Source organism: Triturus cristatus, chromosome 1_2 (assembly GCF_964204655.1).
Source record: "Triturus cristatus chromosome 1_2, aTriCri1.1, whole genome shotgun sequence".
Classification (NCBI taxonomy): domain Eukaryota; kingdom Metazoa; phylum Chordata; class Amphibia; order Caudata; family Salamandridae; genus Triturus; species Triturus cristatus.
In genome coordinates, this window is record NC_140580.1 from 247,265,760 (window position 1) to 247,409,498 (window position 143,739).

Genomic DNA, 143,739 nt, shown 5'->3' on the forward strand with positions numbered 1-143,739 from the left:
TATAAGGCCAGAGTAAGAGTTAAGCACTTAAGTCGGCCAGAGTAAGAGTTAAGACCTTAACCAGTAGGCCAGAGTACGAGTCTAAGACCTTAGCTATTAGGCCAGAGTAAGAGTTAAGACCTTAACCAGTAGGCCAGAGTAAGAGTTAAGACCTTAACCATTAGGCCAGAGTACGAGTCTAAGACCTTAGCTATTAGGCCAGAGTACAAGTCTAAGACCTTAGCTATTAGGCCAGAGTAAGAGTTAAGACCTTAACTATTAGGCCAGAGTTAGAGTTAAGACCTTAGCTATTAGGCCAGAGTACGAGTTAAGACCTTAGCTATTAGGCCAGAGTACGAGTTAAGACCTTAACCGGTAGGCCATAGTACGAGTCTAAGACCTTAGCTATTAGGCCAGAGTAAGAGTTAAGACCTTAACTATTAAGCCAGAGTAAGAGTTAAGACCTTAACTATTAGGCCAGAGTAAGAGTCTAAGACCTTAGCTATTAGGTCAGAGTAAGTGTTAAGACCATAACCAGTAGGCCAGTGTACGAGTCTAAGACCTTAGCTATTAGGCCAGAGTAAGAGTTAAGACCTTAACTATTAGGCCAGAGTAAGAGTTAAGACCTTAACCATTATGCCAGAGTAAGAGTTAAGACCTTAGCTATTAGGCCAGAGTAAGAGTTAAGACCTTAACCTGTAGGCCAGAGTACGAGTCTAAGACCTTAGCTATTAGGCCAGAGTAAGAGTTAAGACCTTAACCAGTAGGCCAGAGTAAGAGTTAAGACCTTAACCATTAGGCCTAAAACGAGTCTAAGGCCTTAGCTATTAGGCCAGAGTGAGAGTTAAGTCCTTAGCTATTAGGCCAGAGTAAGAGTTAAGACCTTAATCATTAGGCCAGAGTAAGAGTCTAAGGCCTTAGCTATTAGGCCAGAGTAAGAGTTAAAACCTTAACCAGTAGGCCAGAGTAAGAGTTAATACTTTAACCAGTAGGCCAGAGTAAGAGTTAAGACCTTAACCATTAGGCCAGAGTACAAGTCTAAGACCTTAGCTATTAGGCCAGAGTAAGAGTTAAGACCTTAGCTATTAGGCCAGAGTAAGAGTTAAGACCTTAACCAGTAGGCCAGAGTAAGAGTTAAGACCTTAACCATTAGGCCAGAGTACGAGTCTAAGACCTTGGCTATTAGGCCATAGTACAAGTCTAAGACCTTAGCTATTAGGCCAGAGTAAGAGTTAAGACCTTAACCAGTAGGCCAGAGTAAGAGTTAAGACCTTAACCATTAGACCAGAGTACGAGTCTAAGACCTTAGCTATTAGGCCAGAGTAAGAGTTAAGACCTTAGCTATTATGCAAGAGTAAGAGTTACAACCTAAGCTATTAGGCAAGAGTAAGAGTTAAGACCTTAACCAGTGGCCAGAGTAAGAGTTAAGACCTTAACCTGTAGGCCAGAGTAAGAGGTAAGACCTTAACCAGTAGGCCAGAGTAAGAGTTCAGACCTTAACCAGTAGGCCAGAGTAAGAGTTAGGACCTTAACCAGTAGGCCATAGTACGAGTCTAAGACCTTAGCTATAAGGCCAGGGTAAGAGTTAAGCACTTAAGTAGGGCAGAGTAAGAGTTAAGACCTTAACCATTAGGCCAGAGTACGAGTCTAAGACCTTGGCTATTAGGCCATAGTACAAGTCTAAGACCTTAGCTATTAGGCCAGAGTAAGAGTTAAGACCTTAACCAGTAGGCCAGAGTAAGAGTTAAGACCTTAACCATTAGGCCAGAGTACGAGTCTAAGACCTTAGCTATTAGGCCAGAGTAAGAGTTAAGACCTTAGCTATTATGCAAGAGTAAGAGTTACAACCTAAGCTATTAGGCAAGAGTAAGAGTTAAGACCTTAACCAGTGGCCAGAGTAAGAGTTAAGACCTTAACCTGTAGGCCAGAGTAAGAGGTAAGACCTTAACCAGTAGGCCAGAGTAAGAGTTCAGACCTTAACCAGTAGGCCAGAGTAAGAGTTAGGACCTTAACCAGTAGGCCATAGTACGAGTCTAAGACCTTAGCTATAAGGCCAGGGTAAGAGTTAAGCACTTAAGTAGGGCAGAGTAAGAGTTAAGACCTTAACCATTAGGCCAGAGTACGAGTCTAAGACCTTAGCTATTACGCCAGAGTAAGAGTTAAGACCTTAACCAGTAGGCCAGAGTAAGAGTTAAGACCTTAACCATTAGGCCAGAGTATGAGTCTAAGACCTTAGCTATTAGGCCAGAGTAAGAGTTAAGACCTTAACCATTAGGCCAGAGTATGAGTCTAAGACCTTAGCTATTAGGCCAGAGTAAGAGTTAAGACCTTAGCTTTTAGGCCAGAGTAAGAGTTAAGACCTTAACCATTGGGCCAGAGTAAGAGTTAAGACCTTAACCAGTAGGCCAGAGTAAGAGTTAAGACCTTAACTATTAAGCCAGAGTAAGAGTTAAGACCTTAACCAGTAGGCCAGAATACGAGTCTAAGACCTTAGTTATTAGGCCAGAGTAAGAGTGAAGACCTTAACCAGTAGGCCAGAGTACGAGTCTAAGACCTTAGCTATTAGGTCAGAGTAAGAGTTAAGACCTTAGCTATTAGGCCAGATTAAGAGTTAAGACCTTAGCTATTGGCCCAGAGTAAGAGTTAAGACCTTAACCTGTAGGCCATAGTACGATTCTAAGACCTTAGCTATTAGGCCAGAATAAGAGTTAAGACCTTAACATGTAGGCCATAGTACGAGTCAAAGACCTTAGCTATTAGACCAGAGTAAGAGTTAAGACCTTAACCAGTAGGCCAGATTACGAGTCTAAGACCTTAGCTATTAGGCCAGAGTACGAGTCTAAGACCTTAGCTATTAGGCCAGAGTAAGAGTTAAGACCTTAATCATTAGGCCAGAGTACGAGTCTAAGACCTTAGCTATTAGGCCAGACTAAGAGTTAAGACCTTAACCATTAGGCCAGAGTACGAGTCTAATACCTTAGCTATTAGGCCAGAGTACGAGTCTAAGACCTTAGCTATTAGGCCAGAGTAAGAGTTAAGACCTTAGCTATTAGGCCAGAGTAAGAGTTAAGACCCTAGCTATTAGGCCAGAGTACGAGTTAAGACCTTAGCTATTAGGCCAGAGTACGAGTTAAGACCTTAACCTGTATGCCAGAGTAAGAGTTAAGACCTTAAACATTAGGCCAGAGTACGAGACTAAGACCTTAGCTATTAGGCCAGAGTAAGAGTCAAGACCTTAGCTATTAGGCCAGAGTAAGAGTTAAGATCTTAACCATTAGGCCAGAGTACGAGTCTAAGACCTTAGCTATTAGGCCAGAGTAAGAGTTAAGACCGTAACCATTAGGCAAGAGTAAGAGTCTAAGACCTTAGCTATTAGGCCAGAGTAAGAGTTAAGACCTTAACCAGTAGGCCAGAGTACGAGTCTAAGACCTTAGCAATTAGGCCAGAGTAAGAGTTAAGACCTTAACCAGTAGGCCAGAGTAACAGTTAAGATCTTAACCATTAGGCCAGAGTACGAGTCTAAGACCTTAGCTATTAGGCCAGAGTAAGAGTTAAGACCTTAACCATTAGGCCAGAGTAAGAGTCTAAGACCTTAGCTATTAGGTCAGAGTAAGAGTTAAGACCTTAACCTGTAGGCCATAGTACGAGTCTAAGACCTTAGCTATTAGGCCAGAGTAAGAGTTAAGACCTTAACCTGTAGGCCAGTGTAAGAGTTAAGACCTTAACCATTAGGCCAGAGTAAGAGTTAAGACCTTAACCAGTAGGCCATAGTACGAGTCTAAGACCTTAGCTATTAGGCCAGAGTAAGAGTTAAGATCTTAACCAGTAGTCCAGAGTAAGAGTTAAGACCTTAACCAGTAGGCCATAGTACGAGTCTAAGACCTTAGCTATAAGGCCAGAGTAAGAGTTAAGCACTTAAGTCGGCCAGAGTAAGAGTTAAGACCTTAACCAGTAGGCTAGAGTAAGAGTTAAGACCTTAGCTATTAGGCCAGATTAAGAGTTAAGACCTTAGCTATTGGGCCAGAGTAAGAGTTAAGACCTTAACCTGTAGGCCATAGTACGAGTCTAAGACCTTAGCTATTAGGCCAGAGTAAGAGTTAAGACCTTAACATGTAGGCCATAGTACGAGTCTAAGACCTTAGCTATTAGGCCAGAGTAAGAGTTAAGACCTTACACATTAGGCCAGAGTACGAGACTAAGACCTTAGCTATTAGGCCAGAGTAAGAGTTAAGACCTTAACCACTAGGTCAGAGTAAGAGTTAAGACCTTAACCAGTGGGCCAGAGTACGAGTCTAAGACCGTAGCTATTAGGCCAGAGTAAGATTTAAGACCTTAACCAGTAGGCCAGAGTAAAAGTTAAGACCTTAACCATTAGGCCAGAGTAAGAGTCTAAGACCTTAACCAGTAGGCCAGAGTAAGAGTTAAGACCTTGGCTATTAGGCCAGAGTAAGAGTTAAGACCTTATCCATTAGGCCAGTGTACGAGTTTAAGACCTTAGCTATTAGGCCAGAGTAAGAGTTAAGACCTTAGCTATTAGGCCAGAGTAAGAGTTAAGACCTTAACCATTAGGCCAGAGTAAGAGTTAAGACCTTAACCTGTAGGCCATAGTACGAGTCTAAGACCTTAGCTATTAGGCCAGAGTAAGAGTTAAGACCTTAGCTATTAGGCCAGAGTACGAGTCTAAGACCTTAGCTATTAGGCCAGAGTAAGAGTTAAGACCTTAACCAGTAGGCCAGAGTAAGAGTTAAAACCTTAACCAGTAGGCCAGAGTAAGAGTTAAGACCTTAACCATTAGGCCTAAAACGAGTCTAAGGCCTTAGCTATTAGGCCAGAGTAAGAGTTAAGACCTTAGCTATTAGGCCAGAGTAAGAGTTAAGACCTTAATCATTAGGCCAGAGTAAGAGTCTAAGACCTTAGCTATTAGGCCAGAGTAAGAGTTAAAACCTTAACCAGTAGGCCAGAGTAAGAGTTAAGACCTTAACCAGTAGGCGAGAGTAAGAGTTAAGACCTTAACCATTAGGCCCGAGTACGAGTCTAAGACCTTAGCTATTAGGCCAGAGTAAGAGTTAAGATCTTAACCATTAGGCCAGAGTACGAGTCTAAGACCTTAGCTATTAGGCCAGAGTAAGAGTTAAGACCTTAACCATTAGGCCAGAGTAAGAGTCTAAGACCTTAGCTATTAGGCCAGAGTACGAGTTAAGACCTTAACCTGTAGGACATAGTACGAGTCTAAGACCTTAGCTATTAGGCCAGAGTAAGAGTTAAGACCTTAACATGTAGGCCATAGTACGAGTCTAAGACCTTAGCTATTAGGCCAGAGTAAGAGTTAAGACCTTACACATTAGGCCAGAGTACGAGACTAAGACCTTAGCTATTGGGCCAGAGTAAGAGTTAAGACCTTAACCAGTAGGCCAGAGTAAAAGTTAAGACCTTAACCACTAGGCCAGAGTAAGAGTCTAACACCTTACCTATTAGGCCAGAGTAAGAGTTAAGACCTTAACCAGTAGGCCATAGTACGAGTCTAAGACCTTAGCTATTAGGCCAGAGTAAGAGTTAAGACCACCTTAACCAGTAGTCCAGAGTAAGAGTTAAGACCTTAACCAGTAGGCCATAGTACGAGTCTAAGACCTTAGCTATAAGGCCAGAGTAAGAGTTAAGCACTTAAGTCGGCCAGAGTAAGAGTTAAGACCTTAACCACTAGGCCAGAGTACGAGTCTAAGACCTTAGCTATTAGGCCAGAGTAAGAGTTAAGACCTTAACCAGTAGGCCAGAGTAAGAGTTAAGACCTTAACCATTAGGCCAGAGTACGAGTCTAAGACCTTAGCTATTAGGCCAGAGTACAAGTCTAAGACCTTAGCTATTAGGCCAGAGTAAGAGTTAAGACCTTAACTATTAGGCCAGAGTAAGAGTTAAGACCTTAGCTATTAGGCCAGAGTACGAGTTAAGACCTTAGCTATTAGGCCAGAGTACGAGTCTAAGACCTTAGCTATTAGGCCAGAGTAAGAGTTAAGACCTTAAACATTAGGCCAGAGTACGAGACTAAGACCTTAGCTATTAGGCCAGAGTAAGAGTCAAGACCTTAGCTATTAGGCCAGAGTAAGAGTTAAGACCTTAACCATTAGGCCAGAGTACGAGTCTAATACCTTAGCTATTAGGCCAGAGTAAGAGTTAAGACCTTAACCTGTAGGCCATAGTATGAGTCTCAGACCTTAGCTATTAGGCCAGAGTAAGAGTTAAGACCTTAACCATTAGGCCAGAGTACGAGTCTAAGACCTTAGCTATTAGGCCAGAGTAAGAGTTAAGACCTTAAACATTAGGCCAGAGTACGAGACTAAGACCTTAGGTATTAGGCCAGAGTAAGAGTCAAGACCTTAGCTATTAGGCCAGAGTAAGAGTTAAGACCTTAACCATTAGGCCAGAGTACGAGTCTAATACCTTAGCTATTAGGCCAGAGTAAGAGTTAAGACCTTAACCAGTAGGCCAGAGTAAGAGTTAAGACCTTAACCAGTGGGCCAGAGTACGAGTCTAAGACCTTAGCTATTGGGCCAGAGTAAGAGTTAAGACCTTAACCAGTAGGCCAGACTAAAAGTTAAGACCTTAACCATTAGGCCAGAGTAAGAGTTAAGACCTTAACCAGTAGGCCAGAGTAAGAGCTAAGACCTTAACCATTAGGCCAGTGTACGAGTCTAAGACCTTAGCTATTAGGCCAGAGTAAGAGTTACGACCTTAGCTATTAGGCCAGAGTAAGAGTTAAGACCTTAACCATTAGGCCAAAGTAAGAGTTAAGACCTTAGCTATTAGGCCAGAGTAAGAGTTAAGACCTTAACATGTAGGCCATAGTACAAGTCTAAGACCTTAGCTATTAGGCCAGAGTAAGAGTTAAGACCTTAGCTATTAGGCCAGAGTACGAGTCTAAGACCGTAGCTATTAGGCCAGAGTAAGAGTTAAGACCTTAACCAGTAGGCCAGAGTAAGAGTTAAGACCTTAACCATTAGGCCAGGGTACGAGTCTAAGACCTTAGCTATTAGGCCAGAGTAAGAGTTACGACCTTAGCTATTAGGCCAGAGTAAGAGTTAAGACCTTAACCATTAGGCCAAAGTAAGAGTTAAGACCTTAGCTATTAGGCCAGAGTAAGAGTTAAGACCTTAACATGTAGGCCATAGTACAAGTCTAAGACCTTAGCTATTAGGCCAGAGTAAGAGTTAAGACCTTAGCTATTAGGCCAGAGTACGAGTCTAAGACCGTAGCTATTAGGCCAGAGTAAGAGTTAAGACCTTAACCAGTAGGCCAGAGTAAGAGTTAAGACCTTAACCATTAGGCCATGGTACGAGTCTAAGGCCTTAGCTATTAGGCCAGAGTACGAGTCTAAGACCTTAGCTATTAGGCCAGAGTAAGAGTTAAGACCTTAACCAGTAGGCCAGAGTAAGAGTTAAAACCTTAACCTTTAGGCCAGGGTACGAGTCTAAGACCTTAGCTATTAGGCCAGAGTAAGAGTTACGACCTTAGCTATTAGGCCAGAGTAAGAGTTAAGACCTTAACCAGTAGGCCAGAGTAAGAGTTAAGACCTTAGCTATTAGGCCAGATTAAGAGTTAAGACCTTAGCTATTGGGCCAGAGTAAGAGTTAAGACCTTAACCTGTATGCCATAGTACGAGTCTAAGACCTTAGCTATTAGGCCAGAGTAAGAGTTAAGACCTTAACATGTAGGCCATAGTACGAGTCTAAGACCTTAGCTATTAGGCCAGAGTAAGAGTTAAGACCCTAACCAGTAGGCCAGAGTAAGAGTTAAGACCTTAACCAGTAGGCCAGATTACGAGTCTAAGACCTTAGCTATTAGGCCAGAGTACGAGTCTAAGACCTTAGCTATTAGGCCAGAGTAAGAGTTAAGACCTTAATCATTAGGCCAGAGTACGAGTATAAGACCTTAGCTATTAGGCCAGAGTAAGAGTTAAGACTTTAACCATTAGGCCAGAGTACGAGTCTAATACCTTAGCTATTAGTCCAGAGTACGAGTCTAAGACCTTAGCTATTAGGCCAGAGTAAGAGTTAAGACCTTAGCTATTAGGCCAGAGTAAGAGTTAAGACCTTAGCTATTAGGCCAGAGTACGAGTTAAGACCTTAGCTATTAGGCCAGAGTACGAGTTAAGACCTTAACCTGTAGGCCATAGTATGAGTCTAAGTCCTTAGCTATTAGACCAGAGTAAGAGTTAAGACCTTAACCAGTATGCCAGAGTAAGAGTTAAGACCTTAACCATTAGGCCAGAGTACGAGTCTAAGACCTTAGCTATTAGGCCAGAGTAAGAGTTAAGACCTTAACCAGTAGGCCAGAGTAAGAGTTAAGACCTTAACCTGTAGGCCATAGTATGAGTCTCAGACCTTAGCTATTAGGCCAGAGTAAGAGTTAAGACCTTAACCATTAGGCCAGAGTACGAGTCTAAGACCTTAGCTATTAGGCCAGAGTAAGAGTTAAGACCTTAAACATTAGGCCAGAGTACGAGACTAAGACCTTAGCTATTAGGCCAGAGTAAGAGTCAAGACCTTAGCTATTAGGCCAGAGTAAGAGTTAAGACCTTAACCATTAGGCCAGAGTACGAGTCTAATACCTTAGCTATTAGGCCAGAGTAAGAGTTAAGACCTTAACCAGTAGGCCAGAGTAAGAGTTAAGACCTTAACCAGTGGGCCAGAGTACGAGTCTAAGACCTTAGCTATTGGGCCAGAGTAAGAGTTAAGACCTTAACCAGTAGGCCAGAGTAAAAGTTAAGACCTTAACCACTAGGCCAGAGTAAGAGTCTAACACCTTACCTATTAGGCCAGAGTAAGAGTTAAGACCTTAACCAGTAGGCCAGAGTAAAAGTTAAGACCTTAACCATTAGGCCAGAGTAAGAGTCTAAGACCTTGCCCATTAGGCCAGAGTAAGAGTTAAGACCTTAACCAGTAGGCCATAGTACGAGTCTAAGACCTTAGCTATAAGGCCAGAGTAAGAGTTAAGCACTTAAGTCGGCCAGAGTATGAGTTAAGACCTTAACCAGTAGGCCAGAGTACGAGTCTAAGACCTTAGCTATTAGGCCAGAGTAAGAGTTAAGACCTTAACCAGTAGGCCAGAGTAAGAGTTAAGACCTTAACCATTAGGCCAGAGTACGAGTCTAAGACCTTAGCTATTAGGCCAGAGTACAAGTCTAAGACCTTAGCTATTAGGCCAGAGTAAGAGTTAAGACCTTAACCAGTAGGCCATAGTACGAGTCTAAGACCTTAGCTATAAGGCCAGAGTAAGAGTTAAGCACTTAAGTCGGCCAGAGTAAGAGTTAAGACCTTAACCAGTAGGCCAGAGTACGAGTCTAAGACCTTAGCTATTAGGCCAGAGTAAGAGTTAAGACCTTAACCAGTAGGCCAGAGTAAGAGTTAAGACCTTAACCATTAGGCCAGAGTACGAGTCTAAGACCTTAGCTATTAGGCCAGAGTACAAGTCTAAGACCTTAGCTATTAGGCCAGAGTAAGAGTTAAGACCTTAACTATTAGGCCAGAGTAAGAGTTAAGACCTTAGCTATTAGGCCAGAGTACGAGTCTAAGACCTTAGCTATTAGGCCAGAGTAAGAGTTAAGACCTTAAACATTAGGCCAGAGTACGAGACTAAGACCTTAGCTATTAGGCCAGAGTAAGAGTCAAGACCTTAGCTATTAGGCCAGAGGAAGAGTTAAGACCTTAACCATTAGGCCAGAGTACGAGTCTAATACCTTAGCTATTAGGCCAGAGTAAGAGTTAAGACCTTAACCTGTAGGCCATAGTATGAGTCTCAGACCTTAGCTATTAGGCCAGAGTAAGAGTTAAGACCTTAACCATTAGGCCAGAGTACGAGTCTAAGACCTTAGCTATTAGGCCAGAGTAAGAGTTAAGACCTTAAACATTAGGCCAGAGTACGAGACTAAGACCTTAGCTATTAGGCCAGAGTAAGAGTCAAGACCTTAGCTATTAGGCCAGAGTAAGAGTTAAGACCTTAACCATTAGGCCAGACTAGAGTCTAATACCTTAGCTATTAGGCCAGAGTAAGAGTTAAGACCTTAACCAGTAGGCCAGAGTAAGAGTTAAGACCTTAACCAGTGGGCCAGAGTACGAGTCTAAGACCTTAGCTATTGGGCCAGAGTAAGAGTTAAGACCTTAACCAGTAGGCCAGAGTAAAAGTTAAGACCTTAACCATTAGGCCAGAGTAAGAGTTAAGACCTTAACCAGTAGGCCAGAGTAAGAGCTAAGACCTTAACCATTAGGCCAGTGTACGAGTCTAAGACCTTAGCTATTAGGCCAGAGTAAGAGTTACGACCTTAGCTATTAGGCCAGAGTAAGAGTTAAGACCTTAACCATTAGGCCAAAGTAAGAGTTAAGACCTTAGCTATTAGGCCAGAGTAAGAGTTAAGACCTTAACATGTAGGCCATAGTACAAGTCTAAGACCTTAGCTATTAGGCCAGAGTAAGAGTTAAGACCTTAGCTATTAGGCCAGAGTACGAGTCTAAGACCGTAGCTATTAGGCCAGAGTAAGAGTTAAGACCTTAACCAGTAGGCCAGAGTAAGAGTTAAGACCTTAACCATTAGGCCAGGGTACGAGTCTAAGACCTTAGCTATTAGGCCAGAGTAAGAGTTACGACCTTAGCTATTAGGCCAGAGTAAGAGTTAAGACCTTAACCATTAGGCCAAAGTAAGAGTTAAGACCTTAGCTATTAGGCCAGAGTAAGAGTTAAGACCTTAACATGTAGGCCATAGTACAAGTCTAAGACCTTAGCTATTAGGCCAGAGTAAGAGTTAAGACCTTAGCTATTAGGCCAGAGTACGAGTCTAAGACCGTAGCTATTAGGCCAGAGTAAGAGTTAAGACCTTAACCAGTAGGCCAGAGTAAGAGTTAAGACCTTAACCATTAGGCCATGGTACGAGTCTAAGGCCTTAGCTATTAGGCCAGAGTACGAGTCTAACACCTTAGCTATTAGGCCAGAGTAAGAGTTAAGACCTTAACCAGTAGGCCAGAGTAAGAGTTAAAACCTTAACCTTTAGGCCAGAGTAAGAGTTAAGACCTTAACCAGTAGGCCAGAGTAAGAGTTAAGACCTTAGCTATTAGGCCAGATTAAGAGTTAAGACCTTAGCTATTGGGCCAGAGTAAGAGTTAAGACCTTAACCTGTATGCCATAGTACGAGTCTTAGACCTTAGCTATTTGGCCAGAGTAAGAGTTAAGACCTTAACATGTAGGCCATAGTACGAGTCTAAGACCTTAGCTATTAGGCCAGAGTAAGAGTTAAGACCCTAACCAGTAGGCCAGAGTAAGAGTTAAGACCTTAACCAGTAGGCCAGATTACGAGTCTAAGACCTTAGCTATTAGGCCAGAGTACGAGTCTAAGACCTTAGCTATTAGGCCAGAGTAAGAGTTAAGACCTTAATCATTAGGCCAGAGTACGAGTCTAAGACCTTAGCTATTAGGCCAGAGTAAGAGTTAAGACTTTAACCATTAGGCCAGAGTACGAGTCTAATACCTTAGCTATTAGTCCAGAGTACGAGTCTAAGACCTTAGCTATTAGGCCAGAGTAAGAGTTAAGACCTTAGCTATTAGGCCAGAGTAAGAGTTAAGACCTTAGCCATTAGGCCAGAGTACGAGTTAAGACCTTAGCTATTAGGCCAGAGTACGAGTTAAGACCTTAACCTGTAGGCCATAGTATGAGTCTAAGTCCTTAGCTATTAGACCAGAGTAAGAGTTAAGACCTTAACCAGTATGCCAGAGTAAGAGTTAAGACCTTAACCATTAGGCCAGAGTACGAGTCTAAGACCTTAGCTATTAGGCCAGAGTAAGAGTTAAGACCTTAACCAGTAGGCCAGAGTAAGAGTTAAGACCTTAACCTGTAGGCCATAGTATGAGTCTCAGACCTTAGCTATTAGGCCAGAGTAAGAGTTAAGACCTTAACCATTAGGCCAGAGTACGAGTCTAAGACCTTAGCTATTAGGCCAGAGTAAGAGTTAAGACCTTAAACATTAGGCCAGAGTACGAGACTAAGACCTTAGCTATTAGGCCAGAGTAAGAGTCAAGACCTTAGCTATTAGGCCAGAGTAAGAGTTAAGACCTTAACCATTAGGCCAGAGTACGAGTCTAATACCTTAGCTATTAGGCCAGAGTAAGAGTTAAGACCTTAACCAGTAGGCCAGAGTAAGAGTTAAGACCTTAACCAGTGGGCCAGAGTACGAGTCTAAGACCTTAGCTATTGGGCCAGAGTAAGAGTTAAGACCTTAACCAGTAGGCCAGAGTAAAAGTTAAGACCTTAACCACTAGGCCAGAGTAAGAGTCTAACACCTTACCTATTAGGCCAGAGTAAGAGTTAAGACCTTAACCAGTAGGCCAGAGTAAAAGTTAAGACCTTAACCATTAGGCCAGAGTAAGAGTCTAAGACCTTGCCCATTAGGCCAGAGTAAGAGTTAAGACCTTAACCAGTAGGCCATAGTACGAGTCTAAGACCTTAGCTATAAGGCCAGAGTAAGAGTTAAGCACTTAAGTCGGCCAGAGTATGAGTTAAGACCTTAACCAGTAGGCCAGAGTACGAGTCTAAGACCTTAGCTATTAGGCCAGAGTAAGAGTTAAGACCTTAACCAGTAGGCCAGAGTAAGAGTTAAGACCTTAACCATTAGGCCAGAGTACAAGTCTAAGACCTTAGCTATTAGGCCAGAGTACAAGTCTAAGACCTTAGCTATTAGGCCAGAGTAAGAGTTAAGACCTTAACCACTAGGCCATAGTACGAGTCTAAGACCTTAGCTATAAGGCCAGAGTAAGAGTTAAGCACTTAAGTCGGCCAGAGTAAGAGTTAAGACCTTAACCAGTAGGCCAGAGTACGAGTCTAAGACCTTAGCTATTAGGCCAGAGTAAGAGTTAAGACCTTAACCAGTAGGCCAGAGTAAGAGTTAAGACCTTAACCATTAGGCCAGAGTACGAGTCTAAGACCTTAGCTATTAGGCCAGAGTACAAGTCTAAGACCTTAGCTATTAGGCCAGAGTAAGAGTTAAGACCTTAACTATTAGGCCAGAGTAAGAGTTAAGACCTTAGCTATTAGGCCAGAGTACGAGTTAAGACCTTAGCTATTAGGCCAGAGTACGAGTTAAGACCTTAACCGGTAGGCCATAGTACGAGTCTAAGACCTTAGCTATTAGGCCAGAGTAAGAGTTAAGACCTTAACTATTAAGCCAGAGTAAGAGTTAAGACCTTAACTATTAGGCCAGAGTAAGAGTCTAAGACCTTAGCTATTAGGTCAGAGTAAGTGTTAAGACCTTAACCAGTAGGCCAGTGTACGAGTCTAAGACCTTAGCTATTAGGCCAGAGTAAGAGTTAAGACCTTAACTATTAGGCCAGAGTAAGAGTTAAGACCTTAACCATTATGCCAGAGTAAGAGTTAAGACCTTAGCTATTAGGCCAGAGTAAGAGTTAAGACCTTAACCTGTAGGCCAGAGTACGAGTCTAAGACCTTAGCTATTAGGCCAGAGTAAGAGTTAAGACCTTAACCAGTAGGCCAGAGTAAGAGTTAAGACCTTAACCATTAGGCCTAAAACGAGTCTAAGGCCTTAGCTATTAGGCCAGAGTGAGAGTTAAGTCCTTAGCTATTAGGCCAGAGTAAGAGTTAAGACCTTAATCATTAGGCCAGAGTAAGAGTCTAAGGCCTTAGCTATTAGGCCAGAGTAAGAGTTAAAACCTTAACCAGTAGGCCAGAGTAAGAGTTAATACTTTAACCAGTAGGCCAGAGTAAGAGTTAAGACCTTAACCATTAGGCCAGAGTACAAGTCTAAGACCTTAGCTATTAGGCCAGAGTAAGAGTTAAGACCTTAGCTATTAGGCCAGAGTAAGAGTTAAGACCTTAACCAGTAGGCCAGAGTAAGAGTTAAGACCTTAACCATTAGGCCAGAGTACGAGTCTAAGACCTTGGCTATTAGGCCATAGTACAAGTCTAAGACCTTAGCTATTAGGCCAGAGTAAGAGTTAAGACCTTAACCAGTAGGCCAGAGTAAGAGTTAAGACCTTAACCATTAGGCCAGAGTACGAGTCTAAGACCTTAGCTATTAGGCCAGAGTAAGAGTTAAGACCTTAGCTATTATGCAAGAGTAAGAGTTACAACCTAAGCTATTAGGCAAGAGTAAGAGTTAAGACCTTAACCAGTGGCCAGAGTAAGAGTTAAGACCTTAACCTGTAGGCCAGAGTAAGAGGTAAGACCTTAACCAGTAGGCCAGAGTAAGAGTTCAGACCTTAACCAGTAGGCCAGAGTAAGAGTTAGGACCTTAACCAGTAGGCCATAGTACGAGTCTAAGACCTTAGCTATAAGGCCAGGGTAAGAGTTAAGCACTTAAGTAGGGCAGAGTAAGAGTTAAGACCTTAACCATTAGGCCAGAGTACGAGTCTAAGACCTTAGCTATTACGCCAGAGTAAGAGTTAAGACCTTAACCAGTAGGCCAGAGTAAGAGTTAAGACCTTAACCATTAGGCCAGAGTATGAGTCTAAGACCTTAGCTATTAGGCCAGAGTAAGAGTTAAGACCTTAACCATTAGGCCAGAGTATGAGTCTAAGACCTTAGCTATTAGGCCAGAGTAAGAGTTAAGACCTTAGCTTTTAGGCCAGAGTAAGAGTTAAGACCTTAACCATTGGGCCAGAGTAAGAGTTAAGACCTTAACCAGTAGGCCAGAGTAAGAGTTAAGACCTTAACTATTAAGCCAGAGTAAGAGTTAAGACCTTAACCAGTAGGCCAGAATACGAGTCTAAGACCTTAGTTATTAGGCCAGAGTAAGAGTGAAGACCTTAACCAGTAGGCCAGAGTACGAGTCTAAGACCTTAGCTATTAGGTCAGAGTAAGAGTTAAGACCTTAGCTATTAGGCCAGATTAAGAGTAAAGACCTTAGCTATTGGGCCAGAGTAAGAGTTAAGACCTTAACCTGTAGGCCATAGTACGATTCTAAGACCTTAGCTATTAGGCCAGAATAAGAGTTAAGACCTTAACATGTAGGCCATAGTACGAGTCAAAGACCTTAGCTATTAGACCAGAGTAAGAGTTAAGACCTTAACCAGTAGGCCAGATTACGAGTCTAAGACCTTAGCTATTAGGCCAGAGTACGAGTCTAAGACCTTAGCTTTTAGGCCAGAGTAAGAGTTAAGACCTTAATCATTAGGCCAGAGTACGAGTCTAAGACCTTAGCTATTAGGCCAGACTAAGAGTTAAGACCTTAACCATTAGGCCAGAGTACGAGTCTAATACCTTAGCTATTAGGCCAGAGTACGAGTCTAAGACCTTAGCTATTAGGCCAGAGTAAGAGTTAAGACCTTAGCTGTAGGAGAGTGGAATCTGACTAATGGTTGCCCCCAACTTTTTGCCTGGTATTTAAGTGGTTTTTGACTAGTCTGGCTGGGATCCTGCTATCCAGGACCCCAGCCTATCTGCTTTCTCCCTAAAACTGTTGTGAGTACTCTAGGTACAAACATAATTGGATGCTGGGCATGCCCTTCCAGTCCCTTGTAGATGGTACCCTAGGTACCCAGGGCATGGGTCCCCCAGTAGGCCTACCAGGGCTGCAGCACTTATTGTGCCACCCTGGGACAGCCACCCAAACTGACACCACCAGGCCACTACTGTAGCCTGGGTAAGGTGGTGCTAGCACCCCTTACAGGGACGTAGGTACCCTATGTTCCATACCATACAACACGTATACTCTCATAGGTCACCCCTATGGCAGGCCCTGGTAATCCTACAGGGCTGGGTGCTGAGGTATGTGTGAGGGGGGACCCCTACGTGAGTAGGACCTCTCTGCAACCTTCGTAAAATCGTTACTGGGTTGTTTGTAGTGTAGCCATACCATATACTCTTAACCGCATTATAAGTTATTGCGTCATCGCTGTAACTTGGGACTGGCTACACAGAACCATATCGTGTTTGGTGTCAAACATGAAGGAATCATACCCCCAGTCCAGCCATGGGCATGGGGGCACGATTCCCCCTTGCTAGGAGGGTGATATGGGAAAAGCGGTAGAATTTGGAAACCAATTTAAAAGTGCACATGTACCACAAAATGGCTACTGTTCGCCACCTACACGACTCTGGCTGGCTGTTGCTGGGGAAAACCCCAGCCTCGCCATCTGGACAATAGGGCTCCTGTGGCAGGGAGGTGCCAGCACCTCCCCAGACAGGATATGTGGATTGGAACAGGGTGGGTGCACCAAAAGTCCATTCAGAGTTGCACGTAGGCAGCTGCAGAGCCCCAACTCTGCATACACCGCCTGGAACCGGTTCAGGGGCATCCTGCCCCTCGCCCAGGCGGGAAACACACAAAGGGGAGTGGGTGTAGCCACCCTTTCCCGCCTCTACTCTGATTGGTAGGCTCGCTTTGGGACCATCCCCTAATCTTGGGGATATATGGGAATAACTTGGCCCTATTGCTTTAGATTCGTACAGGACTTAACAGAACTGACCTTCGACGAGCTGCTGCCCAGCTGACTGAAGAAATCTCCCTTGGGATAAAGGAGTTATCCCCCTGCTTGGCAGGCACCTAAAAGACTACAAGATACCCGGTTGGGACTTCGTTGCTCTCACGACCTTCGACGCCTTCCAGCAACCTCGAGGTGGGTCTCCAGTGCATCCCAGCGTCCTGTGAGTGTGCCCAGCAAGTCTGAGCACCCTGGACCACGTGGGTGTCAAGATCCCCGCATACCCCGAGACACCGGCCACCTCTTGTCCAGCACACGACCCCGACCAGTGGGGAAGTTGTGCTTTGGCCCATTCTTGAGCCAACCTTCAAGCAGCATTTGTGCCGACTCTCAGCTCCCTGGCCCGCTCCGGTGGCCCGTGGGAGCCCTTTTACGCACTCCATTTTGCTGCCTTCCACGGTCCCTTGTCCCTCGACTTGTGGGCCTTGACGGAGGACAAACTTCCTTTCTAAGAGTTCCCCTGGTTGCTCCAGGCCTGCTCTACGCTCCCTGCAAAGGAGAGCACCCTCAGACCTCGTGGGTCTGCACCAGCAGCTGCTTTGTTCATCTTGCGTGGGTTGCGGTTGCCAATGCTTAGTGGATCCAATCGGGACACTAACACCGCAGCGACCCTCTGCCGACGTGGGACAGTCGCCCTCCAGAAGCTGGCCTTCCTTGAAGCCTCCCGGAGCCCGTGACTGCAGAGACCAGCTGTACCTTCCACACCTGAAGCACCCGACATCCACGAGCTCCTTCCTGTGAGCTCCCTGGTCACTGTACTGTGACCCAGACTCTGTCCCCTCTGCTTTCAGGTTCATCTTTGTCTTTTCTTCAACTTTAATCTTCACGACTTCAGCGACACTTCCAGCTAGCAGCAGTTTGGACTCCTTTTCCATAGAAAATCAGCCCGCGACCCGACACCAGAATCGACCTATGCACCCGGCTTCCCTGGGGCAGGTAACAGTGGTACTTCGGTACTCCCGTGGTGGTGGGCTCTCCAAAGCCTTAAGTCTCAAGCCTTAACTTTGTACTGTTGTTAGAAGTGTCCTTAAACCTTAATTATTCAACCGCGACATTCTCCATAGGCTAACATTGCGATCCCGACAGCAGCTTCTTGCACTGCACACGCCTCCCGTGGGTCCCCTTCCTCTCAACTGTGGGTGGATTCTTAAGGGGCCAGCGATCCTGAATGCCCTAGGCATTGCCTGTAGAATTGTCGTGGTTCTTATACCACTATTTTAGTATATGGTTAGGTCCCCCCCTGGGGCCCATTGATTTCTGTGCTATTTATTGTGTTTAGAAATGCTTGTTTGAATTGTAACTTTGCCACTAGCCACAGAAAGTGACTGTGGGATTCTGTCTAGAATAAATACATATATTTTATATATATACCTGTGTGGGCTACTCTTTCATTTGGTTATTCAAGAGGTTATTATGGTAAAACAATAAGCTTAACACTCCTTCAAGACTTAGCCTGAAGGCTGCTCTCCACAGCTACCACTAGGATAGCTTTCTTTAAAGGTTGTCTTAAACCTACCATCAATAGGAGTCGAATTGGACTGGTGCAAGGTGTCCCTATACCTAGGAACAGCATATGCCAGGCCAACTTCTCACATTGGTGTGCAGCGGTTGGATTCAAGCTTGCCATTGTTTTACCAGATAACAAATTGAATTTCTAAAGTGGAAGCCACAAGGTACCAAAGGTACATATAAATTCAAGCTAGAATACAATAAGTTCTACTGAACTTGGAGTTGTGTGTAGAGGGTTTAGCACACCTTGACTACAACTCAAGAGAGGGTTCAGTAGGCCACACTTAGTGTAGGTAGATACATCACTACACTAAACATGTCTTCAGGTGGCACTAAGGCTATGGAAGGACCCCAGAGGGTCCCAGTAGATAAGTATGATAATTTCACCTTTGCAGAGCTCAGGGAAATGTGCACCCTTAGGGGACTGAAGACAGAAAGAGGTGCCAACACAAAACGTCTCAAGGAGATCCTGCTCATAGCAGACTTTATGGAGTCCATAGGATCCAGAGGGACGGACAGAGTGGGTGGGCACCCCTCAGAAGAGGACACTCCCAGAGTGGAATCTGAAGAGGAACAGGAAGAGGATGAAAATCCTGACCTGGAAGACACAAACCACTCACAGCATGGAGGTGATGGCCCAAGAGGCACTCCCTCCACCCTTAAAAGGAGAGTGGTGGACCCCAGAAGGAACAGATCCCCCTCAGTGGGATCCAACCATTCTAGGGGATCCAAAGGGTCCTCTGCCTCTTCTCAGAGAAGAGAAACCTCTCATGAGAGGAAATGCAGACTGATCAAATTTGAGCAGGCTAAGCTTGAGCTTAAGAGAGAACAGTTAGCATTGGACAGGGAAACCCTGGAGCTTCAGAAAGCTTCAAAGAAATGGGGTCTAGAGATCCCTGGTGGCAGTGATGAAACCCCTAGAGTTAGAGAGAGAGTCCCTGACAATAGGAACCTCCACAAGATTGTGCCCCCCTATCAGAATGGGGATGATATTCACAAATGGATATCTGCTCTTGAAAGGGCCTGTAGAGTACAGAGGGTCCCTGTAGAGCAGTGGGCAGCAATCCTGTGGCTCTCCTTTTCAGATAAAGGGAGAGACAAGCTCCTCTCTGTAAGAGAAGAGGATGCTGATGATTATTATATCCTGAAAGATGCTTTAATAGATGGGTTTGGCTTAACCACTGATCAATACAGACTTAAGTTCAGAGACACCCAGAAAGCACAAAATCAGGATTGGGTAGACTTTGTGGAGTGTGCAACCAAGGCACTGGAAGGTTGGTTAAATGGCAGTAAAGTTAATGATTATCAAGGATTGTATAATCTCATTATGAGGGAGCAGATTCTTAATAATTGTCAGAACCAACTTTTACACCAGCACCTGGTGGACTCTGATCTGACCTCTCCCCAAGAATTGGGAAAGAAGGCAGACAAATGGGTCAGAACCAGGATCAGGCCTAAGAACCAAGTTGGTGACCAGAAGAAGGATTCCACTAAGCCCAAAGAGAAAGGTGGGGATGATAAACAAGACAAGTCATCTGAAGGGCCCCAACAAACCAGTGCTGGGGGTGGGTCCCAAAATCCTTCCTCTAATGTCAAGAAACCCTATTGCCATGTCTGTAAGAAACCTGGCCACTGGAAAACTGACTCCAGCTGTCCTAAAAATGGCAATAAAGAAAATGTTCCTCCAAAACCTGCTCCAACACCTCCTGTTACTACTAGTAGTAATCCCCCAGGTGGTGGGAGTGCACCCAAAAACTTAGTTGGGTTCTCTTTGGGGACACCAGTGGACTCTGGCCTAGCCAGGTCCCCTGCGTTAGCAACTATGGTCTGTGATGGTGGCATGGGGTTTGCCAACTTCACCATGAGCCCCAGTATTCTGGGCAGGTACAGACAAGAACCAATAATCAATGGTCAGAAGGCTGTGGCCTATAAGGACACAGGGGCCACTGTCACCATGGTGACCAAGAGGCTAGTGCCCCTAGATCAGCTTTTACCTGGGTTTAGCTATCAGGTGACCAACATTGATGGAGTCAGGAAAGATCATCCCATGGCAGTGATAAATCTCAGCTGGGGAGGAGTCACTGGCCCCAAGAGGGTGGCAGTGTCCCCAAACTTGCCTGTAGATTGTTTACTGGGGAATGATCTAGAAATCTCAGCCTGGGCTGAGGTTGACCACAAGGCCCATTTGAAAATGGTAGGAATTCCTGAGAGAGTGGATGAGACCCTGAGGGCCTCACCTCCACCCCAGGAGAAAATAGAAAGAGTGAAGCCTGAAACTATGGATCACTCTACACAAACAGAGAGCATAGGGGAGGAAGAGCAGTCTTCCCCCCACCAGACTACAGGTAAAGGGCAAGTTTCTCAGGGAACTGACCCTGCCCCTTGTGAAGTAACTGCCCCAGAAGTGGACAGGCTTGGCCTGCCCACCTCTCTGATGGCCGGGGATCCTTCCAAGGTGGTACCCAGTCTGGAGCAGGTATCCTGCCCCTCTCTACCCTGCCTCAGTCAGCCCAGGGCTGCAGAGGTCAGGGAGGCCAGTGGACCCTTACTGGGCCCCTGTCCAGAGGAACCCCCTCATCAAGAGATTAGGGACACCCAGCAGAGTAGTTTCAGCCAGGTGAATATTCCTCTACAAACTGAGGGATCCCCCTTACCCCTAGGTATAGGCACCCCTCAAATGGATGTTGTTGAGCACAGGGAAACCTGGGGCCTAGCTGCCCCAAACCTTCCAGTGCCCTCCACTATTCCAGCCAAAGGGATCCAACCCCCAGCTGTAGGCAGCCAGAGGTTGACCCTTAGGGCCAGATATGACACCGTCATGGGCAGAAAGGCTTCCATAGTGGCCAGTGATCTGAGGAGGTTGAGACCAACCCAAGTAGGGTCTCACTTCCCGACTCAGACACCCCACCAGCCCACCTCTGACCCAAAAACCAATACAGGTAATTTCCCTAGACTTTGGAGAAACTCTAGAACCCCTTGGGGTAGGATTTCCCAAGTGGACCATGACACAGGGAGCAACCATGTTAGTACAGGTTCTTCCTTATATGGCCACTCAGGAAATAAAGGCTTATCTGGACAAGGTTAGCCTTATCTCCTTTCGTTTGGGGGGGGGTTATGTAGGAGAGTGGAATCTGACTAATGGTTGCCCCCAACTTTTTGCCTGGTATTTAAGTGGTTTTTGACTAGTCTGGCTGGGATCCTGCTATCCAGGACCCCAGCCTATCTGCTTTCTCCCTAAAACTGTTGTGAGTACTCTAGGTACAAACATAATTGGATGCTGGGCATGCCCTTCCAGTCCCTTGTAGATGGTACCCTAGGTACCCAGGGCATGGGTCCCCCAGTAGGCCTACCAGGGCTGCAGCACTTATTGTGCCACCCTGGGACAGCCACCCAAACTGACACCACCAGGCCACTACTGTAGCCTGGGTAAGGTGGTGCTAGCACCCCTTACAGGGACGTAGGTACCCTATGTTCCATACCATACAACACGTATACTCTCATAGGTCACCCCTATGGCAGGCCCTGGTAATCCTACAGGGCTGGGTGCTGAGGTATGTGTGAGGGGGGACCCCTACGTGAGTAGGACCTCTCTGCAACCTTCGTAAAATCGTTACTGGGTTGTTTGTAGTGTAGCCATACCATATACTCTTAACCGCATTATAAGTTATTGCGTCATCGCTGTAACTTGGGACTGGCTACACAGAACCATATCGTGTTTGGTGTCAAACATGAAGGAATCATACCCCCAGTCCAGCCATGGGCATGGGGGCACGATTCCCCCTTGCTAGGAGGGTGATATGGGAAAAGCGGTAGAATTTGGAAACCAATTTAAAAGTGCACATGTACCACAAAATGGCTACTGTTCGCCACCTACACGACTCTGGCTGGCTGTTGCTGGGGAAAACCCCAGCCTCGCCATCTGGACAATAGGGCTCCTGTGGCAGGGAGGTGCCAGCACCTCCCCAGACAGGATATGTGGATTGGAACAGGGTGGGTGCACCAAAAGTCCATTCAGAGTTGCACGTAGGCAGCTGCAGAGCCCCAACTCTGCATACACCGCCTGGAACCGGTTCAGGGGCATCCTGCCCCTCGCCCAGGCGGGAAACACACAAAGGGGAGTGGGTGTAGCCACCCTTTCCCGCCTCTACTCTGATTGGTAGGCTCGCTTTGGGACCATCCCCTAATCTTGGGGATATATGGGAATAACTTGGCCCTATTGCTTTAGATTCGTACAGGACTTAACAGAACTGACCTTCGACGAGCTGCTGCCCAGCTGACTGAAGAAATCTCCCTTGGGATAAAGGAGTTATCCCCCTGCTTGGCAGGCACCTAAAAGACTACAAGATACCCGGTTGGGACTTCGTTGCTCTCACGACCTTCGACGCCTTCCAGCAACCTCGAGGTGGGTCTCCAGTGCATCCCAGCGTCCTGTGAGTGTGCCCAGCAAGTCTGAGCACCCTGGACCACGTGGGTGTCAAGATCCCCGCATACCCCGAGACACCGGCCACCTCTTGTCCAGCACACGACCCCGACCAGTGGGGAAGTTGTGCTTTGGCCCATTCTTGAGCCAACCTTCAAGCAGCATTTGTGCCGACTCTCAGCTCCCTGGCCCGCTCCGGTGGCCCGTGGGAGCCCTTTTACGCACTCCATTTTGCTGCCTTCCACGGTCCCTTGTCCCTCGACTTGTGGGCCTTGACGGAGGACAAACTTCCTTTCTAAGAGTTCCCCTGGTTGCTCCAGGCCTGCTCTACGCTCCCTGCAAAGGAGAGCACCCTCAGACCTCGTGGGTCTGCACCAGCAGCTGCTTTGTTCATCTTGCGTGGGTTGCGGTTGCCAATGCTTAGTGGATCCAATCGGGACACTAACACCGCAGCGACCCTCTGCCGACGTGGGACAGTCGCCCTCCAGAAGCTGGCCTTCCTTGAAGCCTCCCGGAGCCCGTGACTGCAGAGACCAGCTGTACCTTCCACACCTGAAGCACCCGACATCCACGAGCTCCTTCCTGTGAGCTCCCTGGTCACTGTACTGTGACCCAGACTCTGTCCCCTCTGCTTTCAGGTTCATCTTTGTCTTTTCTTCAACTTTAATCTTCACGACTTCAGCGACACTTCCAGCTAGCAGCAGTTTGGACTCCTTTTCCATAGAAAATCAGCCCGCGACCCGACACCAGAATCGACCTATGCACCCGGCTTCCCTGGGGCAGGTAACAGTGGTACTTCGGTACTCCCGTGGTGGTGGGCTCTCCAAAGCCTTAAGTCTCAAGCCTTAACTTTGTACTGTTGTTAGAAGTGTCCTTAAACCTTAATTATTCAACCGCGACATTCTCCATAGGCTAACATTGCGATCCCGACAGCAGCTTCTTGCACTGCACACGCCTCCCGTGGGTCCCCTTCCTCTCAACTGTGGGTGGATTCTTAAGGGGCCAGCGATCCTGAATGCCCTAGGCATTGCCTGTAGAATTGTCGTGGTTCTTATACCACTATTTTAGTATATGGTTAGGTCCCCCCCTGGGGCCCATTGATTTCTGTGCTATTTATTGTGTTTAGAAATGCTTGTTTGAATTGTAACTTTGCCACTAGCCACAGAAAGTGACTGTGGGATTCTGTCTAGAATAAATACATATATTTTATATATATACCTGTGTGGGCTACTCTTTCATTTGGTTATTCAAGAGGTTATTATGGTAAAACAATAAGCTTAACACTCCTTCAAGACTTAGCCTGAAGGCTGCTCTCCACAGCTACCACTAGGATAGCTTTCTTTAAAGGTTGTCTTAAACCTACCATCAATAGGAGTCGAATTGGACTGGTGCAAGGTGTCCCTATACCTAGGAACAGCATATGCCAGGCCAACTTCTCACATTAGCTATTAGGCCAGAGTAAGAGTTAAGACCCTAGCTATTAGGCCAGAGTACGAGTTAAGACCTTAGCTATTAGGCCAGAGTACGAGTTAAGACCTTAACCTGTATGCCAGAGTAAGAGTTAAGACCTTAACCATTAGGCCAGAGTACGAGTCTAAGACCTTAGCTATTAGGCCAGAGTAAGAGTTAAGACCTTAAACATTAGGCCAGAGTACGAGACTAAGACCTTAGCTATTAGGCCAGAGTAAGAGTCAAGACCTTAGCTATTAGGCCAGAGTAAGAGTTAAGATCTTAACCATTAGGCCAGAGTACGAGTCTAAGACCTTAGCTATTAGGCCAGAGTAAGAGTTAAGACCGTAACCATTAGGCAAGAGTAAGAGTCTAAGACCTTAGCTATTAGGCCAGAGTAAGAGTTAAGACCTTAACCAGTAGGCCAGAGTACGAGTCTAAGACCTTAGCAATTAGGCCAGAGTAAGAGTTAAGACCTTAACCAGTAGGCCAGAGTAACAGTTAAGATCTTAACCATTAGGCCAGAGTACGAGTCTAAGACCTTAGCTATTAGGCCAGAGTAAGAGTTAAGACCTTAACCATTAGGCCAGAGTAAGAGTCTAAGACCTTAGCTATTAGGTCAGAGTAAGAGTTAAGACCTTAACCTGTAGGCCATAGTACGAGTCTAAGACCTTAGCTATTAGGCCAGAGTAAGAGTTAAGACCTTAACCTGTAGGCCAGTGTAAGAGTTAAGACCTTAACCATTAGGCCAGAGTAAGAGTTAAGACCTTAACCAGTAGGCCATAGTACGAGTCTAAGACCTTAGCTATTAGGCCAGAGTAAGAGTTAAGATCTTAACCAGTAGTCCAGAGTAAGAGTTAAGACCTTAACCAGTAGGCCATAGTACGAGTCTAAGACCTTAGCTATAAGGCCAGAGTAAGAGTTAAGCACTTAAGTCGGCCAGAGTAAGAGTTAAGACCTTAACCAGTAGGCTAGAGTAAGAGTTAAGACCTTAGCTATTAGGCCAGATTAAGAGTTAAGACCTTAGCTATTGGGCCAGAGTAAGAGTTAAGACCTTAACCTGTAGGCCATAGTACGAGTCTAAGACCTTAGCTATTAGGCCAGAGTAAGAGTTAAGACCTTAACATGTAGGCCATAGTACGAGTCTAAGACCTTAGCTATTAGGCCAGAGTAAGAGTTAAGACCTTACACATTAGGCCAGAGTACGAGACTAAGACCTTAGCTATTAGGCCAGAGTAAGAGTTAAGACCTTAACCACTAGGTCAGAGTAAGAGTTAAGACCTTAACCAGTGGGCCAGAGTACGAGTCTAAGACCGTAGCTATTAGGCCAGAGTAAGATTTAAGACCTTAACCAGTAGGCCAGAGTAAAAGTTAAGACCTTAACCATTAGGCCAGAGTAAGAGTCTAAGACCTTAACCAGTAGGCCAGAGTAAGAGTTAAGACCTTGGCTATTAGGCCAGAGTAAGAATTAAGACCTTATCCATTAGGCCAGTGTACGAGTTTAAGACCTTAGCTATTAGGCCAGAGTAAGAGTTAAGACCTTAGCTATTAGGCCAGAGTAAGAGTTAAGACCTTAACCATTAGGCCAGAGTAAGAGTTAAGACCTTAGCTATTAGGCCAGAGTAAGAGTTAAGACCTTAACCTGTAGGCCATAGTACGAGTCTAAGACCTTAGCTATTAGGCCAGAGTAAGAGTTAAGACCTTAGCTATTAGGCCAGAGTACGAGTCTAAGACCTTAGCTATTAGGCCAGAGTAAGAGTTAAGACCTTAACCAGTAGGCCAGAGTAAGAGTTAAAACCTTAACCAGTAGGCCAGAGTAAGAGTTAAGACCTTAACCATTAGGCTTAAAACGAGTCTAAGGCCTTAGCTATTAGGCCAGAGTAAGAGTTAAGACCTTAGCTATTAGGCCAGAGTAAGAGTTAAGACCTTAATCATTAGGCCAGAGTAAGAGTCTAAGACCTTAGCTATTAGGCCAGAGTAAGAGTTAAAACCTTAACCAGTAGGCCAGAGTAAGAGTTAAGACCTTAACCAGTAGGCGAGAGTAAGAGTTAAGACCTTAACCATTAGGCCCGAGTACGAGTCTAAGACCTTAGCTATTAGGCCAGAGTAAGAGTTAAGATCTTAACCATTAGGCCAGAGTACGAGTCTAAGACCTTAGCTATTAGGCCAGAGTAAGAGTTAAGACCTTAACCATTAGGCCAGAGTAAGAGTCTAAGACCTTAGCTATTAGGCCAGAGTACGAGTTAAGACCTTAACCTGTAGGACATAGTACGAGTCTAAGACCTTAGCTATTAGGCCATAGTAAGAGTTAAGACCTTAACATGTAGGCCATAGTACGAGTCTAAGACCTTAGCTATTAGGCCAGAGTAAGAGTTAAGACCTTACACATTAGGCCAGAGTACGAGACTAAGACCTTAGCTATTGGGCCAGAGTAAGAGTTAAGACCTTAACCAGTAGGCCAGAGTAAAAGTTAAGACCTTAACCACTAGGCCAGAGTAAGAGTCTAACACCTTACCTATTAGGCCAGAGTAAGAGTTAAGACCTTAACCAGTAGGCCATAGTACGAGTCTAAGACCTTAGCTATTAGGCCAGAGTAAGAGTTAAGACCACCTTAACCAGTAGTCCAGAGTAAGAGTTAAGACCTTAACCAGTAGGCCATAGTACGAGTCTAAGACCTTAGCTATAAGGCCAGAGTAAGAGTTAAGCACTTAAGTCGGCCAGAGTAAGAGTTAAGACCTTAACCAGTAGGCCAGAGTACGAGTCTAAGACCTTAGCTATTAGGCCAGAGTAAGAGTTAAGACCTTAACCAGTAGGCCAGAGTAAGAGTTAAGACCTTAACCATTAGGCCAGAGTACGAGTCTAAGACCTTAGCTATTAGGCCAGAGTACAAGTCTAAGACCTTAGCTATTAGGCCAGAGTAAGAGTTAAGACCTTAACTATTAGGCCAGAGTAAGAGTTAAGACCTTAGCTATTAGGCCAGAGTACGAGTTAAGACCTTAGCTATTAGGCCAGAGTACGAGTCTAAGACCTTAGCTATTAGGCCAGAGTAAGAGTTAAGACCTTAAACATTAGGCCAGAGTACGAGACTAAGACCTTAGCTATTAGGCCAGAGTAAGAGTCAAGACCTTAGCTATTAGGCCAGAGTAAGAGTTAAGACCTTAACCATTAGGCCAGAGTACGAGTCTAATACCTTAGCTATTAGGCCAGAGTAAGAGTTAAGACCTTAACCTGTAGGCCATAGTATGAGTCTCAGACCTTAGCTATTAGGCCAGAGTAAGAGTTAAGACCTTAACCATTAGGCCAGAGTACGAGTCTAAGACCTTAGCTATTAGGCCAGAGTAAGAGTTAAGACCTTAAACATTAGGCCAGAGTACGAGACTAAGACCTTAGGTATTAGGCCAGAGTAAGAGTCAAGACCTTAGCTATTAGGCCAGAGTAAGAGTTAAGACCTTAACCATTAGGCCAGAGTACGAGTCTAATACCTTAGCTATTAGGCCAGAGTAAGAGTTAAGACCTTAACCAGTAGGCCAGAGTAAGAGTTAAGACCTTAACCAGTGGGCCAGAGTACGAGTCTAAGACCTTAGCTATTGGGCCAGAGTAAGAGTTAAGACCTTAACCAGTAGGCCAGAGTAAAAGTTAAGACCTTAACCATTAGGCCAGAGTAAGAGTTAAGACCTTAACCAGTAGGCCAGAGTAAGAGCTAAGACCTTAACCATTAGGCCAGTGTACGAGTCTAAGACCTTAGCTATTAGGCCAGAGTAAGAGTTACGACCTTAGCTATTAGGCCAGAGTAAGAGTTAAGACCTTAACCATTAGGCCAAAGTAAGAGTTAAGACCTTAGCTATTAGGCCAGAGTAAGAGTTAAGACCTTAACATGTAGGCCATAGTACAAGTCTAAGACCTTAGCTATTAGGCCAGAGTAAGAGTTAAGACCTTAGCTATTAGGCCAGAGTACGAGTCTAAGACCGGAGCTATTAGGCCAGAGTAAGAGTTAAGACCTTAACCAGTAGGCCAGAGTAAGAGTTAAGACCTTAACCATTAGGCCAGGGTACGAGTCTAAGACCTTAGCTATTAGGCCAGAGTAAGAGTTACGACCTTAGCTATTAGGCCAGAGTAAGAGTTAAGACCTTAACCATTAGGCCAAAGTAAGAGTTAAGACCTTAGCTATTAGGCCAGAGTAAGAGTTAAGACCTTAACATGTAGGCCATAGTACAAGTCTAAGACCTTAGCTATTAGGCCAGAGTAAGAGTTAAGACCTTAGCTATTAGGCCAGAGTACGAGTCTAAGACCGTAGCTATTAGGCCAGAGTAAGAGTTAAGACCTTAACCAGTAGGCCAGAGTAAGAGTTAAGACCTTAACCATTAGGCCATGGTACGAGTCTAAGGCCTTAGCTATTAGGCCAGAGTACGAGTCTAAGACCTTAGCTATTAGGCCAGAGTAAGAGTTAAGACCTTAACCAGTAGGCCAGAGTAAGAGTTAAAACCTTAACCTTTAGGCCAGAGTAAGAGTTAAGACCTTAACCAGTAGGCCAGAGTAAGAGTTAAGACCTTAACCTGTAGGCCATAGTATGAGTCTCAGACCTTAGCTATTAGGCCAGAGTAAGAGTTAAGACCTTAACCATTAGGCCAGAGTACGAGTCTAAGACCTTAGCTATTAGGCCAGAGTAAGAGTTAAGACCTTAAACATTAGGCCAGAGTACGAGACTAAGACCTTAGGTATTAGGCCAGAGTAAGAGTCAAGACCTTAGCTATTAGGCCAGAGTAAGAGTTAAGACCTTAACCATTAGGCCAGAGTACGAGTCTAATACCTTAGCTATTAGGCCAGAGTAAGAGTTAAGACCTTAACCAGTAGGCCAGAGTAAGAGTTAAGACCTTAACCAGTGGGCCAGAGTACGAGTCTAAGACCTTAGCTATTGGGCCAGAGTAAGAGTTAAGACCTTAACCAGTAGGCCAGAGTAAAAGTTAAGACCTTAACCATTAGGCCAGAGTAAGAGTTAAGACCTTAACCAGTAGGCCAGAGTAAGAGCTAAGACCTTAACCATTAGGCCAGTGTACGAGTCTAAGACCTTAGCTATTAGGCCAGAGTAAGAGTTACGACCTTAGCTATTAGGCCAGAGTAAGAGTTAAGACCTTAACCATTAGGCCAAAGTAAGAGTTAAGACCTTAGCTATTAGGCCAGAGTAAGAGTTAAGACCTTAACATGTAGGCCATAGTACAAGTCTAAGACCTTAGCTATTAGGCCAGAGTAAGAGTTAAGACCTTAGCTATTAGGCCAGAGTACGAGTCTAAGACCGTAGCTATTAGGCCAGAGTAAGAGTTAAGACCTTAACCAGTAGGCCAGAGTAAGAGTTAAGACCTTAACCATTAGGCCAGGGTACGAGTCTAAGACCTTAGCTATTAGGCCAGAGTAAGAGTTACGACCTTAGCTATTAGGCCAGAGTAAGAGTTAAGACCTTAACCATTAGGCCAAAGTAAGAGTTAAGACCTTAGCTATTAGGCCAGAGTAAGAGTTAAGACCTTAACATGTAGGCCATAGTACAAGTCTAAGACCTTAGCTATTAGGCCAGAGTAAGAGTTAAGACCTTAGCTATTAGGCCAGAGTACGAGTCTAAGACCGTAGCTATTAGGCCAGAGTAAGAGTTAAGACCTTAACCAGTAGGCCAGAGTAAGAGTTAAGACCTTAACCATTAGGCCATGGTACGAGTCTAAGGCCTTAGCTATTAGGCCAGAGTACGAGTCTAAGACCTTAGCTATTAGGCCAGAGTAAGAGTTAAGACCTTAACCAGTAGGCCAGAGTAAGAGTTAAAACCTTAACCTTTAGGCCAGAGTAAGAGTTAAGACCTTAACCAGTAGGCCAGAGTAAGAGTTAAGACCTTAGCTATTAGGCCAGATTAAGAGTTAAGACCTTAGCTATTGGGCCAGAGTAAGAGTTAAGACCTTAACCTGTATGCCATAGTACGAGTCTAAGACCTTAGCTATTAGGCCAGAGTAAGGGTTAAGACCTTAACATGTAGGCCATAGTACGAGTCTAAGACCTTAGCTATTAGGCCAGAGTAAGAGTTAAGACCCTAACCAGTAGGCCAGAGTAAGAGTTAAGACCTTAACCAGTAGGCCAGATTACGAGTCTAAGACCTTAGCTATTAGGCCAGAGTACGAGTCTAAGACCTTAGCTATTAGGCCAGAGTAAGAGTTAAGACCTTAATCATTAGGCCAGAGTACGAGTCTAAGACCTTAGCTATTAGGCCAGAGTAAGAGTTAAGACTTTAACCATTAGGCCAGAGTACGAGTCTAATACCTTAGCTATTAGTCCAGAGTACGAGTCTAAGACCTTAGCTATTAGGCCAGAGTAAGAGTTAAGACCTTAGCTATTAGGCCAGAGTAAGAGTTAAGACCTTAGCTATTAGGCCAGAGTACGAGTTAAGACCTTAGCTATTAGGCCAGAGTACGAGTTAAGACCTTAACCTGTAGGCCATAGTATGAGTCTAAGTCCTTAGCTATTAGACCAGAGTAAGAGTTAAGACCTTAACCAGTATGCCAGAGTAAGAGTTAAGACCTTAACCATTAGGCCAGAGTACGAGTCTAAGACCTTAGCTATTAGGCCAGAGTAAGAGTTAAGACCTTAACCAGTAGGCCAGAGTAAGAGTTAAGACCTTAACCTGTAGGCCATAGTATGAGTCTCAGACCTTAGCTATTAGGCCAGAGTAAGAGTTAAGACCTTAACCATTAGGCCAGAGTACGAGTCTAAGACCTTAGCTATTAGGCCAGAGTAAGAGTTAAGACCTTAAACATTAGGCCAGAGTACGAGACTAAGACCTTAGCTATTAGGCCAGAGTAAGAGTCAAGACCTTAGCTATTAGGCCAGAGTAAGAGTTAAGACCTTAACCATTAGGCCAGAGTACGAGTCTAATACCTTAGCTATTAGGCCAGAGTAAGAGTTAAGACCTTAACCAGTAGGCCAGAGTAAGAGTTAAGACCTTAACCAGTGGGCCAGAGTACGAGTCTAAGACCTTAGCTATTGGGCCAGAGTAAGAGTTAAGACCTTAACCAGTAGGCCAGAGTAAAAGTTAAGACCTTAACCACTAGGCCAGAGTAAGAGTCTAACACCTTACCTATTAGGCCAGAGTAAGAGTTAAGACCTTAACCAGTAGGCCAGAGTAAAAGTTAAGACCTTAACCATTAGGCCAGAGTAAGAGTCTAAGACCTTGCCCATTAGGCCAGAGTAAGAGTTAAGACCTTAACCAGTAGGCCATAGTACGAGTCTAAGACCTTAGCTATAAGGCCAGAGTAAGAGTTAAGCACTTAAGTCGGCCAGAGTATGAGTTAAGACCTTAACCAGTAGGCCAGAGTACGAGTCTAAGACCTTAGCTATTAGGCCAGAGTAAGAGTTAAGACCTTAACCAGTAGGCCAGAGTAAGAGTTAAGACCTTAACCATTAGGCCAGAGTACGAGTCTAAGACCTTAGCTATTAGGCCAGAGTAAGAGTTAAGACCTTAACCACTAGGCCATAGTACGAGTCTAAGACCTTAGCTATAAGGCCAGAGTAAGAGTTAAGCACTTAAGTCGGCCAGAGTAAGAGTTAAGACCTTAACCAGTAGGCCAGAGTACGAGTCTAAGACCTTAGCTATTAGGCCAGAGTAAGAGTTAAGACCTTAACCAGTAGGCCAGAGTAAGAGTTAAGACCTTAACCATTAGGCCAGAGTACGAGTCTAAGACCTTAGCTATTAGGCCAGAGTACAAGTCTAAGACCTTAGCTATTAGGCCAGAGTAAGAGTTAAGACCTTAACTATTAGGCCAGAGTAAGAGTTAAGACCTTAGCTATTAGGCCAGAGTACGAGTTAAGACCTTAGCTATTAGGCCAGAGTACGAGTTAAGACCTTAACCAGTAGGCCATAGTACGAGTCTAAGACCTGTGGTAAATATTTCTCCTTTACCGGGACTGATTTTGATACAGGAACATAGTAAAATAGCTCAATAAAATGAGAGGCAGAATCCGTGGTATTAGAGGTTCGGAATGGGCTTTATTCCATTAATTCGATTATAATCGGTTGCTCCCAATGTTCCGTCACCACGAAGGTTCAGGAAGTGAAGCACACACTTTATTGACAAGAAATGACTTTTATAGTACATACATGACAATGAAGTAAATGCAGTAGGCGTAACAATTGATAAGGAAAATGACGAGTTGTTCTGCGTAACCAGAAATGGGTGTAATAAGGCGAAAAAAGGAACATAATTGGTTGTGATGTCATGTATAGGTGGATCTATAAGATAATACTTGGCATGGATGCGCGCGCCGCAGTCTGACGTGTAATTGACGTGTAACTAGGGGGTGAAGGGGACTTGACATTTAGCTCTACATGTGGAGACAAGAAGTCTGGGGGGTCAAGTCAACCTAATCCCAAATCATATCTAACATCCTATGTTTAAAGAACTATGTTATCCATAAAAGAAGGACTCTCGGACAGAATCTATTCTATACTGACGGTGCGTGCATGTACAAGCGTCTAAGTGTCTACACTAAATGCGAGGGGGTAGGAATATTCCATGGTAACAGGGCTATGAATTACTTGCATGAGGACAGAGAAGATGGGCCTTTTTGCTTGGTAACTGGAAGAATGTTTACTTAAGCTACTAGGCAGGAATGCATCGGCTGAGGGGGAAGCAGATAATTTGAAGGTGAAATACAGTTCTTGGCAGAGAATAGGCTGATGTCAGGCTTCGTGAGCCGCGCAGAGAATGAGACAAAGTTCATGGTCACAGATGCAGGCTCAGACTGGAGCTTTCAGAGGCAGAAGGCAAGAAGAGTTTGATGACAGAATCAGGGCCTACTTGCCTGGACTGTAAAATGGCATAGGTGAACCATATAAAGGCGGTGGCCTTTCGTACTTAGGAAGGGAATATCCGGCCTATTCATGGCGGATCTGACAGAGGGCATGTTGACGGTGGACGCACATGTGTTTGCGTCTTCATAACTGGAACTGGAGGGAACATACATGTACTTGTGATTCATACATGAAACCGTTGGGGTCCAAGATAGGGGACATAACTGACCAGAAAAATCCATATTTCCACATTCCCTCCTTGTCCCCTACTTGCCCGTTAAGAGATATCAATCTTCATTAATCCATTGATCTGTTCATATAGCATCATTTGTTCTTCTTTCTTCTTCCGTGACGAATGAAATCTTGGTGGTGGAATACACGATGTGGCACAGAGACCACAGATCGCTGGTCCACATTGTAGACATAGACAGCAACTGAATAGTAGGAGAAGGCCAATACCTAGGAAGGATAGAACTCTCCATCCCCAGGCTGATATCACATTCCAAAACCAACTGGACCAAGTCCAAGTGCCTGGGTTCTGGTGCATCTGGCTTACAATCTTGTGAAGGCGAGTTATAGCTTTATATACAGATGGCGAATTTTCTGGTATGAATACGCAGCAGCTTGATCCGATGACCCTACAAGCTTCGCCTCTATCAGCCAGGATGACGTCAAGGACAAGACGATTTTGAAGCACAACAATCCGCATAGCAGACTGCTCTTCTGTTAAATTGCCTAAGGCGGAAATAGTTTCATTCACTACTGCTTCAAGGGTTCTAGTTAATCTACGTATCAGCTTACCATTGGTAACTGTACCTATATAGGGAAAGATGCCTTTATTGAAATCTACATACTTGTCCCATGCCGTTTCAGTATAATCGACAATTGGGAGATCTCTCCGCTCTCTATTGTGTACTAAATGAACATTTCTATAATAATCAGGAGGAGCTAGGAAAACAGGTGGCAAAAGGAATGCTATGTAGCAGGTACCATCCCAATCTAGAGGTAGACGCATATATGCAGTCTGACCACATATAAAGTAGGAGTGGCGATAAGCTCTGAATGAAGATTTGCCTTGATCACTGAATTCTACTGTAGTAGTGCATTGACTATGGCCCATATGTATGGAACCAACCTTTCTTACACACAATTCACCTTTTGCTGGGAATACTGACATGGTGGGTAAGACTAGCTCAACTTCGGATACGACATTTAGAATCATGAGATTAGGTGTAAAATTACCTAATCCATACACTTCATTTTCTAGATCAGTTCCTGTTCTTTTGGGGCGACCCTCCTTGTCAGGGTAGCAGACTTTGAGTAAAACTAGGTTCAGGTTTCCCCATATCCAATGATCTTGGTAAACTGCTGTGTCTGAGTCTATGGAATTGATTAAACTAAACCATGCTCCACAGGAGCCATTGTGTGTAAATGGGTGTGGAAAGAATGGCAGGACTCCTTCATAATTCTGATAGGGAGGGAGTCGGCCACACACCCAACAATTAGTAGCATTACTAGTCTGATGGGAATGATGTAACATACTAATGAAAGTGTTATTGCGCAGCGCAAGTCTATAGGACAATTCATGCGGGGGTAAGTCACTAAAAGAATGTTCTGCAATAACATTGTGAACATTTCTGGCAATAGGGTAATATATGTGCAACAACATACTGGTAATAATTATTAAAAGACTTAAGGAAAACAAAATTAATAATGTCCCTATACAATGGCTACGCAGTGATTTACAATACGCCTGTCGTTTCATCATTTTTCGCGACTGTTCATGATTCAGGTCTAGAGGATACATGTCAGAGACAGATTCAACCGCTTCACCTAGGAGAGGACTTAAACAATCAAACCGTCTGACGTCCTAGGCCTTAACTTAACTTTGTAAAGTTCGCTTTCAGTTTTTTCCACCAAAGGAAGTTTTGAATCAGTCTGTGAGGGAGTGCAGGGCACAATGTCTATATCCGAGGATTGTCCATGAAATTTTTTGATATGGCTTGAATGAATCCAGCCCTTGCGGCCCTCGATCTTCACGGCTGTTCTTGTGGTCAGCAGAACCAACTTGGGTGTCTTCCACCTGGGCTCCAGCTGAGTCTTTCGGTCGAAATTCCTCACAAAGACGAGATCCCCCGGAACTACGTCATGGGGTTTCACCTCAGTGTTGTCAGGAAAGGCTGCAGCTACCTGTGAACGACAAGATTGTAGTGCAGACATCAAGGAAGCCAAGTAATCTGTCAGCATATTACAGTCAATATCAGTTATTTTGCGTGGTATAGGCGTCCCCCACATATTTGGTGGTCTACCGAAGATCACCTCATACGGGGATAGCCCTGTTCGTGAATGTGCTACCATTCTCATGTAAAAGAGTGCAACGGGTAACGCTACTACCCAGTCGATACCTTTTTCTCTGCATATTTTGGACATTCTGATTTTCAGTATCTGGTTATGTCTTTCTACGAGACCTGCTGCTTCGGGGTGTCGGACACAGTGGAATTTCCACTGATAACCTAACAGAAGTGAAACGTGTTTCATTAATTCGGATGAGAACGGCTGGCCGTTATCTGAGTGAACAACACGTGGTAAACCGTATCGTGGGAAGAATTCTCGAACCAACTGTTTGGCAGTAGTCGGGGCAGTGTAATCTGAAACCGGGTACGCCTCTGTCCAACGGGACAGAGCGCAGACAACTACGAGAACATATTTGAATCCTCGACATCGTTCCATCTGGATATAATCCATCTGTAGGACTTCAAAAGGGTGATCAGGAGGATGAAATCCACCCTGTTCTACGGGAACACTTTTTCCTGGGTTGAACTGGCAACAGATCATACAGGTACGGACCTTTTGTTTGGCTGCTGCTCGTAAATGTTTATTAAACCAAATGTGTTGAATGCTGTCTAGCATAGCTTTTTCTCCTAGATGTGCCGGACTATGTATAGTGTTAATTATAACTTGGACCATTGAATCAGGAAGGAACCATACAGACTTTTCCTTCATCATCCATCCTTGGTCCGTTTGGATCCCTCCTAATTCAGTCCATTTCTTTATTTCGTCTGGTGTAGCATGTGTCTGTATGTCAATTACGTCAAGAGTAGGATCTTTAACTGTCATACAATGTGTCGGCATCGGGACTATTGTCTTTGTCATGTCGGGAGTTTGAGTTTGAGCAGTCTGTTTAGCCGTTCTGTCGGCTAGATCATTGCCTTGGGAAATGATATCAGTAACTTTCGTATGAGCTTTACATTTCATAATTGATATTGCAGTAGGTAGATGTATTGCATCTAATAAGGCATGAATGAGGGGTCCGTGCTGAATGTGGGCACCGTGGGAAGTTAAATAACCTCTCTCTCGCCACAGCACGCCGAAGTCATGTACAACTCCGAATGCATAACGTGAATCAGTGTATATGTTGACTTTTTTATTCGTGGCTTGAATACAGGCTTGTGTCAGAGCGATGAGCTCTGCGGCTTGAGCTGACAAAGTATTTATACGATTAGTTTCAATGACTTCAGTATCTGTTGTGACTGCATAAGCGGCCACTAATTCTCCTGTACTTGTTCTCATACATGAACCATCTACATAAAATGTCAAGTCTGGATCTGACAATGGAACATCGGTCAAGTCTTGTCTGGGTTTTGTCGTTACAGTAATAACTTCAATACAGTCATGGGCTAGTGGGTCTGTTCCGGTTACTGGCAAAAGTGTGGCAGGATTCAATGTGTTACAGCGTCTTATTTCTATATGTGGCTGAAACAATGTAAGTTCATACCCTGTAAGTCGTGCTATGGTCAAGTGTTGTGTTTGTGTTCTATTTATAAGAACCTCTACTGCGTGTGGTACTTGAACTGTCAATGGATGTCCTAACACTATGGCATCGCTTTGTCTGATTGCTAAAGCTGTCGCTGCCACTGATTTCAGACATGCAGGCAAAGCCTGAGCTACGGGATCTAATGTACTAGAAAAATAAGCACATGGTTTGTGTGCTCCTGCTTGATCCTGTGTGAGTACTGACAAAGCAGTACCTTCGCGTTCTGTAACAAAGAGTGTAAACTGTTTTCTGTAACATGGTGTTGCTAAAACAGGTGCTTGACATAAAGTTTTCTTTAGGCTTTCAAAAGCTTGTGTATGTTCTTGAGTCCAAGGGAGAACAGTCGATGTGGCTGCCTCCTGGGTTGTCAACTGAATGAGTGGTTTTGCTAGAAATGCATATTGCGGGATCCACTGTCTACAGTATGAAGTGAGGCCTATGAAAGCCCGCACCTCCTTTTGTGTCTTGGGTATTGGCATGTTAGCTATTAACTGAATGCGGTCTGGTGTAAGCTGCCTTCCCTCCTTGGACAGCGAGTGTCCAAGATAAATAACTCGCTGGACACAGAATTGCAGCTTAGAGGGGGACACCTTGTGCCCTTTTTCGGCTAGAAATTGTAAAACTGTCAGTGATGCTTTTACACATTCAGGTTCGCTTCGGGCGGTGATCAGCAGATCATCGACGTATTGAAGCAGAGCAGTGTTAACTGGCATGTGGATACTGTCAAGTTCTCGTTTCAGTGCTTGGCTATAGATGCTGGGGCTTTCTGTAAATCCTTGAGGTGCGCGTGAGAATTTAAAGCTACGTCCATTTAAACTAAATCCGAACAAATATTGGCTTTCCGGATCTATTGGGACGCTGAAAAAGGCATTCTTGAGATCGATTACAGTGAAGAATGTCGCTTCGGAATCAATAGCTGTCAGTAATGACGAGATATCTGGGACCACAGGGAATTGTGGCACAATGCATTTGTTTAACTCGCGCAGATCAATAACCAATCGATATACTGGCGGGGCCTTCGGATCTGTTCGTTTAAGAATCGGAATTATCGGTGAATTACATACATTGGAGTCTGTTTCCACAACTACTCCTTGGGCAATGAGCTCGTCAATGATTTGTAGTAAAGCCACTACAGCATCTGGTGGTAACTTGTATTGTCGCATTCGTGGTAGCACCACTCCTGCCTTTAATGTGACTCGATATGGTGTAATATTCATGCATCCAACATCAGTAGGGCCTTGTGCCCATAGACGTGTAGGTAAAGTCTGTAATCGGGGATCCATGTCTCTAGACACATAGTGACCTTTAAAATCACGTAAAAACAATCTTACTCCTTCCGGAGAACAACATATTATAGCTCCTAGAGCTTTTAACGTTTTTATTCCTAATAGATTTTCTGGACATGATTTAGTAAGCAATAAATCTGTAGTTCGGGTCAAAGGTCCTATCGTAAGTGGCAGAGGTTGTGACACTTCATTAACAATAGGTTTTCCTGAAAAACCAAGGGAAATATTCTGTGAGCCTGAGAGGGGTGCCCCTGGAACTTCACTACGTTTTATGGTCGTTCGACTTGCCCCTGTATCGAGTAGAAATTTTCTATCTTGGCCTAATAATTCACTATGTACATAAGGTCCTTCTTGGTCTACTGGGATTTCAATAAGGGGTAAGTCAACTTCCCTCTCTAGGCTTGTTCATGCGTAACGCTGATACTCGGGATATTCATACTGTGCGGTCTGATACATTTGTCGTGTTGTTGTTTGTGTGGCAGCAACAGGCAATGGGGGTGCAGCTGGCACAAACTGTATTGGCTGTTGTGCGGCTGGCATGGCCTGGGCATGCTGCATAGCTCCTTGTTCATTCTGATCTTGTCTGAGTGGCCGTGATCTTTCTTGTGTTTTACCTATGGCGATATTATGTTTTAAAACTGGACAATCGTGTACGTAATGGCCTGGCTTTTTACAATAATTGCATGTCCCTTTTACAGGTCCTGCTGAATCGGAATGTGTCATACCCCTTTTATGCCCTTCAGCTGGAACTGTCTGGGAAACTAACATTTTCATTTTCGTGTCTTTCATGCGTCTGTGTTCATGTTCTTGTTCCTCTCTAATTCTATTGTGATGGTACTGTAACATTTGTAACATTTGTGATGGAGTGTTACCTTGCCAGGTACTCTCGAATTTTAATACTCTATTCTTTACTGGGGGCAGAGCATTTTCTACTAATTTTGTTACAAACAGATGTGGGTATGATTCGCTACTTGCTTTTATGCCACTATTTATACCAAAACATTTTTCAAATCGGGCATAGTAATCACTAGTGTCTTCATCTTGCTTCTGCTTACAGGCTGAAATTGTACCCCAATCTTCCTTTTTCGTAGTTAATAAACGCGGCAGTACCTGTACTAGTAATCCTGGTAATGCCTTAGTTTTGTCCCCAAGCCCTGCTCCTGCAGTTCGGGCCTTTTCTTCAGCTTCTAACACTGACCATTCTATCTTTTGGTCTCCTACCTCCCACTCTTTTTCCTTGAGTTTTTCATAAATGCCAGCAGGCATCAATACCTTTAATATTGTCATAATGTCGGGGTAGGTATACTCTCCCATGAGTAACATGTCTTTAATTTCTCGGTGAAAACCCGCTGGGTCTTTGTCATGACTGGGTACCACTTTCTTCATTTGTAACAATTCTATTTTCGATATGGGCGTATATACAAATACGCGTTTAAACTGATTGTCCTCACCCTTTATTGGGTGCACTTCTCGTAAGGGATTCTGTCTATCTATGTGATACGTAGTTCTTTCCTTGACGGACAATGGAACATGTTCTGAACATACAAAAAGAATATACTGCTTTCTTGATTCTAGAATTTCTTTAATTAATTCAGTACCTGGACCTCTCCATTTATTCATAAGTAATTCAGTCAGTATGTCAGGCAAGGGACCAGGGTCCGAATGCTGACTCCGATATAGTATAATGAGTTGTTGAATCATATAAATCCCAGCTAACCTTTGTTCATCTGGGGTAAGATTCAAAAATGTGCGTACTACTGTATCATCACTATATTTTCCGGGACTGTCCACCCAATGGACAGCTGCCCTGGCTAAATCTTGTTCATCCATAGAATCGAGGAAATGATAACCCCTTCGTTCTCGGAGTAGTTTGTCGGCGGTTTGGAACGAATGCTCGTTAGACCTTATATTAATTATAGGTATTTGAAAATTCCTGTTATTTTCTGGACATATCGGATGTATTGAGTCAGTATGATATCTAGTCTGATTCCTATTACAAGATCTTCCTCTACCTACATAGGCTATGGTGTCCGACTGTCCTGTGGGCAGTCCTGACCCTTCTTCCTCGTTTTGTTCGAACTCGTCTACCTCTAATCGCTCTTCGTGTAGGCGTTCTATTTCTTTACGGATCTTTCGGCACATGGCTATTATACAATTTTGTTTATCATGTCTCCCTTCTGATATATTCTGGCTCCATCTTGTAAGAATTTTCATTGCTTCCGGGTCTACCCCCGGTCGGTCTTGATTTCTGATCACACAGTTTATGAGGAAACGTAACAGTTCCCCCTGTATCTCTACTTTCTGGTATTCCATAGCTCTGTAAATACATTCTGGATCTCGCCCTGTTTGGACAAAATGATATATATTATCTAGATGCGCAGTCATTCCTGGTAACTTCGCTAAATACACTGCGGCTCGTCTGATACGCAATGATGCTAGGGTCATTTCGTCCTCCTTTCCAGGCACCGGGTCATATCTACAATCTATAAGAAGTTCCTTAAGCGCACGGGCACTAAGGAGTTTGGGTGTACGTGAATGCGCTGACTCTTGAAAAGTAAGTTTATTTATTCTGGGTGGCGTAGAAAAGATATTGGTAGCTCCTCCCGCGGCCCCATCTGGGGCGTCGGGTGTAAAAGGATTCGTCGAACGTGACACAGCAACTACAGGTGTGGACACAGCCATAGAAGTAGCTGTAGGAGCGGATACAGAAACAGATGTGCTTGCCGGAACTTGTGACTCGATTTGTTGCTGTAGGGATACGGGCACTGGATCTTGGCGTTGAACCTCCCTGGTATGCGGTCTATGTGGGGCGGAATTAGCATACTCGGGAGCTGCGTCATCTAAATATGAGGAAAGAAAAACATCTTCTGCGGTTCTAGGATGCCCCTTAGGATGTACCTTTATTGGGAACAATGGGGTTGGCAAGTCTTTTGGTGTTTCTGGAGTAGCCTTAGGTAATCCTTCGGCCAGAAGGGGATACATACCATTCATAAGGGCATTTCTTTGTCTGTCTACTTGTTCTGATTTCACTCGGATACCTTCCTCAATTAATAGATTCTCTCGAACTTTATTGGAATTCTCTTTACTCTTCTCTTCCTGTCTACGTGCTTTTTCTGTTCGTCTATGTGATTCTTTACGCCATAATTCAACGGCGTCTTTCTGTGACTGTCTGACTTTCCTTTTCCATAACTCTTCCTCGACTTTCATGATGCACTCTGCATCCCAGGTCCCCGCTGTGGGCCACCTCTGACTTTCTGGTAATCCCTTGGTATAGTCTACCCATAAATCAAGAAATAATATAGCGTCTAAGCCATGTTTGTGATACATAAAGTGCCCTGGAGTGTCCCTAGGAGGAATAGGGACGGCTTCTTCGAGAACCCCTTTTCTGGTAGTGATCTGTCTTAATTTCGAAAAGAGCGGCATCTTGAGAACTGACCTTATACTTGATTTTGACCTGATACTTGAATTTGAACAGACTTAATACAATAAACACGATAATGAACAGTCATTCATACCACGATATACAGAACATACTTAAACACTTTAAACATTAAACATTAAACCTTTAACTGAAACAACAATGATGATCGTCTGCATAACTAATCACCAAGCTTAATTCTCGACAATAACTAGACAATAACTAGACACTTCGGAATACTTCGGAATACTTGATATACTGCTAAACAGTACAGATACACTGCTAAAACAGTGCAGACCGGATTTGTGTACCCAAACCCGTCTTGACCGGCACAACCTATGTGCACGTCAGAAATGCCTCCCCAGCAATGGTACTCACCGGGTAGCTTCGGAAACGGAAGGCCTCAGTAACTTGAACTTGAACCGGACTGGACTCGACTCGACTCGACTCGTCGGACACTGGGCTTGACTTCGGACTGGTGGGTCTCTGTATACCTCGGATCTTGCTCTCTCAGCTAGGCTCTGGTCGGGATACTTCGCACTTCTCACTGCCTCGTCTGGGTGTTGATCGCAGTCTCAGTCGCCCCCGCTTGACCGGAGGGAGATACAGGAAATCCTGCTGGTACGCGTTATTGTCCGTCCAGCTGTGGCAGGAGACCGGGCCTGCAACGCACCGCCGGCGCGTGAGATGAGAAAGTGTCCCTGTTCGGGCGCCATCATGTGGTAAATATTTCTCCTTTACCGGGACTGAATTTGATACAGGAACATAGTAAAATAGCTCAATAAAATGAGAGGCAGAATCCGTGGTATTAGAGGTTCGGAATGGGCTTTATTCCATTAATTCGATTATAATCGGTTGCTCCCAATGTTCCGTCACCACGAAGGTTCAGGAAGTGAAGCACACACTTTATTGACAAGAAATGACTTTTATAGTACATACATGACAATGAAGTAAATGCAGTAGGCGTAACAATTGATAAGGAAAATGACGAGTTGTTCTGCGTAACCAGAAATGGGTGTAATAAGGCGAAAAAAGGAACATAATTGGTTGTGATGTCATGTATAGGTGGATCTATAAGATAATACTTGGCATGGATGCGCGCGCCGCAGTCTGACGTGTAATTGACGTGTAACTAGGGGGTGAAGGGGACTTGACATTTAGCTCTACATGTGGAGACAAGAAGTCTGGGGGGTCAAGTCAACCTAATCCCAAATCATATCTAACATCCTATGTTTAAAGAACTATGTTATCCATAAAAGAAGGACTCTCGGACAGAATCTATTCTATACTGACGGTGCGTGCATGTACAAGCGTCTAAGTGTCTACACTAAATGCGAGGGGGTAGGAATATTCCATGGTAACAGGGCTATGAATTACTTGCATGAGGACAGAGAAGATGGGCCTTTTTGCTTGGTAACTGGAAGAATGTTTACTTAAGCTACTAGGCAGGAATGCATCGGCTGAGGGGGAAGCAGATAATTCGAAGGTGAAATACAGTTCTTGGCAGAGAATAGGCTGATGTCAGGCTTCGTAAGCCGCGCAGAGAATGAGACAAAGTTCATGGTCACAGATGCAGGCTCAGACTGGAGCTTTCAGAGGCAGAAGGCAAGAAGAGTTTGATGACAGAATCAGGGCCTACTTGCCTGGACTGTAAAATGGCATAGGTGAACCATATAAAGGCGGTGGCCTTTCGTACTTAGGAAGGGAATATCCGGCCTATTCATGGCGGATCTGACAGAGGGCATGTTGACGGTGGACGCACATGTGTTTGCGTCTTCATAACTGGAACTCGAGGGAACATACATGTACTTGTGATTCATACATGAAACCGTTGGGGTCCAAGATAGGGGACATAACTGACCAGAAAAATCCATATTTCCACAGACCTTAGCTATTAGGCCAGAGTAAGAGTTAAGACCTTAACTATTAAGCCAGAGTAAGAGTTAAGACCTTAACTATTAGGCCAGAGTAAGAGTCTAAGACCTTAGCTATTAGGTCAGAGTAAGTGTTAAGACCTTAACCAGTAGGCCAGTGTACGAGTCTAAGACCTTAGCTATTAGGCCAGAGTAAGAGTTAAGACCTTAACTATTAGGCCAGAGTAAGAGTTAAGACCTTAACCATTATGCCAGAGTAAGACTTAAGACCTTAGCTATTAGGCCAGAGTAAGAGTTAAGACCTTAACCTGTAGGCCAGAGTACGAGTCTAAGACCTTAGCTATTAGGCCAGAGTAAGAGTTAAGACCTTAACCAGTAGGCCAGAGTAAGAGTTAAGACCTTAACCATTAGGCCTAAAACGAGTCTAAGGCCTTAGCTATTAGGCCAGAGTGAGAGTTAAGTCCTTAGCTATTAGGCCAGAGTAAGAGTTAAGACCTTAATCATTAGGCCAGAGTAAGAGTCTAAGGCCTTAGCTATTAGGCCAGAGTAAGAGTTAAAACCTTAACCAGTAGGCCAGAGTAAGAGTTAATACTTTAACCAGTAGGCCAGAGTAAGAGTTAAGACCTTAACCATTAGGCCAGAGTACAAGTCTAAGACCTTAGCTATTAGGCCAGAGTAAGAGTTAAGACCTTAGCTATTAGGCCAGAGTAAGAGTTAAGACCTTAACCAGTAGGCCAGAGTAAGAGTTAAGACCTTAACCATTAGGCCAGAGTACGAGTCTAAGACCTTGGCTATTAGGCCATAGTACAAGTCTAAGACCTTAGCTATTAGGCCAGAGTAAGAGTTAAGACCTTAACCAGTAGGCCAGAGTAAGAGTTAAGACCTTAACCATTAGGCCAGAGTACGAGTCTAAGACCTTAGCTATTAGGCCAGAGTAAGAGTTAAGACCTTAGCTATTATGCAAGAGTAAGAGTTACAACCTAAGCTATTAGGCAAGAGTAAGAGTTAAGACCTTAACCAGTGGCCAGAGTAAGAGTTAAGACCTTAACCTGTAGGCCAGAGTAAGAGGTAAGACCTTAACCAGTAGGCCAGAGTAAGAGTTCAGACCTTAACCAGTAGGCCAGAGTAAGAGTTAGGACCTTAACCAGTAGGCCATAGTACGAGTCTAAGACCTTAGCTATAAGGCCAGGGTAAGAGTTAAGCACTTAAGTAGGGCAGAGTAAGAGTTAAGACCTTAACCATTAGGCCAGAGTACGAGTCTAAGACCTTAGCTATTACGCCAGAGTAAGAGTTAAGACCTTAACCAGTAGGCCAGAATAAGAGTTAAGACCTTAACCATTAGGCCAGAGTATGAGTCTAAGACCTTAGCTATTAGGCCAGAGTAAGAGTTAAGACCTTAACCATTAGGCCAGAGTATGAGTCTAAGACCTTAGCTATTAGGCCAGAGTAAGAGTTAAGACCTTAGCTTTTAGGCCAGAGTAAGAGTTAAGACCTTAACCATTGGGCCAGAGTAAGAGTTAAGACCTTAACCAGTAGGCCAGAGTAAGAGTTAAGACCTTAACTATTAAGCCAGAGTAAGAGTTAAGACCTTAACCAGTAGGCCAGAATACGAGTCTAAGACCTTAGTTATTAGGCCAGAGTAAGAGTGAAGACCTTAACCAGTAGGCCAGAGTACGAGTCTAAGACCTTAGCTATTAGGTCAGAGTAAGAGTTAAGACCTTAGCTATTAGGCCAGATTAAGAGTTAAGACCTTAGCTATTGGGCCAGAGTAAGAGTTAAGACCTTAACCTGTAGGCCATAGTATGATTCTAAGACCTTAGCTATTAGGCCAGAATAAGAGTTAAGACCTTAACATGTAGGCCATAGTACGAGTCAAAGACCTTAGCTATTAGACCAGAGTAAGAGTTAAGACCTTAACCAGTAGGCCAGATTACGAGTCTAAGACCTTAGCTATTAGGCCAGAGTACGAGTCTAAGACCTTAGCTATTAGGCCAGAGTAAGAGTTAAGACCTTAATCATTAGGCCAGAGTACGAGTCTAAGACCTTAGCTATTAGGCCAGACTAAGAGTTAAGACCTTAACCATTAGGCCAGAGTACGAGTCTAATACCTTAGCTATTAGGCCAGAGTACGAGTCTAAGACCTTAGCTATTAGGCCAGAGTAAGAGTTAAGACCTTAGCTATTAGGCCAGAGTAAGAGTTAAGACCCTAGCTATTAGGCCAGAGTACGAGTTAAGACCTTAGCTATTAGGCCAGAGTACGAGTTAAGACCTTAACCTGTATGCCAGAGTAAGAGTTAAGACCTTAACCATTAGGCCAGAGTACGAGTCTAAGACCTTAGCTATTAGGCCAGAGTAAGAGTTAAGACCTTAAACATTAGGCCAGAGTACGAGACTAAGACCTTAGCTATTAGGCCAGAGTAAGAGTCAAGACCTTAGCTATTAGGCCAGAGTAAGAGTTAAGATCTTAACCATTAGGCCAGAGTACGAGTCTAAGACCTTAGCTATTAGGCCAGAGTAAGAGTTAAGACCGTAACCATTAGGCAAGAGTAAGAGTCTAAGACCTTAGCTATTAGGCCAGAGTAAGAGTTAAGACCTTAACCAGTAGGCCAGAGTACGAGTCTAAGACCTTAGCAATTAGGCCAGAGTAAGAGTTAAGACCTTAACCAGTAGGCCAGAGTAACAGTTAAGATCTTAACCATTAGGCCAGAGTACGAGTCTAAGACCTTAGCTATTAGGCCAGAGTAAGAGTTAAGACCTTAACCATTAGGCCAGAGTAAGAGTCTAAGACCTTAGCTATTAGGTCAGAGTAAGAGTTAAGACCTTAACCTGTAGGCCATAGTACAAGTCTAAGACCTTAGCTATTAGGCCAGAGTAAGAGTTAAGACCTTAACCTGTAGGCCAGTGTAAGAGTTAAGACCTTAACCATTAGGCCAGAGTAAGAGTTAAGACCTTAACCAGTAGGCCATAGTACGAGTCTAAGACCTTAGCTATTAGGCCAGAGTAAGAGTTAAGATCTTAACCAGTAGTCCAGAGTAAGAGTTAAGACCTTAACCAGTAGGCCATAGTACGAGTCTAAGACCTTAGCTATAAGGCCAGAGTAAGAGTTAAGCACTTAAGTCGGCCAGAGTAAGAGTTAAGACCTTAACCAGTAGGCTAGAGTAAGAGTTAAGACCTTAGCTATTAGGCCAGATTAAGAGTTAAGACCTTAGCTATTGGGCCAGAGTAAGAGTTAAGACCTTAACCTGTAGGCCATAGTACGAGTCTAAGACCTTAGCTATTAGGCCAGAGTAAGAGTTAAGACCTTAACATGTAGGCCATAGTACGAGTCTAAGACCTTAGCTATTAGGCCAGAGTAAGAGTTAAGACCTTACACATTAGGCCAGAGTACGAGACTAAGACCTTAGCTATTAGGCCAGAGTAAGAGTTAAGACCTTAACCACTAGGTCAGAGTAAGAGTTAAGACCTTAACCAGTGGGCCAGAGTACGAGTCTAAGACCGTAGCTATTAGGCCAGAGTAAGATTTAAGACCTTAACCAGTAGGCCAGAGTAAAAGTTAAGACCTTAACCATTAGGCCAGAGTAAGAGTCTAAGACCTTAACCAGTAGGCCAGAGTAAGAGTTAAGACCTTGGCTATTAGGCCAGAGTAAGAGTTAAGACCTTATCCATTAGGCCAGTGTACGAGTTTAAGACCTTAGCTATAAGGCCAGAGTAAGAGTTAAGACCTTAGCTATTAGGCCAGAGTAAGAGTTAAGACCTTAACCATTAGGCCAGAGTAAGAGTTAAGACCTTAGCTATTAGGCCAGAGTAAGAGTTAAGACCTTAACCTGTAGGCCATAGTACGAGTCTAAGACCTTAGCTATTAGGCCAGAGTAAGAGTTAAGACCTTAGCTATTAGGCCAGAGTACGAGTCTAAGAACTTAGCTATTAGGCCAGAGTAAGAGTTAAGACCTTAACCAGTAGGCCAGAGTAAGAGTTAAAACCTTAACCAGTAGGCCAGAGTAAAAGTTAAGACCTTAACCATTAGGCCTAAAACGAGTCTAAGGCCTTAGCTATTAGGCCAGAGTAAGAGTTAAGACCTTAGCTATTAGGCCAGAGTAAGAGTTAAGACCTTAATCATTAGGCCAGAGTAAGAGTCTAAGACCTTAGCTATTAGGCCAGAGTAAGAGTTAAAACCTTAACCAGTAGGCCAGAGTAAGAGTTAAGACCTTAACCAGTAGGCGAGAGTAAGAGTTAAGACCTTAACCATTAGGCCCGAGTACGAGTCTAAGACCTTAGCTATTAGGCCAGAGTAAGAGTTAAGATCTTAACCATTAGGCCAGAGTACGAGTCTAAGACCTTAGCTATTAGGCCAGAGTAAGAGTTAAGACCTTAACAAATTAGGCCAGAGTAAGAGTCTAAGACCTTAGCTATTAGGCCAGAGTATGAGTTAAGACCTTAACCTGCAGGACATAGTACGAGTCTAAGACCTTAGCTATTAGGCCAGAGTAAGAGTTAAGACCTTAACCAGTATGCCAGAGCAAGAGTTAAGACCTTAACCATTAGGCCAGAGTAAGAGTTAAGACCTTAACCAGTAGGCCAGAATACGAGTCTAAGACCTTAGCTATTAGGCCAGAGTAAGATTTAAGACCTTAACCATTAGGCCAGAGTACGAGTCTAAGACCTTAGCTGTCAGGCCAGAGTAAGAGTTAAGACCTTAACTATTAGGCCAGAGTAAGAGTTAAGACCTTAGCTATTAGGCCAGAGTAAGAGTCTAAGACCTTAGCTATTAGGTCAGAGTAAGTGTTAAGACCTTAACCAGTAGGCCAGTGTACGAGTCTAAGACCTTAGCTATTAGGCCAGAGTAAGAGTTAAGACCTTAACTATTAGGCCAGAGTAAGAGTTAAGACCTTAACCATTATGCCAGAGTAAGAGTTAAGACCTTAGCTATTAGGCCAGAGTAAGAGTTAAAACCTTAACCAGTAGGCCAGAGTAAGAGTTAAGACCTTAACCATTAGGCCTAAAACGAGTCTAAGGCCTTAGCTATTAGGCCAGAGTAAGAGTTAAGACCTTAGCTATTAGGCCAGAGTAAGAGTTAAGACCTTAATCATTAGGCCAGAGTAAGAGTCTAAGACCTTAGCTATTAGGCCAGAGTAAGAGTTAAAACCTTAACCAGTAGGCCAGAGTAAGAGTTAAGACCTTAACCAGTAGGCGAGAGTAAGAGTTAAGACCTTAACCATTAGGCCCGAGTACGAGTCTAAGACCTTAGCTATTAGGCCAGAGTAAGAGTTAAGACCTTAGCTATTAGGCCAGAGTAAGAGTTAAGACCTTAACCATTAGGCCAGAGTAAGAGTTAAGACCTTAGCTATTAGGCCAGAGTAAGAGTTAAGACCTTAACCTGTAGGCCATAGTACGAGTCTAAGACCTTAGCTATTAGGCCAGAGTAAGAGTTAAGACCTTAGCTATTAGGCCAGAGTACGAGTCTAAGACCTTAGCTATTAGGCCAGAGTAAGAGTTAAGACCTTAACCAGTAGGCCAGAGTAAGAGTTAAGACCTTGGCTATTAGGCCAGAGTAAGAGTTAAGACCTTATCCATTAGGCCAGTGTACGAGTTTAAGACCTTAGCTATTAGGCCAGAGTAAGAGTTAAGACCTTAGCTATTAGGCCAGAGTAAGAGTTAAGACCTTAACCATTAGGCCAGAGTAAGAGTTAAGACCTTAGCTATTAGGCCAGAGTAAGAGTTAAGACCTTAACCTGTAGGCCATAGTACGAGTCTAAGACCTTAGCTATTAGGCCAGAGTAAGAGTTAAGACCTTAGCTATTAGGCCAGAGTACGAGTCTAAGACCTTAGCTATTAGGCCAGAGTAAGAGTTAAGACCTTAACCAGTAGGCCAGAGTAAGAGTTAAAACCTTAACCAGTAGTCCAGAGTAAGAGTTAAGACCTTAACCATTAGGCCTAAAACGAGTCTAAGGCCTTAGCTATTAGGCCAGAGTAAGAGTTAAGACCTTAGCTATTAGGCCAGAGTAAGAGTTAAGACCTTAATCATTAGGCCAGAGTAAGAGTCTAAGACCTTAGCTATTAGGCCAGAGTAAGAGTTAAAACCTTAACCAGTAGGCCAGAGTAAGAGTTAAGACCTTAACCAGTAGGCGAGAGTAAGAGTTAAGACCTTAACCATTAGGCCCGAGTACGAGTCTAAGACCTTAGCTATTAGGCCAGAGTAAGAGTTAAGATCTTAACCATTAGGCCAGAGTACGAGTCTAAGACCTTAGCTATTAGGCCAGAGTAAGAGTTAAGACCTTAACCATTAGGCAAGAGTAAGAGTCTAAGACCTTAGCTATTAGGCCAGAGTACGAGTTAAGACCTTAACCTGTAGGACATAGTACGAGTCTAAGACCTTAGCTATTAGGCCAGAGTAAGAGTTAAGACCTTAACATGTAGGCCATAGTACGAGTCTAAGACCTTAGCTATTAGGCCAGAGTAATAGTTAAGACCTTACACATTAGGCCAGAGTACGAGACTAAGACCTTAGCTATTGGGCCAGAGTAAGAGTTAAGACCTTAACCAGTAGGCCAGAGTAAAAGTTAAGACCTTAACCACTAGGCCAGAGTAAGAGTCTAACACCTTACCTATTAGGCCAGAGTAAGAGTTAAGACCTTAACCAGTAGGCCATAGTACGAGTCTAAGACCTTAGCTATTAGGCCAGAGTAAGAGTTAAGACCACCTTAACCAGTAGTCCAGAGTAAGAGTTAAGACCTTAACCAGTAGGCCATAGTACGAGTCTAAGACCTTAGCTATAAGGCCAGAGTAAGAGTTAAGACCTTAACTATTAGGCCAGAGTAAGAGTTAAGACCTTAGCTATTAGGCCAGAGTAAGAGTCTAAGACCTTAGCTATTAGGTCAGAGTAAGTGTTAAGACCTTAACCAGTAGGCCAGTGTACGAGTCTAAGACCTTAGCTATTAGGCCAGAGTAAGAGTTAAGACCTTAACTATTAGGCCAGAGTAAGAGTTAAGACCTTAACCATTATGCCAGAGTAAGAGTTAAGACCTTAGCTATTAGGCCAGAGTAAGAGTTAAAACCTTAACCAGTAGGCCAGAGTAAGAGTTAAGACCTTAACCATTAGGCCTAAAACGAGTCTAAGGCCTTAGCTATTAGGCCAGAGTAAGAGTTAAGACCTTAGCTATTAGGCCAGAGTAAGAGTTAAGACCTTAATCATTAGGCCAGAGTAAGAGTCTAAGACCTTAGCTATTAGGCCAGAGTAAGAGTTAAAACCTTAACCAGTAGGCCAGAGTAAGAGTTAAGACCTTAACCAGTAGGCGAGAGTAAGAGTTAAGACCTTAACCATTAGGCCCGAGTACGAGTCTAAGACCTTAGCTATTAGGCCAGAGTAAGAGTTAAGACCTTAGCTATTAGGCCAGAGTAAGAGTTAAGACCTTAACCATTAGGCCAGAGTAAGAGTTAAGACCTTAGCTATTAGGCCAGAGTAAGAGTTAAGACCTTAACCTGTAGGCCATAGTACGAGTCTAAGACCTTAGCTATTAGGCCAGAGTAAGAGTTAAGACCTTAGCTATTAGGCCAGAGTACGAGTCTAAGACCTTAGCTATTAGGCCAGAGTAAGAGTTAAGACCTTAACCAGTAGGCCAGAGTAAGAGTTAAGACCTTGGCTATTAGGCCAGAGTAAGAGTTAAGACCTTATCCATTAGGCCAGTGTACGAGTTTAAGACCTTAGCTATTAGGCCAGAGTAAGAGTTAAGACCTTAGCTATTAGGCCAGAGTAAGAGTTAAGACCTTAACCATTAGGCCAGAGTAAGAGTTAAGACCTTAGCTATTAGGCCAGAGTAAGAGTTAAGACCTTAACCTGTAGGCCATAGTACGAGTCTAAGACCTTAGCTATTAGGCCAGAGTAAGAGTTAAGACCTTAGCTATTAGGCCAGAGTACGAGTCTAAGACCTTAGCTATTAGGCCAGAGTAAGAGTTAAGACCTTAACCAGTAGGCCAGAGTAAGAGTTAAAACCTTAACCAGTAGTCCAGAGTAAGAGTTAAGACCTTAACCATTAGGCCTAAAACGAGTCTAAGGCCTTAGCTATTAGGCCAGAGTAAGAGTTAAGACCTTAGCTATTAGGCCAGAGTAAGAGTTAAGACCTTAATCATTAGGCCAGAGTAAGAGTCTAAGACCTTAGCTATTAGGCCAGAGTAAGAGTTAAAACCTTAACCAGTAGGCCAGAGTAAGAGTTAAGACCTTAACCAGTAGGCGAGAGTAAGAGTTAAGACCTTAACCATTAGGCCCGAGTACGAGTCTAAGACCTTAGCTATTAGGCCAGAGTAAGAGTTAAGATCTTAACCATTAGGCCAGAGTACGAGTCTAAGACCTTAGCTATTAGGCCAGAGTAAGAGTTAAGACCTTAACCATTAGGCCAGAGTAAGAGTCTAAGACCTTAGCTATTAGGCCAGAGTACGAGTTAAGACCTTAACCTGTAGGACATAGTACGAGTCTAAGACCTTAGCTATTAGGCCAGAGTAAGAGTTAAGACCTTAACATGTAGGCCATAGTACGAGTCTAAGACCTTAGCTATTAGGCCAGAGTAAGAGTTAAGACCTTACACATTAGGCCAGAGTACGAGACTAAGACCTTAGCTATTGGGCCAGAGTAAGAGTTAAGACCTTAACCAGTAGGCCAGAGTAAAAGTTAAGACCTTAACCACTAGGCCAGAGTAAGAGTCTAACACCTTACCTATTAGGCCAGAGTAAGAGTTAAGACCTTAACCAGTAGGCCATAGTACGAGTCTAAGACCTTAGCTATTAGGCCAGAGTAAGAGTTAAGACCACCTTAACCAGTAGTCCAGAGTAAGAGTTAAGACCTTAACCAGTAGGCCATAGTACGAGTCTAAGACCTTAGCTATAAGGCCAGAGTAAGAGTTAAGCACTTAAGTCGGCCAGAGTAAGAGTTAAGACCTTAACCAGTAGGCCAGAGTACGAGTCTAAGACCTTAGCTATTAGGCCAGAGTAAGAGTTAAGACCTTAACCAGTAGGCCAGAGTAAGAGTTAAGACCTTAACCATTAGGCCAGAGTACGAGTCTAAGACCTTAGCTATTAGGCCAGAGTACAAGTCTAAGACCTTAGCTATTAGGCCAGAGTAAGAGTTAAGACCTTAACTATTAGGCCAGAGTAAGAGTTAAGACCTTAGCTATTAGGCCAGAGTACGAGTTAAGACCTTAGCTATTAGGCCAGAGTACGAGTCTAAGACCTTAGCTATTAGGCCAGAGTAAGAGTTAAGACCTTAAACATTAGGCCAGAGTACGAGACTAAGACCTTAGCTATTAGGCCAGAGTAAGAGTCAAGACCTTAGCTATTAGGCCAGAGTAAGAGTTAAGACCTTAACCATTAGGCCAGAGTACGAGTCTAATACCTTAGCTATTAGGCCAGAGTAAGAGTTAAGACCTTAACCTGTAGGCCATAGTATGAGTCTCAGACCTTAGCTATTAGGCCAGAGTAAGAGTTAAGACCTTAACCATTAGGCCAGAGTACGAGTCTAAGACCTTAGCTATTAGGCCAGAGTAAGAGTTAAGACCTTAAACATTAGGCCAGAGTACGAGACTAAGACCTTAGCTATTAGGCCAGAGTAAGAGTCAAGACCTTAGCTATTAGGCCAGAGTAAGAGTTAAGACCTTAACCATTAGGCCAGAGTACGAGTCTAATACCTTAGCTATTAGGCCAGAGTAAGAGTTAAGACCTTAACCAGTAGGCCAGAGTAAGAGTTAAGACCTTAACCAGTGGGCCAGAGTACGAGTCTAAGACCTTAGCTATTGGGCCAGAGTAAGAGTTAAGACCTTAACCAGTAGGCCAGAGTAAAAGTTAAGACCTTAACCATTAGGCCAGAGTAAGAGTTAAGACCTTAACCAGTAGGCCAGAGTAAGAGCTAAGACCTTAACCATTAGGCCAGTGTACGAGTCTAAGACCTTAGCTATTAGGCCAGAGTAAGAGTTACGACCTTAGCTATTAGGCCAGAGTAAGAGTTAAGACCTTAACCATTAGGCCAAAGTAAGAGTTAAGACCTTAGCTATTAGGCCAGAGTAAGAGTTAAGACCTTAACATGTAGGCCATAGTACAAGTCTAAGACCTTAGCTATTAGGCCAGAGTAAGAGTTAAGACCTTAGCTATTAGGCCAGAGTACGAGTCTAAGACCGTAGCTATTAGGCCAGAGTAAGAGTTAAGACCTTAACCAGTAGGCCAGAGTAAGAGTTAAGACCTTAACCATTAGGCCAGGGTACGAGTCTAAGACCTTAGCTATTAGGCCAGAGTAAGAGTTACGACCTTAGCTATTAGGCCAGAGTAAGAGTTAAGACCTTAACCATTAGGCCAAAGTAAGAGTTAAGACCTTAGCTATTAGGCCAGAGTAAGAGTTAAGACCTTAACATGTAGGCCATAGTACAAGTCTAAGACCTTAGCTATTAGGCCAGAGTAAGAGTTAAGACCTTAGCTATTAGGCCAGAGTAAGAGTTAAGACCTTAACCATTAGGCCAGAGTAAGAGTCTAAGACCTTGCCCATTAGGCCAGAGTAAGAGTTAAGACCTTAACCAGTAGGCCATAGTACGAGTCTAAGACCTTAGCTATAAGGCCAGAGTAAGAGATAAGCACTTAAGTCGGCCAGAGTAAGAGTTAAGACCTTAACCAGTAGGCCAGAGTACGAGTCTAAGACCTTAGCTATTAGGCCAGAGTAAGAGTTAAGACCTTAACCAGTAGGCCAGAGTAAGAGTTAAGACCTTAACCATTAGGCCAGAGTACGAGTCTAAGACCTTAGCTATTAGGCCAGAGTACAAGTCTAAGACCTTAGCTATTAGGCCAGAGTAAGAGTTAAGACCTTAACCACTAGGCCATAGTACGAGTCTAAGACCTTAGCTATAAGGCCAGAGTAAGAGTTAAGCACTTAAGTCGGCCAGAGTAAGAGTTAAGACCTTAACCAGTAGGCCAGAGTACGAGTCTAAGACCTTAGCTATTAGGCCAGAGTAAGAGTTAAGACCTTAACCAGTAGGCCAGAGTAAGAGTTAAGACCTTAACCATTAGGCCAGAGTACGAGTCTAAGACCTTAGCTATTAGGCCAGAGTACAAGTCTAAGACCTTAGCTATTAGGCCAGAGTAAGAGTTAAGACCTTAACTATTAGGCCAGAGTAAGAGTTAAGACCTTAGCTATTAGGCCAGAGTACGAGTTAAGACCTTAGCTATTAGGCCAGAGTACGAGTTAAGACCTTAGCTTTTAGGCCAGAGTAAGAGTTAAGACCTTAACCATTAGGCCAGAGTAAGAGTTAAGACCTTAACCAGTAGGCCAGAGTAAGAGTTAAGACCTTAACTATTAAGCCAGAGTAAGAGTTAAGACCTTAACCAGTAGGCCAGAATACGAGTCTAAGACCTTAGTTATTAGGCCAGAGTAAGAGTGAAGACCTTAACCAGTAGGCCAGAGTACGAGTCTAAGACCTTAGCTATTAGGTCAGAGTAAGAGTTAAGACCTTAGCTATTAGGCCAGATTAAGAGTTAAGACCTTAGCTATTGGGCCAGAGTAAGAGTTAAGACCTTAACCTGTAGGCCATAGTACGATTCTAAAACCTTAGCTATTAGGCCAGAATAAGAGTTAATACCTTAACATGTAGGCCATAGTACGAGTCAAAGACCTTAGCTATTAGGCCAGAGTAAGAGTTAAGACCTTAACCAGTAGGCCAGATTACGAGTCTAAGACCTTAGCTATTAGGCCAGAGTACGAGTCTAAGACCTTAGCTATTAGGCCAGAGTAAGAGTTAAGACCTTAATCATTAGGCCAGAGTACGAGTCTAAGACCTTAGCTATTAGGCCAGACTAAGAGTTAAGACCTTAACCATTAGGCCAGAGTACGAGTCTAATACCTTAGCTATTAGGCCAGAGTACGAGTCTAAGACCTTAGCTATTAGGCCAGAGTAAGAGTTAAGACCTTAGCTATTAGGCCAGAGTAAGAGTTAAGACCCTAGCTATTAGGCCAGAGTATGAGTTAAGACCTTAGCTATTAGGCCAGAGTACGAGTTAAGACCTTAACCTGTATGCCAGAGTAAGAGTTAAGACCTTAACCATTAGGCCAGAGTACGAGTCTAAGACCTTAGCTATTAGGCCAGAGTAAGAGTTAAGACCTTAAACATTAGGCCAGAGTACGAGACTAAGACCTTAGCTATTAGGCCAGAGTAAGAGTCAAGACCTTAGCTATTAGGCCAGAGTAAGAGTTAAGATCTTAACCATTAGGCCAGAGTACGAGTCTAAGACCTTAGCTATTAGGCCAGAGTAAGAGTTAAGACCGTAACCATTAGGCAAGAGTAAGAGTCTAAGACCTTAGCTATTAGGCCAGAGTAAGAGTTAAGACCTTAACCAGTAGGCCAGAGTACGAGTCTAAGACCTTAGCAATTAGGCCAGAGTAAGAGTTAAGACCTTAACCAGTAGGCCAGAGTAACAGTTAAGATCTTAACCATTAGGCCAGAGTACGAGTCTAAGACCTTAGCTATTAGGCCAGAGTAAGAGTTAAGACCTTAACCATTAGGCCAGAGTAAGAGTCTAAGACCTTAGCTATTAGGTCAGAGTAAGAGTTAAGACCTTAACCTGTAGGCCATAGTACGAGTCTAAGACCTTAGCTATTAGGCCAGAGTAAGAGTTAAGACCTTAACCTGTAGGCCAGTGTAAGAGTTAAGACCTTAACCATTAGGCCAGAGTAAGAGTTAAGACCTTAACCAGTAGGCCATAGTACGAGTCTAAGACCTTAGCTATTAGGCCAAAGTAAGAGTTAAGATCTTAACCAGTAGTCCAGAGTAAGAGTTAAGACCTTAACCAGTAGGCCATAGTACGAGTCTAAGACCTTAGCTATAAGGCCAGAGTAAGAGTTAAGCACTTAAGTCGGCCAGAGTAAGAGTTAAGACCTTAACCAGTAGGCTAGAGTAAGAGTTAAGACCTTAGCTATTAGGCCAGATTAAGAGTTAAGACCTTAGCTATTGGGCCAGAGTAAGAGTTAAGACCTTAACCTGTAGGCCATAGTACGAGTCTAAGACCTTAGCTATTAGGCCAGAGTAAGAGTTAAGACCTTAACATGTAGGCCATAGTACGAGTCTAAGACCTTAGCTATTAGGCCAGAGTAAGAGTTAAGACCTTACACATTAGGCCAGAGTACGAGACTAAGACCTTAGCTATTAGGCCAGAGTAAGAGTTAAGACCTTAACCACTAGGTCAGAGTAAGAGTTAAGACCTTAACCAGTGGGCCAGAGTACGAGTCTAAGACCGTAGCTATTAGGCCAGAGTAAGATTTAAGACCTTAACCAGTAGGCCAGAGTAAAAGTTAAGACCTTAACCATTAGGCCAGAGTAAGAGTCTAAGACCTTAACCAGTAGGCCAGAGTAAGAGTTAAGACCTTGGCTATTAGGCCAGAGTAAGAGTTAAGACCTTATCCATTAGGCCAGTGTACGAGTTTAAGACCTTAGCTATTAGGCCAGAGTAAGAGTTAAGACCTTAGCTATTAGGCCAGAGTAAGAGTTAAGACCTTAACCATTAGGCCAGAGTAAGAGTTAAGACCTTAGCTATTAGGCCAGAGTAAGAGTTAAGACCTTAACCTGTAGGCCATAGTACGAGTCTAAGACCTTAGCTATTAGGCCAGAGTAAGAGTTAAGACCTTAGCTATTAGGCCAGAGTACGAGTCTAAGACCTTAGCTATTAGGCCAGAGTAAGAGTTAAGACCTTAACCAGTAGGCCAGAGTAAGAGTTAAAACCTTAACCAGTAGGCCAGAGTAAGAGTTAAGACCTTAACCATTAGGCCTAAAACGAGTCTAAGGCCTTAGCTATTAGGCCAGAGTAAGAGTTAAGACCTTAGCTATTAGGCCAGAGTAAGAGTTAAGACCTTAATCATTAGGCCAGAGTAAGAGTCTAAGACCTTAGCTATTAGGCCAGAGTAAGAGTTAAAACCTTAACCAGTAGGCCAGAGTAAGAGTTAAGACCTTAACCAGTAGGCGAGAGTAAGAGTTAAGACCTTAACCATTAGGCCCGAGTACGAGTCTAAGACCTTAGCTATTAGGCCAGAGTAAGAGTTAAGATCTTAACCATTAGGCCAGAGTACGAGTCTAAGACCTTAGCTATTAGGCCAGAGTAAGAGTTAAGACCTTAACCATTAGGCCAGAGTAAGAGTCTAAGACCTTAGCTATTAGGCCAGAGTACGAGTTAAGACCTTAACCTGTAGGACATAGTACGAGTCTAAGACCTTAGCTATTAGGCCAGAGTAAGAGTTAAGACCTTAACATGTAGGCCATAGTACGAGTCTAAGACCTTAGCTATTAGGCCAGAGTAAGAGTTAAGACCTTACACATTAGGCCAGAGTACGAGACTAAGACCTTAGCTATTGGGCCAGAGTAAGAGTTAAGACCTTAACCAGTAGGCCAGAGTAAAAGTTAAGACCTTAACCACTAGGCCAGAGTAAGAGTCTAACACCTTACCTATTAGGCCAGAGTAAGAGTTAAGACCTTAACCAGTAGGCCATAGTACGAGTCTAAGACCTTAGCTATTAGGCCAGAGTAAGAGTTAAGACCTTAACCAGTAGGCCAGAGTAAGAGTTAAGACCTTAACCAGTAGGCCAGAGTACGAGTCTAAGACCTTAGCTATTAGGCCAGAGTAAGAGTTAAGACCTTAACCAGTAGGCCAGAGTAAGAGTTAAGACCTTAACCATTAGGCCAGAGTACGAGTCTAAGACCTTAGCTATTAGGCCAGAGTACAAGTCTAAGACCTTAGCTATTAGGCCAGAGTAAGAGTTAAGACCTTAACTATTAGGCCAGAGTAAGAGTTAAGCACTTAAGTCGGCCAGAGTAAGAGTTAAGACCTTAACCAGTAGGCCAGAGTACGAGTCTAAGACCTTAGCTATTAGGCCAGAGTAAGAGTTAAGACCTTAACCAGTAGGCCAGAGTAAGAGTTAAGACCTTAACCATTAGGCCAGAGTACGAGTCTAAGACCTTAGCTATTAGGCCAGAGTGCAAGTCTAAGACCTTAGCTATTAGGCCAGAGTAAGAGTTAAGACCTTAACTATTAGGCCAGAGTAAGAGTTAAGACCTTAGCTATTAGGCCAGAGTACGAGTTAAGACCTTAGCTATTAGGCCAGAGTACGAGTCTAAGACCTTAGCTATTAGGCCAGAGTAAGAGTTAAGACCTTAAACATTAGGCCAGAGTACGAGACTAAGACCTTAGCTATTAGGCCAGAGTAAGAGTCAAGACCTTAGCTATTAGGCCAGAGTAAGAGTTAAGACCTTAACCATTAGGCCAGAGTACGAGTCTAATACCTTAGCTATTAGGCCAGAGTAAGAGTTAAGACCTTAACCTGTAGGCCATAGTATGAGTCTCAGACCTTAGCTATTAGGCCAGAGTAAGAGTTAAGACCTTAACCATTAGGCCAGAGTACGAGTCTAAGACCTTAGCTATTAGGCCAGAGTAAGAGTTAAGACCTTAAACATTAGGCCAGAGTACGAGACTAAGACCTTAGCTATTAGGCCAGAGTAAGAGTCAAGACCTTAGCTATTAGGCCAGAGTAAGAGTTAAGACCTTAACCATTAGGCCAGAGTACGAGTCTAATACCTTAGCTATTAGGCCAGAGTAAGAGTTAAGACCTTAACCAGTAGGCCAGAGTAAGAGTTAAGACCTTAACCAGTGGGCCAGAGTACGAGTCTAAGACCTTAGCTATTGGGCCAGAGTAAGAGTTAAGACCTTAACCAGTAGGCCAGAGTAAAAGTTAAGACCTTAACCATTAGGCCAGAGTAAGAGTTAAGACCTTAACCAGTAGGCCAAAGTAAGAGTTAAGACCTTAGCTATTAGGCCAGAGTAAGAGTTAAGACCTTAACATGTAGGCCATAGTACAAGTCTAAGACCTTAGCTATTAGGCCAGAGTAAGAGTTAAGACCTTAGCTATTAGGCCAGAGTACGAGTCTAAGACCGTAGCTATTAGGCCAGAGTAAGAGTTAAGACCTTAACCAGTAGGCCAGAGTAAGAGTTAAGACCTTAACCATTAGGCCAGGGTACGAGTCTAAGACCTTAGCTATTAGGCCAGAGTAAGAGTTACGACCTTAGCTATTAGGCCAGAGTAAGAGTTAAGACCTTAACCATTAGGCCAAAGTAAGAGTTAAGACCTTAGCTATTAGGCCAGAGTAAGAGTTAAGACCTTAACATGTAGGCCATAGTACAAGTCTAAGACCTTAGCTATTAGGCCAGAGTAAGAGTTAAGACCTTAGCTATTAGGCCAGAGTACGAGTCTAAGACCGTAGCTATTAGGCCAGAGTAAGAGTTAAGACCTTAACCAGTAGGCCAGAGTAAGAGTTAAGACCTTAACCATTAGGCCATGGTACGAGTCTAAGGCCTTAGCTATTAGGCCAGAGTACGAGTCTAAGACCTTAGCTATTAGGCCAGAGTAAGAGTTAAGACCTTAACCAGTAGGCCAGAGTAAGAGTTAAAACCTTAACCTTTAGGCCAGAGTAAGAGTTAAGACCTTAACCAGTAGGCCAGAGTAAGAGTTAAGACCTTAGCTATTAGGCCAGATTAAGAGTTAAGACCTTAGCTATTGGGCCAGAGTAAGAGTTAAGACCTTAACCTGTATGCCATAGTACGAGTCTAAGACCTTAGCTATTAGGCCAGAGTAAGAGTTAAGACCTTAATCATTAGGCCAGAGTACGAGTCTAAGACCTTAGCTATTAGGCCAGAGTAAGAGTTAAGACTTTAACCATTAGGCCAGAGTACGAGTCTAATACCTTAGCTATTAGTCCAGAGTACGAGTCTAAGACCTTAGCTATTAGGCCAGAGTAAGAGTTAAGACCTTAGCTATTAGGCCAGAGTAAGAGTTAAGACCTTAACCATTAGGCCCGAGTACGAGTCTAAGACCTTAGCTATTAGGCCAGAGTAAGAGTTAAGATCTTAACCATTAGGCCAGAGTACGAGTCTAAGACCTTAGCTATTAGGCCAGAGTAAGAGTTAAGACCTTAACCATTAGGCCAGAGTAAGAGTCTAAGACCTTAGCTATTAGGCCAGAGTACGAGTTAAGACCTTAACCTGTAGGACATAGTACGAGTCTAAGACCTTAGCTATTAGGCCAGAGTAAGAGTTAAGACCTTAACATGTAGGCCATAGTACGAGTCTAAGACCTTAGCTATTAGGCCAGAGTAAGAGTTAAGACCTTACACATTAGGCCAGAGTACGAGACTAAGACCTTAGCTATTGGGCCAGAGTAAGAGTTAAGACCTTAACCAGTAGGCCAGAGTAAAAGTTAAGACCTTAACCACTAGGCCAGAGTAAGAGTCTAACACCTTACCTATTAGGCCAGAGTAAGAGTTAAGACCTTAACCAGTAGGCCATAGTACGAGTCTAAGACCTTAGCTATTAGGCCAGAGTAAGAGTTAAGACCTTAACCAGTAGGCCAGAGTAAGAGTTAAGACCTTAACCAGTAGGCCAGAGTACGAGTCTAAGACCTTAGCTATTAGGCCAGAGTAAGAGTTAAGACCTTAACCAGTAGGCCAGAGTAAGAGTTAAGACCTTAACCATTAGGCCAGAGTACGAGTCTAAGACCTTAGCTATTAGGCCAGAGTACAAGTCTAAGACCTTAGCTATTAGGCCAGAGTAAGAGTTAAGACCTTAACTATTAGGCCAGAGTAAGAGTTAAGCACTTAAGTCGGCCAGAGTAAGAGTTAAGACCTTAACCAGTAGGCCAGAGTACGAGTCTAAGACCTTAGCTATTAGGCCAGAGTAAGAGTTAAGACCTTAACCAGTAGGCCAGAGTAAGAGTTAAGACCTTAACCATTAGGCCAGAGTACGAGTCTAAGACCTTAGCTATTAGGCCAGAGTACAAGTCTAAGACCTTAGCTATTAGGCCAGAGTAAGAGTTAAGACCTTAACTATTAGGCCAGAGTAAGAGTTAAGACCTTAGCTATTAGGCCAGAGTACGAGTTAAGACCTTAGCTATTAGGCCAGAGTACGAGTCTAAGACCTTAGCTATTAGGCCAGAGTAAGAGTTAAGACCTTAAACATTAGGCCAGAGTACGAGACTAAGACCTTAGCTATTAGGCCAGAGTAAGAGTCAAGACCTTAGCTATTAGGCCAGAGTAAGAGTTAAGACCTTAACCATTAGGCCAGAGTACGAGTCTAATACCTTAGCTATTAGGCCAGAGTAAGAGTTAAGACCTTAACCTGTAGGCCATAGTATGAGTCTCAGACCTTAGCTATTAGGCCAGAGTAAGAGTTAAGACCTTAACCATTAGGCCAGAGTACGAGTCTAAGACCTTAGCTATTAGGCCAGAGTAAGAGTTAAGACCTTAAACATTAGGCCAGAGTACGAGACTAAGACCTTAGCTATTAGGCCAGAGTAAGAGTCAAGACCTTAGCTATTAGGCCAGAGTAAGAGTTAAGACCTTAACCATTAGGCCAGAGTACGAGTCTAATACCTTAGCTATTAGGCCAGAGTAAGAGTTAAGACCTTAACCAGTAGGCCAGAGTAAGAGTTAAGACCTTAACCAGTGGGCCAGAGTACGAGTCTAAGACCTTAGCTATTGGGCCAGAGTAAGAGTTAAGACCTTAACCAGTAGGCCAGAGTAAAAGTTAAGACCTTAACCATTAGGCCAGAGTAAGAGTTAAGACCTTAACCAGTAGGCCAAAGTAAGAGTTAAGACCTTAGCTATTAGGCCAGAGTAAGAGTTAAGACCTTAACATGTAGGCCATAGTACAAGTCTAAGACCTTAGCTATTAGGCCAGAGTAAGAGTTAAGACCTTAGCTATTAGGCCAGAGTACGAGTCTAAGACCGTAGCTATTAGGCCAGAGTAAGAGTTAAGACCTTAACCAGTAGGCCAGAGTAAGAGTTAAGACCTTAACCATTAGGCCAGGGTACGAGTCTAAGACCTTAGCTATTAGGCCAGAGTAAGAGTTACGACCTTAGCTATTAGGCCAGAGTAAGAGTTAAGACCTTAACCATTAGGCCAAAGTAAGAGTTAAGACCTTAGCTATTAGGCCAGAGTAAGAGTTAAGACCTTAACATGTAGGCCATAGTACAAGTCTAAGACCTTAGCTATTAGGCCAGAGTAAGAGTTAATACCTTAGCTATTAGGCCAGAGTACGAGTCTAAGACCGTAGCTATTAGGCCAGAGTAAGAGTTAAGACCTTAACCAGTAGGCCAGAGTAAGAGTTAAGACCTTAACCATTAGGCCATGGTACGAGTCTAAGGCCTTAGCTATTAGGCCAGAGTACGAGTCTAAGACCTTAGCTATTAGGCCAGAGTAAGAGTTAAGACCTTAACCAGTAGGCCAGAGTAAGAGTTAAAACCTTAACCTTTAGGCCAGAGTAAGAGTTAAGACCTTAACCAGTAGGCCAGAGTAAGAGTTAAGACCTTAGCTATTAGGCCAGATTAAGAGTTAAGACCTTAGCTATTGGGCCAGAGTAAGAGTTAAGACCTTAACCTGTATGCCATAGTACGAGTCTAAGACCTTAGCTATTAGGCCAGAGTAAGAGTTAAGACCTTAATCATTAGGCCAGAGTACGAGTCTAAGACCTTAGCTATTAGGCCAGAGTAAGAGTTAAGACTTTAACCATTAGGCCAGAGTACGAGTCTAATACCTTAGCTATTAGTCCAGAGTACGAGTCTAAGACCTTAGCTATTAGGCCAGAGTAAGAGTTAAGACCTTAGCTATTAGGCCAGAGTAAGAGTTAAGACCTTAGCTATTAGGCCAGAGTACGAGTTAAGACCTTAGCTATTAGGCCAGAGTACGAGTTAAGACCTTAACCTGTAGGCCATAGTATGAGTCTAAGTCCTTAGCTATTAGACCAGAGTAAGAGTTAAGACCTTAACCAGTATGCCAGAGTAAGAGTTAAGACCTTAACCATTAGGCCAGAGTACGAGTCTAAGACCTTAGCTATTAGGCCAGAGTAAGAGTTAAGACCTTAACCAGTAGGCCAGAGTAAGAGTTAAGACCTTAACCTGTAGGCCATAGTATGAGTCTCAGACCTTAGCTATTAGGCCAGAGTAAGAGTTAAGACGTTAACCATTAGGCCAGAGTACGAGTCTAAGACCTTAGCTATTAGGCCAGAGTAAGAGTTAAGACCTTAAACATTAGGCCAGAGTACGAGACTAAGACCTTAGCTATTAGGCCAGAGTAAGAGTCAAGACCTTAGCTATTAGGCCAGAGTAAGAGTTAAGACCTTAACCATTAGGCCAGAGTACGAGTCTAATACCTTAGCTATTAGGCCAGAGTAAGAGTTAAGACCTTAACCAGTAGGCCAGAGTAAGAGTTAAGACCTTAACCAGTGGGCCAGAGTACGAGTCTAAGACCTTAGCTATTGGGCCAGAGTAAGAGTTAAGACCTTAACCAGTAGGCCAGAGTAAAAGTTAAGACCTTAACCACTAGGCCAGAGTAAGAGTCTAACACCTTACCTATTAGGCCAGAGTAAGAGTTAAGACCTTAACCAGTAGGCCAGAGTAAAAGTTAAGACCTTAACCATTAGGCCAGAGTAAGAGTCTAAGACCTTGCCCATTAGGCCAGAGTAAGAGTTAAGACCTTAACCAGTAGGCCATAGTACGAGTCTAAGACCTTAGCTATAAGGCCAGAGTAAGAGTTAAGCACTTAAGTCGGCCAGAGTAAGAGTTAAGACCTTAACCAGTAGGCCAGAGTACGAGTCTAAGACCTTAGCTATTAGGCCAGAGTAAGAGTTAAGACCTTAACCAGTAGACCAGAGTAAGAGTTAAGACCTTAACCATTAGGCCAGAGTACGAGTCTAAGACCTTAGCTATTAGGCCAGAGTACAAGTCTAAGACCTTAGCTATTAGGCCAGAGTAAGAGTTAAGACCTTAACCACTAGGCCATAGTACGAGTCTAAGACCTTAGCTATAAGGCCAGAGTAAGAGTTAAGCACTTAAGTCGGCCAGAGTAAGAGTTAAGACCTTAACCAGTAGGCCAGAGTACGAGTCTAAGACCTTAGCTATTAGGCCAGAGTAAGAGTTAAGACCTTAACCAGTAGGCCAGAGTAAGAGTTAAGACCTTAACCATTAGGCCAGAGTACGAGTCTAAGACCTTAGCTATTAGGCCAGAGTACAAGTCTAAGACCTTAGCTATTAGGCCAGAGTAAGAGTTAAGACCTTAACTATTAGGCCAGAGTAAGAGTTAAGACCTTAGCTATTAGGCCAGAGTACGAGTTAAGACCTTAACCGGTAGGCCATAGTACGAGTCTAAGACCTTAGCTATTAGGCCAGAGTAAGAGTTAAGACCTTAACTATTAAGCCAGAGTAAGAGTTAAGACCTTAACTATTAGGCCAGAGTAAGAGTCTAAGACCTTAGCTATTAGGTCAGAGTAAGTGTTAAGACCTTAACCAGTAGGCCAGTGTACGAGTCTAAGACCTTAGCTATTAGGCCAGAGTAAGAGTTAAGACCTTAACTATTAGGCCAGAGTAAGAGTTAAGACCTTAACCATTATGCCAGAGTAAGAGTTAAGACCTTAGCTATTAGGCCAGAGTAAGAGTTAAGACCTTAACCTGTAGGCCAGAGTACGAGTCTAAGACCTTAGCTATTAGGCCAGAGTAAGAGTTAAGACCTTAACCAGTAGGCCAGAGTAAGAGTTAAGACCTTAACCATTAGGCCTAAAACGAGTCTAAGGCCTTAGCTATTAGGCCAGAGTGAGAGTTAAGTCCTTAGCTATTAGGCCAGAGTAAGAGTTAAGACCTTAATCATTAGGCCAGAGTAAGAGTCTAAGGCCTTAGCTATGAGGCCAGAGTAAGAGTTAAAACCTTAACCAGTAGGCCAGAGTAAGAGTTAATACTTTAACCAGTAGGCCAGAGTAAGAGTTAAGACCTTAACCATTAGGCCAGAGTACAAGTCTAAGACCTTAGCTATTAGGCCAGAGTAAGAGTTAAGACCTTAGCTATTAGGCCAGAGTAAGAGTTAAGACCTTAACCAGTAGGCCAGAGTAAGAGTTAAGACCTTAACCATTAGGCCAGAGTACGAGTCTAAGACCTTGGCTATTAGGCCATAGTACAAGTCTAAGACCTTAGCTATTAGGCCAGAGTAAGAGTTAAGACCTTAACCAGTAGGCCAGAGTAAGAGTTAAGACCTTAACCATTAGGCCAGAGTACGAGTCTAAGACCTTAGCTATTAGGCCAGAGTAAGAGTTAAGACCTTAGCTATTATGCAAGAGTAAGAGTTACAACCTAAGCTATTAGGCAAGAGTAAGAGTTAGGACCTTAACCAGTGGCCAGAGTAAGAGTTAAGACCTTAACCTGTAGGCCAGAGTAAGAGGTAAGACCTTAACCAGTAGGCCAGAGTAAGAGTTCAGACCTTAACCAGTAGGCCAGAGTAAGAGTTAGGACCTTAACCAGTAGGCCATAGTACGAGTCTAAGACCTTAGCTATAAGGCCAGGGTAAGAGTTAAGCACTTAAGTAGGGCAGAGTAAGAGTTAAGACCTTAACCATTAGGCCAGAGTACGAGTCTAAGACCTTAGCTATTACGCCAGAGTAAGAGTTAAGACCTTAACCAGTAGGCCAGAGTAAGAGTTAAGACCAAAACCATTAGGCCAGAGTATGAGTCTAAGACCTTAGCTATTAGGCCAGAGTAAGAGTTAAGACCTTAACCATTAGGCCAGAGTATGAGTCTAAGACCTTAGCTATTAGGCCAGAGTAAGAGTTAAGACCTTAGCTTTTAGGCCAGAGTAAGAGTTAAGACCTTAACCATTGGGCCAGAGTAAGAGTTAAGACCTTAACCAGTAGGCCAGAGTAAGAGTTAAGACCTTAACTATTAAGCCAGAGTAAGAGTTAAGACCTTAACCAGTAGGCCAGAATACGAGTCTAAGACCTTAGTTATTAGGCCAGAGTAAGAGTGAAGACCTTAACCAGTAGGCCAGATTACGAGTCTAAGACCTTAGCTATTAGGTCAGAGTAAGAGTTAAGACCTTAGCTATTAGGCCAGATTAAGAGTTAAGACCTTAGCTATTGGGCCAGAGTAAGAGTTAAGACCTTAACCTGTAGGCCATAGTACGATTCTAAGACCTTAGCTATTAGGCCAGAATAAGAGTTAAGACCTTAACATGTAGGCCATAGTACGAGTCAAAGACCTTAGCTATTAGACCAGAGTAAGAGTTAAGACCTTAACCAGTAGGCCAGATTACGAGTCTAAGACCTTAGCTATTAGGCCAGAGTACGAGTCTAAGACCTTAGCTATTAGGCCAGAGTAAGAGTTAAGACCTTAATCATTAGGCCAGAGTACGAGTCTAAGACCTTAGCTATTAGGCCAGACTAAGAGTTAAGACCTTAACCATTAGGCCAGAGTACGAGTCTAATACCTTAGCTATTAGGCCTGAGTACGAGTCTAAGACCTTAGCTATTTGGCCAGAGTAAGAGTTAAGACCTTAGCTATTAGGCCAGAGTAAGAGTTAAGACCCTAGCTATTAGGCCAGAGTACGAGTTAAGACCTTAGCTATTAGGCCAGAGTACGAGTTAAGACCTTAACCTGTATGCCAGAGTAAGAGTTAAGACCTTAACCATTAGGCCAGAGTACGAGTCTAAGACCTTAGCTATTAGGCCAGAGTAAGAGTTAAGACCTTAAACATTAGGCCAGAGTACGAGACTAAGACCTTAGCTATTAGGCCAGAGTAAGAGTCAAGACCTTAGCTATTAGGCCAGAGTAAGAGTTAAGATCTTAACCATTAGGCCAGAGTACGAGTCTAAGACCTTAGCTATTAGGCCAGAGTAAGAGTTAAGACCGTAACCATTAGGCAAGAGTAAGAGTCTAAGACCTTAGCTATTAGGCCAGAGTAAGAGTTAAGACCTTAACCAGTAGGCCAGAGTACGAGTCTAAGACCTTAGCAATTAGGCCAGAGTAAGAGTTAAGACCTTAACCAGTAGGCCAGAGTAACAGTTAAGATCTTAACCATTAGGCCAGAGTACGAGTCTAAGACCTTAGCTATTAGGCCAGAGTAAGAGTTAAGACCTTAACCATTAGGCCAGAGTAAGAGTCTAAGACCTTAGCTATTAGGTCAGAGTAAGAGTTAAGACCTTAACCTGTAGGCCATAGTACGAGTCTAAGACCTTAGCTATTAGGCCAGAGTAAGAGTTAAGACCTTAACCTGTAGGCCAGTGTAAGAGTTAAGACCTTAACCATTAGGCCAGAGTAAGAGTTAAGACCTTAACCAGTAGGCCATAGTACGAGTCTAAGACCTTAGCTATTAGGCCAGAGTAAGAGTTAAGATCTTAACCAGTAGTCCAGAGTAAGAGTTAAGCCCTTAACCAGTAGGCCATAGTACGAGTCTAAGACCTTAGCTATAAGGCCAGAGTAAGAGTTAAGCACTTAAGTCGGCCAGAGTAAGAGTTAAGACCTTAACCAGTAGGCTAGAGTAAGAGTTAAGACCTTAGCTATTAGGCCAGATTAAGAGTTAAGACCTTAGCTATTGGGCCAGAGTAAGAGTTAAGACCTTAACCTGTAGGCCATAGTACGAGTCTAAGACCTTAGCTATTAGGCCAGAGTAAGAGTTAAGACCTTAACATGTAGGCCATAGTACGAGTCTAAGACCTTAGCTATTAGGCCAGAGTAAGAGTTAAGACCTTACACATTAGGCCAGAGTACGAGACTAAGACCTTAGCTATTAGGCCAGAGTAAGAGTTAAGACCTTAACCACTAGGTCAGAGTAAGAGTTAAGACCTTAACCAGTGGGCCAGAGTACGAGTCTAAGACCGTAGCTATTAGGCCAGAGTAAGATTTAAGACCTTAACCAGTAGGCCAGAGTAAAAGTTAAGACCTTAACCATTAGGCCAGAGTAAGAGTCTAAGACCTTAACCAGTAGGCCAGAGTAAGAGTTAAGACCTTGGCTATTAGGCCAGAGTAAGAGTTAAGACCTTATCCATTAGGCCAGTGTACGAGTTTAAGACCTTAGCTATTAGGCCAGAGTAAGAGTTAAGACCTTAGCTATTAGGCCAGAGTAAGAGTTAAGACCTTAACCATTAGGCCAGAGTAAGAGTTAAGACCTTAGCTATTAGGCCAGAGTAAGAGTTAAGACCTTAACCTGTAGGCCATAGTACGAGTCTAAGACCTTAGCTATTAGGCCAGAGTAAGAGTTAAGACCTTAGCTATTAGGCCAGAGTACGAGTCTAAGAACTTAGCTATTAGGCCAGAGTAAGAGTTAAGACCTTAACCAGTAGGCCAGAGTAAGAGTTAAAACCTTAACCAGTAGGCCAGAGTAAAAGTTAAGACCTTAACCATTAGGCCTAAAACGAGTCTAAGGCCTTAGCTATTAGGCCAGAGTAAGAGTTAAGACCTTAGCTATTAGGCCAGAGTAAGAGTTAAGACCTTAATCATTAGGCCAGAGTAAGAGTCTAAGACCTTAGCTATTAGGCCAGAGTAAGAGTTAAAACCTTAACCAGTAGGCCAGAGTAAGAGTTAAGACCTTAACCAGTAGGCGAGAGTAAGAGTTAAGACCTTAACCATTAGGCCCGAGTACGAGTCTAAGACCTTAGCTATTAGGCCAGAGTAAGAGTTAAGATCTTAACCATTAGGCCAGAGTACGAGTCTAAGACCTTAGCTATTAGGCCAGAGTAAGAGTTAAGACCTTAACAAATTAGGCCAGAGTAAGAGTCTAAGACCTTAGCTATTAGGCCAGAGTATGTGTTAAGACCTTAACCTGTAGGACATAGTACGAGTCTAAGACCTTAGCTATTAGGCCAGAGTAAGAGTTAAGACCTTAACCAGTATGCCAGAGCAAGAGTTAAGACCTTAACCATTAGGCCAGAGTAAGAGTTAAGACCTTAACCAGTAGGCCAGAATACGAGTCTAAGACCTTAGCTATTAGGCCAGAGTAAGATTTAAGACCTTAACCATTAGGCCAGAGTACGAGTCTAAGACCTTAGCTGTCAGGCCAGAGTAAGAGTTAAGACCTTAACTATTAGGCCAGAGTAAGAGTTAAGACCTTAGCTATTAGGCCAGAGTAAGAGTCTAAGACCTTAGCTATTAGGTCAGAGTAAGTGTTAAGACCTTAACCAGTAGGCCAGTGTACGAGTCTAAGACCTTAGCTATTAGGCCAGAGTAAGAGTTAAGACCTTAACTATTAGGCCAGAGTAAGAGTTAAGACCTTAACCATTATGCCAGAGTAAGAGTTAAGACCTTAGCTATTAGGCCAGAGTAAGAGTTAAAACCTTAACCAGTAGGCCAGAGTAAGAGTTAAGACCTTAACCATTAGGCCTAAAACGAGTCTAAGGCCTTAGCTATTAGGCCAGAGTAAGAGTTAAGACCTTAGCTATTAGGCCAGAGTAAGAGTTAAGACCTTAATCATTAGGCCAGAGTAAGAGTCTAAGACCTTAGCTATTAGGCCAGAGTAAGAGTTACAACCTTAACCAGTAGGCCAGAGTAAGAGTTAAGACCTTAACCAGTAGGCGAGAGTAAGAGTTAAGACCTTAACCATTAGGCCCGAGTACGAGTCTAAGACCTTAGCTATTAGGCCAGAGTAAGAGTTAAGATCTTAACCATTAGGCCAGAGTACGAGTCTAAGACCTTAGCTATTAGGCCAGAGTAAGAGTTAAGACCTTAACCATTAGGCCAGAGTAAGAGTCTAAGACCTTAGCTATTAGGCCAGAGTACGAGTTAAGACCTTAACCTGTAGGACATAGTACGAGTCTAAGACCTTAGCTATTAGGCCAGAGTAAGAGTTAAGACCTTAACCAGTATGCCAGAGTAAGAGTTAAGACCTTAACCATTAGGCCAGAGTAAGAGTTAAGACCTTAACCAGTAGGCCAGAATACGAGTCTAAGACCTTAGCTATTAGGCCAGAGTAAGATTTAAGACCTTAACCATTAGGCCAGAGTACGAGTCTAAGACCTTAGCTGTCAGGCCAGAGTAAGAGTTAAGACCTTAACTATTAGGCCAGAGTAAGAGTTAAGACCTTAGCTATTAGGCCAGAGTAAGAGTCTAAGACCTTAGCTATTAGGTCAGAGTAAGTGTTAAGACCTTAACCAGTAGGCCAGTGTACGAGTCTAAGACCTTAGCTATTAGGCCAGAGTAAGAGTTAAGACCTTAACTGTTAGGCCAGAGTAAGAGTTAAGACCTTAGCTATTAGGCCAGAGTACGAGTTAAGACCTTAGCTATTAGGCCAGAGTACGAGTTAAGACCTTAACCTGTAGGCCATAGTATGAGTCTAAGTCCTTAGCTATTAGACCAGAGTAAGAGTTAAGACCTTAACCAGTATGCCAGAGTAAGAGTTAAGACCTTAACCATTAGGCCAGAGTACGAGTCTAAGACCTTAGCTATTAGGCCAGAGTAAGAGTTAAGACCTTAACCAGTAGGCCAGAGTAAGAGTTAAGACCTTAACCTGTAGGCCATAGTATGAGTCTCAGACCTTAGCTATTAGGCCAGAGTAAGAGTTAAGACGTTAACCATTAGGCCAGAGTACGAGTCTAAGACCTTAGCTATTAGGCCAGAGTAAGAGTTAAGACCTTAAACATTAGGCCAGAGTACGAGACTAAGACCTTAGCTATTAGGCCAGAGTAAGAGTCAAGACCTTAGCTATTAGGCCAGAGTAAGAGTTAAGACCTTAACCATTAGGCCAGAGTACGAGTCTAATACCTTAGCTATTAGGCCAGAGTAAGAGTTAAGACCTTAACCAGTAGGCCAGAGTAAGAGTTAAGACCTTAACCAGTGGGCCAGAGTACGAGTCTAAGACCTTAGCTATTGGGCCAGAGTAAGAGTTAAGACCTTAACCAGTAGGCCAGAGTAAAAGTTAAGACCTTAACCACTAGGCCAGAGTAAGAGTCTAACACCTTACCTATTAGGCCAGAGTAAGAGTTAAGACCTTAACCAGTAGGCCAGAGTAAAAGTTAAGACCTTAACCATTAGGCCAGAGTAAGAGTCTAAGACCTTGCCCATTAGGCCAGAGTAAGAGTTAAGACCTTAACCAGTAGGCCATAGTACGAGTCTAAGACCTTAGCTATAAGGCCAGAGTAAGAGTTAAGCACTTAAGTCGGCCAGAGTAAGAGTTAAGACCTTAACCAGTAGGCCAGAGTACGAGTCTAAGACCTTAGCTATTAGGCCAGAGTAAGAGTTAAGACCTTAACCAGTAGACCAGAGTAAGAGTTAAGACCTTAACCATTAGGCCAGAGTACGAGTCTAAGACCTTAGCTATTAGGCCAGAGTACAAGTCTAAGACCTTAGCTATTAGGCCAGAGTAAGAGTTAAGACCTTAACCACTAGGCCATAGTACGAGTCTAAGACCTTAGCTATAAGGCCAGAGTAAGAGTTAAGCACTTAAGTCGGCCAGAGTAAGAGTTAAGACCTTAACCAGTAGGCCAGAGTACGAGTCTAAGACCTTAGCTATTAGGCCAGAGTAAGAGTTAAGACCTTAACCAGTAGGCCAGAGTAAGAGTTAAGACCTTAACCATTAGGCCAGAGTACGAGTCTAAGACCTTAGCTATTAGGCCAGAGTACAAGTCTAAGACCTTAGCTATTAGGCCAGAGTAAGAGTTAAGACCTTAACTATTAGGCCAGAGTAAGAGTTAAGACCTTAGCTATTAGGCCAGAGTACGAGTTAAGACCTTAACCGGTAGGCCATAGTACGAGTCTAAGACCTTAGCTATTAGGCCAGAGTAAGAGTTAAGACCTTAACTATTAAGCCAGAGTAAGAGTTAAGACCTTAACTATTAGGCCAGAGTAAGAGTCTAAGACCTTAGCTATTAGGTCAGAGTAAGTGTTAAGACCTTAACCAGTAGGCCAGTGTACGAGTCTAAGACCTTAGCTATTAGGCCAGAGTAAGAGTTAAGACCTTAACTATTAGGCCAGAGTAAGAGTTAAGACCTTAACCATTATGCCAGAGTAAGAGTTAAGACCTTAGCTATTAGGCCAGAGTAAGAGTTAAGACCTTAACCTGTAGGCCAGAGTACGAGTCTAAGACCTTAGCTATTAGGCCAGAGTAAGAGTTAAGACCTTAACCAGTAGGCCAGAGTAAGAGTTAAGACCTTAACCATTAGGCCTAAAACGAGTCTAAGGCCTTAGCTATTAGGCCAGAGTGAGAGTTAAGTCCTTAGCTATTAGGCCAGAGTAAGAGTTAAGACCTTAATCATTAGGCCAGAGTAAGAGTCTAAGGCCTTAGCTATGAGGCCAGAGTAAGAGTTAAAACCTTAACCAGTAGGCCAGAGTAAGAGTTAATACTTTAACCAGTAGGCCAGAGTAAGAGTTAAGACCTTAACCATTAGGCCAGAGTACAAGTCTAAGACCTTAGCTATTAGGCCAGAGTAAGAGTTAAGACCTTAGCTATTAGGCCAGAGTAAGAGTTAAGACCTTAACCAGTAGGCCAGAGTAAGAGTTAAGACCTTAACCATTAGGCCAGAGTACGAGTCTAAGACCTTGGCTATTAGGCCATAGTACAAGTCTAAGACCTTAGCTATTAGGCCAGAGTAAGAGTTAAGACCTTAACCAGTAGGCCAGAGTAAGAGTTAAGACCTTAACCATTAGGCCAGAGTACGAGTCTAAGACCTTAGCTATTAGGCCAGAGTAAGAGTTAAGACCTTAGCTATTATGCAAGAGTAAGAGTTACAACCTAAGCTATTAGGCAAGAGTAAGAGTTAGGACCTTAACCAGTGGCCAGAGTAAGAGTTAAGACCTTAACCTGTAGGCCAGAGTAAGAGGTAAGACCTTAACCAGTAGGCCAGAGTAAGAGTTCAGACCTTAACCAGTAGGCCAGAGTAAGAGTTAGGACCTTAACCAGTAGGCCATAGTACGAGTCTAAGACCTTAGCTATAAGGCCAGGGTAAGAGTTAAGCACTTAAGTAGGGCAGAGTAAGAGTTAAGACCTTAACCATTAGGCCAGAGTACGAGTCTAAGACCTTAGCTATTACGCCAGAGTAAGAGTTAAGACCTTAACCAGTAGGCCAGAGTAAGAGTTAAGACCAAAACCATTAGGCCAGAGTATGAGTCTAAGACCTTAGCTATTAGGCCAGAGTAAGAGTTAAGACCTTAACCATTAGGCCAGAGTATGAGTCTAAGACCTTAGCTATTAGGCCAGAGTAAGAGTTAAGACCTTAGCTTTTAGGCCAGAGTAAGAGTTAAGACCTTAACCATTGGGCCAGAGTAAGAGTTAAGACCTTAACCAGTAGGCCAGAGTAAGAGTTAAGACCTTAACTATTAAGCCAGAGTAAGAGTTAAGACCTTAACCAGTAGGCCAGAATACGAGTCTAAGACCTTAGTTATTAGGCCAGAGTAAGAGTGAAGACCTTAACCAGTAGGCCAGATTACGAGTCTAAGACCTTAGCTATTAGGTCAGAGTAAGAGTTAAGACCTTAGCTATTAGGCCAGATTAAGAGTTAAGACCTTAGCTATTGGGCCAGAGTAAGAGTTAAGACCTTAACCTGTAGGCCATAGTACGATTCTAAGACCTTAGCTATTAGGCCAGAATAAGAGTTAAGACCTTAACATGTAGGCCATAGTACGAGTCAAAGACCTTAGCTATTAGACCAGAGTAAGAGTTAAGACCTTAACCAGTAGGCCAGATTACGAGTCTAAGACCTTAGCTATTAGGCCAGAGTACGAGTCTAAGACCTTAGCTATTAGGCCAGAGTAAGAGTTAAGACCTTAATCATTAGGCCAGAGTACGAGTCTAAGACCTTAGCTATTAGGCCAGACTAAGAGTTAAGACCTTAACCATTAGGCCAGAGTACGAGTCTAATACCTTAGCTATTAGGCCTGAGTACGAGTCTAAGACCTTAGCTATTTGGCCAGAGTAAGAGTTAAGACCTTAGCTATTAGGCCAGAGTAAGAGTTAAGACCCTAGCTATTAGGCCAGAGTACGAGTTAAGACCTTAGCTATTAGGCCAGAGTACGAGTTAAGACCTTAACCTGTATGCCAGAGTAAGAGTTAAGACCTTAACCATTAGGCCAGAGTACGAGTCTAAGACCTTAGCTATTAGGCCAGAGTAAGAGTTAAGACCTTAAACATTAGGCCAGAGTACGAGACTAAGACCTTAGCTATTAGGCCAGAGTAAGAGTCAAGACCTTAGCTATTAGGCCAGAGTAAGAGTTAAGATCTTAACCATTAGGCCAGAGTACGAGTCTAAGACCTTAGCTATTAGGCCAGAGTAAGAGTTAAGACCGTAACCATTAGGCAAGAGTAAGAGTCTAAGACCTTAGCTATTAGGCCAGAGTAAGAGTTAAGACCTTAACCAGTAGGCCAGAGTACGAGTCTAAGACCTTAGCAATTAGGCCAGAGTAAGAGTTAAGACCTTAACCAGTAGGCCAGAGTAACAGTTAAGATCTTAACCATTAGGCCAGAGTACGAGTCTAAGACCTTAGCTATTAGGCCAGAGTAAGAGTTAAGACCTTAACCATTAGGCCAGAGTAAGAGTCTAAGACCTTAGCTATTAGGTCAGAGTAAGAGTTAAGACCTTAACCTGTAGGCCATAGTACGAGTCTAAGACCTTAGCTATTAGGCCAGAGTAAGAGTTAAGACCTTAACCTGTAGGCCAGTGTAAGAGTTAAGACCTTAACCATTAGGCCAGAGTAAGAGTTAAGACCTTAACCAGTAGGCCATAGTACGAGTCTAAGACCTTAGCTATTAGGCCAGAGTAAGAGTTAAGATCTTAACCAGTAGTCCAGAGTAAGAGTTAAGCCCTTAACCAGTAGGCCATAGTACGAGTCTAAGACCTTAGCTATAAGGCCAGAGTAAGAGTTAAGCACTTAAGTCGGCCAGAGTAAGAGTTAAGACCTTAACCAGTAGGCTAGAGTAAGAGTTAAGACCTTAGCTATTAGGCCAGATTAAGAGTTAAGACCTTAGCTATTGGGCCAGAGTAAGAGTTAAGACCTTAACCTGTAGGCCATAGTACGAGTCTAAGACCTTAGCTATTAGGCCAGAGTAAGAGTTAAGACCTTAACATGTAGGCCATAGTACGAGTCTAAGACCTTAGCTATTAGGCCAGAGTAAGAGTTAAGACCTTACACATTAGGCCAGAGTACGAGACTAAGACCTTAGCTATTAGGCCAGAGTAAGAGTTAAGACCTTAACCACTAGGTCAGAGTAAGAGTTAAGACCTTAACCAGTGGGCCAGAGTACGAGTCTAAGACCGTAGCTATTAGGCCAGAGTAAGATTTAAGACCTTAACCAGTAGGCCAGAGTAAAAGTTAAGACCTTAACCATTAGGCCAGAGTAAGAGTCTAAGACCTTAACCAGTAGGCCAGAGTAAGAGTTAAGACCTTGGCTATTAGGCCAGAGTAAGAGTTAAGACCTTATCCATTAGGCCAGTGTACGAGTTTAAGACCTTAGCTATTAGGCCAGAGTAAGAGTTAAGACCTTAGCTATTAGGCCAGAGTAAGAGTTAAGACCTTAACCATTAGGCCAGAGTAAGAGTTAAGACCTTAGCTATTAGGCCAGAGTAAGAGTTAAGACCTTAACCTGTAGGCCATAGTACGAGTCTAAGACCTTAGCTATTAGGCCAGAGTAAGAGTTAAGACCTTAGCTATTAGGCCAGAGTACGAGTCTAAGAACTTAGCTATTAGGCCAGAGTAAGAGTTAAGACCTTAACCAGTAGGCCAGAGTAAGAGTTAAAACCTTAACCAGTAGGCCAGAGTAAAAGTTAAGACCTTAACCATTAGGCCTAAAACGAGTCTAAGGCCTTAGCTATTAGGCCAGAGTAAGAGTTAAGACCTTAGCTATTAGGCCAGAGTAAGAGTTAAGACCTTAATCATTAGGCCAGAGTAAGAGTCTAAGACCTTAGCTATTAGGCCAGAGTAAGAGTTAAAACCTTAACCAGTAGGCCAGAGTAAGAGTTAAGACCTTAACCAGTAGGCGAGAGTAAGAGTTAAGACCTTAACCATTAGGCCCGAGTACGAGTCTAAGACCTTAGCTATTAGGCCAGAGTAAGAGTTAAGATCTTAACCATTAGGCCAGAGTACGAGTCTAAGACCTTAGCTATTAGGCCAGAGTAAGAGTTAAGACCTTAACAAATTAGGCCAGAGTAAGAGTCTAAGACCTTAGCTATTAGGCCAGAGTATGTGTTAAGACCTTAACCTGTAGGACATAGTACGAGTCTAAGACCTTAGCTATTAGGCCAGAGTAAGAGTTAAGACCTTAACCAGTATGCCAGAGCAAGAGTTAAGACCTTAACCATTAGGCCAGAGTAAGAGTTAAGACCTTAACCAGTAGGCCAGAATACGAGTCTAAGACCTTAGCTATTAGGCCAGAGTAAGATTTAAGACCTTAACCATTAGGCCAGAGTACGAGTCTAAGACCTTAGCTGTCAGGCCAGAGTAAGAGTTAAGACCTTAACTATTAGGCCAGAGTAAGAGTTAAGACCTTAGCTATTAGGCCAGAGTAAGAGTCTAAGACCTTAGCTATTAGGTCAGAGTAAGTGTTAAGACCTTAACCAGTAGGCCAGTGTACGAGTCTAAGACCTTAGCTATTAGGCCAGAGTAAGAGTTAAGACCTTAACTATTAGGCCAGAGTAAGAGTTAAGACCTTAACCATTATGCCAGAGTAAGAGTTAAGACCTTAGCTATTAGGCCAGAGTAAGAGTTAAAACCTTAACCAGTAGGCCAGAGTAAGAGTTAAGACCTTAACCATTAGGCCTAAAACGAGTCTAAGGCCTTAGCTATTAGGCCAGAGTAAGAGTTAAGACCTTAGCTATTAGGCCAGAGTAAGAGTTAAGACCTTAATCATTAGGCCAGAGTAAGAGTCTAAGACCTTAGCTATTAGGCCAGAGTAAGAGTTACAACCTTAACCAGTAGGCCAGAGTAAGAGTTAAGACCTTAACCAGTAGGCGAGAGTAAGAGTTAAGACCTTAACCATTAGGCCCGAGTACGAGTCTAAGACCTTAGCTATTAGGCCAGAGTAAGAGTTAAGATCTTAACCATTAGGCCAGAGTACGAGTCTAAGACCTTAGCTATTAGGCCAGAGTAAGAGTTAAGACCTTAACCATTAGGCCAGAGTAAGAGTCTAAGACCTTAGCTATTAGGCCAGAGTACGAGTTAAGACCTTAACCTGTAGGACATAGTACGAGTCTAAGACCTTAGCTATTAGGCCAGAGTAAGAGTTAAGACCTTAACCAGTATGCCAGAGTAAGAGTTAAGACCTTAACCATTAGGCCAGAGTAAGAGTTAAGACCTTAACCAGTAGGCCAGAATACGAGTCTAAGACCTTAGCTATTAGGCCAGAGTAAGATTTAAGACCTTAACCATTAGGCCAGAGTACGAGTCTAAGACCTTAGCTGTCAGGCCAGAGTAAGAGTTAAGACCTTAACTATTAGGCCAGAGTAAGAGTTAAGACCTTAGCTATTAGGCCAGAGTAAGAGTCTAAGACCTTAGCTATTAGGTCAGAGTAAGTGTTAAGACCTTAACCAGTAGGCCAGTGTACGAGTCTAAGACCTTAGCTATTAGGCCAGAGTAAGAGTTAAGACCTTAACTGTTAGGCCAGAGTAAGAGTTAAGACCTTAACCATTATGCCAGAGTAAGAGTTAAGACCTTAGCTATTAGGCCAGAGTAAGAGTTAAGACCTTAACCTGTAGGCCAGAGTACGAGTCTAAGACCTTAGCTATTAGGCCAGAGTAAGAGTTAAGACCTTAACCAGTAGGCCAGAGTAAGAGTTAAGACCTTAACCAGTAGGCCAGAGTACGAGTCTAAGACCTTGGCTATTAGGCCATAGTACAAGTCTAAGACCTTAGCTATTAGGCCAGAGTAAGAGTTAAGACCTTAGCTATTAGGCCAGAGTAAGAGTTAAGACCTTAACCATTAGGCCAGAGTACGAGTCTAAGACCATACCTATTAGGCCAGAGTAAGAGTTAAGACCTTAACCATTAGGCCAGAGTACGAGTCTAAGACCTTAGCTATTAGGCCAGAGTAAGAGTTAAGACCTTAACCAGTAGGCCAGAGTAAGAGTTAAGACCTTAACCATTAGGCCAGAGTACGAGTCTAAGACCTTAGCTATTAGGCCAGAGAAAGAGTTAAGACCTTAGCTATTATGCAAGAGTAAGAGTTACAACCTAAGCTATTAGGCAAGAGTAAGAGTTAAGACCTTAACCAGTAGGCCAGAGTAAGAGTTAAGACCTTAACATGTAGGCCAGAGTAAGAGTTAAGACCTTAACCAGTAGGCCAGAGTAAGAGTTCAGACCTTAACCAGTAGGCCAGAGTAAGAGTTAAGACCTTAACCAGTAGGCCATAGTACGAGTCTAAGACCTTAGCTATAAGGCCAGGGTAAGAGTTAAGCACTTAAGTAGGCCATAGTAAGAGTTAAGACCTTAACCATTAGGCCAGAGTACGAGTCTAAGACCTTAGCTATTATGCCAGAGTAAGAGTTAAGACCTTAACCAGTAGGCCAGAGTAAGAGTTAAGACCTTAACCATTAGGCCAGAGTATGAGTCTAAGACCTTAGCTATTAGGCCAGAGTAAGAGTTAAGACCTTAACCATTAGGCCAGAGTACGAGTCTAAGACCTTAGCTATTAGGCCAGAATAAGAGATAAGACCTTAGCTTTTAGGCCAGAGTAAGAGTTAAGACCTTAACCATTAGGCCAGAGTAAGAGTTAAGACCTTAACCTGTAGGCCAGAGTAAGAGTTAAGACCTTAGCTATTAAGCCAGAGTAAGAGTTAAGACCTTAACCAGTAGGCCAGAATACGAGTCTAAGACCTTAGCTATTAGGCCAGAGTAAGAGTTAAGACCTTAACCAGGAGGCCAGAGTACGAGTCTAAGACCTTAGCTATTAGGTCAGAGTAAGAGTTAAGACCTTCGCTATTAGGCCAGATTAAGAGTTAAGACCTTAGCTATTGGGCCAGAGGAAGAGTTAAGACCTTAACCTGTAGGCCATAGTACGAGTCTAAGACCTTAGCTATTAGGCCAGAGTAAGAGTTAAGACCTTAACATGTAGGCCATAGTACGAGTCAAAGACCTTAGCTATTAGGCCAGAGTAAAAGTTAAGACCTTAACCAGTAGGCCAGATTACGAGTCTAAGACCTTAGCTATTAGGACAGAGTACGAGTCTAAGACCTTAGCTATTAGGCCAGAGTAAGAGTTAAGACCTTAATCAGTAGGCCAGAGTACGAGTCTAAGACCTTAGCTATTAGGCCAGAGTAAGAGTTAAGACCTTAACCATTAGGCCAGAGTACGAGTCTAATACCTTAGCTATAAGGCCAGAGTAAGAGTTAAGACCTTAGCTATTAGGCCAAAGTAAGAGTTAAGACCCTAGCTATTAGGCCAGAGTACGAGTTAAGACCTTAGCTATTAGGCCAGAGTACGAGTTAAGACCTTAGCTATTAGGCCAGAGTAAGAGTTAAGACCTTAAACATTAGGCCAGAGTACGAGACTAAGACCTTAGCTATTAGACCAGAGTAAGAGTCAAGACCTTACCTATTAGGCCAGAGTAAGAGTTAAGACCTTAACCATTAGGCCAGAGTAAGAGTTAAGACATTAACCATTAGGCCAGAGTACGAGTCTAAGACCTTAGCTATTAGGCCAGAGTAAGAGTTAAGACCTTAACCATTAGGCCAGAGTACGATTCTAAGACCTTAGCTATTTAGCTATTAGGCCAGAGTAAGAGTAAAGACCTTAGCTATTAGGTCAGAGTAAGAGTTAAGACCTTAACCTGTAGGCCATAGTACAAGTCTAAGACCTTAGCTATTAGGCCAGAGTAAGAGTTAAGACCTTAGCTATTAGGCCAGAGTAAGAGTTAAGACCTTAACCATTAGGCCAGAGTAAGAGTTAAGACCTTAACCAGTAGGCCAGAGTAAGAGTTAAGACCTTAGCTATTAGGCCAGAGTAAAAGTTAAGACCTTAACCAGTAGGCCAGAATACGAGTCTAAGAACTTAGCTATTAGGCCAGAGTAAGAGTTAAGACCTTAACCAGTAGGCCAGAGTACGAGTCTAAGACCTTAGCTATAGGCCAGAGTAAGAGTTAAGACCCTAGCTATTAGGCCAGATTAAGAGTTAAGACCTTAGCTATTGGGCCAGAGTAAGAGTTAAGACCTTAACCTGTAGGCCATAGTACGAGTCTAAGACCTTAGCTATTAGGCCAGAGTAAGAGTTAAGACCTTAACATGTAGGCCATAGTACGAGTCTAAGACCTTAGCTATTAGGCCAGAGTAAGAGTTAAGACCCTAACCAGTAGGCCAGAGTAAGAGTTAAGACCTTAACCAGTAGGCCAGATTGCGAGTCTAAGACCTTAGCTATTAGGCCAGAGTACGAGTCTAAGACCTTAGCTATTAGGCCAGAGTAAGAGTTAAGACCTTAACCATTTGGCCAGAGTACGAGTCTAATACCTTAGCTATTAGGCCAGAGTACGAGTCTAAGACCTTAGCTATTAGGCCAGAGTAAGAGTTAAGACCTTAGCTATTAGGCCAGAGTAAGAGTTAAGACCTTAGCTATTAGGCCAGAGTACGAGTTAAGACCTTAGCTATTAGGCCAGAGTACGAGTTAAGACCTTAACCTGTAGGCCATAGTACGAGTCTAAGACCTTAGCTATTAGGCCAGAGTAAGAGTTAAGACCTTAACCAGTATGCCAGAGTAAGAGTTAAGACCTTAACCATTAGGCCAGAGTACGAGTCTAAGACCTTAGCTATCAGGCCAGAGTAAGAGTTAAGACCTTAACCAGTAGGCCAGAGTAAGAGTTAAGACCTTAACCTGTAGGCCATAGTACGAGTCTAAGACCTTAGCTATTAGGCCAGAGTAAGAGTTAAGACCTTAACCATTAGGCCAGAGTACGAGTCTAAGACCTTAGCTATTAGGCCAGAGTAAGAGTTAAGACCTTAAACATTTGGCCAGAGTACGACACTAAGACCTTAGCTATTAGGCCAGAGTAAGAGTTAAGACCTTAGCTATTAGGCCAGAGTAAGAGTTAAGACCTTTGAGGAAATATGAATTTTGTGATCAGTTATGTCCCCTATCGTAGACCCCAACGGCTCCATGTGCATGCTATAAGTACATGTATGTTCCCTCCTGCTCCAGTTTTGAAGACGCAAATATATGTGCGTCCACCGTCAACATGTCCTCTTTCAGAACCACCATGAATGGGTCAGATATTCCATTCCTAAGTATGAAAGGCCACCGACTTTATGTGGTTCACTTTCCACATTTTACAGATTCAGGCGAGTAGGCCCGAATTCTGTCATCAAGCCTTTTTCTGACTTCTGCCTCTGAAAGCTCCAGTCTGAGCCTGCATCTGTGTCCATGAACTTTGTCCTACTCCCTGCGCGGCTAACGGTGCCTGATCCAGCCTGTCGCCTGCCAAAAACTGTATTTCACCTTCAAGATTATCTCCTCCGCTCCTCATCCGATGCATTCCTGTCTAGTAGTTTAGGTAAACATTCCTCCAGCTACCGCGCAAAGGGCCAGGCCTCGCTGTCCTCATGCAAGTAATTCATAGCCCCGTTACCATGGAATATTCCTACCCCCTCGCATCTAGTGTAGACACTTAGACGCTTGTACACGCACTAACAGTCAGTATAGAATAGATTCTATCCTAGAGACCTCTCCTTTTGGATAACACAGTTCTTTAAACATAGGATATTAGATATGATTTGGGATTAGGTTGACATGACCCCCAGACTTCTGTCTCCACATGTAGAGCTAAATGTCAAGTCCCCTTCACCCTCTAGTTGCACGTCAATCACACGTCATGCGGCTGCGCGCGCATCTCTGCCAACTATTTCTGCTGACATTGCAGGATTCTCTTATGGATCCACCCACTTGTGACATCATGTATGATGACGTTTATTAAATTACGCCCATGTACCGCCTCTATTAGTTACGTATGCACCTTTTATCTACACTATCAGCTGTTACGCCTCTTGCATCTGTTTCACTGTAATGTATTTTTCTATAAAACTGTCTATCTGTCAATAATGTATGCCCTTCCTTCCTGAACTTTCGTGGTGATGGAATAGAATGCCTACAATTCGAATTGTATTCCTTTGTATAGGAATAAAGCCTTTTAAAAACCTCTAATACCACGGATTCTGCCTCTTATATTTACTGAGTTATTCTTAATAGACTTTACCGCATAAAAAATAGTACCGGTAACGAAATATTTACCACATAAATTGGCGCCCGAATAGGGACACTTTCTCATCTCACGCGCCGGCGGTGCGTTGCAGGCCCGGTCTCCTGCCACAGCTGAACGGACAAAAACGCGTACCTGCAGGATTTCCTGTATCTCCCTCCGGCCAAGCGGGGACGACTGAGGCTGCGATCAACACCCAGACGAGGCGGTGAGAAGTGCGAAGTATCCCGACCAGAGCCTAGCTGAGAGAGCAAGATCCGAGGTATACAGAGACCCGCCAGGTTCCGAAGTTCCGAGTTCCGAGTCCAGTCGAGTCGAGTCCAGTCCGGTCCAGTTTCAGTTCCGTTCCGAGGCCTTCCGTTCCGAGCTACCCGGTGAGTACCATTACCGGGGAGGCATTTAACGTGCACATAGTCTGTGCCGGTCAAGACGGGTTTGGGTACACAAATCCGGTCTGCACTGTTTTAGCAGTGTATCTGTACTGTTTAGCAGTATATATAGTATGTCTTGCATATAAATAAGTATTATCTAGTGTCAGTATTATGTCAGTAACTAGTTTTCTATTAGTTATCATTGTTCGTAAACCTGTTAAGTGTTAAATGTTTTAAAATACGTTCTATATACTGTGGTGTGAATGACTGTTCATTATTGTGTTTTTTTTGTATAAAGTGTGTTCTAGTAATAAGGTCTAAAAATGCCGCTCTTTTCGAAACTAAGACAGATCAAAACTAGAAAAGGTGTACTCGAAGAAGCTGTTCCCATCCCACCTAGGGACACTCCAGGGTACTTTATGTATCATAAGCATGGCCTAGATGCCGTATTATTTCTTGATTTATGGGTGGACTACACCAAAGAATTACCAGAGAGTCAGAGATGGCCCGCAGCGGCGACCTGGGATGCAGATTGCATCATGAGAGTAGAAGAAGAATTATGGAAAAAGAAAGCCAGACAGTCACAGAAAGATGCCATTGAATTATGGCGTAAAGAATCATATAGACGTACAGAAAAAGCACTCAGACAGGAAGAGAAAGGTAGAGAAAATACAAATAAAACCCGAGAAAATCTATTACTTGAGGAAGGTACCCGAGTAAAATCAGAACAAGTAGATAGACAAAGAAACGCTCTTATGAATGGTATGTATCCTCTTCTGGCCGAAGGGTTACCCAAGGCCACTCCGGAAATACCAAAAGACTTAACTCCTCCATTGCTCCCGATAAAAGCACATCCCAAAACACATCCCAAAACAGCAAAGGACGTTTTCCTTTCCTCCTATTTAGACGACGCAGCTCCCGAGTATGCTAATACCATACCACCCACACCGCTTGCCGATGGTGTGCAACACCAAGAGCATCCGTCTGTATCCCCGCAACTACAAACTCCTACACAAGTTCCAACAGGCCCGTCCGTTTCTACAGTTTTTCCCGCATCTACAATCTCTATCCTACGCCCAACGAATCCTTTCGTGCCTAGCACCTCAGATGGTGCTACAGGAGGTACGACAGACATGTTTGCCACCCCGCCGCGAAATAAACAGACCCTTAGAGATTTAGCACTCCAACGTACACCCCAGCTAGCGACATCCGACATGTTTAAAGAACAGCTTGTGGATTGTAGATACGACCCAGAACCAGGTAGACAGGATAAATTGCTCATATCATCACTACGTCTAAGACGAGCTACATTATATTTAATGACAATACCAGGAATGGGTGAACACCTAGACGAAATATATCGCTTTGTCCAAACAGGGCAAGGTCCAGAAAGTATTAACGAAGCTATGGAATACCAGAAAGTGGATGTCCAAAGACAACTACTACGTTTTTTCATAAATTGTGTAATCAGGAATCAAGACAGGCCTGGGGCAGATCACGATACCATGCAAAGACTTGCCAAATGGGGTCAGAACATATCAGAAGAGAAACATGATAGACAGGCGTGTATAATCGCCATGTGTCGAAAGATCCGCAAGGAAGTAGAACGAATACATAAAGAAAGACGAGAAACCGACAGAGTAGAATCAGAAGAAGAGGAGGAGCAAGAATCAGAGCAATTAGAAACAATAGCTTATGTAGGTAGAGGAAGACCCCATAATAATACCAGAGGTTTTAATGACCAGATACGTCCAATACGTCCAGAATATAATAGACATTTTCCAAACCCTATGCTAAATACGAAATCCCCTGAACACCTATTCCAAGCTGCTGATAAATTACTCCGAGATCGAAGGGGGTACCACATGCTCGATTCCATGGACGAACAAGAATTAGCCAGGTCAGCAGTACAATGGGCTGACGGTCCCGGCGAATACAATGATGATGTACTTGCACACACGTTTCTGAATCTAGACACATATGAACAGCGTTTAGCTAGTATATACATGATTCAACACCTCCTTATATTATATAAAAGCCAACACTCCGATCCAGGACCCTTACCTGACATATTGACAGAACTACTCACGAACATATGGAGAGGGTCAGGTACTGATTTGATTAAGGAAATTCTAGAATCCCGAAACCAATATTTAAATTTCGTATGCCCAGAACACGTTCCAGTTCCCATCATGGGAAGAAAAATGTATCACATAGATAGACAGAACCCGTTACGTGAAGTGCACCCAATAAGAGGTGCCGGTGATAATTTTACACGCGTGTTTGTGTACACGCCTATAACTAAATTGGAATTATTAGAAATGAAGAAAGTAGTACCCAGCCATGACAAGGACCCAGCAGGTTTCCACCGTGAGATAAAAGACATGTTACTCATGGGAGAGTATACCTACCCCGATATTATGAAAATATTAAAAGTCCTATTACCCGCCGGTGTTTACGAAAAACTCAAAGAAAAGGAATGGGAGGTGGGAGACCAAAAGATAGATTGGACAGCATTAGAAAACGAAGAGAAGGCCAGAGCTGCAGGAGCAGGGCTTGGGGAAAAGACTACAGCACTAGCAGGATTACTAATACAGGTACTGCCACGTTTATTAACTACGAAAAAGGAAGACTGGGGTGCAATCTCAGCCTGTAAACAAAAACCAGATGAAGACACTAGTGATTTCTATTCCCGATTTGAAAAATGTTTTAGTATAAATAGTGGCATAAAAGCCAGTAGTGAGTCATATCCACATCTGTTTGTGACAAAATTAGTTGAAAATTCTCTGCTACAAGTCAAGAATAGAGTATTGAAGTTCGAAAGTACCTGGCAAGGTAATACCCCATCACAGATGCTACAGATGTTACAATATCACCACAATAGAATTAGAGAAGAACAAGAACACGAACAAAGACGTATGAAAGATACAAAAATGAAAATGCTTGTTGCACAGTCAGTTCCAGCCGATAGTCATCAAAAGGGTGATTCCGCAGGTCCTGCGAAAGGGACATGCAACTATTGTAAACAACCAGGTCATTATATACACGATTGTCCAGTCCTGAAACATAATATTGCCACAGGTAGAACGCATGAGAGACCACGTCCACCTAGACAGGATCAGAATCAACAACAAATCCCTCAGAATGCACAACCTAGGTTAGTTCCGCAACAACTAGCTCCACAACAGGCAGCTCCACAACAGATCGTAGCACCACCACAAGCGCAGCCTATTGCTGCAACACAAGCAACAACACAACAGATGTATCAGTATGCACAAACAGATTATCCCGATTATCAGCGATACTCATGAGATAGCCTAGAGAGGGAAGTTGGCTTACCCCTTATTGAGGTTCCTGTAGACCAAGAGGGACCTTATGTACATAGTGAACTATTAGGGGAAGACAGAAAGTTTTTACTTGATACAGGGGCAAGCAGAACAACTATAAGACGCAGTGAAGTTCCAGGGGCACCCCTCTCAGGCTCACAGAATATTTCCCTTGGATTCTCAGGAAAACCTATAATTAATGAAGTAACACAACCTCTTCCACTTACAGTCGGTCCATTGACACGTACTACAGATTTAGTGCTTACTAAATCATGTCCAGAAAACTTGTTAGGCATAAAAACATTGAATGCTCTAGGAGCCATAATATGTTGTTCTCCGGAAGGAGTACGACTATTTTTATGTGACTTTAAAGGTCACTACATGTCCAGAGACATGGATCACCGACTGCAGAATTTACCTACACATTTATGGGCACAAGGCCCCACTGATGTTGGTTGCATGAACATTACACCATATCGAGTTACACTGAAAACAGGAATAGTACTACCACGAATGCGACAATACAAGTTACCACCAGATGCTGTAGTGGCTTTACTGCAAATCATTGACGAGCTCATTGCACAAGGAGTGGTTGTCGAAACCGACTCCAATGTATGTAATTCCCCGATAATTCCGATTCTTAAAAGAACGGATCCAAAAGCACCATCAGTATATCGATTAGTTATTGATCTGCGCGAATTAAATAAATGTATTGTACCACAATACCCTGTGGTCCCAGATATCTCTTCATTACTCACAGCTATTGACTCAGAAGCAACGTTTTTCACTGTAATTGATCTCAAGAATGCTTTCTTTAGTGTCCCAATCGATCCGGAAAGTCAATATCTGTTCGGTTTTAGTTTAAATGGACGAAGTTTTAAATTCACACGCGCACCTCAAGGATTTACAGAAAGCCCCAGCATCTATAGCCAAGCACTGAAACGAGAACTTGACAGTATCCACATGCCAGTTAACACTGCCTTGCTTCAATATGTCGATGATCTGCTGATCACCGCCCGAAGCGAACCTGAATGTGAGACAGCGTCACTGACGGTTTTGAAATTTCTGGCTGACAAGGGGCACAAGGTGTCCCCTTCTAAGCTGCAATTCTGTGTCCAGCGAGTTGTTTACCTTGGGCACTCGCTGTCCAAGGAGGGAAGGCAGCTTACACCCGACCGCATCCAGTTAATTGCTAACATGCCACCACCCAAGACACAAAAGGAGGTGCGGGCTTTTATAGGCCTCACTTCATACTGTAGGCAGTGGATCCCTCAATATGCATTTCTAGCAAAACCACTCATCCAGTTGACAACACAGGAGGCAGCCACATCGACTGTCCTCCCTTGGACTCCAGAACATACACACGCCTTTGAAAGCTTAAAGAAAGCTTTATGCCAAGCACCTGTCCTAGCAACACCATGTTAAAGTAAACAGTTTATACTCTTTGTTACAGAACGCGAAGGTACTGCCTTGTCAGTACTCACTCAGGAACAAGCAGGATCACACAAACCATGTGCTTATTTCTCTAGTACATTAGATCCAGTAGCTCAGGCACTTCCAGCGTGCCTGAAATCGGTGGCAGCAACAGCTTTAGCAATCAGACAAAGCGATGCCATAGTGCTAGGACATCAATTGACAGTACAAGTACCACACGCAGTAGAGGTTCTCTTGAACCGCACACAAACACAACACTTGACTATAGCGAGACTCACCGGTTACGAATTGACATTGTTTCAGCCACACATAGAAATCAGACGTTGTAATACGTTAAATCCTGCCACACTGTTACCAGTAGGCGGAACAGATCCATTGGCACATGATTGTGTCGAAGTCATTACTATCACGACGAAACCCAGACAAGACTTGACAGATATCCCTTTGTCAGATCCAGACTTGACATTGTATGTAGATGGTTCATGTATGAGAACAAGTACAGGAGAGTTAGTGGCCGCTTACGCAGTCACAACAGACACTGAAGTCATTGAAACAAATTGTATTAATACTTTGTCAGCTCAAGCAGCAGAGCTCATCGCTCTAACACAAGCCTGTATTCAAGCCAAAAATAAGAAAGTCAATATATACACAGATTCCCGTTATGCATTCGGAGTCGTCCATGACTTCGGCGTACTGTGGCGAGAGAGAGGTTATTTAACTTCTCACGGTGCTCACATCCAATACGGACCCCTCATTCAAGCCCTATTAGACGCGATTCATCTACCTACTGTAATATCGATTATGAAATGCAAAGCCCACACAAAAGTTACCGATATCATTTCTCAGGGTAATGACCTAGCTGACAGAACAGCTAAACAGACTGCTCAGAATCAGACTCACACAACTGACACGACGAAGACAATAGTTCCGACACCAACACATTGCATGACAGTTAAGGATCCCGCCCTTGATGTAATTGACATACAGACACATGCTACACCAGAAGAAATAAAGAAATGGACTGAATTAGGAGGGATCCAAACAGATCAAGGATGGATGACGAAGGAAAAATCTATATGGTTTCTTCCCGACTCAATGGTCCAAGTCATCATTAACACTATACATAGTCCAGCGCACCTAGGAGAAAAAGCTATGCTAGACAGCATTCAGCACATTTGGTTCAACAAACATTTACGAGCCGCAGCTAAACAAAAAGTTCGTACCTGTATGATATGTTGTCAGTTTAATCCAGGTAAAAGCATCCCCGTAGAGCAGGGTGGATTTCAAACTCCCGATCATGCTTTTGAAGTCCTCCAGATGGATTATATCCAGATGGAACGATGTCGAGGATTCAAATATGTTCTCGTAGTTGTCTGTGCTCTTTCCCGTTGGACAGAAGCATACCCGGTTTCAGATTACACTGCCCCGACTACTGCCAAACAGTTAGTTCGAGAATTCTTCCCACGGTACGGTTTACCACGTGTTGTCTACTCAGATAACGGCCAGCCGTTCTCATCCGAACTAATGAAACACGTTTCCCTTTTATTAGGCTACCAATGGAAATTCCACTGTGTCCGACATCCCGAGGCGGCAGGTCTCGTGGAACGTCATAATCAAACTCTGAAAATTAGATTGTCCAAAATATGTAGAGAAAAAGGAGTCGATTGGATAGTAGCCTTACCAGTTGCGCTCTTTTACATGAGAATGGTAGCACATTCTCGAACAGGGCTATCCCCGTACGAGGTGATCTTCGGTAGACCACCAAATATGTGGGGGACGCCTATACCTCGCAAAATCACTGATGTTGACTGTAATATGCTGACAGATTACCTGGCTTCCTTGATGTCTGCACTACAATCTTGTCGTTCACAGGTATCCGCAGCTTTTCCCGACAATACTGAGGTGAAGCCCCATGACGTGGTTCCTGGGGACCTGGTGCTGGTCAGAAATTTTGACCGGAAGACCCAACTGGATCCTAGGTGGAAGTCACCGAAGTTGGTTCTACTCACCACAAGGACAGCCGTTAAAATCGAGGGACGGAAAGGGTGGTTGCACTCGAGTCATATCAAGAAATTTTATGGACTACCATCCAGTGTAGATACTCAACCCTGTATTCCCTCACAGACAGACTCAAAGATCCCCTTGGCTGAATTAACAAAACCAGAACTTTACAAACTAAAATTGAGGTCTAGTAAGTCAGACAATTTGATTGTTTAAGTCCTCTCCAAGGTGAATCGGTTGAATTTGTCTCTGACATGTATCCTCTAGACCGGAATAGAGAAAGAAATCATCAGATGCAGCTCAAGAAGCATGCGTATTGTAAATCATTTCGTAGTCACTGCACAGTAACATTATTAATTTTGTTTTTCCTAAGTCTTCTGATCATCATTGTCAGCATACTATTGCACATGTATTGCCCTATTCCTAAGCGTGCTTACAATATAACTGCAGAACATTCTTTTAGTGAATTACCTCCGCATGAGTTGTCCTATAGATTTGCGCTGCGCAACAACACATTCATTAGTATGTTACATCATTCCCATCAAACCAGCAATGCCACAAATTGTTGGATATGTGGCCGACTCCCTCCCTATCAGAACTATAAGGGAGTTTTGCCCCTCTTTCCCTATCCGTTCACACACAATGGCTCCTGTGGAGCATGGTTTAGTTTGATTAATTCCCTAGATTCAAATTCCGTAGTTTATCAAGACAACTGGGTATGGGGAAACCTGAACTTAGTTTTGCTTAAAGTCTGCTACCCTAACAAGGAGGGACTTCCCAAAAGAACAGGAACTGATCTAGAAAATGAAGTATATGGATTAGGTAATTTTACACTTAACCTCATGATCCTGAACGTTGAATCTGAAGCTACACCAATCTTGCCCGCCATGTCAGTATTCCCAGTAAAAGGGGAATTATGTGTAAGTAAGAATGGTTCCATACACATGGGCCATAGTAAATGCACCACTGTAATAAAATTCAGTGATCAAGGCAAGTCTACATTCAGAGCTTCTCGCCATTCCTACTTTATATGTGGCCAGACCGCATATATACGTCTACCTCTAGATTGGGATGGTACCTGTTACATAGCATTCCTTCTGCCACCTGTTTTCCTAGCTCCTCCTGATTATCATAGAAATACCCATTTAGTACACAATAGACAGCAGAGAGATCTCCCAATTGTCGATTACACTGAAACAGCATGGGAAAAATACACAGATTTCAATAAAGGTTTCTTTCCCTATATAGGTACAGTCACTAATAGTAAGCTGATACGTAGATTAACTAGAACCCTTGAAGCAGTAGTGAACGAAACTATTTCCGCCTTAGGCAATTTAACAGAAGAGCAGTCTGCTATGCGGATTGTTGTGCTTCAAAATCGTCTTGTCCTTGACGTCATCCTGGCCGATAGGGGCGGAGCTTGTAGGGTCATCGGATCAAGTTGCTGCATTTTCATACCAGAAAATTCGCCGTCAGTATATAAAGCCATAACTCGCCTTCATAAGATTGTAAGCCAGATACACCAGAGTCCAGGCACCTGGACTTGGTCCGGTTGGTTCTGGGGCGTGTTGTCAGCCTGGGGATGGAGAATCCTATCCTTCCTAGGTATTGGCTTTCTCATACTATTCAGTTGCTGCTTATGTCTACAATGTGGGCCAGCGATTTGTGGTCTGTGTGCCACCTCGTGTATCCCACATCCAAGTTTTCGTTCGAGATCCCGGAAGAAGAAAGAAGAACAAATGATGCTATATGAACAGATCGATGGATTGATGAAGATCGATATCTCCTGAGGGTCCGTAGGGGACAAGGAGGGAATGAGGAAATATGAATTTTGTGATCAGTTATGTCCCCTATCGTAGACCCCAACGGCTCCATGTGCATGCTATAAGTACATGTATGTTCCCTCCTGCTCCAGTTTTGAAGACGCAAATATATGTGCGTCCACCGTCAACATGTCCTCTTTCAGAACCACCATGAATGGGTCAGATATTCCATTCCTAAGTATGAAAGGCCACCGACTTTATGTGGTTCACTTTCCACATTTTACAGATTCAGGCGAGTAGGCCCGAATTCTGTCATCAAGCCTTTTTCTGACTTCTGCCTCTGAAAGCTCCAGTCTGAGCCTGCATCTGTGTCCATGAACTTTGTCCTACTCCCTGCGCGGCTAACGGTGCCTGATCCAGCCTGTCGCCTGCCAAAAACTGTATTTCACCTTCAAGATTATCTCCTCCGCTCCTCATCCGATGCATTCCTGTCTAGTAGTTTAGGTAAACATTCCTCCAGCTACCGCGCAAAGGGCCAGGCCTCGCTGTCCTCATGCAAGTAATTCATAGCCCCGTTACCATGGAATATTCCTACCCCCTCGCATCTAGTGTAGACACTTAGACGCTTGTACACGCACTAACAGTCAGTATAGAATAGATTCTATCCTAGAGACCTCTCCTTTTGGATAACACAGTTCTTTAAACATAGGATATTAGATATGATTTGGGATTAGGTTGACATGACCCCCAGACTTCTGTCTCCACATGTAGAGCTAAATGTCAAGTCCCCTTCACCCTCTAGTTGCACGTCAATCACACGTCATGCGGCTGCGCGCGCATCTCTGCCAACTATTTCTGCTGACATTGCAGGATTCTCTTATGGATCCACCCACTTGTGACATCATGTATGATGACGTTTATTAAATTACGCCCATGTACCGCCTCTATTAGTTACGTATGCACCTTTTATCTACACTATCAGCTGTTACGCCTCTTGCATCTGTTTCACTGTAATGTATTTTTCTATAAAACTGTCTATCTGTCAATAATGTATGCCCTTCCTTCCTGAACTTTCGTGGTGATGGAATAGAATGCCTACAATTCGAATTGTATTCCTTTGTATAGGAATAAAGCCTTTTAAAAACCTCTAATACCACGGATTCTGCCTCTTATATTTACTGAGTTATTCTTAATAGACTTTACCGCATAAAAAATAGTACAGGTAACGAAATATTTACCACACCTTAACCATTAGGCCAGAGTAAGAGTTAAGACCTCAGCTATTAGGCCAGAGTAAGAGTTAAGACCTTAACATGTAGGCCATAGTACGAGTCTAAGACCTTAGCTATTAGGCCAGAGTAAGAGTTAAGACCTTAGCTATTAGGCCAGAGTACGAGTCTAAGACCTTAGCTATTAGGCCAGAGTAAGAGTTAAGACCTTAGCTATTAGGCCAGAGTAAGAGTTAAGACCTTAACCAGTAGGCCAGAGTAAGAGTTTAGACCTTAACCAGTAGGCCAGAGTAAGAGTTAAGACCTTAACCAGTAGGCCAGAGTAAGAGTTAAGACCTTAACCATTAGGCCATGGTACGAGTCTAAGGCCTTAGCTATTAGGCCAGAGTAAGAGTTAAGACCTTAGCTATTAGGCCAGAGTAAGAGTTAAGACCTTAACAAGTAGGCCAGAGTAAGAGTTAAGACCTTAACCACTAGGCCATAGTACGAGTCTAAGACCTTAGCTATAAGGCCAGAGTAAGAGTTAAGCACTTAAGTAGGCCAGAGTAAGAGTTAAGACCTTAACCAGTATGCCAGAGCTCGAGTCTAAGACCTTAGCAATTAGGCCAGAGTAAGAGTTAAGACCTTAACCAGTAGGCCAGAGTAACAGTTAAGATCTTAACCATTAGGCCAGAGTACGAGTCTAAGACCTTAGCTATTAGGCCAGAGTAAGAGTTAAGACCTTAACCATTAGGCCAGAGTAAGAGTCTAAGACCTTAGCTATTAGGTCAGAGTAAGAGTTAAGACCTTAACCTGTAGGCCATAGTACGAGTCTAAGACCTTAGCTATTAGGCCAGAGTAAGAGTTAAGACCTTAACCAGTATGCCAGAGTAAGAGTTAAGACCTTAACCATTAGGCCAGAGTACGAGTCTAAGACCTTAGCTATTAGGCCAGAGTAAGAGTTAAGACCTTAACCATTAGGCCAGAGTACGAGTCTAAGACCTTAGCTATTAGGCCAGAGTAAGAGTTAAGACCTTAAACATTAGGCCAGAGTACGAGACAAATACCTTAGCTATTAGGCCAGAGTAAGAGTCAAGACCTTAGCTATTAGGCCAGAGTAAGAGTTAAGACCTTAACCATTAGGCCAGAGTACGAGTCTAAGACCTTAGCTATTAGGCCAGAGTAAGAATTAAGACCTTAACCAGTAAGTCAGAGTAAGAGTTAAGACCTTAACCAGTGGGCCAGAGTACGAGTCTAAGACCTTAGCTATTAGGCCAGAGTTAGAGTTAAGACCTTAACCAGTAGGCCAGAGTAAAAGTTAAGACCTTAATCATTAGGCCAGAGTAAGAGTCTAAGACCTTACCTATTAGGTCAGAGTAAGAGTTGAGACCTTAACCAGTAGGCCAGTGTACGAGTCTAAGACCTTAGCTATTAGGCCAGAGTAAGAGTTAAGACCTTAGCTATTAGGCCAGAGTAAGAGTTAAGACCTTAACCATTATGCCAGAGTAAGAGTTAAGACCTTAGCTATTAGGCCAGAGTAAGAGTTAAGACCTTAACCAGTAGGCCAGAGTAAGAGTTAAGACCTTAACCAGTAGGCCAGAGTAAGAGTTAGGACCTTAACCATTAGGCCTAAAACGAGTCTAAGACCTTAGCTATTAGGCCAGAGTAAGAGTTAAAACCTTAACCAGTAGGCCAGAGTAAGAGTTAATACTCTAACCAGTAGGCCAGAGTAAGAGTTAAGACCTTAACCATTAGGCCAGAGTACAAGTCTAAGACCTTAGCTATTAGGCCAGAGTAAGAGTTAAGACCTTAGCTATTAGGCCAGAGTAAGAGTTAAGACCTTAACCAGTAGGCCATAGTAAGAGTTAAGACCTCAACCATTAGGCCAGAGTACGAGTCTAAGACCTTGGCTATTAGGCCATAGTACGAGTCTAAGACCTTAGCTATTAGGCCAGAGTAAGAGTTAAGACCTTAGCTATTAGGCCAGAGTAAGTGTTAAGACCGTAACCATTAGGCCAGAGTACGAGTCTAAGACCTTACCTATTAGGCCAGAGTAAGAGTTAAGACCTTAACCATTAGGCCAGAGTACGAGTCTAAGACCTTAGTTATTAGGCCAGAGTAAGAGTTAAGACCTTAGCTATTAGGCCAGAGTAAGAGTTAAGACCTTAACCATTAGGCCAGAGTACGAGTCTAAGACATTAGCTATTAGGCCAGAGTAAGTGTTAAGACCTTAGCTATTAGGCCAGAGTAGGAGTTAAGACCTTAGCTATTAGGCCCGAGTAAGAGTTAAGACCTTAACCAGTAGGCCAGAGTAAGAGTTAAGACATTAACCAGTAGGCCAGAGTAAGAGTTAAGACCTTAACCAGTAGGCCAGAATAAGAGTTAAGACCTTAACCATTAGGCCAGAGTACGAGTATAAGACCTTAGTTATTAGGCCAGAGTAAGAGTTTAGACCTTAGCTATTAGGCCAGAGTAAGAGTTAAGACCTTAACCAGTAGGCCAGAGTAAGAGTTAAGACCTTAACCATTAGGCCAGTGTACGAGTCTAAGACCTTAGCTATTAGGCCAGAGTATGAGTTAAGACCTTAGCTATTAGGCCAGAGTAAGAGTTAAGACCTTAACCATTAGGCCAGAGTACGAGTCTAAGACATTAGCTATTAGGCCAGAGTAAGTGTTAAGACCTTAGCTATTAGGCCAGAGTAGGAGTTAAGACCTTAGCTATTAGGCCAGAGTAAGAGTTAAGACCTTAACCAGTAGGCCAGAGTAAGAGTTAAGACATTAACCAGTAGGCCAGAGTAAGAGTTAAGACCTTAACCATTAGTCCAGAGTAAGAGTTAAGACCTTAGCTATTAGGCCAGAGTAAGAGTTAATACCTTAACCATTAGGCCAGAGTACGAGTCTAAGACCTTAGCTATTAGGCCAGAGTACGAGTCTAAGACATTAGCTATTAGGCCAGAGTAAGTGTTAAGACCTTAGCTATTAGGCCAGAGTAGGAGTTAAGACCTTAGCTATTAGGCCAGAGTAAGAGTTAAGACATTAACCAGTAGGTCAGAGTAAGAGTTAAGACATTAACCAGTAGGCCAGAGTAAGAGTTAAGACCTTAACCAGTAGGCCAGAGTAAGAGTTAAGACCTTAACCAGTAGGCCAGAGTAAGAGTTAAGACCTTAACCATTAGGCCAGAGTACGAGTCTAAGACCTTAGCTATTAGGCCAGAGTAAGAGTTAAGACCTTAGCTATTAGGCCAGAGTAAGAGTTAAGACCTTAACCAGTAGGCCAGAGTAAGAGTTAAGACCTTAACCATTAGGCCAGAGTACGAGTCTAAGACCTTAACCATTAGGCAAGAGTAAGAGTTAAGACCTTAGCTATTAGGCCACTGTAGGAGAGTGGCATCGACTGCATAGTTGCCCCCAACTTTTTGCTGATGTTTTGACTGTTTTTTTTACTTTAGCCAGGCTGTGGCCCTGCTATCCAGGACCCCAGCCTATCTGCTTCCTCTGGTAAACTATGTGAGTACCCTAGGTACCAACCAATTGGATGCTGGGCATGCCCTACCAGTCCTTTGTAGATGGTACCCTAGGTACCCAGGGCATGGGTCCCCCAGTAGGCCTACCAGGGCTGCAGCACTTATTGTGCCACCCTGGGACAGCCACCCAAACTGACACCACCAGGCCACTACTGTAGCCTGGGTAAGGTGGTGCTAGCACCCCTTACAGGGATGTAGGTACCCTATGTCCCATACCATTACAACACATATACTCTCATAGGTCACCCCTATGGCAGGCCCTGGTAATCCTACCGGGCTGGGTGCTGAGGTATGTGTGAGGGGGGACCCCTACGTGAGTAGGACCTCTCTGCAACCTTCGTAAAATCGTTACTGGGTTGTTAGTAGTGTAGCCATACCATATACTCTTAACCGCATTATAAGTTATTGCGTCATCGCTGTAACTTAGGAATGGCTACACAGAACCATATCGTGTTTGGTGTCAAACATGAAGGAATCATACCCCCAGTCCAGCCATGGGCATGGGGGCACGATTCCCCCTTGCTAGGAGGGTGATATGGGAAAAGCGGTAGAATTTGGACACCAATTTAAAAGTGCACATGTACCACAAAATGGCTACTGTCCGCCACCTACACGACTCTGGCTGGCTGTTGCTGGGGAAAACCCCAGCCTCGCCATCTGGACAATAGGGCTCCTGTGGCAGGGAGGTGCCAGCACCTCCCCAGACAGGATATGTGGATTGGAACAGGGTGGGTGCACCAAATGTCCTTTCAGAGTTGCACGTAGGCAGCTGCAGAGCCCCAATTCTACATACACCGCCTGGAACCGGTTCAGGGGCATCCTGCCCCTCGCCCAGGCGGGAAACACACAAAGGGGAGTGGGTGTAGCCACCCTTTCCCGCCTCTACTCTGATTGGTAGGCTCTATTTTGGACCATCCCCTAATCTTGGGGATATATGGGAATAACTTTGCCCTAGAGCCTTAGATTCGTACAGGACTTCACAGAACTGACCTTCGACAAGTTGCTGCCCAGCTGACTCAAGAAATCTCCCTTGGGATAAAGGAGTTATCCCCCTGCTTGGCAGGCACCTAAAAGACTACAAGATACCCGGTTGGAACTTCGTTGCTCTCACGACCTTCGACACCTTCCAGCAACCTCGAGGTGGGTCTCCAGTGCATCCCAGCATCCTGTGAGTGTGCCCAGCAAGTCTGAGCACCCTGGACCATGTGGGTGTCGAGATCCCTGCATACCCCGAGACACCGGCCACCTCTTGTCCAGCATACGACCACGACCAGTGGGGAAGTTGTGCTTTGGCCATTTCTGAGCCAACCATCCAGCAGCATTTGTGCCGACTCTCAGCTCCCTGGCCCGCTCCGGTGGCCCGTGGGAGTCCTTTTACGCACTCCATTTTGCTGCCTTCCGCGGTCCCTTGTCTCTCGACTTGTGGGCCCTGACGGAGGACAATCTTCTTTTCCAAGAGTTCCCCTGGTTGCTCCAGGCCTGCTCTACGCTCCCTGCAAAGGAGAGCACCCTCAGACCTCGTGGGTCTGCACCAGCAGCTGCTTTGTTCATCTTGCGTGGGTTGCGGTTGCCAATGCTTAGTGGATCCAATCGGGACACTAACACCGCAGCGACCCTCAGCCGACGTGGGACAGTCGCCCTCCAGAAGCTGGCCTTCCTTGAAGCCTCCCGGAGCCCGTGACTGCAGAGCCCAGCTGTACCTTCCACACCTGAAGCACCCGACATCCACGAGTTCCTTCCTGTGAACTCCCTGGTCACTGTGTTGTGACCCAGACTCTGTCCCCTCTGCTTTCAGGTTCATCTTTATCTTCTCTTCAACTTTAATCTTCACGACTTCAACGACGCTTCCAGCTAGCAGCAGTTTGGACTACTTTTCCATAGAAAATCAGCCCGCGACCCGACACCAGAATCGACCTATGCACCCGGCTTCCCTGGGGCAGGTAACAGTGGTACTTCGGTACTTCCGTGGTGGTGGGCTCTCCAAAGCCTTAAGTCTCAAGCCTTAACTTTGTACTGTTGTTAGAAGTGTCCTTAAACCTTAATTATTCAACCGCGTCATTCTCCATAGGCTAACATTGCGATCCCGATAGCAACTTCTCGCACTGCACACGCCTCCCGTGGGTCCCCTTCCTCTTAACTGTGGGTGGATTCTGAAGGGGCCAGCGATCCTGAATGCCCTAGCCATTGCCTGTAGAATTGTCGTGGTTCTTATACCACTATTTTAGTATATGGTTTGGTTTCCCCCTGGGGCCCATTGATTTCTGTGCTATTTATTGTGTTTATAAATGCTTGTTTGAAGTGTAACTTTGCCACTAGCCACATAAAGTGACTGTGGGATTCTGTCTAGAATAAATACATATATTTTATATATATACCTGTGTGGGCTACTCTTTCATTTGGTTATTCAAGAGGTTATTATGGTAAAACAATAAGCTTAACACTCCTTCAAGACTTAGCCTGAAGGCTGCTCTCCACAGCTACCACTAGGATAGCTTTCTTTAAAGGTTGTCTTAAACCTATCATCAATAGGAGTCGAATTGGACTGGTGCAAGGTGTCCCTATAACTAGGAACAGCATATGCCAGGCCAACTTCTCACATTGGTGTGCAGCGGTTGGATTCAAGCTTGCCATTGTTTTACCAGATAACAAATTGAATTTCTAAAGTGAAAGCCACAAGGTACCAAAGGTACATATAAATTCAAGCTAGAATACAATAAGTTCTACTGAACTTAGAGTTGTGTGTAGAGGGTTTAGCACACCTTGACTACAACTCAAGAGAGGGTTCAGTAGGCCACACTTAGTGTAGGTAGATACATCACTACACTAAACATGTCTTCAGGTGCAGGTGCCACTAAGGCTATGGAAGGACCCCAGAGGGTCCCAGTAGATAAGTATGATAATTTCTCCTTTGCAGAGCTCAGGGAAATGTGCACCCTTAGAAAACTGAAGACAAACAAAGGTGCCAACACACAACGTCTCAGGGAAATCCTGCTCATAGCAGACTTTATGGAGTCCATAGGGTCCAGAGGGACAGACAGAGTGGGTGGGCATCCTTCAGAAGAGGACACTCCCAGAGTGGACTCTGATGAGGAACAGGAAGAGGATGAAAATCCTGACCTGGAAGAAACAAACCACTCACAACATGGAGGTGATGGCTCAAGAGGCACTCCCTCCACCCTTAAAAGGAGAGTGGTGGATCCAAGAAGGAACAGATCCCCCTCAGTGGGATCCAACCATTCTAGGAGATCCAAAGGGTCCTCTGCCTCTTCTCAGAGAATAGAATCCTCTCATGAGAGGAAATGCAGACTGATCAAATTTGAGCAGGCTAAGCTTGAGCTTAAAAGAGAACAGTTAGCATTGGACAGGGAAACCCTGGAGCTTCAGAAAGCTTCAAGAAAGTGGGGTCTAGAGATCCCTGGTGGCAGTAATGAAACCCCTAGAGTTAGAGAGAAAGTCCCTGACAATAGGAACCTCCACAAGATTGTGCCCCCCTATCAGAATGGGGATGATATCCACAAATGGATATCTGCTCTTGAAAGGGCCTGTAGAGTACAGAGGGTCCCAGTAGAGCAGTGGGCAGCAATCCTGTGGCTCTCCTTTTCAGATAAAGGAAGAGACAAGCTCCTCTCTGTAAGAGAAGAGGATGCTGATGACTATTATATCTTGAAAGATGCTTTAATAGATGGGTTTGGCTTAACCACTGATCAATACAGACTTAAGTTCAGAGACACCCAGAAAGCACAAAATCAGGATTGGGTAGACTTTGTGGATTGTGCAACCAAGGCACTGAAAGGTTGGTTAACTGGCAGCAAAGTAGATGATTATACAGGATTATACAATCTCATAATGAGGGAGCAGATCCTTAACAATTGTCAGAACCAGCTCTTACATCAGCACCTGGTTGACTCTGATCTGACCTCTCCCCAAGAATTGGGAAAGAAGGCAGACAAATGGGTCAGAACCAGGATTAAGCAAAAGGTCCAGCCCTTGGGAGGTGCAACTAAAAAAGAAGATGCCAAGAACTCTGACAAGGGTGGGGAAAAGGGAAAAGACCAGCAGTCTTCAACAGGCCCCCAAAAAGCAGCATCTGAGAATAGCAAGAATAGCAAACCCAAACAACCAAGGAAGCCATGGTGTAAGTACTGTAAACAGACTACCCATTGGACTTCAGACTGTAATAAGGCCAAAGACTCCAAAAACACCACACCTGCCCCTAAGGCTACTGTTCCCCCTAGTACAGTTATAGGTGTTGGTGCACAGAACAAGGGCATAGTAGGGTTGACCCTGGGATCTGGAGAGGAATCTGGCCTAGTCAGAACTCCTACTCAGGCTGTTCTAGTTTGTGATGGGGACTTGTCCCTGTTTGTGAGCCCCAGTGGTCTGGGCAAATACAGACAACAGACAACCATAAATGGAAGGGAGTCACTAGCTTACAGGGATACAGGGGCTAGTGTCACTATGATGACTAAGGACCTTGTAGACCCTAACCAGATCATACTTGGAGAGACATACCAAGTGACCAATGCTAGCAACGTTAGTACAGACCATGCTCTAGCTGTTGTGAACTTCTCCTGGGGAGGGGTAACTGGCCTCAAGAAAGTTGTGGTGAGTGCAGACCTACCTGTTGAATGTTTACTAGGGAATGATTTGGAGACCTCAGCATGGGCTGAGGTGGAGCTAAGTACCCATGCAGCAATGTTGGGTATACCAGCAGAAGTGTTTGCCCTGACAAGGTCAAAAGCAAAGCTGACAGGAACTGAACAGGCCTTGGATCCTGGAAAAATGGACCAAGGGCCTTCCAAGAGGAGGAGTAGCAGGGGTAAGGCCGAGCCTTCCCCCCAGGATCAGTCTGTAGAGACTCTTTTAGCAGAAGAGGATCTAGGTCCTGAAGAAGGAACTGCCCCAGAGGAACTGGAACCTGATCAGGTTGAGTTCTTGGGGGCAGGGGGACCTTCTAGGGCAGACTTGAGCCTGGAGCAGCAGAGCTGCCCCACTCTTGAACCCCTCAGACAGCAAGCTGCTGCTGAGGCTGCAGGGGATGCCAGTGGGACCCATAAGATTTATTGGGATGAAGGGCTCCTTTACTCTGAGGGTCGAGACCCCAAGCCTGGTGCAGCCAGGAGGTTGGTCATACCTCAGAAGTTTAGGAGCTTCCTGCTCACACTGGCCCATGATATCCCCTTAGCAGGACACCTGGGCCAAAATAAGACTTGGGACAGAATTGTCCCACACTTTCATTGGCCCCACATGAGTGAAGACTGTAAGAGCTTTTGCAGCTCTTGCATTACCTGCCAGGCAAGTGGCAAGGCAGGTAAATCCACAAAGGCCCCCCTGATACCATTGCCTGTGGTGGGGGTGCCCTTTGAGCGGGTGGGGATTGACATTGTTGGTCCCTTGGACCCACCAACAGCATCTGGGCACAGGTTCATTTTAGTGGTAGTGGATCATGCCACTAGATACCCAGAAGCTATTCCCCTTAGGACCATCACAGCTCCTGTGGTGGCAAGGGCCCTCCTTGGAGTCTTCTCCAGGGTGGGGTTCCCTAAGGAGGTATTGTCTGACAGAGGTACAAACTTTATGAGTAGTTACCTGAAGGCAATGTGGAAGGAGTGTGGTGTCAACTACAAGTTCACCACCCCTTACCATCCTCAATGCAATGGTCTTGTTGAAAGGTTCAACAAGACCTTAAAGGGTATGATTAAAGGACTACCAGAAAAGCTTAGGCGAAAATGGGATGTTCTTCTGCCCTGCCTTCTCTTTGCATACAGAGAGGTGCCACAGAAGGGGATTGGCTACAGCCCTTTTGAACTTTTGTTTGGCCATCCTGTTAGAGGGCCACTTTGTCTAGTGAAGGAGGGATGGGAGCAACCTCTCAAACCCCCTAAACAGGACATAGTGGACTACGTACTTGGTCTCCGCACCCGGATGGCTGAGTATATGAAGAAGGCAACTAAAAACCTGGAGGCAAGTCAGGAATTACAGAAAGCCTGGCATGACCAAAAGGCTGTCCTGGTGGTGTACCAGCCAGGACAGAAGGTATGGGTGTTGGAGCCAGTGGCCCCAGCAGCTCTCCAAGATAAGTGGAGTGGACCCCATACCATTTTGGAGAAAAAGGGAGAGGTTACCTACCTGGTAGACCTTGGCACTCCCAGAAGTCCCCACAGGGTACTTCATGTGAATAGATTGAAAGCATATGTGGACAGGGCTGACATGGGCTTGCTCATGGCAACAGATGAGGGACAGGAGGAAGAGAGTGACCCTCTCCCAGACCTGCTCTCTCAGAACCCTGACGATGGGTCAGTTGATGGAGTAGCCTTGGCAGGCAGCCTCACTGACCAGCAGCAAGCAGACTGTAGACAGGTTCTACAAGCTTACAGACATATGTTTTCTCTGACTCCTAGTCAGACCACCTGGTGCACTCACGAAGTGGACACTGGGGACAGTCTGCCTGTCAAGAACAAGATCTACAGGCAACCTGACCATGTCAGGGACTGCATAAGGACTGAAGTCCAAAAGATGTTGGAGTTGGGAGTAATTGAGCCCTCAGATAGCCCTTGGGCTAGCCCAGTAGTCCTAGTACCAAAACCTCACACCCAGGGTGGTAAGAGAGAGATGAGGTTCTGTGTAGACTACAGGGGTCTCAATGCAGTCACTAAGACTGATGCTCATCCAATTCCCAGAGCAGATGAGCTCATAGATAGGTTGGCCTCAGCCAAATATCTGAGCACATTTGATCTGACAGCTGGCTACTGGCAGATAAGGTTAGCTGAGTCTGCAAAAGCCAAAACTGCATTTTCTACCCCTAGTGGGCATTATCAATTTATTGTGATGCCCTTTGGTTTGAAAAATGCACCTGCCACTTTTCAAAGGTTGGTGAACCAAGTCCTCTCAGGCCTGGAAGACTTTAGTGCAGCATATCTGGATGATATTGCTGTCTTTAGCTCCACCTGGGAAGATCACCTGATCCACCTGGGGGAAGTTTTAGAAGCCCTGCAGAAGGCTGGGCTCACTATCAAGGCTACTAAGTGCCAGATAGGGCAGAGTCAGGTTGTATACCTGGGACACCTTGTAGGAGGAGGCCAGGTTCAACCTTTACAGAGCAAAATCCAGACCATCATGGACTGGGTTGCTCCAACCACCCAGACTCAGGTTCGAGCTTTCTTGGGCCTGACTGGTTATTATAGGAGATTTGTGAAAGGATATGGATCCATAGTGACCCCCTTCAATGATCTCACCTCCAAGAGGATGCCCAAAAAGGTTCAGTGGACTGTCAGCTGTCAGAAAGCTTTTGATGACCTTAAACAGGCAATGTGCTCTGCTCCAGTGCTCCAAAGCCCCAACTACTCCAAAGAATTCATAGTTCAAACTGATGCTTCAGAGGTGGGGGTAGGTGCTGTGTTATCACAACTGAATGAGGAGGGCCAGGATCAACCAGTAGCTTTTATTAGCAGAAGGTTGACCCCCAGAGAGAAACGTTGGTCAGCCATAGAGAGGGAGGCCTTTGCTGTGGTCTGGGCCCTGAAGAAGCTGAGGCCATACTTGTTTGGTACTCACTTCATTGTTCAGACAGACCATAAGCCCCTCCTATGGCTAAAACAGATGAAGGGTGAAAACCCCAAACTACTCAGGTGATCCATTTCCCTACAGGGGATGGACTATACAGTGGAACATAGACCTGGGAGCAACCATGCCAATGCAGATGGCCTCTCCAGATATTTCCACTTAGAACATGAAGACTCAACTGGTCAAGGTTAGTTTAATGTCCCTGCGTTTGGGGGGGGGGGGGGGGGGTTGTGTAGGAGAGTGGCATCGACTGCATAGTTGCCCCCAACTTTTTGCTGATGTTTTGACTGTTTTTATGACTTTAGCCAGGCTGTGGCCCTGCTATCCAGGACCCCAGCCTATCTGCTTCCTCTGGTAAACTATGTGAGTACCCTAGGTACCAACCAATTGGATGCTGGGCATGCCCTACCAGTCCCTTGTAGATGGTACCCTAGGTACCCAGGGCATGGGTCCCCCAGTAGGCATACCAGGGCTGCAGCACTTATTGTGCCACCCTGGGACAGCCACCCAAACTGACACCACCAGGCCACTACTGTAGCCTGGGTAAGGTGGTGCTAGCACCCCTTACAGGGATGTAGGTACCCTATGTCCCATACCATTACAACACATATACTCTCATAGGTCACCCCTATGGCAGGCCCTGGTAATCCTACCGGGCTGGGTGCTGAGGTATGTGTGAGGGGGGACCCCTACGTGAGTAGGACCTCTCTGCAACCTTCATAAAATCGTTACTGGGTTGTTTGTAGTGTAGCCATACCATATACTCTTAACCGCATTATAAGTTATTGCGTCATCGCTGTAACTTAGGAATGGCTACACAGAACCATATCGTGTTTGGTGTCAAACATGAAGGAATCATACCCCCAGTCCAGCCATGGGCATGGGGGCACGATTCCCCCTTGCTAGGAGGGTGATATGGGAAAAGCGGTAGAATTTGGACACCAATTTAAAAGTGCACATGTACCACAAAATGGCTACTGTCCGCCACCTACACGACTCTGGCTGGCTGTTGCTGGGGAAAACCCCAGCCTCGCCATCTGGACAATAGGGTTCCTGTGGCAGGGAGGTGCCAGCACCTCCCCAGACAGGATATGTGGATTGGAACAGGGTGGGTGCACTAAATGTCCTTTCAGAGTTGCACGTAGGCAGCTGCAGAGCCCCAATTCTGCATACACCGCCTGGAACCGGTTCAGGGGCATCCTGCCCCTCGCCCAGGTGGGAAACACACAAAGGGGAGTGGGTGTAGCCACCCTTTCCCGCCTCTACTCTGATTGGTAGGCTCTATTTTGGACCATCCCCTAATCTGGGGGATATATGGGAATAACTTTGCCCTAGAGCCTTAGATTCGTACAGGACTTCACAGAACTGACCTTCGACAAGCTGCTGCCCAGATGACTGAAGAAATCTCCCTTGGGATAAAGGAGTTATCCCCCTGCTTGGCAGGCACCTAAAAGACTACAAGATACCCTGTTGGAACTTCGTTGCTCTCACGACCTTCGACGCCTTCCAGCAACCTCAAGGTGGGTCTCCAGTGCATCCCAGCGTCCTGTGAGTGTGCCCAGCAAGTCTGAGCACCCTGGACCACGTGGGTGTCGAGATCCCCGCATACCCTGAGACACCGGCCACCTCTTGTCCAGCACACGACCCCGACCAGTGGGGAAGTTGTGCTTTGGCCCATTTCTGAGCCAACTATCCAGCAGCATTTGTGCCGACTCTCAGCTCCCTGGCCTGCTCCGTTGGCCCGTGGGAGCCCTTTTACGCACTCCATTTTGCTGCCTTCCGCGGTCCCTTGTCTCTCGACTTGTGGGCCCTGACGGAGGACAATCTTCTTTTCCAAGAGTTCCCCTGGTTGCTCCAGGCCTGCTCTACGCTCCCTGCAAAGGAGAGCACCCTCAGACCTCGTGGGTCTGCACCAGCAGCTGCTTTGTTCATCTTGCGTGGGTTGCGGTTGCCAATGCTTAGTGGATCCAATCGGGACACTAACACCGCAGCGACCCTCAGCCCACGTGGGGCAGTCGCCCTCCAGAAGCTGGCCTTCCTTGAAGCCTCCCGGAGCCCGTGACTGCAGAGTCCAGCTGTACCTTCCACACCTGAAGCACCCGACATCCACGAGTTCCTTCCTGTGAACTCCCTGGTCACTGTGCTGTGACCCAGACTCTGTCCCCTCTGCTTTCAGGTTCATCTTTATCTTCTCTTCAACTTTAATCTTCACGACTTCAACGACGCTTCCAGCTAGCAGCAGTTTGGACTACTTTTCCATAGAAAATCAGCCCGTGACCCGACACCAGAATCGACCTATGCACCCGGCTTCCCTGGGGCAGGTAACAGTGGTACTTCGGTACTTCCGTGGTGGTGGGCTCTCCAAAGCCTTAAGTCTCAATCCTTAACTTTGTACTGTTGTTAGAAGTGTCCTTAAACCTTAATTATTCAACCGCGACATTCTCCATAGGCTAATATTGCGATCCCGATAGCAAATTCTCGCAATGCACACGCCTCCCGTGGGTCCCCTTCCTCTTAACTGTGGGTGTATTCTGAAGGGGCCAGCGATCCTGAATGCCCTAGGCATTGCCTGTAGAATTGTCGTGGTTCTTATACCACTATTTTAGTATATGGTTTGGTCCCCCCCTGGGGCCCATTGATTTCTGTGCTATTTATTGTGTTTATAAATGCTTGTTTGAAGTGTAACTTTGCCACTAGCCACATAAAGTGACTGTGGGATTCTGTCTAGAATAAATACATATATTTTATATATATACCTGTGTGGGCTACTCTTTCATTTGGTTATTCAAGAGGTTATTATGGTAAAACAATAAGCTTAACACTCCTTCAAGACTTAGCCTGAAGGCTGCTCTCCACAGCTACCACTAGGATAGCTTTCTTTAAAGGTTGTCTTAAACCTATCATCAATAGGAGTCGAATTGGACTGGTGCAAGGTGTCCCTATAACTAGGAACAGCATATGCCAGGCCAACTTCTCACAGCCACAGTAAGAGTTAAGACCTTAACCATTAGGCCAGAGTACGAGTCTAAGACCTTAGCTATTAGGGCAGGGTAAGAGTTAAGACCTTAGCTATTAGGCCAGAGTAAGAGTTAAGACCTTAACAATTAGGCCAGAGTACGAGTCTAAGACCTTAGCTATTAGGCCAGAGTAAGAGTTAAGACCTTAACCATTAGGCCAGAGTACGAGTCTAAGACCTTAGCTATTAGTCCAGAGTAAGAGTTAAGACCTTAACCATTAGGCCAGAGTACAAGTCTAAGACCTTAGCTATTAGGTCAGAGTAAGAGTTAAGACCTTAATCAGTAGGCCAGAGTAAGAGTTAAGACCTTAACCAGTAGGCCAGAGTAAGAGTTAAGACCTTAGCTATGAGGCAATAGCAAGAGTTAAGACCTTAGCTATTAGGCCAGAGTAAGAGTTAATACCTTAACCATTAGGCCAGAGTATGAGTCTAAGACCTTAACCAGTAGGCCAGAGTAAGAGTTAAGACATTAACCAGTAGGCCAGAGTACGAGTCTAAGACCTTAGCTATTAGGCCAGAGTAAGAGTTAAGACCTTTACCATTAGGCCAGAGTACGAGTCTAAGACCTTATCTACTAGGCCAGAGTAAGAGTTAAGACCTTAGCTATTAGGCCAGAGTAAGAGTTAAGACCTTAACCAGTAGGCCAGAGTAAGAGTTAAGACCTTAACCAGTAGGCCAGAGTAAGAGTTAAGACCTTAACCATTAGCCCAGAGTACGAGTCTAATACATTAGCTATTAGGCCAGAGTACGAGTCTAAGACCTTAACCAGTAGGGCAGAGTAAGAGTTAAGACCTTAGCTATTAGGCCAGAGTAAGAGTTAAGACCTTAACCAGTAGGCCAGAGTAAGAGTTAAGACCTTAGCTATTAGGCCAGAGTAAGAGTTAAGACCTTAGCTATTATGCCAGAGTAAGAGTTACAACCTAAGCTATTAGGCAAGAGTAAGAGTTAAGACATTAACCAGTAGGCCAGAGTAAGAGTTAAGACCTTAACCTGTAGGCCAGAGTAAGAGTTAAGACCTTAACCATTAGGCCAGAGTAAGAGTTAAGACCTTAACCAGTAGGCCATAGTACGAGTCTAAGACCTTAGCTATTAGGCCAGAGTAAGAGTTAAGACCACCTTAACCAGTAGTCCAGCGTAAGAGTTAAGACCTTAACCAGTAGGCCATAGTACGAGTCTAAGACCTTAGCTATAAGGCCAGAGTAAGAGTTAAGCACTTAAGTCGGCCAGAGTAAGAGTTAAGACTTTAACCAGTAGGCCAGAGTACGAGTCTAAGACCTTAGCTATTAGGCCAGAGTAAGAGTTAAGACCTTAACCAGTAGGCCAGAGTAAGAGTTAAGACCTTAACCATTAGGCCAGAGTACGAGTCTAAGACCTTAGCTATTAGGCCAGAGTACAAGTCTAAGACCTTAGCTATTAGGCCAGAGTAAGAGTTAAGACCTTATCTATTAGGCCAGAGTAAGAGTTAAGACCTTAGCTATTAGGCCAGAGTATGAGTTAAGACCTTAGCTATTAGGCCAGAGTACGAGTTAAGACCTTAACCTGTAGGCCATAGTACGAGTCTAAGACCTTAGGTATTAGGCCAGAGTAAGAGTTAAGACCTTAACCAGTATGCCAGAGTAAGAGTTAAGACCTTAACCATTAGGCCAGAGTAAGAGTTAAGACCTTAACCAGTAGGCCAGAATACGAGTCTTACACCTTAGCTATTAGGCCAGAGTAAGAGTTAAGCACTTAAGTCGGCCAGAGTAAGAGTTAAGACCTTAACCAGTAGGCCAGAGTACGAGTCTAAGACCTTAACCATTAGGCCAGAGTACGAGTCTAAGACCTTAGCTATTAGGCCAGAGTACAAGTCTAAGACCTTAGCTATTAGGCCAGAGTAAGAGTTAAGACCTTAACTATTAGGCCAGAGTAAGAGTTAAGACCTTAGCTATTAGGCCAGAGTATGAGTTAAGACCTTAGCTATTAGGCCAGAGTAAGAGTTAAGACCTTAACCATTAGGCCAGAGTACGAGTCTAAGACCTTAGCTATTAGGCCAGAGTACAAGTCTAAGACCTTAGCTATTAGGCCAGAGTAAGAGTTAAGACCTTAACTATTAGGCCAGAGTAAGAGTTAAGACCTTAGCTATTAGGCCAGAGTATGAGTTAAGACCTTAACCTGTAGGCCATAGTACGAGTCTAAGACCTTAGCTATTAGGCCAGAGTAAGAGTTAAGACCTTAACCTGTAGGCCAGAGTACGAGTCTAAGACCTTAGCTATTAGGCCAGAGTAAGAGTTAAGACCTTAACCAGTAGGCCAGAGTAAGAGTTAAGACCTTAACCATTAGGCCTAAAACGAGTCTAAGGCCTTAGCTATTAGGCCAGAGTGAGAGTTAAGTCCTTAGCTATTAGGCCAGAGTAAGAGTTAAGACCTTAATCATTAGGCCAGAGTAAGAGTCTAAGGTCTTAGCTATTAGGCCAGAGTAAGAGTTAAAACCTTAACCAGTAGGCCAGAGTAAGAGTTAATACTTTAACCAGTAGGCCAGAGTAAGAGTTAAGACCTTAACCATTAGGCCAGAGTACAAGTCTAAGACCTTAGCTATTAGGCCAGAGTAAGAGTTAAGACCTTAGCTATTAGGCCAGAGTAAGAGTTAAGACCTTAACCAGTAGGCCAGAGTAAGAGTTAAGACCTTAACCATTAGGCCAGAGTACGAGTCTAAGACCTTGGCTATTAGGCCATAGTACAAGTCTAAGACCTTAGCTATTAGGCCAGAGTAAGAGTTAAGACCTTAACCAGTAGGCCAGAGTAATTGTTAAGACCTTAACCATTAGGTCAGAGTACGAGTCTAAGACCTTAGCTATTAGGCCAGAGTAAGAGTTAAGACCTTAGCTATTATGCAAGAGTAAGAGTTACAACCTAAGCTATTAGGCAAGAGTAAGAGTTAAGACCTTAACCAGTAGGCCAGAGTAAGAGTTAAGACCTTAACCTGTAGGCCAGAGTAAGAGGTAAGACCTTAACCAGTAGGCCATAGTAAGAGTTCAGACCTTAACCAGTAGGCCAGAGTAAGAGTTAGGACCTTAACCAGTAGGCCATAGTACAAGTTTAAGACCTTAGCTATAAGGCCAGGGTAAGAGTTAAGCACTTAAGTAGGCCAGAGTAAGAGTTAAGACCTTAACCATTAGGCCAGGGTACGAGTCTAAGACCTTAGCTATTACGCCAGAGTAAGAGTTAAGACCTTAACCAGTAGGCCAGAGTAAGAGTTAAGACCTTAACCATTAGGCCAGAGTATGAGTCTAAGACCTTAGCTATTAGGCCAGAGTAAGAGTTAAGACCTTAACCATTAGGCCAGAGTATGAGTCTAAGACCTTAGCTATTAGGCCAGAGTAAGAGTTAAGACCTTAGCTTTTAGGCCAGAGTAAGAGTTAAGACCTTAACCATTAGGCCAGAGTAAGAGTTAAGACCTTAACCAGTAGGCCAGAGTAAGAGTTAAGACCTTAGCTATTAAGCCAGAGTAAGAGTTAAGACCTTAACCAGTAGGCCAGAATACGAGTCTAAGACCTTAGCTATTAGGCCAGAGTAAGAGTTAAGACCTTAGCTATTAGGCCAGATTAAGAGTTAAGACCTTAGCTATTGGGCCAGAGTAAGAGTTAAGACCTTAACCTGTAGGCCATAGTACGATTCTAAGACCTTAGCTATTAGGCCAGAGTAAGAGTTAAGACCTTAACATGTAGGCCATAGTACGAGTCAAAGACCTTAGCTATTAGGCCAGAGTAAGAGTTAAGACCTTAACCAGTAGGCCAGATTACGAGTCTAAGACCTTAGCTATTAGGCCAGAGTACGAGTCTAAGACCTTAGCTATTAGGCCAGAGTAAGAGTTAAGACCTTAATCATTAGGCCAGAGTACGAGTCTAAGACCTTAGCTATTAGGCCAGACTAAGAGTTAAGACCTTAACCATTAGGCCAGAGTACGAGTCTAATACCTTAGCTATTAGGCCAGAGTACGAGTCTAAGACCTTAGCTATTAGGCCAGAGTAAGAGTTAAGACCTTAGCTATTAGGCCAGAGTAAGAGTTAAGACCCTAGCTATTAGGCCAGAATACGAGTTAAGACCTTAGCTATTAGGCCAGAGTACGAGTTAAGACCTTAACCTGTAGGCCATAGTACGAGTCTAAGACCTTAGCTATTAGGCCAGAGTAAGAGTTAAGACCTTAACCAGTATGCCAGAGTAAGAGTTAAGACCTTAACCATTAGGCCAGAGTACGAGTCTAAGACCTTAGCTATCAGGCCAGAGTAAGAGTTAAGACCTTAACCAGTAGGCCAGAGTAAGAGTTAAGACCTTAACCTGTAGGCCATAGTACGAGTCTAAGACCTTAGCTATTAGGCCAGAGTAAGAGTTAAGACCTTAACCATTAGGCCAGAGTACGAGTCTAAGACCTTAGCTATTAGGCCAGAGTAAGAGTTAAGACCTTAACCATTAGGCCAGAGTAAGAGTTAAGACCTTAACCAGTAGGCCAGAATACGAGTCTTACACCTTAGCTATTAGGCCAGAGTAAGAGTTAAGCACTTAAGTCGGCCAGAGTAAGAGTTAAGACCTTAACCAGTAGGCCAGAGTACGAGTCTAAGACCTTAACCATTAGGCCAGAGTACGAGTCTAAGACCTTAGCTATTAGGCCAGAGTACAAGTCTAAGACCTTAGCTATTAGGCCAGAGTAAGAGTTAAGACCTTAACTATTAGGACAGAGTAAGAGTTAAGACCTTAGCTATTAGGCCAGAGTATGAGTTAAGACCTTAGCTATTAGGCCAGAGTAAGAGTTAAGACCTTAACCATTAGGCCAGAGCACGAGTCTAAGACCTTAGCTATTAGGCCAGAGTACAAGTCTAAGACCTTAGCTATTAGGCCAGAGTAAGAGTTAAGACCTTAACTATTAGGCCAGAGTAAGAGTTAAGACCTTAGCTATTAGGCCAGAGTATGAGTTAAGACCTTAGCTATTAGGCCAGAGTACGAGTTAAGACCTTAACCTGTAGGCCATAGTACGAGTCTAAGACCTTAGCTATTAGGCCAGAGTAAGAGTTAAGACCTTAACCTGTAGGCCAGAGTACGAGTCTAAGACCTTAGCTATTAGGCCAGAGTAAGAGTTAAGACCTTAACCAGTAGGCCAGAGTAAGAGTTAGGACCTTAACCATTAGGCCTAAAACGAGTCTAAGGCCTTAGCTATTAGGCCAGAGTGAGAGTTAAGTCCTTAGCTATTAGGCCAGAGTAAGAGTTAAGACCTTAATCATTAGGCCAGAGTAAGAGTCTAAGGTCTTAGCTATTAGGCCAGAGTAAGAGTTAAAACCTTAACCAGTAGGCCAGAGTAAGAGTTAATACTTTAACCAGTAGGCCAGAGTAAGAGTTAAGACCTTAACCATTAGGCCAGAGTACAAGTCTAAGACCTTAGCTATTAGGCCAGAGTAAGAGTTAAGACCTTAGCTATTAGGCCAGAGTAAGAGTTAAGACCTTAACCAGTAGGCCAGAGTAAGAGTTAAGACCTTAACCATTAGGCCAGAGTACGAGTCTAAGACCTTGGCTATTAGGCCATAGTACAAGTCTAAGACCTTAGCTATTAGGCCAGAGTAAGAGTTAAGACCTTAACCAGTAGGCCAGAGTAATTGTTAAGACCTTAACCATTAGGTCAGAGTACGAGTCTAAGACCTTAGCTATTAGGCCAGAGTAAGAGTTAAGACCTTAGCTATTATGCAAGAGTAAGAGTTACAACCTAAGCTATTAGGCAAGAGTAAGAGTTAAGACCTTAACCAGTAGGCCAGAGTAAGAGTTAAGACCTTAACCTGTAGGCCAGAGTAAGAGGTAAGACCTTAACCAGTAGGCCATAGTAAGAGTTCAGACCTTAACCAGTAGGCCAGAGTAAGAGTTAGGACCTTAACCAGTAGGCCATAGTACGATTTTAAGACCTTAGCTATAAGGCCAGGGTAAGAGTTAAGCACTTAAGTAGGCCAGAGTAAGAGTTAAGACCTTAACCATTAGGCCAGAGTACGAGTCTAAGACCTTAGCTATTACGCCAGAGTAAGAGTTAAGACCTTAACCAGTAGGCCAGAGTAAGAGTTAAGACCTTAACCATTAGGCCAGAGTATGAGTCTAAGATCTTAGCTATTAGGCCAGAGTAAGAGTTAAGACCTTAACCATTAGGCCAGAGTATGAGTCTAAGACCTTAGCTATTAGGCCAGAGTAAGAGTTAAGACCTTAGCTTTTAGGCCAGAGTAAGAGTTAAGACCTTAACCATTAGGCCAGAGTAAGAGTTAAGACCTTAACCAGTAGGCCAGAGTAAGAGTTAAGACCTTAGCTATTAAGCCAGAGTAAGAGTTAAGACCTTAACCAGTAGGCCAGAATACGAGTCTAAGACCTTAGCTATTAGGCCAGAGTAAGAGTTAAGACCTTAGCTATTAGGCCAGATTAAGAGTTAAGACCTTAGCTATTGGGCCAGAGTAAGAGTTAAGACCTTAACCTGTAGGCCATAGTACGATTCTAAGACCTTAGCTATTAGGCCAGAGTAAGAGTTAAGACCTTAACATGTAGGCCATAGTACGAGTCAAAGACCTTAGCTATTAGGCCAGAGTAAGAGTTAAGACCTTAACCAGTAGGCCAGATTACGAGTCTAAGACCTTAGCTATTAGGCCAGAGTACGAGTCTAAGACCTTAGCTATTAGGCCAGAGTAAGAGTTAAGACCTTAATCATTAGGCCAGAGTACGAGTCTAAGACCTTAGCTATTAGGCCAGACTAAGAGTTAAGACCTTAACCATTAGGCCAGAGTACGAGTCTAATACCTTAGCTATTAGGCCAGAGTACGAGTCTAAGACCTTAGCTATTAGGCCAGAGTAAGAGTTAAGACCTTAGCTATTAGGCCAGAGTAAGAGTTAAGACCCTAGCTATTAGGCCAGAATACGAGTTAAGACCTTAACCTGTAGGCCATAGTACGAGTCTAAGACCTTAGCTATTAGGCCAGAGTAAGAGTTAAGACCTTAACCAGTATGCCAGAGTAAGAGTTAAGACCTTAACCATTAGGCCAGAGTACGAGTCTAAGACCTTAGCTATCAGGCCAGAGTAAGAGTTAAGACCTTAACCAGTAGGCCAGAGTAAGAGTTAAGACCTTAACCTGTAGGCCATAGTACGAGTCTAAGACCTTAGCTATTAGGCCAGAGTAAGAGTTAAGACCTTAACCATTAGGCCAGAGTACGAGTCTAAGACCTTAGCTATTAGGCCAGAGTAAGAGTTAAGACCTTAACCATTAGGCCAGAGTAAGAGTTAAGACCTTAACCAGTAGGCCAGAATACGAGTCTTACACCTTAGCTATTAGGCCAGAGTAAGAGTTAAGCACTTAAGTCGGCCAGAGTAAGAGTTAAGACCTTAACCAGTAGGCCAGAGTACGAGTCTAAGACCTTAACCATTAGGCCAGAGTACGAGTCTAAGACATTAGCTATTAGGCCAGAGTACAAGTCTAAGACCTTAGCTATTAGGCCAGAGTAAGAGTTAAGACCTTAACTATTAGGCCAGAGTAAGAGTTAAGACCTTAGCTATTAGGCCAGAGTATGAGTTAAGACCTTAGCTATTAGGCCAGAGTAAGAGTTAAGACCTTAACCATTAGGCCAGTGCACGAGTCTAAGACCTTAGCTATTAGGCCAGAGTACAAGTCTAAGACCTTAGCTATTAGGCCAGAGTAAGAGTTAAGACCTTAACTATTAGGCCAGAGTAAGAGTTAAGACCTTAGCTATTAGGCCAGAGTATGAGTTAAGACCTTAGCTATTAGGCCAGAGTACGAGTTAAGACCTTAACCTGTAGGCCATAGTACGAGTCTAAGACCTTAGCTATTAGGCCAGAGTAAGAGTTAAGACCTTAACCTGTAGGCCAGAGTACGAGTCTAAGACTTTAGCTATTAGGCCAGAGTAAGAGTTAAGACCTTAACCAGTAGGCCAGAGTAAGAGTTAGGACCTTAACCATTAGGCCTAAAACGAGTCTAAGGCCTTAGCTATTAGGCCAGAGTGAGAGTTAAGTCCTTAGCTATTAGGCCAGAGTAAGAGTTAAGACCTTAATCATTAGGCCAGAGTAAGAGTCTAAGGTCTTAGCTATTAGGCCAGAGTAAGAGTTAAAACCTTAACCAGTAGGCCAGAGTAAGAGTTAATACTTTAACCAGTAGGCCAGAGTAAGAGTTAAGACCTTAACCATTAGGCCAGAGTACAAGTCTAAGACCTTAGCTATTAGGCCAGAGTAAGAGTTAAGACCTTAGCTATTAGGCCAGAGTAAGAGTTAAGACCTTAACCAGTAGGCCAGAGTAAGAGTTAAGACCTTAACCATTAGGCCAGAGTACGAGTCTAAGACCTTGGCTATTAGGCCATAGTACAAGTCTAAGACCTTAGCTATTAGGCCAGAGTAAGAGTTAAGACCTTAACCAGTAGGCCAGAGTAATTGTTAAGACCTTAACCATTAGGTCAGAGTACGAGTCTAAGACCTTAGCTATTAGGCCAGAGTAAGAGTTAAGACCTTAGCTATTATGCAAGAGTAAGAGTTACAACCTAAGCTATTAGGCAAGAGTAAGAGTTAAGACCTTAACCAGTAGGCCAGAGTAAGAGTTAAGACCTTAACCTGTAGGCCAGAGTAAGAGGTAAGACCTTAACCAGTAGGCCATAGTAAGAGTTCAGACCTTAACCAGTAGGCCAGAGTAAGAGTTAGGACCTTAACCAGTAGGCCATAGTACGATTTTAAGACCTTAGCTATAAGGCCAGGGTAAGAGTTAAGCACTTAAGTAGGCCAGAGTAAGAGTTAAGACCTTAACCATTAGGCCAGAGTACGAGTCTAAGACCTTAGCTATTACGCCAGAGTAAGAGTTAAGACCTTAACCAGTAGGCCAGAGTAAGAGTTAAGACCTTAACCATTAGGCCAGAGTATGAGTCTAAGATCTTAGCTATTAGGCCAGAGTAAGAGTTAAGACCTTAACCATTAGGCCAGAGTATGAGTCTAAGACCTTAGCTATTAGGCCAGAGTAAGAGTTAAGACCTTAGCTTTTAGGCCAGAGTAAGAGTTAAGACCTTAACCATTAGGCCAGAGTAAGAGTTAAGACCTTAACCAGTAGGCCAGAGTAAGAGTTAAGACCTTAGCTATTAAGCCAGAGTAAGAGTTAAGACCTTAACCAGTAGGCCAGAATACGAGTCTAAGACCTTAGCTATTAGGCCAGAGTAAGAGTTAAGACCTTAGCTATTAGGCCAGATTAAGAGTTAAGACCTTAGCTATTGGGCCAGAGTAAGAGTTAAGACCTTAACCTGTAGGCCATAGTACGATTCTAAGACCTTAGCTATTAGGCCAGAGTAAGAGTTAAGACCTTAACATGTAGGCCATAGTACGAGTCAAAGACCTTAGCTATTAGGCCAGAGTAAGAGTTAAGACCTTAACCAGTAGGCCAGATTACGAGTCTAAGACCTTAGCTATTAGGCCAGAGTACGAGTCTAAGACCTTAGCTATTAGGCCAGAGTAAGAGTTAAGACCTTAATCATTAGGCCAGAGTACGAGTCTAAGACCTTAGCTATTAGGCCAGACTAAGAGTTAAGACCTTAACCATTAGGCCAGAGTACGAGTCTAATACCTTAGCTATTAGGCCAGAGTACGAGTCTAAGACCTTAGCTATTAGGCCAGAGTAAGAGTTAAGACCTTAGCTATTAGGCCAGAGTAAGAGTTAAGACCCTAGCTATTAGGCCAGAATACGAGTTAAGACCTTAGCTATTAGGCCAGAGTACGAGTTAAGACCTTAACCTGTAGGCCATAGTACGAGTCTAAGACCTTAGCTATTAGGCCAGAGTAAGAGTTAAGACCTTAACCAGTATGCCAGAGTAAGAGTTAAGACCTTAACCATTAGGCCAGAGTACGAGTCTAAGACCTTAGCTATCAGGCCAGAGTAAGAGTTAAGACCTTAACCAGTAGGCCAGAGTAAGAGTTAAGACCTTAACCTGTAGGCCATAGTACGAGTCTAAGACCTTAGCTATTAGGCCAGAGTAAGAGTTAAGACCTTAACCATTAGGCCAGAGTACGAGTCTAAGACCTTAGCTATTAGGCCAGAGTAAGAGTTAAGACGTTAAACATTAGGCCAGAGTACGAGACTAAGACCTTAGCTATTGGGCCAGAGTAAGAGTCAAGACCTTAGCTATTAGGCCAGAGTAAGAGTTAAGATCTTAACCATTAGGCCAGAGTACGAGTCTAAGACCTTAGCTATTAGGCCAGAGTAAGAGTTAAGACGGTAAACATTAGGCCAGAGTAAGAGTCTAAGACCTTAGCTATTAGGCCAGAGTAAGAGTTAAGACCTTAACCAGTAGGCCAGAGTACGAGTCTAAGACCTTAGCTATTAGGCCAGAGTAAGAGTTAAGACCTTAACCAGTAGGCCATAGTAAGAGTTAAGACCTTAACCATTAGGCCAGAGTACGAGTCTAAGACCTTAGCTATTAGGCCAGAGTAAGGGTTAAGACCTTAACCATTAGGCCAGAGTACGAGTCTAAGGCCTTAGCTATTAGGCCAGAGTAAGAGTTAAGACCTTAGCTATTAGGCCAGAGTAAGAGTTAAGACCTTAACCATTAGGCCAGAGTAAGAGTTAAGACCTTAACCAGTAGGCCAGAGTAAGAGTTAAGACCTTAACCAGTAGGCCAGAATACGAGTCTAAGACCTTAGCTATTAGGCCAGAGTAAGAGTTAAGACCTTAACCAGTAGGCCAGAGTACGAGTCTAAGACCTTAGCTATTAGGCCAGAGTAAGAGTTAAGACCTTAGCTATTAGGCCAGATTAAGAGTTAAGACCTTAGCTATTGGGCCAGAGTAAGAGTTAAGACCTTAACCTGTAGGCCATAGTACGAGTCTAAGACCTTAGCTATTAGGCCAGAGTAAGAGTTAAGACCTTAACATGTAGGCCATAGTACGAGTCTAAGACCTTAGCTATTAGGCCAGAGTAAGAGTTAAGACCCTAACCAGTAGGCCAGAGTAAGAGTTAAGACCTTAACCAGTAGGCCAGATTACGAGTCTAAGACCTTAGCTATTAGGCCAGAGTACGAGTCTAAGACCTTAGCTATTAGGCCAGAGTAAGAGTTAAGACCTTAATCATTAGGCCAGAGTACGAGTCTAAGACCTTAGCTATTAGGCCAGAGTAAGAGTTAAGACTTTAACCATTAGGCCAGAGTACGAGTCTAATACCTTAGCTATTAGTCCAGAGTACGAGTCTAAGACCTTAGCTATTAGGCCAGAGTAAGAGTTAAGACCTTAGCTATTAGGCCAGAGTACGAGTTAAGACCTTAGCTATTAGGCCAGAGTACGAGTTAAGACCTTAACCTGTAGGCCATAGTACGAGTCTAAGTCCTTAGCTATTAGACCAGAGTAAGAGTTAAGACCTTAACCAGTATGCCAGAGTAAGAGTTAAGACCTTAACCATTAGGCCAGAGTACGAGTCTAAGACCTTAGCTATTAGGCCAGAGTAAGAGTTAAGACCTTAACCAGTAGGCCAGAGTAAGAGTTAAGACCTTAACCTGTAGGCCATAGTATGAGTCTAAGACCTTAGCTATTAGGCCAGAGTAAGAGTTAAGACCTTAACCATTAGGCCAGAGTACGAGTCTAATACCTTAGCTATTAGGCCAGAGTAAGAGTTAAGACCTTAACCAGTAGGCCAGAGTAAGAGTTAAGACCTTAACCAGTGGGCCAGAGAACGAGTCTAAGACCTTAGCTATTGGGCCAGAGTAAGAATTAAGACCTTAACCAGTAGGCCAGAGTAAAAGTTAAGACCTTAACCACTAGGCCAGAGTAAGAGTCTAAGACCTTACCTATTAGGCCAGAGTAAGAGTCTAAGACCTTACAGTAGGAGAGTGGAATCTGACTAATGGTTGCCCCCAACTTTTTGCCTGGTATTTAAGTGGTTTTTGACTAGTCTGGCTGGGATCCTGCTATCCAGGACCCCAGCCTATCTGCTTTCTCCCTAAAACTGTTGTGAGTACTCTAGGTACAAACATAATTGGATGCTGGGCATGCCCTACCAGTCCCTTGTAGATGGTACCCTAGGTACCCAGGGCATGGGTCCCCCAGTAGGCCTACCAGGGCTGCAGCACTTATTGTGCCGACCTGGGACAGCCACCCAAACTGACACCACCAGGCCACTACTGTAGTCTGGGTAAGGTGGTGCTAGCACCCCTTACAGGGATGTAGGTACCCTATGTCCCATACCATTACAACACATATACTCTCATAGGACACCCCTATGGCAGGCCCTGGTAATCCTACAGGGCTGGGTGCTGAGGTATGTGTGAGGGGGGACCCCTACGTGAGTAGGACCTCTCTGCAACCTTCGTAAAATCGTTACTGGGTTGTTTGTAGTGTAGCCATACCATATACTCTTAACCGCATTATAAGTTATTGCGTCATCGCTGCAACTTGGGAATGGCTACACAGAACCATATCGTGTTTGGTGTCAAACATGAAGGAATCATACCCCCAGTCCAGCCATGGGCATGGGGGCACGATTCCCCCTTGCTAGGAGGGTGATATGGGAAAAGCGGTAGATTTTAGACACCAATTTAAAAGTGCACATGTACCACAAAATGGCTACTGTCCACCGCCTACACGACTCTGGCTGGCTGTTGCTGGGGAAAACCCCAGCCTCGCCAGCTGGACAATAGGGCTCCTGTGGCAGGGAGGTGCCAGCACCTCCCCAGACAGGATAATGTGGATTGGAACAGGGTGGGTGCACCAAATGTCCTTTCAGAGTTGCACGTAGGCAGCTGCAGAGCCTCAATTCTGCATACACCGCCTGGAACCGGTTCAGGGGCATCCTGCCCCTCGCCCAGGTGGGAAACACACAAAGGGGAGTGGGTGTAGCCACCCTTTCCCGCCTCTACTCTGATTGGTAGGCTCTATTTTGGACCATCCCCTAATCTTGGGGATATATGGGAATAACTTTGCCCTAGAGCCTTAGATTCGTACAGGACTTCACAGAACTGACCTTCGACGAGCTGCTGCCCAGCTGACTGAAGAAATCTCCCTTGGGATAAAGGAGTTATCCCCCTGCTTGGCAGGCACCTAAAAGACTACAAGATACCCGGTTGGAACTTCGTTGCTCTCATGACCTTCGACGCCTTCCAGCAACCTCGAGGTGGGTCTCCAGTACATCCCAGCGTCCTGTGAGTGTGCCCAGCAAGTCTGAGCACCCTCGACCACGTGGGTGTCGAGATCCCCGCATACCCTGAGACACCGGCAACCTCTTGTCCAGCACACGACCCCGACCAGTGGGGAAGTTGTGCTTTGGCCCATTTCTGAGCCAACCATCCAGCAGCATTTGTGCCGACTCTCAGCTCCCTGGCCCGCTCCGGTGGCCCGTGGGAGCCCTTTTACGCACTCCATTTTGCTGCCTTCCACGGTCCCTTGTCTCTCGACTTGTGGGCCCTGACGGAGGACAATCTTCTTTTCCAAGAGTTCCCCTGGTTGCTCTAGGCCTGCTCTACGCTCCCTGCAAAGGAGAGCACCCTCAGACCTCGTGGGTCTGCACCAGCAGCTGCTTTGTTTATCTTGCGTGGGTTGCGGTTGCCAATGCTTAGTGGATCCAATCGGGACACTAACACCGCAGCGACCCTCAGCCGACGTGGGACAGTTGCCCTCCAGAAGCTGGCCTTCCTTGAAGCCTCCCGGAGCCCGTGACTGCAGAGCCCAGCTGTACCTTCCACACCTGAAGCACCCAACATCCACGAGTTCCTTCCCGTGAGCTCCCTGGTCACTGTGCTGTGACCCAGACTCTGTCCCCTCTGCTTTCAGGTTCATCTTTATCTTCTCTTCAACTTTAATCTTCACGACTTCAACGACGCTTTCAGCAGTTTGGACTACTTTTCCATAGAAAATCAGCCCGCAACCCGACACCAGAATCGACCTATGCACCCGGCTTCCCTGGGGCAGGTAACAGTGGTACTTCGGTACTTCCGTGGTGGTGGGCTCTCCAAAGCCTTAAGTCTCAAGTCTTAACTTTGTACTGTTGTTAGAAGTGTCCTTAAACCTTAATTATTCAACCGCGACATTCTCCATAGGCTAACATTGCAATCCCGATAGCAACTTCTCGCACTGCACACGCCTCCCGTGGGTCCCCTTCATCTTAACTGTGGGTGGATTCTGAAGGGGCCAGCGATCCTGAATGCCCTAGGCATTGCCTGTAGAATTGTCGTGGTTCTTATACCACTATTTTAGTATATGGTTTGGTCCCCCCCTGGGGCCCATTGATTTCTGTGCTATTTATTGTGTTTATAAATGCTTGTTTGAAGTGTAACTTTGCTACTAGCCACATAAAGTGACTGTGGGATTCTGTCTAGAATAAATACATATATTTTATATATATACCTGTGTGGGCTACTCTTTCATTTGGTTATTCAAGAGGTTATTATGGTAAAACAATAAGCTTAACACTCCTTCAAGACTTAGCCTGAAGGCTGCTCTCCACAGCTACCACTAGGATAGCTTTCTTTAAAGGTTGTCTTAAACCTATCATCAATAGGAGTCGAATTGGACTGGTGCAAGGTGTCCCTATAACTAGGAACAGCATATGCCAGGCCAACTTCTCACATTGGTGTGCAGCGGTTGGATTCAAGCTTGCCATTGTTTTACCAGATAACAAATTGAATTTCTAAAGTGAAAGCCACAAGGTACCAAAGGTACATATAAATTCAAGCTAGAATACAATAAGTTCTACTGAACTTAGAGTTGTGTGTAGAGGGTTTAGCACACCTTGACTACAACTCAAGAGAGGGTTCAGTAGGCCACACTTAGTGTAGGTAGATACATCACTACACTAAACATGTCTTCAGGTGCAGGTGCCACTAAGGCCATGGAAGGACCCCAGAGGGTCCCAGTAGATAAGTATGATAATTTCTCCTTTGCAGAGCTCAGGGAAATGTGCACCCTTAGAAAACTGAAGACAAACAAAGGTGCCAACACACAACGTCTCAGGGAAATCCTGCTCATAGCAGACTTTATGGAGTCCATAGGGTCCAGAGGGACAGACAGAGTGGGTGGGCATCCTTCAGAAGAGGACACTCCCAGAGTGGACTCTGATGAGGAACAGGAAGAGGATGAAAGTCCTGACCTGGAAGAAACAAACCACTCACAACATGGAGGTGATGGCTCAAAGGGCACTCCCTCCACCCTTAAAAGGAGAGTGGTGGATCCAAGAAGGAACAGATCCCCCTCAGTGGGATCCAACCATTCTAGGAGATCCAAAGGGTCCTCTGCCTCTTCTCAGAGAAGAGAATCCTCTCATGAGAGGAAATGCAGACTGATCAAATTTGAGCAGGCTAAGCCTGAGCTTAAAAGAGAACAGTTAGCATTGGACAGGGAAACCCTGGAGCTTCAGAAAGCTTCAAGAAAGTGGGGTCTAGAGATCACTGGTGGCAGTAATGAAACCCCTAGAGTTAGAGAGAAAGTCCCTGACAATAGGAACCTCCACAAGATTGTGCCCCCCTATCAGAATGGGGATGATATCCACAAATGGATATCTGCTCTTGAAAGGGCCTGTAGAGTACAGAGGGTCCCAGTAGAGCAGTGGGCAGCAATCCTGTGGCTCTCCTTTTCAGATAAAGGAAGAGACAAGCTCCTCTCTGTAAGAGAAGAGGATGCTGATGACTATTATATCTTGAAAGATGCTTTAATAGATGGGTTTGGCTTAACCACTGATCAATACAGACTTAAGTTCAGAGACACCCAGAAAGCACAGAATCAAGATTGGGTAAACTTTGTGGATTGTGCAACCAAGGCACTGGAAGGTTGGTTAAATGGCAGTAAAGTTAATGATTATCAAGGATTGTATAATCTCATTATGAGGGAGCAGATTCTTAATAATTGTCAAAATCAACTTTTACACCAGCACCTGGTGGACTCTGATCTGACCTCTCCCCAAGAATTGGGAAAGAAGGCAGACAAATGGGTCAGAACCAGGATTAGGCCTAAGAACCAAGTTGGTGACCAGAAGAAGGATTCCACTAAGCCCAAAGAGAAAGGTGGGGATGATAAACAAGAAAAGTCCTCTGAAGGGCCCCAAAAACCCAGTGCTGGGGGTGGGTCCCAAAATACTTCCTCTAATAACAAGAAACCATATTGCCATGTGTGTAAGCAACCTGGCCACTGGAAAACTGACTCCAGCTGTCCTAAGAATGGCAATAAAGAAAATGTTCCTCCAAAACCAGCTCCAACACCTCCTGTTACTACTAGTAGTAATCCCCCAGGCGGTGGGAGTGCACCCAAAAATTTAGTTGGGATTTCTTGGGGAACTCAGGGGGACTCTGGCCTATCCAGGTCCCCTACTCAAGCAACTATGGTCTGTGATGGTGGCATGGGGTTTGCCAACTTTACCATGAGCCCCAGTATTTTGGGCAGGTACAGACAAGAACCAATAATCAATGGTCAGAAGGCAGTGGCCTATAAGGACACAGGGGCCAGTGTCACCATGGTGACCAAGAGGCTAGTGCCCCTAGATCAGCTTTTACCTGGGTTTAGCTACCAGGTGACCAATATAGATGGAATCAGGACAGATCATCCCATGGCAGTGATAAATCTCAGCTGGGGAGGGGTCACTGGCCCCAAGAGAGTGGCAGTGTCCCCAAACTTGCCTGTAGATTGTCTACTGGGGAATGATCTAGAAATCTCAGCCTGGGCTGAGGTTGACCACAAGGCCCATTTGAAAATGGTAGGAATCCCTGAGAGAGTGGATGAGACCCTGAGGGCCTCACCTCCACCCCAGGAGAAAATAGAAAGAGTGAAGCCTGAAACTATGGATCACTCTACCCAAACAGAGAGCATAGGGGAGGAGGAGCAGTCTTCCCCCCACCAGACTACAGGTAAAGGTCCAGTTTCTCAGGGAACTGATCCTGCCCCTTGTGAAGTAACTGCCCCAGAAGTGGACAGGCCTGGCCTGCCCACCTCTCTGATGGCAGGGGACCCTTCCAAGGTGGTACCCAGTCTGGAGCAGGTATCCTGCCCCTCTCTACCCTGCCTCAGTCAGCCCAGGGCTGCAGAGGTCAGGGAGGTCAGTGGACGCTTATTGGGCCCCTGCCCAGAGGACCCCCCTCATCAACAGATTAGGGACACCCAGCAGAGTAGTTTCAGCCAGGTGAATATTCCTCTACAAACTGAGGGATCCCCCTTACCCCTAGGTATAGGCACCCCTCAAATAGATGTTGTTGAGCACAGGGAAACCTGGGGCCTAGCTGCCTCAAACCTTCCAGTGCCCTCCACTATTCCAGCCAAAGGGATCCAACCCCCAGCTGTAGGCAGCCAGAGGTTGACCCTTAGGGCCAGATATGACACAGTCATGGGCAGAAAGGCTTCCATAGTGGCCAGTGATCTGAGGAGGTTGAGACCAACCCAAGTAGGGTCTCACTTCCAGACTCAGACACCCCACCAGCCCACCTCTGACCCAAAAACCAATACAGGTAATTTCCCTAGACTTTGGAGAAACTCTAGAACCCCTTGGGGTAGGATTTCCCAAGTGGACCATGACACAGGGAGCAACCATGTTAGTACAGGTTCTTCCTTATATGGCCACTCAGGAAATAAAGGCTTATCTGGACAAGGTTTGCCTTATCTCCTTTCGTTTGGGGGGGGTTATGTAGGAGAATGGAATCTGACTAATGGTTGCCCCCAACTTTTTGCCTGGTATTTAAGTGGTTTTTGACTAGTCTGGCTGGGATCCTGCTATCCAGGACCCCAGCCTATCTGCTTTCTCCCTAAAACTGTTGTGAGTACTCTAGGTATAAACATAATTGGATGCTGGGCATGCCCTACCAGTCCCTTGTAGATGGTACCCTAGGTACCCAGGGCATGGGTCCCCCAGTAGGCCTACCAGGGCTGCAGCACTTATTGTGCCACCCTGGGACAGCCACCCAAACTGACACCACCAGGCCACTACTGTAGTCTGGGTAAGGTGGTGCTAGCACCCCTTACAGGGATGTAGGTACCCTATGTCCCATACCATTACAACACATATACTCTCATAGGACACCCCTATGGCAGGCCCTGGTAATCCTACAGGGCTGGGTGCTGAGGTATGTGTGAGGGGGGACCCCTACGTGAGTAGGACCTCTCTGCAACCTTCGTGAAATCGTTACTGGGTTGTTTGTAGTGTAGCCATACCATATACTCTTAACCGCATTATAAGTTATTGCGTCATCGCTGCAACTTGGGAATGGCTACACAGAACCATATCGTGTTTGGTGTCAAACATGAAGGAATCATACCCCCAGTCCAGCCATGGGCATGGGGGCACGATTCCCCCTTGCTAGGAGGGTGATATGGGAAAAGCGGTAGATTTTAGACACCAATTTAAAAGTGCACATGTACCACAAAATGGCTACTGTCCACCGCCTACACGACTCTGGCTGGCTGTTGCTGGGGAAAACCCCAGCCTCGCCAGCTGGACAATAGGGCTCCTGTGGCAGGGAGGTGCCAGCACCTCCCCAGACAGGATAATGTGGATTGGAACAGGGTGGGTGCACCAAATGTCCTTTCAGAGTTGCACGTAGGCAGCTGCAGAGCCCCAATTCTGCATACACCGCCTGGAACCGGTTCAGGGGCATCCTGCCCCTCGACCAGGCGGGAAACACACAAAGGGGAGTGGGTGTAGCCACCCTTTCCCGCCTCTACTCTGATTGGTAGGCTCTATTTTGGACCATCCCCTAATCTTGGGGATATATGGGAATAACTTTGCCCTAGAGCCTTAGATCCGTACAGGACTTCACAGAACTGACCTTCGACGAGCTGCTGCCCAGCTGACTGAAGAAATCTCCCTTGGGATAAAGGAGTTATCCCCCTGCTTGGCAGGCACCTAAAAGACTACAAGATACCCGGTTGGAACTTCGTTGCTCTCACGACCTTCGACGCCTTCCAGCAACCTCGAGGTGGGTCTCCAGTGCATCCCAGCGTCCTGTGAGTGTGTCCAGCAAGTCTGAGCACCCTGGACCACGTGGGTGTCAAGATCCCCGCATACCCCGAGACACTGGCCACCTCTTGTCCAGCACACGACCCCGACCAGTGGGGAAGTTGTGCTTTGGCCCATTTATGAGACAACCATCCAGCAGCATTTGTGCCGACTCTCAGCTCCCTGGCCTGCTCCGGTGGCCCGTGGGAGCCCTTTTACGCACTCCATTTTGCTGCCTTCCGCGGTCCCTTGTCTCTTGACTTGTGGGCCCTAACGGAGGACAATCTTCTTTTCCAAGAGTTCCTCTGGTTGCTCCAGGCCTGCTCTATGCTCCCTGCAAAGGAGAGCACCCTCAGACCTCGTGGGTCTGCACCAGCAGCTGCTTTGTTCATCTTGCGTGGGTTGCGGTTGCCAATGCTTAGTGGATCCAATCGGGACACTAACACCGCAGCAACCCTCAGCCGACATGGGACAGTCGCCCTCCAGAAGCTGGCCTTCCTTGAAGCCTCCCGGAGCCCGTGACTGCAGAGCCCAGCTGTACCTTCCACACCTGAAGCACCCGACATCCACGAGTTCCTTCCCGTGAGCTCCCTGGTCACTGTGCTGTGACCCAGACTCTGTCCCCTCTGCTTTCAGGTTCATCTTTATCTTCTCTTCAACTTTAATCTTCACGACTTCAACGACGCTTTCAGCTAGCAGCAGTTTGGACTACTTTTCCATAGAAAATCAGCCCGCGACCCGACACCAGAATCGACCTATGCACCCGGCTTCCCTGGGGCAGGTAACAGTGGTACTTCGGTACTTCCGTGGTGGTGGGCTCTCCAAAGCCTTAAGTCTCAAGTCTTAACTTTGTACTGTTGTTAGAAGTGTCCTTAAACCTTAATTATTCAACCGCGACATTCTCCATAGGCTAACATTGCAATCCCGATAGCAACTTCTCGCACTGCACACGCCTCCCGTGGGTCCCCTTCCTCTTAACTGTGGGTGGATTATGAAGGGGCCAGCGATCCTGAATGCCCTAGGCATTGCCTGTAGAAGGGTCGTGGTTCTTATACCACTATTTTAGTATATGGTTTGGTCCCCCCCTGGGGCCCATTGATTTCTGTGCTATTTATTGTGTTTATAAATGCTTGTTTGAAGTGTAACATTGCCACTAGCCACATAAAGTGACTGTGGGATTCTGTCTAGAATAAATACATATATTTTATATATATACCTATGTGTGCTACTCTTTCATTTGGTTATTCAAGAGGTTATTATGGTAAAACAATAAGCTTAACACTCCTTCAAGACTTAGCCTGAAGGCTGCTCTCCACAGCTACCACTAGGATAGCTTTCTTTAAAGGTTGTCTTAAACCTATCATCAATAGGAGTCGAATTGGACTGGTGCAAGGTGTCCCTATAACTAGGAACAGCATATGCCAGGCCAACTTCTCACACTTACCTATTAGGCCAGAGTAAGAGTTAAGACCTTAACCAGTAGGCCAGAGTAAAAGTTAAGACCTTAACCATTAGGCCAGAGTAAGAGTCTAAGACCTTGCCCATTAGGCCAGAGTAAGAGTTAAGACCTTAACCAGTAGGCCAGAGTAAGAGTTAAGACCTTGCTTATCAGGCCAGAGTAAGAGTTAAGACCTTAACCATTAGGCCAGTGTACGAGTCTAAGACCTTAGCTATTAGGCCAGAGTAAGAGTTAAGACCTTAGCTATTAGGCCAGAGTAAGAGTTAAGACCTTAACCATTAGTCCAGAGTAAGAGTTACGACCTTAGCTATTAGGCCAGAGTAAGAGTTAAGACCTTAACATGTAGGCCATAGTACAAGTCTAAGACCTTAGCTATTAGGCCAGAGTAAGAGTTAAGATTTTAGCTATTAGGCCAGAGTACGAGTCTAAGACCGTAGCTATTAGGCCAGAGTAAGAGTTAAGACCTTAACCAGTAGGCCAGAGTAAGAGTTAAGACCTTAACCAGTAGGCCAGAGTAAGAGTTAAGACCTTAACCATTAGGCCATGGTACGAGTCTAAGGCCTTTGCTATTAGGCCAGAGTAAGAGTTAAGACCTTAGCTATTAGGCCAGAGTAAGAGTTAAGAACTTAACCAGTAGGCCAGAGTTAGAGTTAAGACCTTAACCATTCTGCCAGAGTACGAGTCTAAGACCTTAGCTATTAGGCCAGAGTAAGAGTTAAGACCTTAGCTATTATGCCAGAGTAAGAGTTACAACCTAAGCTATTAGGCAAGAGTAAGAGTAAGACATTAACCAGTAGGCCAGAGTAAGAGTTAAGACCTTAACCTGTAGGCCAGAGTAAGAGTTAAGACCTTAACCATTAGGCCAGAGTAAGAGTTAAGACCTTAACCAGTAGGCCATAGTACGAGTCTAAGACCTTAGCTATTAGGCCAGAGTAAGAGTTAAGATCTTAACCAGTAGTCCAGAGTAAGAGTTAAGACCTTAACCAGTAGGCCATAGTACGAGTCTAAGACCTTAGCTATAAGGCCAGAGTAAGAGTTAAGCACTTAAGTCGGCCAGAGTAAGAGTTAAGACCTTAACCAGTAGGCCAGAGTAAGAGTTAAGACCTTAGCTATTAGGCCAGATTAAGAGTTAAGACCTTAGCTATTGGGCCAGAGTAAGAGTTAAGACCTTAACCTGTAGGCCATAGTACGAGTCTAAGACCTTAGCTATTAGGCCAGAGTAAGAGTTAAGACCTTAACATGTAGGCCATAGTACGAGTCTAAGACCTTAGCTATTAGGCCAGAGTAAGAGTTAGGACCCTAACCAGTAGGCCAGAGTAAGAGTTAAGACCCTAACCAGTAGGCCAGATTACGAGTCTAAGACCTTAGCTATTAGGCCAGAGTACGAGTCTAAGACCTTAGCTATTAGGCCAGAGTAAGAGTTAAGACCTTAATCATTAGGCCAGAGTACGAGTCTAAGACCTTAGCTATTAGGCCAGAGTAAGAGTTAAGACTTTAACCATTAGGCCAGAGTACGAGTCTAATACCTTAGCTATTAGTCCAGAGTACGAGTCTAAGACCTTAGCTATTAGGCCAGAGTAAGAGTTAAGACCTTAGCTATTAGGAAAGAGTAAGAGTTAAGACCTTAGCTATTAGGCCAGAGTACGAGTTAAGACCTTAGCTATTAGGCCAGAGTACGAGTTAAGACCTTAACCTGTAGGCCATAGTACGAGTCTAAGTCCTTAGCTATTAGACTAGAGTAAGAGTTAAGACCTTAACCAGTATGCCAGAGTAAGAGTTAAGACCTTAACCATTAGGCCAGAGTACGAGTCTAAGACCTTAGCTATTAGGCCAGAGTAAGAGTTAAGACCTTAACCAGTAGGCCAGAGTAAGAGTTAAGACCTTAACCTGTAGGCCATAGTATGAGTCTAAGACCTTAGCTATTAGGCCAGAGTAAGAGTTAAGACCTTAACCATTAGGCCAGAGTACGAGACTAAGACCTTAGCTATTAGGCCAGAGTAAGAGTCAAGACCTTAGCTATTAGGCCAGAGTAAGAGTTAAGACCTTAACCATTAGGCCAGAGTACGAGTCTAATACCTTAGCTGTTAGGCCAGAGTAAGAGTTAAGACCTTAACCAGTAGGCCAGAGTAAGAGTTAAGACCTTAACCAGTGGGCCAGAGTACGAGTCTAAGACCTTAGCTATTGGGCCAGAGTAAGAGTTAAGACCTTAACCAGTAGGCCAGAGTAAAAGTTAAGACCTTAACCACTAGGCCAGAGTAAGAGTCTAAGACCTTACCTATTAGGCCAGAGTAAGAGTTAAGACCTTAACCAGTAGGCCAGAGTAAAAGTTAAGACCTTAACCATTAGGCCAGAGTAAGAGTCTAAGAGCTTGCCCATTAGGCCAGAGTAAGAGTTAAAACCTTAACCAGTAGGCCAGAGTAAGAGTTAAGACCTTGCTTATCAGGCCAGAGTAAGAGTTAAGACCTTAACCATTAGGCCAGTGTACGAGTCTAAGACCTTAGCTATTAGGCCAGAGTAAGAGTTAAGACCTTAGCTATTAGGCCAGAGTAAGAGTTAAGACCTTAACCATTAGGCCAGAGTAAGAGTTAAGACCTCAGCTATTAGGCCAGAGTAAGAGTTAAGACCTTAACATGTAGGCCATAGTACAAGTCTAAGACCTTAGCTATTAGGCCAGAGTAAGAGTTATGATTTTAGCTATTAGGCCAGAGTACGAGTCTAAGACCTTAACCAGTAGGCCAGAGTAAGAGTTAAGACCTTAACCAGTAGGCCAGAGTAAGAGTTAAGACCTTAACCATTAGGCCATGGTACGAGTCTAAGGCCTTAGCTATTAGGCCAGAGTAAGAGTTAAGACCTTAGCTATTAGGCCAGAGTAAGAGTTAAGACCTTAACCAGTAGGCCAGAGTAAGAGTTAAGACCTTAACCATTAGGCCAGAGTACGAGTCTAAGACCTTAGCTATTAGGCCAGAGTAAGAGTTAAGACCTTAGCTATTATGCCAGAGTAAGAGTTACAACCTAAGCTATTAGGCAAGAGTAAGAGTAAGACATTAACCAGTAGGCCAGAGTAAGAGTTAAGACCTTAACCTGTAGGCCAGAGTAAGAGTTAAGACCTTAACCATTAGGCCAGAGTAAGAGTTAAGACCTTAACCAGTAGGCCATAGTACGAGTCTAAGACCTTAGCTATTAGGCCAGAGTAAGAGTTAAGATCTTAACCAGTAGTCCAGAGTAAGAGTTAAGACCTTAACCAGTAGGCCATAGTACGAGTCTAAGACCTTAGCTATAAGGCCAGAGTAAGAGTTAAGCACTTAAGTCGGCCAGAGTAAGAGTTAAGACCTTAACCAGTAGGCCAGAGTACGAGTCTAAGACCTTAGCTATTAGGCCAGAGTAAGAGTTAAGACCTTAACCAGTAGGCCAGAGTAACAGTTAAGACCTTAACCATTAGGCCAGAGTACGAGTCTAAGACCTAAGCTATTAGGCCAGAGTAAGAGTTAAGACCTTAGCTATTAGGTCAGAGTAAGAGTTAAGACCTTAACCTGTAGGCCATAGTCAACTCTAAGACCTTAGCTATTAGGCCAGAGTAAGAGTTAAGACCTTAACCAGTATGCCAGAGAAAGAGTTAAGACCTTAACCATTAGGCCAGAGTATGAGTCTAAGACCTTAGTTATCAGGCCAGAGTAAGAGTTAAGACCTTAACCAATAGGCCAGAGTAAGAGTTAAGACCTTAACCTGTAGGCCATAGTACGAGTCTAAGACCTTAGCTATTAGGCCAGAGTAAGAGTTAAGACCTTACACATTAGGCCAGAGTACGAGACTAAGACCTTAGCTATTAGGCCAGAGTAAGAGTCAAGACCTTAGCTATGAGGCCAGAGTAAGAGTTAAGACCTTAACCATTAGGCCAGAGTACGAGTCTAAGACCTTAGCTATTAGGCCAGAGTAAGAGTTAAGACCTTAACCACTAGGTCAGAGTAAGAGTTAAGACCTTAACCAGTGGGCCAGAGTACGAGTCTAAGACCGTAGCTATTAGGCCAGAGTAAGATTTAAGACCTTAACCAGTAGGCCAGAGTAAAAGTTAAGACCTTAACCATTAGGCCAGAGTGAGAGTCTAAGACCTTAACCAGTAGGCCAGAGTAAGAGTTAAGACCTTGGCTATTAGGCCAGAGTAAGAGTTAAGACCTTATCCATTAGGCCAGTGTACGAGTTTAAGACCTTAGCTATTAGGCCAGAGTAAGAGTTAAGACCTTAGCTATTAGGCCAGAGTAAGAGTTAAGACCTTAACCATTAGGCCAGAGTAAGAGTTAAGACCTTAGCTATTAGGCCAGAGTAAGAGTTAAGACCTTAACCTGTAGGCCATAGTACGAGTCTAAGACCTTAGCTATTAGGCCAGAGTAAGAGTTAAGACCTTAGCTATTAGGCCAGAGTACGAGTCTAAGACCTTAGCTATTAGGCCAGAGTAAGAGTTAAGACCTTAACCAGTAGGCCAGAGTAAGAGTTAAAACCTTAACCAGTAGGCCAGAGTAAGAGTTAAGACCTTAACCATTAGGCCTAAAACGAGTCTAAGGCCTTAGCTATTAGGCCAGAGTAAGAGTTAAGACCTTAGCTATTAGGCCAGAGTAAGAGTTAAGACCTTAACCATTAGGCCAGAGTAAGAGTCTAAGAGCTTGCCCATTAGGCCAGAGTAAGAGTTAAAACCTTAACCAGTAGGCCAGAGTAAGAGTTAAGACCTTGCTTATCAGGCCAGAGTAAGAGTTAAGACCTTAACCATTAGGCCAGTGTACGAGTCTAAGACCTTAGCTATTAGGCCAGAGTAAGAGTTAAGACCTTAGCTATTAGGCCAGAGTAAGAGTTAAGACCTTAACCATTAGGCCAGAGTAAGAGTTAAGACCTTAGCTATTAGGCCAGAGTAAGAGTTAAGACCTTAACATGTAGGCCATAGTACAAGTCTAAGACCTTAGCTATTAGGCCAGAGTAAGAGTTAAGATTTTAGCTATTAGGCCAGAGTACGAGTCTAAGACCTTAGCTATTAGGCCAGAGTAAGAGTTAAGACCTTAACATGTAGGCCATAGTACGAGTCTAAGACCTTAGCTATTAGGCCAGAGTAAGAGTTAGGAACCTAACCAGTAGGCCAGAGTGAGAGTTAAGACCCTAACCAGTAGGCCAGATTACGAGTCTAAGACCTTAGCTATTAGGCCAGAGTACGAGTCTAAGACCTTAGCTATTAGGCCAGAGTAAGAGTTAAGACCTTAATCATTAGGCCAGAGTACGAGTCTAAGACCTTAGCTATTAGGCCAGAGTAAGAGTTAAGACTTTAACCATTAGGCCAGAGTACGAGTCTAATACCTTAGCTATTAGTCCAGAGTACGAGTCTAAGACCTTAGCTATTAGGCCAGAGTAAGAGTTAAGACCTTAGCTATTAGGAAAGAGTAAGAGTTAAGACCTTAGCTATTAGGCCAGAGTACGAGTTAAGACCTTAGCTATTAGGCCAGAGTACGAGTTAAGACCTTAACCTGTAGGCCATAGTACGAGTCTAAGTCCTTAGCTATTAGACTAGAGTAAGAGTTAAGACCTTAACCAGTATGCCAGAGTAAGAGTTAAGACCTTAACCATTAGGCCAGAGTACGAGTCTAAGACCTTAGCTATTAGGCCAGAGTAAGAGTTAAGACCTTAACCAGTAGGCCAGAGTAAGAGTTAAGACCTTAACCTGTAGGCCATAGTATGAGTCTAAGACCTTAGCTATTAGGCCAGAGTAAGAGTTAAGACCTTAACCATTAGGCCAGAGTACGAGACTAAGACCTTAGCTATTAGGCCAGAGTAAGAGTTATGATTTTAGCTATTAGGCCAGAGTACGAGTCTAAGACCTTAACCAGTAGGCCAGAGTAAGAGTTAAGACCTTAACCAGTAGGCCAGAGTAAGAGTTAAGACCTTAACCATTAGGCCATGGTACGAGTCTAAGGCCTTAGCTATTAGGCCAGAGTAAGAGTTAAGACCTTAGCTATTAGGCCAGAGTAAGAGTTAAGACCTTAACCAGTAGGCCAGAGTAAGAGTTAAGACCTTAACCATTAGGCCAGAGTACGAGTCTAAGACCTTAGCTATTAGGCCAGAGTAAGAGTTAAGACCTTAGCTATTATGCCAGAGTAAGAGTTACAACCTAAGCTATTAGGCAAGAGTAAGAGTAAGACATTAACCAGTAGGCCAGAGTAAGAGTTAAGACCTTAACCTGTAGGCCAGAGTAAGAGTTAAGACCTTAACCATTAGGCCAGAGTAAGAGTTAAGACCTTAACCAGTAGGCCATAGTACGAGTCTAAGACCTTAGCTATTAGGCCAGAGTAAGAGTTAAGATCTTAACCAGTAGTCCAGAGTAAGAGTTAAGACCTTAACCAGTAGGCCATAGTACGAGTCTAAGACCTTAGCTATAAGGCCAGTGTGAGAAGTTGGCCTGGCATATGCTGTTCCTAGTTATAGGGACACCTTGCACCAGTCCAATTCGACTCGTATTGATGATAGGTTTAAGACAACCTTTAAAGAAAGCTATCCTAGTGGTAGCTGTGGAGAGCAGCCTTCAGGCTAAGTCTTGAAGGAGTGTTAAGCTTATTGTTTTACCATAATAACCTCTTGAATAACCAAATGAAAGAGTAGCCCACACAGGTATATATATAAAATATATGTATTTATTCTAGACAGAATCCCACAGTCACTTTATGTGGCTAGTGGCAAAGTTACGTTTCAAACAAGCATTTCTAAACACAATAAATAGCACAGAAATCAATGGGCCCCAGGGGGGGACCAAACCATATACTAAAATAGTGGTATAAGAACCACGACAATTCTACAGGCAATGCCTAGGGCATTCAGGATCGCTGGCCCCTTAAGAATCCACCCACAGTTAAGAGGAAGGGGACCCACGGGAGGCGTGTGCAGTGCGAGAAGCTGCTGTCGGGATCGCAATGTTAGCCTATGGAGAATGTCGCGGTTGAATAATTAAGGTTTAAGGACACTTCTAACAACAGTACAAAGTTAAGGCTTGAGACTTAAGGCTTTGGAGAGCCCACCACCACGGAAGTACCGAAGTACCACTGTTACCTGCCCCAGGGAAGCCGGGTGCATAGGTCGATTCTGGTGTCGGGTCGCGGGCTGATTTTCTATGGAAAAGGAGTCCAAACTGCTGCTAGCTGGAAGTGTCGCTGAAGTCGTGAAGATTGAAGTTGAAGAAAAGACAAAGATGAACCTGAAAGCAGAGGGGACAGAGTCTGGGTCACAGCACAGTGACCAGGGAGCTCACAGGAAGGAGCTCGTGGATGTCGGGTGCTTCAGGTGTGGAAGGTACAGCTGGGCTCTGCAGTCACGGGCTCCGGGAGGCTTCAAGGAAGGCCAGCTTCTGGAGGGCGACTGTCCCACGTCGGCTGAGGGTCGCTGCGGTGTTAGTGTCCCGATTGGATCCACTAAGCATTGGCAACCGCAACCCACGCAAGATGAACAAAGCAGCTGCTGGTGCAGACCCACGAGGTCTGAGGGTGCTCTCCTTTGCAGGGAGCGTAGAGCAGGCCTGGAGCAACCAGGGGAACTCTTAGAAAGGAAGTTTGTCCTCCGTCAAGGCCTACAAGTCGAGAGACAAGGGACCGCGGAAGGCAGCAAAATGGAGTGCGTAAAAGTGCTCCCACGGGCCACCGGAGCGGGCCAGGGAGCTGAGAGTCGGCACAAATGCTGCTTGAAGGTTGGCTCAAGAATGGGCCAAAGCACAACTTCCCCACTGGTCGGGGTCGTGTGCTGGACAAGAGGTGGCTGGTGTCTCGGGGTATGCGGGGATCTCGACACCCACGTGGTCCAGGGTGCTCAGACTTGCTGGGCACACTCACAGGACGCTGGGATGCACTGGAGACCCACCTCGAGGTTGCTGGAAGGCGTCGAAGGTCGTGAGAGCAACGAAGTTCCAACCGGGTATCTTGTAGTCTTTTAGGTGCCTGCCAAGCAGGGGGATAACTCCTTTATCCCAAGGGAGATTTCTTCAGTCAGCTGGGCAGCAGCTCGTCGAAGGTCAGTTCTGTGAAGTCCTGTACGAATCTGAGGCTCTAGGGCAAAGTTATTCCCATATATCCCCAAGATTAGGGGATGGTCCAAAATAGAGCCTACCAATCGAGTAGAGGCGGGAAAGGGTGGCTACACCCACTCCCCTTTGTGTGTTTCCCGCCTGGGCGAGGGGCAGGATGCCCCTGAACCGGTTCCAGGCGGTGTATGCAGAGTTGGGGCTCTGCAGCTGCCTACGTGCAACTCTGAATGGACATTTGGTGCACCCACCCTGTTCCAATCCACATCATCCTGTCTGGGGAGGTGCTGGCACCTCCCTGCCACAGGAGCCCTATTGTCCAGCTGGAGAGGCTGGGATTTTCCCCAGCAACAGCCAGCCAGAGTCGTGTAGGTGGCGAACAGTAGCCATTTTGTGGTACATGTGCACTTTTAAATTGGTGTCTAAAATATACCGCTTTTCCCATATCACCCTCCTAGCAAGGGGGAATCGTGCCCCCATGCCCATGGCTGGACTGGGGGTATGATTCCTTCATGTTTGACACCAAACACGATATGGTTCTGTGTAGCCAGTCCCAAGTTACAGCGATGACGCAATAACTTATAATGCGGTAGAGTATATGGTATGGCTACACTACAAACAACCCAGTAACGGTGTTACGAAGGTTGCAGAGAGGTCCTACTCATGTAGGGGTCCCCCCTCACACATACCTCAGCACCCAGCCCTGTAGGATTACCAGGGCCTGCCATAGGGGTGACCTATGAGAGTATATGTGTTGTAATGGTATGGGACATAGGGTACCTACGTCCCTGTAAGGGGTGCTAGCACCACCTTACCCAGGCTACAGTAGTGGCCTGGTGGTGTCAGTTTGGGTGGCTGTCCCAGGGTGGCACAATAAGTGCTGCAGCCCTGGTAGGCCTACTGGGGGACCCATGCCCTGGGTACCTAGGGTACCATCTACAAGGGACTGGAAGGGCATGCCCAGCATCCAATTATGTTTGTACCTAGAGTACTCACAACAGTTTTTAGGGAGAAAGCAGATAGGCTGGGGTCCTGGATAGCAGGATCCCAGCCAGACTAGTCAAAAACCACTTAAATACCAGGCAAAAAGTTGGGGCAACCATTAGTCAGATTCCACTCTCCTACATAACCCCCCCCCCCAAACGAAAGGAGATAAGGCTAACCTTGTCCAGATAAGCCTTTATTTCCTGAGTGGCCATATAAGGAAGAACCTGTACTAACATGGTTGCTCCCTGTGTCATGGTCCACTTGGGAAATCCTACCCCAAGGGGTTCTAGAGTTTCTCCAAAGTCTAGGGAAATTACCTGTATTGGTTTTTGGGTCAGAGGTGGGCTGGTGGGGTGTCTGAGTCTGGAAGTGAGACCCTACTTGGGTTGGTCTCAGCCTCCTCAGATCACTGGCCACTATGGAAGCCTTTCTGCCCAGGACGGTGTCGTATCTGGCCCTAAGGGTCAACCTCTGGCTGCCTACAGCTGGGGGTTGGATCCCTTTGGCTGGAATAGTGGAGGGCACTGGAAGGTTTGGGGCAGCTAGGCCCCAGGTTTCCCTGTGCTCAACAACATCCATTTGAGGGGTGCCTATACCTAGGGGTAAGGGGGATCCCTCAGTTTGTAGAGGAATATTCACCTGGCTGAAACTACTCTGCTGGGTGTCCCTAATCTCTTGATGAGGGGGTTCCTCTGGACAGGGGCCCAGTAAGGGTCCACTGGCCTCCCTGACCTCTGCAGCCCTGGGCTGACCGAGGCAGGGTAGGGAGGGGCAGGATACCTGCTCCAGACTGGGTACCACCTTGGAAGGATCCCCTGCCATCAGAGAGGTGGGCAGGCCAAGCCTGTCCACTTCTGGGGCAGTTACTTCACAAGGGGCAGGGTCAGTTCCCTGAGAAACTGGACCTTTACCTGTAGTCTGGTGGGGGGAAGACTGCTCCTCCTCCCCTATGCTCTTTGTTTGTGTAGAGTGATCCATAGTTTCAGGCTTCACTCTTTCTATTTTCTCCTGGGGTGGAGGTGAGGCCCTCAGGGTCTCATCCACTCTCTCAGGAATTCCTACCATTTTCAAATGGGCCTTGTGGTCAACCTCAGCCCAGGCTGAGATTTCTAGATCATTCCCCAGTAAACAATCTACAGGCAAGTTTGGGGACACTGCCACCCTCTTGGGGCCAGTGACTCCTCCCCAGCTGAGATTTATCACTGCCATGGGATGATCTTTCCTGACTCCATCAATGTTGGTCACCTGATAGCTAAACCCAGGTAAAAGCTGATCTAGGGGCACTAGCCTCTTGGTCACCATGGTGACAGTGGCCCCTGTGTCCTTATAGGCCACAGCCTTCTGACCATTGATTATTGGTTCTTGTCTGTACCTGCCCAGAATACTGGGGCTCATGGTAAAGTTGGCAAACCCCATGCCACCATCACAGACCATAGTTGCTAATGTAGGGTACCTGGCTAGGCCAGAGTCCACTGGTGTCCCCAAAGAGAACCCAACTAAGTTTTTGGGTGCACTCCCACCACCTGGGGGATTACTACTAGTAGTAACAGGAGGTGTTGGAGCAGGTTTTGGAGGAACATTTTCTTTATTGCCACTTTTAGGACAGCTGGAGTCAGTTTTCCAGTGGCCAGGTTTCTTACAGACATGGCAATATGGTTTCTTGTTATTAGAGGAAGGATTTTGGGACCCACCCCCAGCACTGGTTTGTTGGGGCCCTTCATAGGCCTGGGCAAAAATTTCGTTCCGGTCGCGGAAATTGCGATAATTTGACATTTTTGCGTTCCGCGGAGAGCGCGAAAATGTCAAAAATTCCGGTTTCCGCAGCTTGGCGATAATTTGTTTCTTGCTCGCGCTGTAAAATGATACATTCTCGCGCGCGCGCGATCGCCTTACCTGAATCCCTGCGTTCGCCGACAAGTTTTCTTGATCCGGTCGCGTTCTCCATGAGATGTTGTATTGTTTTTAGCCATTTGCGCTGTCTCGCGACAGTTCGCGCCCGCAGTGACGTCATGCGTCGCGCGATCACGTCTTTCTTCTCGCGATCATGCACCGCGAGAACAACTCAAAACAAGATGGCCGCGCCCGCAAGCAGCCACATGGGTAAGTTGGCGACCCGCAACCATGCAGAAAATCGCGCGAACATGCCGGAAAAAAACTTCCGCATCTTCGCGATATTTCTGCTTGTTTGCGATAATTTTAAACATTCTCGCGATAATTTGCGAAGGTTAATTCCGCAAATTCCGCCCACCCCTAGCCCTTCAGATGACTTTTCTTGTTTATCATCCCCACCTTTCTCTTTGGGCTTAGTGGAATCCTTCTTCTGGTCACCAACTTGGTTCTTAGGCCTGATCCTGGTTCTGACCCATTTGTCTGCCTTCTTTCCCAATTCTTGGGGAGAGGTCAGATCAGAGTCCACCAGGTGCTGGTGTAAAAGTTGGTTCTGACAATTATTAAGAATCTGCTCCCTCATAATGAGATTATACAATCCTTGATAATCATTAACTTTACTGCCATTCAACCAACCTTCCAGTGCCTTGGTTGCACAATCCACAAAGTCTACCCAATCCTGATTTTGTGCTTTCTGGGTGTCTCTGAACTTAAGTCTGTATTGATCAGTGGTTAAGCCAAACCCATCTATTAAAGCATCTTTCAGGATATAATAATCATCAGCATCCTCTTCTCTTACAGAGAGGAGCTTGTCTCTCCCTTTATCTGAAAAGGAGAGCCACAGGATTGCTGCCCACTGCTCTACAGGGACCCTCTGTACTCTACAGGCCCTTTCAAGAGCAGATATCCATTTGTGAATATCATCCCCATTCTGATAGGGGGGCACAATCTTGTGGAGGTTCCTATTGTCAGGGACTCTCTCTCTAACTCTAGGGGTTTCATCACTGCCACCAGGGATCTCTAGACCCCATTTCTTTGAAGCTTTCTGAAGCTCCAGGGTTTCCCTGTCTAATGCTAACTGTTCTCTTTTAAGCTGAAGCTTAGCCTGCTCAAATTTGATCAGTCTGCATTTCCTCTCATGAGAGGATTCTCTTCTCTGAGAAGAGGCAGAGGACCCTTTGGATCCCTTAGAATGGTTGGATCCCACTGAGGGGGATCTGTTCCTTCTTGGACCCACCACTCTCCTTTTAAGGGTGGAAGGAGTGCCTCTTGGGCCATCACTTCCATGCTGTGAGTGGTTTGTGTCTTCCAGGTCAGGATTTTCATCCTCTTCCTGATCCTCTTCAGATTCCACTCTGGGAGTGTCCTCTTCTGAGGGGTGCCCACCCACGTTGTCCATCCCTCTGGATCCTATGGACTCCATAAAGTCTGCTATGAGCAGGATCTCTTTGAGACGTTTTGTGTTGGCACCTCTTTCTGTCTTCAGTTTCCTAAGGGTGCACATTTCCCTGAGCTCAGCAAAGGTGAAATTATCATACTTATCTACTGGGACCCTCTGGGGTCCTTCCATAGCCTTAGTGCCACTGGAAGACATGTTTAGTGTAGTGATGTATCTACCTACACTAAGTGTGGCCTACTGAACCCTCTCTTGAGTTGTAGTCAAGGTGTGCTAAACCCTCTACACACAACTCCAAGTTCAGTAGAACTTATTGTATTCTAGCTTGAATTTATATGTACCTTTGGTACCTTGTGGCTTTCACTTTAGAAATTCAATTTGTTATCTGGTAAAACAATGGCAAGCTTGAATCCAACCGCTGCACACCAATGTGAGAAGTTGGCCTGGCATATGCTGTTCCTAGTTATAGGGACACCTTGCACCAGTCCAATTCGACTCGTATTGATGATAGGTTTAAGACAACCTTTAAAGAAAGCTATCCTAGTGGTAGCTGTGGAGAGCAGCCTTCAGGCTAAGTCTTGAAGGAGTGTTAAGCTTATTGTTTTACCATAATAACCTCTTGAATAACCAAATGAAAGAGTAGCCCACACAGGTATATATATAAAATATATGTATTTATTCTAGACAGAATCCCACAGTCACTTTATGTGGCTAGTGGCAAAGTTACGTTTCAAACAAGCATTTCTAAACACAATAAATAGCACAGAAATCAATGGGCCCCAGGGGGGGACCAAACCATATACTAAAATAGTGGTATAAGAACCACGACAATTCTACAGGCAATGCCTAGGGCATTCAGGATCGCTGGCCCCTTAAGAATCCACCCACAGTTAAGAGGAAGGGGACCCACGGGAGGCGTGTGCAGTGCGAGAAGCTGCTGTCGGGATCGCAATGTTAGCCTATGGAGAATGTCGCGGTTGAATAATTAAGGTTTAAGGACACTTCTAACAACAGTACAAAGTTAAGGCTTGAGACTTAAGGCTTTGGAGAGCCCACCACCACGGAAGTACCGAAGTACCACTGTTACCTGCCCCAGGGAAGCCGGGTGCATAGGTCGATTCTGGTGTCGGGTCGCGGGCTGATTTTCTATGGAAAAGGAGTCCAAACTGCTGCTAGCTGGAAGTGTCGCTGAAGTCGTGAAGATTGAAGTTGAAGAAAAGACAAAGATGAACCTGAAAGCAGAGGGGACAGAGTCTGGGTCACAGCACAGTGACCAGGGAGCTCACAGGAAGGAGCTCGTGGATGTCGGGTGCTTCAGGTGTGGAAGGTACAGCTGGGCTCTGCAGTCACGGGCTCCGGGAGGCTTCAAGGAAGGCCAGCTTCTGGAGGGCGACTGTCCCACGTTGGCTGAGGGTCGCTGCGGTGTTAGTGTCCCGATTGGATCCACTAAGCATTGGCAACCGCAACCCACGCAAGATGAACAAAGCAGCTGCTGGTGCAGACCCACGAGGTCTGAGGGTGCTCTCCTTTGCAGGGAGCGTAGAGCAGGCCTGGAGCAACCAGGGGAACTCTTAGAAAGGAAGTTTGTCCTCCGTCAAGGCCCACAAGTCGAGAGACAAGGGACCGCGGAAGGCAGCAAAATGGAGTGCGTAAAAGTGCTCCCACGGGCCACCGGAGCGGGCCAGGGAGCTGAGAGTCGGCACAAATGCTGCTTGAAGGTTGGCTCAAGAATGGGCCAAAGCACAACTTCCCCACTGGTCGGGGTCGTGTGCTGGACAAGAGGTGGCCGGTGTCTCGGGGAATGCGGGGATCTCGACACCCACGTGGTCCAGGGTGCTCAGACTTGCTGGGCACACTCACAGGACGCTGGGATGCACTGGAGACCCACCTCGAGGTTGCTGGAAGGCGTCGAAGGTCGTGAGAGCAACGAAGTTCCAACCGGGTATCTTGTAGTCTTTTAGGTGCCTGCCAAGCAGGGGGATAACTCCTTTATCCCAAGGGAGATTTCTTCAGTCAGCTGGGCAGCAGCTCGTCGAAGGTCAGTTCTGTGAAGTCCTGTACGAATCTGAGGCTCTAGGGCAAAGTTATTCCCATATATCCCCAAGATTAGGGGATGGTCCAAAATAGAGCCTACCAATCAGAGTAGAGGCGGGAAAGGGTGGCTACACCCACTCCCCTTTGTGTGTTTCCCGCCTGGGCGAGGGGCAGGATGCCCCTGAACCGGTTCCAGGCGGTGTATGCAGAGTTGGGGCTCTGCAGCTGCCTACGTGCAACTCTGAATGGACATTTGGTGCACCCACCCTGTTCCAATCCACATCATCCTGTCTGGGGAGGTGCTGGCACCTCCCTGCCACAGGAGCCCTATTGTCCAGCTGGAGAGGCTGGGATTTTCCCCAGCAACAGCCAGCCAGAGTCGTGTAGGTGGCGAACAGTAGCCATTTTGTGGTACATGTGCACTTTTAAATTGGTGTCTAAAATATACCGCTTTTCCCATATCACCCTCCTAGCAAGGGGGAATCGTGCCCCCATGCCCATGGCTGGACTGGGGGTATGATTCCTTCATGTTTGACACCAAACACGATATGGTTCTGTGTAGCCAGTCCCAAGTTACAGCGATGACGCAATAACTTATAATGCGGTAGAGTATATGGTATGGCTACACTACAAACAACCCAGTAACGGTGTTACGAAGGTTGCAGAGAGGTCCTACTCATGTAGGGGTCCCCCCTCACACATACCTCAGCACCCAGCCCTGTAGGATTACCAGGGCCTGCCATAGGGGTGACCTATGAGAGTATATGTGTTGTAATGGTATGGGACATAGGGTACCTACGTCCCTGTAAGGGGTGCTAGCACCACCTTACCCAGGCTACAGTAGTGGCCTGGTGGTGTCAGTTTGGGTGTCTGTCCCAGGGTGGCACAATAAGTGCTGCAGCCCTGGTAGGCCTACTGGGGGACCCATGCCCTGGGTACCTAGGGTACCATCTACAAGGGACTGGAAGGGCATGCCCAGCATCCAATTATGTTTGTACCTAGAGTACTCACAACAGTTTTTAGGGAGAAAGCAGATAGGCTGGGGTCCTGGATAGCAGGATCCCAGCCAGACTAGTCAAAAACCACTTAAATACCAGGCAAAAAGTTGGGGCAACCATTAGTCAGATTCCACTCTCCTACAGCCAGAGTAAGAGTTAAGCACTTAAGTCGGCCAGAGTAAGAGTTAAGACCTTAACCAGTAGGCCAGAGTACGAGTCTAAGACCTTAGCTATTAGGCCAGAGTAAGAGTTAAGACCTTAACCAGTAGGCCAGAGTAACAGTTAAGACCTTAACCATTAGGCCAGAGTACGAGTCTAAGACCTAAGCTATTAGGCCAGAGTAAGAGTTAAGACCTTAGCTATTAGGTCAGAGTAAGAGTTAAGACCTTAACCTGTAGGCCATAGTCAACTCTAAGACCTTAGCTATTAGGCCAGAGTAAGAGTTAAGACCTTAACCAGTATGCCAGAGAAAGAGTTAAGACCTTAACCATTAGGCCAGAGTATGAGTCTAAGACCTTAGTTATCAGGCCAGAGTAAGAGTTAAGACCTTAACCAATAGGCCAGAGTAAGAGTTAAGACCTTAACCTGTAGGCCATAGTACGAGTCTAAGACCTTAGCTATTAGGCCAGAGTAAGAGTTAAGACCTTACACATTAGGCCAGAGTACGAGACTAAGACCTTAGCTATTAGGCCAGAGTAAGAGTCAAGACCTTAGCTATGAGGCCAGAGTAAGAGTTAAGACCTTAACCATTAGGCCAGAGTACGAGTCTAAGACCTTAGCTATTAGGCCAGAGTAAGAGTTAAGACCTTAACCACTAGGTCAGAGTAAGAGTTAAGACCTTAACCAGTGGGCCAGAGTACGAGTCTAAGACCGTAGCTATTAGGCCAGAGTAAGATTTAAGACCTTAACCAGTAGGCCAGAGTAAAAGTTAAGACCTTAACCATTAGGCCAGAGTGAGAGTCTAAGACCTTAACCAGTAGGCCAGAGTAAGAGTTAAGACCTTGGCTATTAGGCCAGAGTAAGAGTTAAGACCTTATCCATTAGGCCAGTGTACGAGTTTAAGACCTTAGCTATTAGGCCAGAGTAAGAGTTAAGACCTTAGCTATTAGGCCAGAGTAAGAGTTAAGACCTTAACCATTAGGCCAGAGTAAGAGTTAAGACCTTAGCTATTAGGCCAGAGTAAGAGTTAAGACCTTAACCTGTAGGCCATAGTACGAGTCTAAGACCTTAGCTATTAGAACAGAGTAAGAGTTAAGACCTTAGCTATTAGGCCAGAGTACGAGTCTAAGACCTTAGCTATTAGGCCAGAGTAAGAGTTAAGACCTTAACCAGTAGGCCAGAGTAAGAGTTAAAACCTTAACCAGTAGGCCAGAGTAAGAGTTAAGACCTTAACCATTAGGCCTAAAACGAGTCTAAGGCCTTAGCTATTAGGCCAGAGTAAGAGTTAAGACCTTAGCTATTAGGCCAGAGTAAGAGTTAGGACCTTAACCATTAGGCCAGAGTAAGAGTCTAAGAGCTTGCCCATTAGGCCAGAGTAAGAGTTAAAACCTTAACCAGTAGGCCAGAGTAAGAGTTAAGACCTTGCTTATCAGGCCAGAGTAAGAGTTAAGACCTTAACCATTAGGCCAGTGTACGAGTCTAAGACCTTAGCTATTAGGCCAGAGTAAGAGTTAAGACCTTAGCTATTAGGCCAGAGTAAGAGTTAAGACCTTAACCATTAGGCCAGAGTAAGAGTTAAGACTTTAGCTATTAGGCCAGAGTAAGAGTTAAGACCTTAACATGTAGGCCATAGTACAAGTCTAAGACCTTAGCTAT